The sequence below is a fragment of the Vipera ursinii genome (assembly GCF_947247035.1).
Source record: "Vipera ursinii genome assembly, chromosome: 1".
NCBI lineage: Eukaryota > Metazoa > Chordata > Lepidosauria > Squamata > Viperidae > Vipera > Vipera ursinii.
In genome coordinates, this window is record NC_139512.1 from 301,315,374 (window position 1) to 301,459,552 (window position 144,179).

Sequence of the window (144,179 nt, forward strand, 5' to 3'; positions counted from 1 at the left end):
CATTAAAATACCATAATGAAGTCTCTCTAGTTCTTGCTCTCTTGATCTTGTTCAAGGCTTAATAGCATCCTGTGCTTGGGTTTCTGCTTCCACTTCTAAAATGTTATTTTCCAGCTTCTCCCAGAACAAACTGGAACAGGCAGTTGAGGTGCCTCCTATTGAAGAAAGATTAGAGGCAATGACCTCACATGTTCCATATTGGTCATCTGATGATGTCATAGACCAGGGGTCTTCAAACTTCGTCCTTTTATGACTTGTGGACTTCAACTCCCAGAATTCCTCAGCCAGTGTGCCATAACATAGACCATCATTTTTCAAACTTGGCAACTTTAAGAAGTATAGTCATCAATTCTTAGAATTCCTCAGCCAGCTTGAAGCCTCAGCTCCTACAGAAGTGATTAGGTCAGAGAATATGCATCAAAGCATTTACTCTCCCTGTACCTCTTTCCTGTCTGGAGGAAAATGGTTGTTCTTTGATCCAGCAGAGCATTCCCTACATGGAACTGGAGAACCACAGCATGACACTTTCAGTTCTACTACCAGTAATGGGCACCCATAGAGACATTCTCCATTTCACCACTTTCCTCCCTCCTTCTTCTAATGAAGACAGAACTTCTATCCTGCTTTGTTGCTAAAGTAGAATAGAGATTGAAAAAAAATGGGAGCCAATTTTTCCTTTCAGTTTCTGAAAGCCCTTAAATACAGCTAAACAGAAGAGTCTATCTATAGCAAAGATATGAAGCAGCAATTCAGATCAGAAAGTTAATGCTTCATAGGAATTGAACTGATTGGATGCCTCCCTTGATGTCTTAGGAACACCATCTGGGAAAGGTGGGGGGCATTATCATTCCAAAATATCTAGAACAGTGATGGTGAACCTTTTAGAGATCGAGTGCCCAAACTGCAACCCAAAACCCACTTATATATCATCGAGTGCTGGGTGGGCGTGGCCCATTGGGTGAGTGTGGCCAATTGGGTGGGCATGATTCAGTGGTAACGGCAGACTGGGTGGGACTAAAAAGTTCAACCAATCCATTCCATGTTTGCGAGATCTTATTTTTCCCCGCGAGAAGTTGAATTTGATTGATTGATTGAATTTTTTTTTTTCATACGGTGACAGAGGCCTAAAGCGAAAAGGTTTTATAAAACCCAGCTGAAGGCCTAGGACTGGGGTGACGGCACGTGTGACCACAGAGTGGGCTCTGCGTGCCACCTGTGGCACGCGTGCCATAGGTTCGCCACCATGGATCTAGAAGATATCAGTTTGGGAAAAACTAAAATGGACCTTCTCTGTTTGCATTATAATAAGCTGACCAGCACTGCAGTGGACTTTTCAGACTCTCACAGGCCCTAAGCATGATAGTGCAATAGTAATGAGAAAGTTTCTTCATGCATACATACAGATATAAATATATTTTATTATGCATTTGGAGGAAATCTCTTTGTATTGCAGGCAGAAATATTAAACAAGAGAGTAAGACTCAATGTCAGATTTTCTGTGGTGGAATCGATACAAAGAACAACCAGCCTTTATGTAATTCATGTAATTTTCTCTGCTGAAAGTGTCAGTAGTAGGGATTTAGCAACTGAAACACCAGGAGTCAGATTTGTATTTGTAAGGATGCCATTCATTTCCAGAATTGCCACTGAAATGGCAAAAAGGATTAATTTTAACTAACAGCTACTAGGAAGGGACAGCATTGTGAGAACTTGGGTCACTCCTTTTTCCACCTTCCTATCCTTTATCTCATTATAAAGTATTCCTGCAGAAAAGAGCTATTTGTAAACCACATAGATTTTTCTTCTTGTCCTGCTAGACACAAAATGCTTGCTATTATCCTCTATCCTTTCAGCAGTTTATCCCCAAATTCCATATAAATCTATCAGCAAATGCATAATTGCAGAAGCCTGGGTTGCAGTCTCTGCACATATTTAAAAATATTTGGGTCCAGTCATCTATAGTACTTTTTATCTTTCTTAACTTCCATGATAGTTTAAGTTTGGAATTTGATGGCACCTTTTTTATTTTATTGGTATGTACTGTGGTTGATGGCCTAAACTAATCTGAAAGACGAAGGCAAATTGTTGTGTTTGGATTTGACCTTGAAGGCCACAGTTGCATACAAGATGGAGCATAGTCTTTCCAGTTTACAGGATGCAGATAATTCCAGCTTCCTGGGTTTTACAAGTACAAAGTGAAATTGGAAACTCCATCTCCATTGCTTTTCAGCAGAATTTCAACTGCTCAGAGCTGCTGGGAAGTGCTATATTCTGTAAGTTTTGGAAAGGCTGCACCAAAAAAATAGCTGGGGCCCTGATTGGTTTGCATTGTATTTAAACTGCATTTGGGGACCTGATTGGATCTCCATCACTTTTCAGCAGAATTTCAACTGCTCAGAGCTGCTGGGAAGTGCTACATTCTGTAAATTTTGGAAAGGCTGCACCAAAAAAGTAGCTTGGGCCCTGATTGGTTTGCATTGTATTTGAACTGCATTTGGGGCCTTGACTGGATCTCCATTGCTTTTCAGCAGAATTTCAACTGCTCAGAGCTGCTGGGAAGTGCTACATTCTGTAAGTTTTGGAAAGGCTGCACCAAAAAAGTAGCGGCCCGCACGCCTAATGGCACGCGAATTATATAAGTAAAAATCGAAAACAGCAGCGGTACATTCAGGACAAGTGCATCTGAGATTCTTTGTATCTAAGAATGTCTGGCTTAGTTCAGTGCAACACTTGTTTTGCAGTTGTCTTTCACAGTACCCTTTTCAAACTTGGAAACTGTCCTATCTGTAAACAAATCCCTAGTCTACAAGGACAGATTATTTATCTAGGGTCTGTAATCTGTCCTCTTCAGGCAGAAATTAGGTGTCCAGTTCAGCCCTTCTACCCTATGAGCCTCCGTGCTATCAGCCCCCTCTACCACAAAGATCCTGCAGGAGAAGGGCAGTGTGGACAACCGTGGGATCTGGCAGGGTGAGATCTGTGAACCATAAACACAAAGCTTTCGCTGTGTCCCTGCACAACAGATACAGTGCCCTTTCTGACCTTAATAGGGACATTAATGAGACAGGTAAAGGTATCTGTGATAATAACTCAAGCAGGAAATTGTGGTCCAAGATGAAAAACTTGATTTCGACAGGGAGAAGTGCAAATCTGGTATTACACACCAGTCATGCAAGAACAGAAAGGCATCCAAAAAGAGAAGCCACCTTCTGGTTGGTGATTCAATTATAAGGGATGTAAATTTAGGAAAGGACACAGAGGGTTCGAAAGAGGTCAGATGTCTTCCAGGTGCTACTGTCAGTAGGGACAAGAAGCGTATTTCTAAAATAATCAAGAATGCCAGCAAGGACTGTGATGTGGAGACTATTGTACATCTTGGCACTAATGATCTGTCCCAAAAAGATGTACTGTCTGTGCAGAATGATTTCCAGAGCTTGGGGCAGGAACTTAGCAGAATAGGCTATAGGCTTACTTTTTCAGAGGTTTTACCAGTGTATAAGGAGCAAAATGAAAAAGGCCAGCGTATAGCAGAATTTAATATGTGGCTAAATGAGTGGTGTAAAGGAGAAGGCTTTGGTTATATTAGTCACGATGTTTGTAGCTGGTCCAATGAAAAAATGTACAAAAGAGATGGTCTGCATCCATCCAAGAAAGGGACTGAGTTACTTGGTAATAAATTCACAGCTTTTCTGGAGGAACATTTAAACTAAACAATGGGGACAGTGAGTTAATTGATACAGAACATCACTGTCCTGGGCAATCTAAGAAAATAAGGGAAGTCAGGCACCACACAAGTTATGTAGCAAGTAAACACAGGGTCAGTCATAAAGGACTCAAATGTCTATACACCAATGCACAGAATATGAACAGTAAGCAGGATGAACTAGAAATTCAGGTAAATGAGGGCGGATATGATATTGTTGCCATTACGGAAACATGGTGGGATGAAACCCACAAATGGAACACACAGTTAGAGGGATTTAAACTATTTAAAAGAAACAGACTAAATGAAAGAGGAGGTGGAGTTGCTCTCTATATAAGAAATAACTTTATCTCTGCAGGAATAGAGCACGACAATGACGAAAACTGTAAACTTGAATGTATTTGGGTCAATATAAAAGGGGGAAAAAACAACATTGCCATAGGTGTATACTATAGGCCGCCCAACCAAGCAGAGGAAATAGATGAACTTTTTGCTAGTCAGCTAACTAAGGTATGTAAGAAGCACATTACAATAGTAATGGGGGACTTTAATTACCCTGATATCAAGTGGGAGACAAACTCTGCACCAAGTGGAAGATCAAACAGATTCCTGACAAACCTAGCAGACAACTTTCTCTCCCAAAAAGTAGAGAAGGGAACTAGGGGATTAGCCATATTGGATTTAATTCTCACAAACAGAGATGAAATGATAGAAAGTGTCGAAGCCACAGGAACCTTGGGGGGAAGTCATCATGCAATATTGGAATTCAACATTCTGGAAGCACAAGCAATAGAACACAGCCAAACTAGAGTCTTGGACTTTAAAAGAGCTAATTTCAATAAACTTAGAGAGACCTTGGGAAGAATTCCTTGGATGAGAATCCTAAAGGGAAAAACAACTCAAGAAGCTTGGGAAATTTTGAAAAGTGAGATAATAAAGGCCCAGTTTAGCACAATACCAACAAAGAAGAAAAATAACAGCTCTCAAAAGAAACCAGCATGGCTGCATAAAGAACTCTCTGATAAATTTAAAGATAAAAAGGACAAGTATAAGAAGTGGAAAGAGGGGCACATAACTAAGTCAGAATTTCAGCAAATAGCCCGTGCCTGCAAAGATGAAGTGAGGAAGGCTCAAAATGAACTAAGGCTTGCGACCAAAGTCAAAAATAACAAAAAATGCTACTTTCAACATATAAAAAACAAGAAAAAAGTTAAGGAAATGATTGGTCCATTAGTGGGGGAAAGTGGCAAGAAGGTGACAAGCAACAGGGAGAAAGCTGAACTATTTAACTCGTGTTTTGCATCTGTCTTTACACAAAGGGAAAAAAAACAGTCCAACCTACCAAAACCAGTGCCATAAAAAACAGAATAGAAACACAAGTTAAGATAGGCAAGAAAATGGTAAGTGAGCACCTGTCCAGCCTAGACGAGTTCAAATCACCAGGACCAGATGGATTACACCCCAAAGTTCTCAAGAAACTGGCAGACGTGATGTCAGAACCACTGAACTATATTTTTCAAAGATCCTGGAGCACTGGGGAACTACCAGAGGACTGGAAGAGAGCTGATGTAGTTCCCATCTTCAAAAAAGGGGAAAAAATAGATCCAGGAAACTACAGACCTATCAGCGTGACCTCAATACCTGGGAAAATTCTGGAAAAGATAATCAAACAACAAATCAGCGAACACCTTGATGCAAACAAAGTCATCACTAAAAGTCAACATGGGTTTGTCAAAAACAGATCATGCCAGACAAATCTTATTGCATTCTTTGACCAAGTGACAAAATTAGTGGACCAGAGGAATGCTGTAGATATAATTTACTTGGACTTCAGTAAGACATTTGATAAAGTAGATCACAACCTACTACTTGATAAGATAGAAAAATGTGGGTTAGATAGCATTACCACCAGATGGATTCGTAGCTGGCTGACAGGCCGTACTCAGCATGTGGTCCACAATGGAACTGCATCTACATGGAAGGAGGTGTGTAGTGGGGTGCCCCAGGGCTCTGTTCTGGGCCCAGTGCTCTTCAACATCTTCATCAACGATTTGGATGAGGGGATAGATGGGGAACTCATCAAATTTGCAGACGACACCAAGCTGGCAGGAATAGCCAATACTCCAGAAGATAGGCTTAAGATACAGGAGGATCTGGACAGACTTGAACACTGGGTGCTATCTAACAAAATGAAATTCAATGGTGAAAAAACCAGGGTTCTACATTTAGGCAGGAAAAATCAATTGCACAGGTATAGTATAGGTGGTACCTTGCTCAATAGTAGTAACTGTGAGAGGGATCTTGGAGTCCTAGTAGACAATCACTTCAATATGAGCCAGCAGTGTGCTGTAGCTGCCAAAAAAGCTAACACAGTGCTAGGCTGCATTAACAGAGGGATAGAATCAAGATCACGTGAAGTACTAATACCACTTTACAATGCCTTGGTAAGGCCACACCTGGAATACTGCATCCAGTTTTGGTCACCATGATGTAAAAAAGATGTTGAGACTCTAGAAAGGGTACAGAGAAGGGCAATAAAGATGATTGGGTGACTGGAGGCTAAAACATATAGGAAACGGCTGCTGGAATTGGGTATGTGTAGTTTAACGAAGAGAAAGGTGAGGGGTGACATGATAGCAGTGTTCCAATATCTCAGGGGCTGCCACAAAGAAGAGGGAGTCAATCTATTTTCCAAAGCACCTGAAAGCAGGACAAGAAGCAATGGATGGAAACTAGTCAAGGAGAGAAGCAACCTAGAACTAAGGAGAAACTTTCTGACAGTTAGAACAATTAACCAGTGGAACAACCTGCCTCCAGAAGTGGCGAATGCTCCAAAACTGGAAGTTTTTAAGAGGAGACTGGACAGCCATTTGTCTGAAATGGTATAGGGTTTCCTGCCTGAGCAGGGGGTTGGACTAGATGACCTCCAAGGTCCCTTCCAACTTTCTTCTTCTTCTTCTTCTTCTTCTTCTTCTTCTTCTTCTTCTTCTTCTTCTTCTTCTTCTTCTTCTTCTTCTTCTTCTTCTTCTTATTATTATTATTATTATTATTATTATTATTATTATTATTATTATTATTATTAGTCCATTGGTGAGCCAAAGCTTATTTTTACAGAATATGTAGCTGAATATAAATGAGCCTCACAAATTGGTTTTGTATTGCAGTGGTATTGAGTTTCAACTTGCTGCAGCAGCTAATATAGTCAATTACCCAGCTGGCCAGGGATAAAAGGACCTGTATCCTTATGCCATTGGGTAGAACCACATTTTGAACAGCTATTTTAAATACAATCAAAACTTTCATAAGGGTTGATATTATCCTATTGCCTTTGTCTAATCATGTTCAATCTGATTTACAATTGGCCATATTCCACTTCTCAATAGATTAAATGGAACAACACTGTAGTGGCTGGATGCATGTTATGGGATACTGTTTACATCTGACAAAAGATATAAGGTGAACATGATTCTTCTTCAATCCATACACATTCATATTAATTGGATGATAAGCCCTATTAGGGCAGTGGCATGGATTTATGTACCAAAAGCATTTCTAAGATGCAGGTCTATTATGATGCTCTAAAGATATTTTATATGTGCTATAAAGGCTCAGTTCATGATCCTTCTAGAGTGATAGAAATACTAGGAACTTATTATTCAGTGTCTACTATCTACTCTAATCCAGACATCAGCCTTAAACTCCTCCTTGATAACTACACTCTCTTTCTAAGCCAGCCCAAATGAGATTCTTCCATTGGCTGCTGAATATCCAGAAATATACTGCACCACTCTTTAATAAATATTAGTGAAGTTTGTTCAGTCTGATTTTCCCAACTGGGGAAGTCCCCACTTCTGAAGTTAGTTAAAGGAGTAGATGAGTGTAACTTTCTTTTTGCTTTTTCAGGTTGTTGTACAGGACAGAAATGGAGCTTTTGTTTTATCTGCTGTTAATTTTTTGTGTAGTCAGACTTGGGTGCAATGTGGACAAAACCTGCCAACGGCCATCAAAACAGCTATATTTTTAAAATGGTAGTTCAAGCTCTGTATTTTCTGTTTTTTTCACAAATTTACAAAATTTGACAATGCAAAATTACTAACTATTTGGGCAGGAGTGTTGTTGATCTGCAATTAAATCAGGGAAGATGTGAAGGATTAGTGCTTGAAGAAGGATTAAAAACCAAATATGTTCCAATCTTAGCTTTCCTAGCTAAGAAGGACTTCATATAATTTAATCTCCAGTCTGTGGGGGTCACATTTTCATGAATAGCTTCTTTAATGATTCAGAAATCTCATTCTCCACATCCTCTAACTTTGAGCATTGCTTTGTAAACAAAAAGTGTTGCATGTTCGGTATAATAAACATTGGATATAAAACACTAGCTCGGGCCATGTCCTAGCAGCATCTCAAAACAACAACTGGGAACCATTTCTTAATGTTTATTAATGTTCCAACCTTAACTCTGTTTAGAACTGATTAAAAGTCTATTTTCTCCCTCGCCCCTTCTGTCTTAGCCAGAGTGAACACATTCTTTCCAAAAGAAATTGGACACCGTGCAATTGGCTGCAAAGCTAAGCTAGCCATGCATTTAAGACAATACTTACAATTAACCAGATTAATGACAGAGGAAGCCTAGTGAGGCTCACTCCTGATCATATGATTTCTATGCCCATACGCCAATCAAGCGGCAAGCCGATTAAAACATAGCTGGTGGAAAAAGTTACCCTTGAAGGTCTTATACAGCCCCTATCTTTCCAGTTACCTCCCATCACTGAGCCTGCTGCATTTACTCAGTTTAGATTTTGGTCAATGATCTGTGTAGAATAAGGACACTGCAAACGCATTCTGCCAGTAGATGAATCCAATGTAAAATGTAAATCCGATACAGCAGGCATGTCAAACACAAGGCCCGGGGGCCGGATCCGGCCCGTAAAGTGATTTCATGCGGCCCGTGAAGCCATCCTGGAAACAGTGAGGGAACGGCCCCCACTGCCTTGGCCCTGGCCCAGAGACCCTCCTCCTGCCAGAGACCCTCAGATCTGTCCCAGTCCAGCCCAGGCCCCCATAGGCACCCTTGATGCGAACGATGTAGAGCTGGCCACGCCCACCCAGTAGGCCATACACACTCTAGCCACCACCCATCCAGTAGGCCACGCCCACCCAGGCCACACCCACCCGGCCGCCTGAGGGCAACCGCAATGCTGATGCGGCCCTCAATGGTGGAAAAAGTTACCCTTGAAGGTCTTATACAGCCCCTATCTTTCCAGTTACCTCCCATCACTGAGCCTGCTGCATTTACTCAGTTTAGATTTTGGTCAATGATCTGTGTAGAATAAGGACACTGCAAACGCATTCTGCCAGTAGATGAATCCAATGTAAAATGTAAATCCGATACAGCAGGCATGTCAAACACAAGGCCCGGGGGCCGGATCCGGCCCGTAAAGTGATTTCATGCGGCCCGTGAAGCCATCCTGGAAACAGTGAGGGAACGGCCCCCACTGCCTTGGCCCTGGCCCAGAGACCCTCCTCCTGCCAGAGACCCTCAGATCTGTCCCAGTCCAGCCCAGGCCCCCATAGGCACCCTTGATGCGAACGATGTAGAGCTGGCCACGCCCACCCAGTAGGCCATACACACTCTAGCCACCACCCATCCAGTAGGCCACGCCCACCCAGGCCACACCCACCCGGCCGCCTGAGGGCAACCGCAATGCTGATGCGGCCCTCAATGAAATTGAGTTTGACACCCCTGCGATACAGCTTAACTGGTCCTTCTTCTTTCCACTCCTGTCCCTGCCAACATTTTCTACTGTTTGAGTGACACTCCGTACAGGGGCTTGGGGAGGGGGGGGGAATCAGAAAAATCAAGATGGGGAAGCAAAAGAAAAGGGGCAAAGGTAACATTTCCTCTCACTCTTACGGTTGTAAGGAATCAATCACATCACACTTTTTGCCCCTCTTTGCAACGCTTTCCTTCTCTGAGCTGCTGCTTGCTTCCTGAGGGGAATTCGTAATGTTCCCGTTATTTCTTCTCTCCTCCTCCCATTCTTTTTGTTCACATACTTGGTTGCTTTGTAAGCTCATCACCGCAGTATAAAGCTTTCCTGTTTCTTTCCTGTGTGTTCTTTTGGGAAAAGGCATTATTAAAGCTACAGCAGAAACGAACATCTTCAGAGTTGCAAAAAGCCCTTTTCCAAAGGTTAATTGAAACATCTGGCAACACATGGTTCCTAGCTTTGGCTCTGATTATATTGCTGCTACACAGATTACCCCTTCATGAAAAATTGCCCTTGCTCAAATTAAAGATTGCTAAGCCAGGGATATCCAAGAGAGGCAGGGGATCAAGATGATGGCTTGGATCACGTTGTCATGGATACCCTCTTGACTTACCTCTGCCCTGGTAACAAACATTGTAGAAAAATCAGGAATGTTTTCTGACATTCTGACACATTTTCTGATATGTTACCTGTGGACTCCTGTTTGATATTTCAGCTAATATGTTATTTTCTTGCACATCTCTCAAGAACATTAGCATCTTACCAAGAATGTCCTTTAGTCGAATCTCAAGCAGGCCTGTCCTTGCATAAAGATTAGGCACTTGTTCTCACAACTGCTTGGCTATAGGAGAAAGTCTAGCAAAACCCATGGTCATTTTCTGCCAAATATACGATTACTTACGTAAAAGATATGGGAATCCACTTCAGTTTTGAAAAAAACAGCTATTACAGTACATTTCAAATTAGTGCAACAGTTGAAACAATTAATAGAAACATACATTTAAACATGATCTCACTGAATGAAAAAACAGATGAAATTCTGTTTAGCTTTTCGTACACCATGGTTATGTTATGCAAATTTAATTGAAGAAGGATATTTGTGATAATACTTCAAAAGCTGGATCATACAGAATTCTGGCTTCTGTGAATTGGGAATGAACAGATAATACAAACAAAAACATGGATGGGAATTTTATTTTCCTTGAACAATTTAGGTGAGTATTTTAACTGAGATTAAATTGGAATAAGACTCTGAAAGAGAAAAGAAATGAAGTTACTTTCCCACACTTTTAATAAACATGGATTGTGCTATCCTTCTTGCAGTGTAAATTAACCCTCAATATTCATCTTTTGATCCCTCTGGAACTGCAGAATGTATTTGAAGAATTGTAGTGTATGCTCCTAAAGCATACACGGAATGTCAGCACAGCAGGGGGCTGGACAGCTCCAGGCTATAACCGCTTTTGGCGGGAAAGCCTGAATAGAGCAAGCCGTTGACAGCCCCAGGGCATGGTCAGCTCTGGCGGGAAGCCAGGGTTTAAATCCACTGGCCACCTGCACTGGCAGGAAGCCCAGATTTGAATCTATTGGTCGCAATTCAGCTGGGCAGGTATAAAGAGATGCCAGGTAACCCCTTGCCCCAGCTTCATTCCTGATCCAGTAAAGAAGTTACTACCCAGCTCAAGTGTCCATCTCTCTGTGTGACCACGCGACATTGCACGGGCGATGAACCAGGGTTGGACAAGGAGATAGAAGGGTTAGTAGCTGGGTGCTACACGTGCCAGAGGTCACGGCCAGAACAGCCACATGCACCAGTTCACAAGTGGGAGGAAACACACACACCATGGTCCAGGGTGCACATAGACTATGCGGGCCCTTTCCAAGGACACACATTCCTGGTGGCAGTAGACAGCCATTCTAAATGGCTGGAGGTGGTGCCTGTGGGCAACATGACCTCAGCAGGAACCATTCAAGCATTAAGGGGGATGTTTGCAACGCATGGTCTGCCAGATGTGATCGTGTCAGATAATGGAACACAATTTACCTCATCGGATTTTCAGGTGTTCCTGAGGACCTTGGGGATTAGACACGCCACCTCGGCTCCTTTCCACCCGGCCAGTAATGGGTTGGCAGAGCGATTCGTGCGGACAACAAAGGATGCCCTCAAGCGCATAGTGCAGGGGAATTGGAAGCAAAGACTGGCCACCTTCCTCCTACACCAACATGCAACACCCTGCACCGCCACAGGCAAAAGCCCAGCGGAACTCAGATGGGGCAGACGTCTCAATAACAACACTGGACAGGCTTCACCCAGACAGAGTAGCAGCAGACGTCGGGACCCCAAACATCAAAACAATTTTCAACACGGGGGACCCCATCTGGGCTAGGAACTATAGCTCAGGTCACCCATGGGTGCCAGGGGAGATACTAGAGCAGACAGGAACCCTTTCCTACAAGGTAAGGGTGGAGGGGGGACTCCTTTGGAAGAGGCACCTGGACCAGCTGAGGAAAAGGGCTCCTGAAAGGGTTGCTGAGGACACACTGGGGGCTGAGGAGGAAGAGCCAACACAAACACAAACACCCAGGAGGGTTACCAGAGGGGCACAGTGGCAACCCCATCCCAGGCAGGAGACTGACAGGGAAACCAGGCAATCACCAGAACCCAGCATAACACAAAACCCAGGCACCTCAACACACACACACACGCACACACCACAATCCACCACAACAATCACAGCAAGGAAGAGAGTCAAGAAACAGCACCACACCACCAGGAGAACCAGTCCCAAGAAGATCAAGCAGGCCTCACAAGGCTCCAAGCTACCTCGCTGACTATGTGCGTTCTTAGGGGGGTGGAGAAGCAACAAGGAGTAACAAATGTAAATTTTGTGTAGTGTAAATAAGTGTATATAGTTATGGGAGAAAGAATGACAGAGGGTAATTCCTCACTATGGGGGAAGGGGTGTAGTGTATGCTCCTAAAGCATACACGGAATGTCAGCACAGCAGGGGGCTGGACAGCTCCAGGCTATAACCGCTTTTGGCGGGAAAGCCTGAATAGAGCAAGCCGTTGACAGCCCCAGGGCATGGTCAGCTCTGGTGGGAAGCCAGGGTTTAAATCCATTGGCCACCTGCACTGGCGGGAAGCCCAGGTTTGAATCTATTGGTCGAGATTCACCTGGGCAGATATAAAGAGACGCCAGGAAACCCCTTCCCTAGCTTCATTCCTGATCCAATAAAGAAGTTACTACCCAGCTCAAGTGTCCGTCTCTCTGTGTGACCACGTGACATTGCAAGAATAGTAAAAACTTTTCCATTCTACTGCTGGTGATTCATGGATGCTTCCATTTAATTTTATTTGGCAACAAAACAGGGCTGATATCCCACTAACTTCTGAATATTTTTTTTCCTATTTCTCAGCCTGGTTAACACCCTTAATATTTCCTGGTTCTTTCTTACTCAAGTGCTAATCAGGTCCAATCTTTTAGCTAAGATAAGCTAGATGCTGCCTAGACTACCATACAGGTAGTCCTTGATTTATAACAGTTCATTTAGTGTCTGTTCGAAGTTACAACAGCACTGAAAAAAGGGACATGATTATTTTTCACCCACACTACCATTGCCGTATCCCTGTGGTCATGTGATCAAAAAATTCAGATGCTGACTCATAGTTATAATGGTTGCATGTCCTGGGGTCATGTAATCAGCTTCTGGAACTTTCTTACAAGCAGAAGCCAGATTCACATAACAACCGTGTTACTAAACAACTGCAAGGATTCACTTAAGAACCGTAGCAAGAAAGGTCATAAAACAGAAATTTTGGGCTGAATCGTGTTGTAAGTACGGCTATATAATACATCTTTTGTTTTATTCCATTACTGACCAAACGTCTGCAGGTACTGTATGTTCAGACAGCAGTTCATACTTTTTATTATAGCAGGGAAATATTGGTTGTGAGAGTAAAATATAGGTGGAATCAAAGAAGACTAAGACTTTTTCCTTGTTACTCCTGTAGTAAATATTAGAAATAGTATTTCTAATCTGTTATTCCAGAATGGTTCTTTCTGTCAAAAGTTTATCTCCTGCTTTGCTACTTAATAAGATGGCACAGCCGTTTCCCAATCTCCCTACATGCCTCCATTTGGCTTTTAATGGCAAGTTATTGTTTTTTGTTGCTCCAGGTATATTAAATGGGTGTGTGGTGGGAGAAATAGACTGATTAAATGAATATTCTTTCCTCCCGGTACTGTTTATTTCTTTTAATTAGGAGTGAAATTCTCTGGGTGTCTGTTTCAAAGCCAGCCTTAATTGGCTTTAAGACTGCAGCCAAAAGCGGCTAAGTGGCTATAAAATGCATATCTAAAATAGCAGTAGACACTGGGAGGTTGGAGAAACCTCCCAATAACCAGAAGTAGCAATCTACCAAAGCAAACAAAACAATTCCTATAACCAGCAGCAAGGTAATTAAAAAGTAATCAGTGCCGCTGATCACTAAAGGCATTTTTTTGTTTGACAGCAGGATTCTCCCTCCTCAGTCCCTCCAAGTCACTCTGAAACTGGAGCCCAGAGAGCAGGAAAAGAAAATGGAGTTAATCTCCCTCTAGCTGAGCAATCGGAATGTAAAAATTTATTAAATCGCTACCTTGTTCCAAACATCAAAACAACCAACATCCTCCCGGTCTCCACTCTGCGTGCAAAATAAATATAATAAACCACTCTCTGCCCAGTCTGGGTTTCTGTGCATTTATCTGGGCATCGGGGAACATTTTGTATAAAGCTGTCAAAGCTCCATCCCTCTGTTACATTTGAAGCCTTTTGCTACCTGTGATGGTAAAAGGTAGGCTAACATTTTTGGCAAGCTGATGCTTTTGCCAGTAGCTATAATCATTCAAGTTGCTTTGGCAGCTGCAGTGGAGGAAGGGATGATACTTATCATGCGAAATTCAGAAGTGCAGAGCATAGCACTGAGGAGAAGAGCCATGTTTATTGTGCTGATAATTGCACTGCATTGCATTGCTTTACAGAAAAGAGGGAACCTGCACAATGACTCCCTTTTTTACAACCCTGTCATCCTCTAATTCAGACTAGAGTCGGGGCTGGACAGAAAAGCAAAATTTTTATAGAAGTTGAGGAAATCCCAGGGATCCGATTTGCTGGAAACTTTTGAGGCAGCTAAGCAGGGCCTTGTCCCTGTCCCTGCTGAGGAAGCCCCTTCACTTGTTTGTTAAAATGGATTTGTACCTGCAAAATCAATTCCCACGGTGCTTTTTTGGTTATTTGCAAGCACGCAGAACAGCAAAACATTTGGGTTGCCAGATGCATACATTGCCAGGTGGTTTTAAACACACTAATTCAATATTTGTGGCGACCTTATAGAACATAGCTACCACGAATAATGAGAATTGACTATGTCAGGAATAGGGCATTGGTGGTTACCTTATAACAACAACAGCAGCAACAAAAAAAAATATTCTCACCACAAAAGCAATTGCTTAAAGAAATCCAGGTGCTTGGCAGCAACTGCTTCCTGCTGAAAGACAGGAGGGAATTGGGCATAATCTATTTTAACTTAATACTGTTCCTCTCTCTTTAGCTACAGTCCCGGGCACTGGGGGAATGTTGCAAGAATCTGCATAGAGCCAAAAAATACTCAGATCAATGACAGTGGTATTTTAAAGTGAAATCAGCAGGGTTGCTATGTAAATCTGTAAACCATCAAGCCACCTGGTCTCTTTTAAGGATCTATAGCAGAATACTATCAGTTCGAGCTGGGAGTGGAGAGGCAATATGAGAAAAGATGTGAGATTCCTTTCTCTTTGGTTGTTAGTTCTGATATATTTCTTGGAGCAGAATTAATCAGTCTAGCAGCCAAACACTAATGACTGACTAGGAACTAATTTTGGAGAGGCACAAATACCCATACGTGGATTTTTTGTAGGATAGTTACTTTTCCCCCTCAAATAATATATTTGTAAGGTATAAGCTCTAAAAATAAACAACCAAATGAGGCTTCCTGGAATGAGCTTTCTTTGGGACAGATTCTAGAACAATGATGCCATGACTTATATCTCATTGCCACAAAATGGAGAATCTTTGGCTTATGGGCCAAAGATAACAACTTGATAAAGTTTTTTTTTGCCATGATAAAAACTTGAGACTTTTTAGCTCAGAATATTTTCAGGCCTTTCTTGCTGCCATGCAGTGGTGACTCTGATTTCTGTGGGTTGGTGAATGGGGGATGGATCTCAAAAACATTTCCAAGATGTTAAACAGCTACATGATGAAAAAGAAAAAGGACACACATGTCATTGGTTTAACATAGTAAACCAGGAAAATGAGATGATATCAACAAACAATATACAAAGATCTAGAATAGTTATGGGTTACCTGAAAAGAAATGGGTTTGGTCTTCCAAATCCATTCCATTCCCATTCAGAAACTGTGCTAGCAATAACACAATTATGTGGGAATCCAGTTAGTTGTGACTTAGTCAACAAACCAGATTTTTTCAAAGAAATTGCTATATAACACGATGTGCATTTTCAGTCATGGTATGATTTCAGAGGGGACTGAAATAACTAGGTACATTTGGTCCACAGAAGAGATGACTGAAGGGGTATATGATAGTAATCTTCAAACAGCAGAAGGGTTGCCTCATTGAAGAAAGAGTGGACTTACTATCCCAAAGGGCAGGACCAGAACCTATAGGTCAGGGGTCTTCAAACTTGGCCCTTTTTTGACTTGTGGACCAACTCCCAGAATTCCTCAGCCAGGCATGATGGCTGAGGAATTCTGGGAGTTGAAGTCCACAAATCATAAAAGGACCAAGTTTGAAGATCCCTGCTACAGGTTAAAATTACAAGTAAGTATGTTCAGGTTAGATGCAACGAGGCACTTCCTCGCTGTATGAGCTCTCAGCCAGTGAAACAGACTGTCACATAAAGTAGAGAGGTCAGTTTTGCTAGAGGTCTTCCAACAGAGGCTAGATAGACATATGCCAGTGATATACTACTGGATCCTGAACTGAGCAGGGGGACTGGCTTAGATAATGTCTACTACCTTTTCCAACTCTCTGATTCTAAATTTTTATGCAAAAGCAGTAAGCACTGATTCAGTGAGGCATTGTCTTCAATCTGTCATATTATCTACTTCACAGGATTATTTGTGAGATATGTGACAAGAGAATTGCAAAACAATTTGTTCCCTCAGTAATACTCTAATCCAGTCAGTAACTGTTATCTAAAAGAAAACGTGAATGAGGAAAGGCTGTGAGGTGGCAATTTTCTCTACTCAGTAAGTAGAAGGTCTCCCTCCCTCCCTCGAGAATTTACAGCATCTTTTCTCTACTGGGGATGTACGTTTGCTCATGTGTTATTAGCTCCTGGAAGCAAAGGCCCAGTGCACACAATCCCCTTTCCTATTATTGTTGAGACTTTTTCAGAGTTAAGGTGCTGCCAGGTCACTTCAGTGCTCATCATGCAAATCCCCAGGAGAGACAGGCCAGCAAAATCTCTTCCTCACGCCACCGGCATCTCAAGACTCCTTAGAAAACATGGTTGCTATGCAGCCTTGTTTGTTCACGGTAGGTGACACTGTTTGCTGGCCTGCATGTGTAACCTGCAAGTGCAAGCTTATTAGCCTAGTGCTGAAGAGGGTTGGCCTTGAAGGGATACCCACAGCTTTTGAAAGCTGAGGAAGGACAAAATTATTAAGGGGAAAGGAAAGCAGTTGTACCCACCTTCTGAGGCTCTGCCACAGACAGCACATTTGTTCAGGATCCTGACATAAAAGACTAGAGCAGGTGAGTGACAAGAACTGCCTTCACTGCTGTTTGAGGGATCAGCCCTTTCCTCTAAGGCTGTTTACTCTGCCACAAGAACACAGCCTGTAGAACTTGTCATGCAGCCCTTAAGCTATTTTGCATTTATTTTTTAATTAAGGGATAAATGCTGTTCCATATCTGGTACAGGGCTTCCCAGATGGAGAGGCTAGTCAAACTCTTCAAAGAGAGGAGCAGCTATTTTTGGAAAACTGAAAAAAGGCCATCCAGGAGATCCTTGTAAGGAGTGCTATAAGAGTGTAATGTAAGAGTGAAGCTGAGGAGGATATGACGAGTTCTTACTTTGGTGGCCGATGGAATAGCTAGAAATTTGCAACGGCCTCTGTGAAAATGAGTCACAATACAGTAGATCATGGGGCAGAAAAATGATCTCAGAGTAATTTACCAACCAGCCAATCATTTTATCTTTTTGTAAATCACATAAATTGTGAGGTGGAATACTGGAGGGAAAAATCATCAGGTGGAAAGGTGCACATATGGCCTTGTCCACTGTGGTTGAGGGTTATGGAAGCTGAAGTCCCCATAACCGTCCCAAAACAGACTTACAGCATCTGGGATTAGGGGCTTACCCCGGTGGAACTGTCATTTAATAATCATAAGTTATATTAGGCAGTGTTTGTTTGTTTTTGTCTTAATGTAATGCACAAATTTACCATCAGTGGATTAATATTATGTATGGGTTACTCTGGTGTGTTCAATAAACCAAATCTGTTTAAATATAACCAATTGATTTTATCAAATGTGTGAAAAGTTGAAGCCTAGCAACTCTCTGGAAAGCTAGTTCCTGAAGATACTTTGCATTATGGATGATTTGTGGCTTTTTTCTGGGAAAGGAGAGAATATAGGAGTCTCCAGCCCATGGTACCAAAATTCCTAATAAAAAATCTCGAATTCCTTTCTATTAGAGTTCAAGCAATCTAAAATTTAAACGAACAAGGGTAATTTAAGTTATATGGCTTTGAAATAGGAAGCTCTACCAAAAACCTTATACACATTATTTTTTTAGAAATTTGAATAATGTTTTGATGGTTGTGTTACTAAAATAATAATTTTGCAATTTCTATAGTCCAATAATATGGATCAATGTTTTTGGTTTTTTTTACTGAGGAGTTTGAGAAACATGGCAGAGATGCCATTCATCTGATCTTGTTTGTTGCACTTTGGTGATGTAAACACATGATGTTTTCTGCTTCTTCAAAAGTCTTTTTGTGTCTAAGCCTGGGAATAATTTTTCTGAATTTCTCTCTAATCCCACCATTCATATATCCTTCAAGCTTTTTCTCTGTCTCTTGGTTTCCATACTTTACTGCAGCATTTCTCAACTTTAGCAACTTTAAGATGTGAGGACTTCAGTTTACAGAATTTCCCAGCCAACTGACTGGCTGGGAATTTTGGGAATTGAATTCCACGTATCTTAAAGCTGTCAAAGTTGAGAAATATTGCCTTAATGTACCAGGTGCCTTGAGGAATTCTAAGTGTATGAAGGAACTCCAGATTCTTCTGCTTCCCATCCATCTCTCTCTCTTGAATTATAGAGTCCAGGTTTCTCTGGAAATCTCAGTGCTGCATAAGTGTAACAAATTAACTGAATGAAGGCTGAATAGTGAAGTATTATTCTGTGCATCTGTGCATCTTGCAGCCTCCCTTAGTATCCCTTTACTATCTTAGTAAAGATAGCAAATCCCAGGCCTTCTTTGGAGGACCTGATTTGACCCATAGACACAGGCTGCAATGTCTGTGAGGGAACGCTTGATCTTTCCTTTTGGAAATTCCTGACAAAGTTTTTAAATTTCTGGCCATTCTCCTGCCATTGACAAGAAAGATGAGATTTTCGGCTCCCCATGGGGTTTGAAGCAGACGCTCCCTCAGCACATTATTAGAGATGTTTGCTGGTACGCTTTCTCCCTCTGGATTATTGTCTTGCTGCTTGCTACTTACCACAATACAGTGTGCCTCAGTATTGATGCTAGAAACTGCTTGGGAAGCTGGAGAAAGGAAGACGACAACCTTTTTTTTTTGGCTTAGAATCTTTTTTCCCCTAAGTACAGAAAGCAAAAAGAAGAAGCAGAAGTGGGCAAAAAAGCAAAACAGCCCTAAGGCTCCTGATCTTCTCTTTGATGGTAAGGGGAAGCAACAAAATATTCGAGCAATTTAAGATTGACAACTTTTTACTACTATTATTATTCAACTAACTAGTCTGTCTTTAATGAATAATGTTGAATCTGGTTAGCTGTTTCTAAGCAGTTGGCCACTCTGGAATAATCTCTTCTGGTTTCATGAAATGTGTGCAAATCAGAAGTTATAGACTTGAGAGATGTTCAAATTATTCTTGGCTCACCCACTTAATAAGTGTGACCTAGTCATGCTTCCCTGATAGAAGACCAACTAAAAACTTCTCAGGCAACCTTTTTTCTTTCTTTCTTGTAGTCTAGTTAAACCCAAGCAACAGGTCTGTGCTTTAGAGTTTGACTATACATATTTTAGAGTTATTAGAACATAATCATTCGATAATTCTTCCAGGATGCCTGAACTGACTGTGTCAAGTCTTACTTCTGAATTGTAAAGCAGAACTATTGATCCATTATCTTGGCTCTTATATTCCTTTGACCCAAAAGTTGCATTATTACTTCTGTCTGCCACATTTATATGTTATGACAAGAAATTGGAACAGGTTTTCCCTGTCCTCGTTATGGAAAAATAACCAACATAAATCTAAAATAAATAAAAAAGATTTCTGATTCTTTACCATTTTAGTCTAAATCTCTACGTATGTTAAGAAATATTGGAAAAAAACCTTGCTTTGAATGTCATTTGGATTAGTCCTAATATATGTATATTACTTGGCATGGATTTCATTTTTAATTCTTCCTTTTAATGTAAAACACACCTATCTATTCATTTAACATAATGTATTTGGCTTTTGTTAGTTAATGGAAGGAGCAAAGAATGTTGCATCTTGCCTTTAGCTCTTACATAGACTGCTCTTACGTCCTTGTCTCTCTGAATGCCACCAGTAGCTCTACCTGTTGGAACTCAACTTTCTTATAACATTAGAAGCATACAATTTGCATTTTTAAGAAAGCCAACATCAACGGGCTGCTTCTTAGAATCATAGACTCTTATTTTTCCGGAACACATACTGTCTCAAAATGCTCAACTGTTTCTTTCTGCCTCTCTCTTGACCGTTCTATCTCCTTATCGTTCCTTTTTTACATGTACACCTTGTTCCTTCCCTTTAGATTAAAAACAAGTTTTACATTCCAATGTGTCATGTGTTATTCTGAAAGCAGTCACTCTGCTTGATAAATAGAATGGCTGTATTGATTAGTGTGAATTGACCAACGTTCTGGCTAGCATTATGCTTATTTAACATTTGTTTTAGCAGCAGCATTACAAAAGATATGAGTAGGACTTAACCAACTGGAAAGGTATGTAGTTTTATTTCAGTCACCTTTTTCTTATCTTTTCAGTGAGTTCACAGCTATTACAGATGGTTCATATCTACAAAGCAAAGTTAGTAGCCAGATGGTCTCTTTATCCATTTAGCAGCAAGCAGCTGTCTCCCTATTATTATCTTGGATTATAGTCACTAGGTCCCAAACTGAAATCTTATTCCTCCTATGTACAATGCAAGAACATTCAGTATAAAATAGTTAGGAAAGATTAAATGTTGAAATAAGAGATCCTGCCACAGTTTTTATTGTTAGTGAAATATATTTTTAGGTGAACTCTAACTAGACCATTGCAAAAATTATTTAATGAACATGAATCTATGAGGCATAGAAAGTGAAGTTTCAGCTTGTGGAGTCATGCAGAAAGTAATAGATAGGAAAGTCAAATCATGAAGGTAATATACAAATGGTCCAGTTTTTGTAATTAGGTGGGAACTCGATTTTTGCCTATCCTTCCAAGTCCATTCTTTAGACTAGAGAGGCAACTGAAAACCTCTCAGAGAAGTGACGTATTGAAGCATGCTGTGGTTCCTCAAGTAAATGGTGGGCTGAATGCCAGCAGGCCTATGCTCCAGCACTTATAGACAAAATGATGGAATCAGGTTCAGGAGCCTTTTGTGTTGACCTTGATTGTACAGTTTAGCTAAGAACAAAAAGTTCTTTACTCATGCACATGCCAAAATGCAACGCACTAAGAGCTCACTGCTTTCAGGGTTTCAGTGGTAAATTCAAGTATGAAAATTTAGAATAAGTGCCAGTCTTAAAATATAAATATTTCTTCACATTTTTGACATTAATTGCAAATTCTCTCCCGTTTTCTCTGCTCAAAATCCATAATTATTTTATTTATTTATTTATTTTATTTTAATTCCATTTATATCCCGCCCTTCTCCGAAGACTCAGGGCGGCTTTACAAACTTAGCAGTAGCCTTCATTCTATGTATATGCCTGCTTATTAGGGCTTTCACACACCCCAAGCGGCATTATTACAAAGTCAGCTTATTGCCCCCAACAATCTGGGTCCTCATTTTGTGCTGGTTTTAATTGTTTTAGAACTATTGGGCACCCAGGGTCACTTGGTTGAGTTGGATCACAATGGAAATTAAATCAATAAACATATAATATAATATGTAACTGTATCTAGCCTGCACTTGAGCTACTAAAAATTGCCTACTTACTGGCCTGTCTGGCTCAGCTTTGAGGAAATATATTAAATATATCCAATACAATGAGAGTGGCTTTAAAAAAAACAGAAAGAAAATAGAGAGACCTGATATTCAGCATATGATGGGCCTGTATTTGTGGTGGACATACCTGTATATCATCACTAAATACTGAAATAATAAGAAAGAATGTATATGTGTGAACCAGCCCTCTTTCTCACGAAGAACAAATGCCCCAACTCGTAGACTGATTTAATGTTGAAATGAGCAGGGAGAGGAACTGGAAGCTGTTCCCATCATGAGCGTCTTCATGACAAGATTCTGATCTAAAGGTCATTGAAGTGAAAAGAAGCATGTCATTGACTGCATGGTCCCTAAGAAGAATGAATGAGAATATACTCTCTGTCCTTGCGTCTTTGTTTAACTGTGAAAGCTTGTTGCACAATCCATCAGCCACCTTTCAGAAATCCGTGCATCTTGGCCACAGCTCTAATGGAGACAGTAACAATATGTACTCTGAAAACATTGGGCAAGGTGTTTAAATAATTTGCCATGACCTAAAGTTGCCACTCCATGGACGTGTCAAATTACAGCGAGAGTTGGATTCAAAAACCACTCAGTCTCTCCCCTCCCTTATTCAAATTCATGCCTCTGCTTATAATCAGTCTCAGTTACCCTGTGATTAACTTGCTTGATGCAACGTCTAAAGGTAGCTATCCTTTTAAAGAATCATTTCCTCTGGGAGCTCAAGAATTAAGAACATAAAATAGGTTACAATTTCCTTTATGGGAAAGCTTTTAATAAGTAACATTACTGAATTCTACTTTGCTTCAATGCTAGGTATAAGGTTTTAGATATAATGGATTTTTGTGGCTGAGTTTGCATTTTTAATAATTCTATGCTTTGGATTTTTTTAAAAAAAGAATGGTAAGTCATGAAAACCCTAGCTGGGCATTTCAAAAGGTAATTGCAAGTATACATAACCTGAAAACAGGATTGTGTTGAGTAACTTTGCTCCCAGTGCTGGATGTGCTATATTTATACTTTTGTTCAGCCTGCTTCCGGTAGTTCTGTATGTCACAAGGGTCTTACTATCAAGGAGGTACTATATTTCACTAAAAGCTTTTCTTCTATGTTGTAAATTATTTTAAATCAGTTCTGGGCTCTTTTGCTTCCAAAAATATATCTTTTCCTTTTTGCTGGGTGAGGGTCATTCAGGAATGTCTCTTCTCTCATTGTTTTGTTTTCTCCAGGCTGAACATACCATATATAGTCATGAATAAGTGAAGAATTATAGGTGCCAAAATATACCCAAAAGTTTGGGTTTGGCTTATTGATGGATGGGCTTATCTGCAAGTATGTATGGCGATTCTTTTCAAAAGTATCCTTATATCCTGTACATACCTGTATATAAATCCATCTGTGGATAAGCTGACTCTGGGATTTTTAACCAAAATACTATGAAAAGTTAGATAATTCATGAATTACTTATGTGAAAATTAAAACATATGAAAAATTCAAGGTCTGCCTTATCTGAGGATGGGCTTATATGTGAGGGTATATAGTGTGTAGGGACGCGGTGGCTCAGTGGGTTAGGACGATGAGCTTGTCGATCAGATGGTCGGCAGTTTGGCGGGTCGAATCCCAAGTGCCGCATAACATAGTGAGCGCCTGTTATTTGTCCCAGCTTCTGCCAACCTAGCAGTTCGAAAGCACGTAAAAATGCAAGTAGAAAAATAGGGACCAATACGGTGGGAAGGTAATAGCGTTCCGTGCGCCTTTGGCGTATAATCATGCCAGCCACATGACCATGGAGACATCCTCGGACAAGCACTGGCTCTTCGGCTTTGAAACGGAGATGAAAGGCAACAGGGAGAAAGCAGAACTATTTAATTCATTTTTTGCATCTGTCTTTACACAAAGGGAAAAAACAGTGCAACCTACCAAAACTAGTGCCATAAAAAACAGAATAGAAATGCAAGTTAAGATAGGCAAGAAAATGGTAAGTGAGCACCTGTCCAGCCTAGACGAGTTCAAATCACCAGGACCAGATGGATTACACCCCAAGGTTCTCAAGGAACTGGCAGACATGATCTCAGAACCACTGAACTATATTTTTCAAAGATCCTGGAGCACTGGGGAACTACCAGAGGACTGGAAGAGAGCTGATGTAGTTCCCATCTTCAAAAAAGGGAAAAAAACAGATCCAGGAAACTACAGACCTATCAGCCTGACCTCAATACCTGGGAAGATTCTGGAAAAGATAATCAAACAACTAATCAGCGAACACCTTGATGTGAACAAAGTTATCACTAAAAGCCAACATGGGTTTGTCAAAAACAGATCGTGCCAGACAAAACTTATTGCATTTTTTGACCAAGTGACAAAACTAGTGGACCAGAGGAATGCTGTAGATTTAATTTACTTGGATTTCAGTAAGGCATTTGATAAAGTAGATCACAACCTACTACTTAATAAGATAGAAAAATGTGGGTTAGATAGCATCACCACCAGATGGATTCGTAGCTGGCTGACAGGCCGTACTCAGTGTGTGGTTGTCAATGGAACTGCATCTACATGGAAGGAAGTGTGTAGTGGGGTGCCCCAGGGCTCTGTTCTGGGCCCAGTGCTCTTCAACATCTTCATCAACGATTTGGATGAGAGTGTTATGGAATTTAGTTGTGCAGAGGTCTCCTTGTGCTACCAAAGAGTTGCACAGACAAGGAAGGGCACTGAGAGCAGTAAAAGTCACACAAGAATACACTGAGTTATAAAAACAAAAAGTAGTTTACTTTTGAGGTGGTGTAAAAACAAAAATGCACAGTCAAAAAATAAACAGTCCAGGTCATAAACAATAGCAACAGTCCAAGCTACAAAGTCTTCTTACCGGTCCAGAGGTCAATACACAGCTTAGGTTTACAACAGTAGTAAACCAACAGCAGAGCAAAAACAGTAACAGTAGATATCAGTGAATTCAGAGAGAGAGAGAAGCTAAGTTACTAGCTTCCTCTTATGGCCATGAGAACACTTACACACCCATTGGCCAATTAACATCTTACAGCCATAGCATTATGGTTAATATATTTTCAACCCAACATTGTAGGCTAACACCATATGCCTAACATTCTCCCCTTTGGGTAGAATAATATATAACTCTTACAATCTTATGCACATTCTTTCACAATTAGCATTGTGTTTCACAACACTTTGTACCTTCGTAAAATGGTCTGCAATATTTACATCAGATGAACAATACTCTAGCTGTATTAATTTTTCTTTGACACATTGTCTGACATTTAAATAACGAAGATCAGTATGTTTAGATCTTGTTCTTACTGCAGCATTATTTGCCATCTTTATCGCAGCCTGATTGTCCTCATACACAATGAATGGATCATTTACATTTAAACCCATATCTAACAATAATTGTTTGTACACTAGCAGTTCTGTACATAACACTGATAGACATGAAAATTCAGCCTCCATTGTAGATAAGCTTATGTGCTTTTGTCTAATGGACCTTAAGTAGTTGCCCTCAGACTGGGTGCAAACACCTCGTCATAATCCTCAGTAGTTTGGGCAAAACCTTGTGCAACCAAAAGTGCCTTATGGGTTACGGTCCCATCTACTCCTTTCTTTATCTTATATATCCATTTGCAACCTATAGCTTGCTCACCAGGTGGCAGTTTTGCTTTCACATAAACCTTAAGATCCTGCAAAGACTTCAACTCCCTGTTCATTGCAGCTTTCCATGATGCCTGTTCCTTTTCAGGATGCATCCTGATCTCATCATAGTTAGATGGCTCTACACTAACTTGACATATACTAGCTTCATAGCGATCAGGTGGATGTCTGATGAATGGCAAGGAATTACAGGGCTTTGAATTTCTGACTCCTTTCCTTCCTCTGTTTCCTCTTTTATCTCCCCTATCTCCTTTTCATCTTTTATATTTACAGGAGAAGTATTATCATTACTAGTTACGTTATCAGAGGAGTCCTCAAACACTAGAGGATCAGTATTAACAGTTACTTGCTCTAACCTATCCCAACCAACGTGCTCAAGGAATTTTGCACTTGCATTGTTATATACATTAGTTGTGCCTCGTTCCCAGAAGCGATAGGATCTATGGTTAGCTTCATAACCTACAAAGTATAATTGCCTAGCCCTATGTTGGCCTTTACTCCTGAGTTGTGCAGGAATGTGGACCCAAGCTGGGGTGCCAAACGTGTGCAGATAATCAAGGTTTGGTCTTCTACTGTGCCATATTGTATATGGTATTTTACCAGTAGAAGTATTAACAACTATATTCAGAACATGGTTTGCACATTTTGCTGCCTCCCCCCACAGTCTATCTGTTAAGCCAGAATCTCTTAACATGGTTCTCATCATGGCTTGTAACGTTTGCCCACGTCTCTCAACAAATGCATTATGTTGAGGCCTATAAGGGACTGAACGTTTATGCTCAATGCCAGCTGATTCTAACATATCAACAAAACGCTTATTTGTAAATTCAGTGCCATTATCAGTAATTATGCACTGAACCTTTCTCTTTGTTTTTCTCTCCACAAACTTCAGCCAGTTTGCAAATTGTTGGAAAGTGTCTGCCTTTGACTTAAGCAGATAACAAAATCCATATTGAGAGTAGTGGTCCAATATACTTAAAATATAACATGACCCTCCTAAACTTGGTTTCATGGGTCCAATTAAATCAGTAAACACAACTTCCAAAGGAACAGTTGTTTTGAAACCGGTTAACCTGTTTGCAGGAGTTGCCTTACTCTTTTCCTGATTACAGGCATTGCAATTCAAATACTTACTACATGGCTTCAGTTTAATTCCGTCTACTAACTCAACTGTTTTACGTAGTGAGTTAAAGTTCACATGCCCTAACCGCCTATGCAATAAATGTATACATTCATCATGTGGCTTCTTATTCTCACATATTGAGTTAGCTCTAACTGTACTAACCTGGTTACTTGTGAGCAAGAATAAACCATTTTTCAAATTAGCAGTTACACAGGTTCCATTCCTCTCAATAGTGCATTGCTCCCCTCTGAATGTTACCACAAACCCAACTTTAACCAATTCCCTTACAGATAACAGGTTGAATCTTAGTTTAGGTATATATAACATAGGTAACTGTTCATCAATGCATGGACAATAGGAATTACCTTCACCAGAGGCCTTCATCCTCCAACCGTTGGCTAGTGAAACATATTGGTTGCTGTTTTTCATATTAACAAACCTCTTTTTTTCTTTAGTAATGCATTGTGAAGCCCCACTATCAACAACCCACAATTCATTGTTTCTGGATGTTGATTCATCAGAAACAGCCAAACCAATGCTCTTCTTAGCCTTCCCACTGCTATTCACATTCTGTTTTCTACCCTTTCTACAGAATTTGGCTATATGCCCTCTAGCCCCACAAGAAAAACATTTCTTGACATTGTAAGCAGTGGAGAATGGCTGCTCCTCTCGTGGCTGTGTCTCTCTCAGCTGGTCTCTGTCATGCCTCCTTCTGGACTCTTCCAGCAGTCTCCCAGTAATGTTAGTCAATGTCAGTTCCTCTCTGGTCAGGACTTCCAAAGAAGAAACATACCCATCATAACTCTCATCCAAAGATGACAGAATAATGTAGACCTGATGCAACTCTGAAAAAATCAGCTCCTTTTCATGAAGCTCTTGAAAAGTTGCCTTCATGTAATTTAAATGGGTCAGCATATCTCCATTCTTCTGCAGACGAGCCCTAAACAGCTTACGTGTAAGGTGTATATGTGCACCCACACTGTCTCGAAAGTAAAGCCTTCGCAAAACGCCCCAACACCTAGCAGCAGACTCCTCACCACGAATATGGATAAGCTGCTGGTCATTCAGTGTTAGTCCAATAATGCAAAGAGCTTTCTCATTGTTTCGTTTAAAGTCGTCTAACTTCTTTGCATCCTCTTCGTCATCTGGATCCCAAGAAGTAGTATCAGGTGGGTTATTTACAACAGTCCATAGTCCTTCCTTGCGCAAAAGCAAGCAGCATTTCGTGGACCAGGAAACATAGTTTGTCCCATCCAACCGGGTTATCCAGGAGATGCCTGACAACAGTTCTTGTGCCATTTTACACCAAAAAGCTAACACAAACTCAGCTAGGAATACTGTGTGTACTTACTCTCAGTACAGGCCTGGGCCCATAACCAGTGTTATGGAATTTAGTTGTGCAGAGGTCTCCTTGTGCTACCAAAGAGTTGCACAGACAAGGAAGGGCACTGAGAGCAGTAAAAGTCACACAAGAATACACTGAGTTATAAAAACAAAAAGTAGTTTACTTTTGAGGTGGTGTAAAAACAAAAATGCACAGTCAAAAAATAAACAGTCCAGGTCATAAACAATAGCAACAGTCCAAGCTACAAAGTCTTCTTACCGGTCCAGAGGTCAATACACAGTTTAGGTTTACAACAGTAGTAAACCAACAGCAGAGCAAAAACAGTAACAGTAGATATCAGTGAATTCAGAGAGAGAGAGAAGCTATGTTCCTAGCTTCCTCTTATGGCCATGAGAACACTTACACACCCATTGGCCAATTAACATCTTAAAGCCATAGCATTATGGTTAATATATTTTCAACCCAACATTGTAGACTAACACTATATGCCTAACAGAGGGGATAGATGGGGAACTCATCAAATTTGCAGATGACACCAAGCTGGCAGGAATAGCCAATACTCCAGAAGATAGGCTTAAGATACAGGAGGATCTGGACAGACTCGAACACTGGGCACTATCTAACAAAATGAAATTCAATTGCGAAAAAAGTAAGGTTCTGCATTTAGGCAGGAAAAATCAAATGCACAGGTATAGTATAGGTGGTACCTTGCTCGATAGTAGTAACTGTGAGAGGGATCTTGGAGTCTTAGTGGACAATCACTTAAATATGAGCCAGCAGTGTGCTGCAGCTGCCAAAAAAGCCAACACAGTACTAGGCTGCATTAACAGAGGAATAGAATCAAAATCACGTGAAGTACTAATACCACTTTACAATGCCTTGGTAAGGCCACACCTGGAATACTGCATCCAGTTTTGGTCACCACGATGTAAAAAAGATGTCGAGACTCTAGAAAGAGTACATAGAAGAGCAACAAAGATGATTGGGGGACTGGAGGCTAAAATATATAGGGAACGGTTGCTGGAATTGGGTATGTGTAGTTTAATGAAGAGAAGGGTGAGGGGTGACATGATAGCAGTGTTCCAATATCTCAGGGGCCGCCAGAAAGAAGAGGGAGCCAAGCTATTCTCCAAAGCACCTGAAAGCAGGACAAGAAGCAATGGATGGAAACTAGTCAAGGAGAGAAGCAACCTAGAACTAAGGAGAAACTTCCTGACAGTTAGAACAACTAACCAGTGGAACAACCTGCCTCCAGAAGTGGTGAATGCTCCAACACTGGAAGTTTTTAAGAAGAGACTGTACAGCCATTTGTCTGAAATGGTATAGGGTTTCCTGCCATTGCAGGGGGTTGGACTAGATGACCTCCAAGGTCCCTTCCAACTTATTATTATTATTATTATTATTATGAGCACCGGCCCCTAGAGTTGGAAACGACTAGCACGCATGTGCGGGGGAACCTTTACCTTTATCTTTATAGTGTGTAGATTTAATTCTTACCTTCTCTTAAGACTTGGTTGTTTGAACAGGCCGGCCTGGACTGAGGGATTGGATTTTAGAGTTTAAATTTTAAAAATTTTAAATTTTAGAATGTATTTATTACTTAGGGCTATTGATTTAATTCTTATTTTAATTTTTATACCTTGTGTGTTGTTAGCATTTTAATTGCCCTGTACACCGCCCCGAGTCCTTGGAGAGGGGCGGTATATAAATCTAAATAAATAAATTAAAAAAAACATATTTACTACTTTTTGGTGAACCCAGTGTCAAGCTCTGGGAAAATCAGGAGATTCAGGCAGTTCAAATGAGTATAATTATTTATTGCAAGCTTAAGCTCAAGCTCTCTACAAGAATATGACCAACCAATGGTCAAAGGAAATGAGATAAGAGGCATTCAAGGCAGATTGACTTAGATGACTTGCAAGCACATAGGGAATTATGGTGTATTTGACCCTTCCCTTGGGCTTAGCCTGATCATCTCCTGCATACAGTTTCCAACATGAACATCTCCTTTTGTACTTTTCTGTGCCACTTGGATCCTTACATTAACATTTAATCAATCAATCAATCAAAAAGTATGCCTGAAAACACATGTGCTAGTTCCAGAATTACTTTTACTTTTGAGAATGCCACTGATCCCTAAAAAAGCCTCATAACCTTCTTTAAAGAATAAAAAAGAGCAAGCCATTTACAGATGATTTGCTTGGAAGTGTAACTAACCACTATCCTTAAGACTAAGAAGAGATATGGGAACTTGGCTTATTTAGAAACTTTTCATTGCAGATGTTTGCCTTATAAAATGTGCAGGTTTTTTTTTAGCATGAAACATTCAATTTGTCTTGGCATTTGACACTATCTTATTTAATCTTATTTAATCATTCATATGTTCAAATTTAGTGATTCACAGAGCAGAGTGCCAAAGAGAAGAAATCTTCCATAGGGAAGATGCCTAAGCAATGACTGTCAGGTTATAGCATGATAAGTGGAGAAATAAATTATATCCAAATTCATAGTTAATTGGCTGATTTCATGTTGAGGCATACATGGAAGCACTCTCAATATTTCATTTTTATTGGATGAGTAAATCAATATTTCTTATTGTTCTATCCCAGGTTCATATTCTATTGTCATGGTTTAAGCAAGCACAAAGCGCTCAATTTGTCTTTCCAGATTTTGTCTTCACAAGCCAATCTCCTTGCAGTGATTGATCAGGTTGATTCCTTGTGGAAATGTCTCTTCTTTTTACTGTGGAATTAAGATATTTGTTATAATAATCAAGCTTGCTCATCACTGAAATATACATCACAGGCTCTTTCCATACTCTGTACTCTAAGATCCAAAGAATTTAGTCTCTAAACAATTGACTGCTACATGTGGGCCACTTTCACAGGGGACATTTGGCATTGATTATGAAATCACCACATGATACTTTTGCCGTGTGATTGTTTTGGGTTCCCCAAGGCTCGTCCACCCATCTATTTTCATGCCTTTTTTATGAAGCAGAAGAGTCATACAATTACAAATAAACATGAGTTAATTTAAGTTGCATTCAAGTCAATTCAGTACTGATTACTGATGATTCCTTTGGCATTTAATGATGTTGCTTTCCTGCCAGTTAATTGCCAGTTAATTCTGTGGCAATTTTTAGTGGGTTCTTTGTGTTAGCAATTTCATAACCTGTATGCAAATCTGGGGCTCAGATCAGGCAAACCTGTTGTAGTAAGTCTGACTTAATAATAATGTAATCTTGTCACAAATCACTCACTTTCTTGCTGCTCTTACATGTTCTTAAAGAAAGCATGATCTACATCTGAATCATTAGATAGAGAGGACTGTTTGCTTAAAGTGAAAGATGCTGGACAATGGTGGTGATAGCTCCCAGGTGCAGCTGCAAAAAGGTGTTCTCTCAAGACAAGAGTCAGTAATAAAATCCAACTATTTATCTGTAGGATGAATGGTAAAAGTATTTTGTTGTTTGCTTCAGACAGAAAAATATCTCGGAGCAGTCTTGCTGTATGCAATATTGTGTATTAATAAATTTCATAGATAATGCTTTGCCTGACTACCTACTTTCAATATGACAGACAAATATACCAATAAATAAGAGGAACACCCATGGGATCACTGGTCTCAGGACTCATAGCAGAGACCATAATACAGCATGTAGAAACTGAAGCAATCCCACATATACAATCAAGAGTATGGGTCGATACGATGAAACAATGCCATCATAATAAAATAGGAACAACTAAAGGTAAAGACACCTGAAAAAAACAACATCATTTTGAAAGGAATAAAATTCATAAGAGAAGAAGAAAGCAATATATTGACCTTCCTGGATATCTTTATCAACAGAAGTAATGGCTGTTTAATAAAGTTTATTCTAAAACTACCCACACAAACCAAGTGCTCCATTACCTAAGTAACAACCCAACTTTCCACAAGAGAGGCTGTCTAAGAACACTTTTAGATGAGCACAAGCCCATCTAAACAGCAACCCTGAACATCAGAAAAAGGACATAGATCAGGGGTGGGTGTCAAACTGCTGGCCCGCAGGGTGGACACATCATCCAGAAGCTGTGCCCACCCCATTGCCGGCAATGGCAAAACCGCCCCGATACGTTGCGCGACGTCCCGTGACATTGCGAGTTTGACATGTCTGATATAGATGATCTCTACAACATCTTCCAACAAAATGGATACACATGCAACTTTATCAAAAAGTACCTAACCACTCAACCCAGTACAACATAACTCACACAAGCTATGAAAAAGGATAACACTTCCGTACATCAAAAACATCTCAGAAACAACCAACAGACTATTACAAATATTATCATAGTACACAAACCAACTAAAGCTCTCCAAAAATCTTAAGTAAAACATCTTAAGTAAAAGACCCAGTAGCCGTTTTAAAAAAACCCAGGAGTCCTCTACAATTTACAGTAAAGGACTGTAATAGCCACTATGTAGGACAGATAAGAGACTAGCAGAGGGCATCCACGAACATCAACTAGCAGCCAAGAGACATCATGAAAACTCTTTAATTGTATAGTATGGGGAGAGACTTGACCATAATTTCAACTGAGCATCCTACACCAAGTTAAGTCCCAAATGCTAGAAAATTCCTGGAATTTTCACATACACACATACACACATACACACATACACAGAAGCCAGCAACAGGCATGTGAAGATGTTGTTGTTAGTTGCGAAGTCGTGTCCGACCCATTGCGACCCCATGGACAATGTTCCTCCAGGCCTTCCTGTCCTCTACCATCTTCTGGAGTCCATTTAAGCTCACGCCTACTGCTTCAGTGACTCCATCCAACCACCGCATTCTCTGTCGTCCCCTTCTTCTATTGCCCTCAATCTTTCCCAGCATTAGGCTCTTCTCCAGTGAGTCCTTCCTTCTCATTAGGTGGCCAAAGTATTTGAGTTTCAGCTTCAGGATCTGGCCTTCTAAAGAGCAGTCAGGGTTGATCTCCTCTAGGACTGACCGGTTTGAAGATAAGTACATCCTATTCAAGTGAGACAATCAAAAAGCTAGAAAAGGAAACAAAAAACCAAAACATCTCTTCATCAGCAATCAATATCCAGATAAGCAGAGATAAACACTAGGATTAATATCAGACCAACGATCAAGCAATAAACAATACTCCAATCAAGGAACAACCAACTCAGAGAAACAAGCAATAAACAACAACCTAAGCAAGGAACTACCATACAGTAAACAAGAACATTCCTACCAAAACCACTTTTATATAAACAAAGAGCAAAGCCCACTGCTCTTTGATGGGTACCTAGTTGGTACCTAGTTGGGTAATGAAATGTCTGCAAGAAAATAATCAAGCTCAAAGAGAATCCCACAAATTTGATTTTTCTGATACTGGACATAGATTGACCTGATTTGCATCTCCAACAGAAATGTGATGATTGTGACCTAGTGAGCTTGTGGACTTTCCATTTCTGTGAAATTCTTAATGCAATGGTTCTTGATTGAAAACTTTGTAAGAAGGTGTATTAAAGTTATATTTATTTGCAGATTTTATATCCTTGATGTCAACAATTGTAAACATTGTATTCAGTTAAAAATAAATATGAAGCATAATAACACAAAATAATAGACTACTAAAGCATAAAATCATTTAAAATATGGAAGAAAAAGAAAAAAACTGGATTCATACATTAGTCTTCAGCAAAGTAGTTAAGAGATATGGTGTCTCCTGAATGACAAGGAGGAAGAGCCACTGCAGAAAAGGCCTATTTGTCTTTAAGAGTAAGATGGATAGGTAGATGCAGCATGGCCTCTTCTGTTGATCTTGGTGACCATCTGATTCTATGGGAAGGAAAGGCATCTGCAGTTTCTTATAGTTCCAGATTGCATCAGGCAGATAGGCCAAAAGCAAAAACCTTTGTCTCAATTACTAATAGCCATCATCTAAAACTAATAATACAGTATCTACTGGTATCCCATTCAACACATCCACTCTTATATTCTGCTCAGCTGCAATCTCAGGCAAAGAGCAAAGGTGGCTCCACAAGAGCACTAGAGCACACAAGAGTAATCCAACATCTAATGTGAGGTTACCAGTGCATGTACTGTTGTAGCTAGAAAAAGCTATTCTTTTTGTTATATCTGCTATAGAGTACCAATTGAAGATGGTATTTTCCTCATAGTCCTTTATGAACATTTATGAATTTAGGAGCACCACAAATTATAAATCTGCTGTTTTTGAGGTGTTACATACTCCACCATTATCAGACTTCTCAGCCAAGAACAGGCAAACTTGGTTGTCATCCCTGAGAAGTTTCTGATTTATCAGGTTCCACAAGGCAACATAAAATGTCTTCATTGTAAACAACCCGTCTGACTTTCAGTTTCACATCCACATCTACTTACCATGGAATTCCATACCCTGCCACCTTGGAGAACTGTTGTCATCTAGACTAAAGGCTAACTTCCTATTCTGTATTTGCAACTTGGTTAATAACTCAACATGACTATTTCACTCAGTATGGCAACTGCATGATTTTTTTTAAATAGATGATTTTTGTATAGGATTTTTAAAATGTATGAAGCAGTTCTCAATTCTTTATTTTGCTTATTTAGCTGTCATAAATTTATGCAAGGGACGCGGTGGCTCAGTGGGTTAGGATGCTGAGCTTGTCGATCAGAAGGTCAGCAGTTTGGCGGGTCAAATCCCGAGTGCCGCGTAACAGAATGAGCGCCTGTTACTCATCCCAGCTTCTGCCAACCTAGCAGTTTGAAAGCACGTAAAAATGCAAGTAAAAAAATAGGGACCACTACAGTGGGAAGGTAACAGCGTTCCGTGCGCCTTTGGCGTCTAGTCATGCCGACCACATGACCACGGAGACATCCTCGGACAAGTGCTGGCTCTTCGGCTTTGAAACGGAGATGAGCACTGGCCCCTAGAGTTGGAAACGACTAGCACACATGTGCGGGGGAACCTTTACCTTTAAATTTATGCACTATTTCCTATTAAAATGTTTAATGGTGGCAACACTTTATGGCTAAATCAAAATAATTGATAGTAACAATTGTGCATTTAAATTTTTTTCTGGCAGGTGAGAATGTAATAATCATAAAGATTATGCTATACATTGTGATGTTGGTACTGTCCCTTCATGCAGAAACTGAGATATTCTGGGAAAGAAGTAACAGCAGTTCTGGGTCCAGAAAAATGGAGTAAAAGTTGCAACTCCTTAGCTGTGCAGGTATCTCAGGCTCTTCGAGGCGCATGGCAACACATGATGATTTTACAGCAGGTAAAGACTTTCCTTTCCTTTCCTTTCCTTTCCTTTCCTTCCTTTGCTTTTTTTTTGTTGCAAATTCTCAGAATGGAGGTCTGCTTATACACTGAGTTTCCCTGATCCCTCCTGGAGCCAACCTGAGGCAAAACAAGGGATATGCAAGACTTGAAGGATTAGCAAATGATCGTTCTCCCTTCTTCCTTCCATTATTCATTATTTTATTTTATTTTATTTTATTTTATTTTATTTTATTTTATTTTATTTTATTTTATTATTTTAATTTTAATTTAATTTAATTTAATTTAATTTAATTTAATTTAATTTAATTTAATTTAATTTTATTTTATTTTATTTTATTTTATTTTATTTTATTTATTTATTTATTTATTTTATTTTATTTTATTTTATTTTATTATTTTATTATTTTATTTTATTTTATTTTATTTTATTTTATTTTATTTTATTTTATTTTATTTTATTTTATTATTTTATTTTATTTTATTTCATTTTATAGGAAAGTACCAAGCTCAGGTTGCAATATATTGTGGCAGGATTCCCAAACTAAAATCTGGATGCAAGTCATCTAGAGGAGGAAGCATTGATTCTACTTTGCAGCTCCATGGAAATGGATGGATGAGAACACATGAAGGTGAGGACCCTGCTCTGGGTATGACTGGCAGCCTAGATATGGGTATGGTTGTGACCCCAATAAACAGAATTAATGAGACTTAAACTGTTTTTCTCTAGTATCCAGCAGAGCTTTGTATGAGTTTTATTGCCCAATCTGTGTGTATGTTCACACACACATTTCAGTGACTTTTATGTACACACAGAACTCCAAAGTGCTGCAGCTTGAGCAATAATCTTGGGATTAGCTGAAGCCATAAAATAGCAATTATCAATATAATATGTGTGAAATCTTATGGAAACTTGCAAGTATTGAGACAATTTGAAACTGGGAGGAGAAGCAGAACTAGTCAGCCTTTCAGTAGTGATGTGGCAAATTTAAGTCTACCTCATGAAAAACCTATCCAAAGCAATTCAATAATATACTGCATAATGCTGATCTGCTGTCAAACCAGGAACATATTACAGACACAACAAAACTGGAATTTTATATAAAGATATTGGCATCATGATATTGCTGTGCTGATTTTTAGATAGTGTTCATTCTATGCTACTCAATAGTCTTTCAAATTATAAGGCCTTTTAATAGCTGTTCCCCCCTCGTCTCTGCACAATAAGCGAAATCTTTCAGAACATTACATTACTGTATACAGAATTTTGCAGAAGAGAAGCCACGTCTTACATTGCATCTGTCCGGCTGATTATCCTTGCATCTGAGGTTCTTAATCCACCCCCTGACTTCCTAGTTCTCTGGAGAAGTAAATTTCAGGCTGAGTAACCAAGCTGCTCTGCTTAAATTATTCCACAGCATCTCTTCATTCAGTTTTAGAAAAACAATCATGTTTATGGGGAAGCGAAGGAGAACCTCCAGATGTTTCTTCTCTGGAGAGCTACGACAGTAGACATGGCCTTCAGAAGAATACAGACAGTACAGTCATGAATGGCTCTTCACAGATACCTAATGCCCAGCCAAAGTACAGTCTCAGTGAATTGGAGATAAACAGTGCAGCCATGGAGACTACTCAAATTAAGGATAAGCTCAAAAAAAGGAGAATGTCAGAAGGCCTACTGGCATCAAAAAAAGGTAGGATGAGTTTTCTGATAAGAATACATTTATCTGTAACCTTTATATATAATTGCTATAAATAAGTATAGCTTTCAGCCTTGTTTGGATAAGTTGTCATTATTCTAATTTTATGCCTGGAGGCTGAGCCAGAATAAGTACCCAGTGAAACCATAATTCTTGAATTATTGGCTCTGTGGTCTAAAGTTCAGTTAAGCTACATTATTAGAGAGAAGAATTACAGAGTTATTAAAATCTGCCATTAGTACATACAATCATCAATCAATCTAGCAACACATACCTGCAAGGCAATTGGACCAAAATGATAAAGTATTTATTTAAAGTTAAAAGAACTGTGCTGGATAACATCTAGTGTAGTGAAAGTTTCTTCTCCAATACTTCTAGCAGTTGATGCCATAAACATGCTGACTTCCTTATGCTGGTCTATGATTGCAACAAAGATTTGATTTGATTTACTGACCTCAATAAGAAAGCAACTGAGAGCCATTTTGCACACCAACTATTTTCAAATCAACCTGAAAGCTTCTTAAAGTGAAATGAGATTAATGCTTGCCAAATCCATGCTGTAGGTAGAATTACCAATTTGGGCTCTTTGTTGCATGTTACCTGTGTGCCCAGCCTTGTGGGAGTTTGTTGTATACACCTGATGCAATTTTGTTGTGTTCATTTTTTTTAAAGGCCCAGTTTACTGGATCCTTTTTCACTATTTTAGGTATAGCATACCATTAAATCTTGTGCCTTTGAATTAATTGTGAAAGGTAATTGTTAGATACTGGGTTCGTGGCTTCAATGACGAGACAAGTGAGTTCAACAAAGATCATTGTTTGTTGCTTGCAGGAACTGAACTGAGAAACAGGGCTGCGAATACAGCAATTTATACCCTGGCCTCTAGGTAGAGGCCAATAGGTTTAAAGCAACCTATTGCCGCCCTAGAGGCAGCCAATGGCGGTGCTGGAGATGGGTTGTCTGAGGAGCTGGGAGCCGTTAGCCAGCTTCCCTGCTTAAACAACCTACCAGCAATTAACCCACGTGATGATGATGATGATGATGATAACTTTATTGTCACTTTGAATGTACACCAATCGGCATACATCAAAATGAAATTTCGTTGCATACAGCTCTCAAAGGGTCACCACCTCCGATATATACTCCTTGTTCGTGGCCCGCTCAAATTTCACATTGTCCATTTTAGTCTCTAGGGAGTGATGTTCCCTTAACAAGACAAAGCCCAATACATTACAGTAATGATCTTTCTTTCCATATTTCAGTTAGGAGGAAGGCCCAGTTGCTACTTACTCAGAAACAGGATATATCATAGGGGTTGGATTAATCTGGTACTTTGACCTCTGCATGCATAGAGACAACTGCAGGAAAAGAATGCATCATACCTTTCTTCAGGGCATTTCCTGGTATTGAAAATAACCCACTATAGTACAAAACTGATCTGGAAAACAAGTGATAATTTGTTATGCAATCAGTTTGGTGCTGCAGAGGGACAATTCCTTGAAGTTTGACATTAGCCTGCAAATATTCCCACTTTTTTTTTGTATTTGCAGGCTTGCTGGACAAAGCTGTTCCCAAGGGACCTGCCCTGAAACCAGCCATTTCCAGATCTGCTTCTCAAAGACTGCTGGTTACTCCCAAGCCCATGCCTCCTATTCAGAGCATACCAAACACCCCAGAGACCAACAGAGCTCAAGAAACAGAGCCACAAGTTAGGGAGAATGCTTCAAGCTCTTTACAGGCTGAAGGAATTAATCCAGAATTAACATCCACCCAGCAGGTATAAAATAGATGTTGCCTGTGTTTAAGAAATGGAAGCTCAAGCAGGGGGTTGGACTAGAAGACTTCCAAGGTCCGTTCCAACTCTGATGTTCTGTTTTTAGAATAACCTGCTTTACTTTATAGATCTGCTATTAAAAATGAGGATTTGAATGTGTGGGTTACATAAATTCAAGTTGCATTGTTCTGAAAATAGCAGAAATGTATATTCAAGTAAAAATGAGCAGGTTCTAGTGAGATCTAAGATTAGGAAAAACTTAATCACAGAGTCACAGAAGGGGCAGTTTAGACCACTGATTTGAAACCGCTTTTAAAAAGGAAGCTTACCATCTCTCCCAGTAGTTGCATTCACAAATAAACTGTTCTTACCTTTAGGAAGGCTTATTATTTTACCTAGCGCTGAACTAGTCCTGCTTTATGTAATGGAAATCCATTATTCTCCAGAGCTAGCAGCCCTCTCAGCCCCTAAACTCTTCCTTAGTTCCATCCTTTGGCCTTCTGATAACTGAAGCCAAGCGGTCTTTGCTTAACTCCACTTCCTTCCTTTAGCATTAAATCCTTGTAGAATATGGTTAGTAGTAGTGTTATGGTTCTTTCTTTCTTTCTTTTTGCTCTATATTAACAGAATGACCTCTTGTTAATACGAAACAATGAAAGACCTTAACAGACCACTGAGGACTGGCTTATAGATTGAGAACATGCAGTACAGGAACAGACAAAATAAATGTTTACATCTAAGGATTGTTGATTCTCCTTGCAAATTATTGTTTCCAGAGAAGGGGCAGCTCAACTTTGCCCTACAACTCCCATCATTCCCAGCCTGCTAAGTCATTGGGAGGTGGACACCAGGTTCAGGAGATTGATGGAGCCATTGGGAATATTAGAGTAATATTCCTCGGGACTTTTGGGTTGGAAGTTTTCCAACAGATCCCCCCCCCTTGTTCTCTTGCTTCGGTATCATTGGAAGATGTTAAACCAGCTTATGTAGAGAATCAGCAAAGTGAAGTGAACTGCATTATAAATTCATTCCTGATGCTGCAATAATTGCTGAGGAAGACTATATATTTCATATAGCACAGTCAGTACAATATGAAGTTCTTCTAAAATGAAGAACTTGTAGTAACTTAGATACGAGAATTATTAAACAGCATTGGAGAAGACCAAGGATCCTGTGATTGCGTCTTACCATTTAGGCTGACAAGTTGATGAGAGCCAGCAGAAGGAGCACTAATGCAAAAATAATAGGCTTCTCTTCTGAAAAGCAGACTTTGGTGGAAGGTCAAAAGAGTTGCAAAATTGGCTAGAACTCAAAAGCTATCTGGCAGAAATAATACTTATACATTCTGGACAGTGAGAGCTAAATTTATTCCAGTAAAGTTTTTAAAAGTAAGAATTCAAAAGGAGTCAAGAGCTGAAACTCTGAGGAAAAAAAGGATAGGAAAAACAAGTAGAGGGAGCTTTTATTCCACAGCTAATGTTAATAGAGTGAAAAGTTAGAAAACAAGGAAATACTTTAGCTTTCATGAGATGTGGATTTTTTTCCCTCCCATCTTTCTGCTTCCTGAAGATTTCTGTGCAACTGAAAAATGTATGATCTGCATAAACAGAGATTACGTTTTTTGACCCTTTGAAGTTGAGCTTAAGTCCTGCTTGCTTTCTGAACACATTCCTGTAGTTTTCTTGGCAATACTACAGACATGGTTTGCCAGTGCCTTATCTTGGAATATTTTTCCCCAGTGTAACCTACAGCTCTGATGGCCTCCCATTCAAGTGTTCAAGCCTCTGAGATTTGACTCTGCATAGCTTTTCAACTTGACAATGTTGGCCAAGTGTTGCTACCTCCTGAAGCAGAGCCTGGTTTAGCTGGGGTTGAGAGGCATCTTATTTTCCCTTTGATTTATTTGGGTTTTTTTTAGAAAGAATAGTCCAATTATCCTGGCATTTTCTTTTCCATGGCACCACCTCCTAGGGGCAAAGAGCTATTATATTGTGAAGGAGAACATAATAATATGACCTCTGATTTGCATTATGGAGTAGTATACCTATATGATTTTTTGAATAGTCTGATTGACACTTAGCTCTGCCAATATAGATTAGTGTTTTAAAGAAGAATTATTCAGTTCTTGGTACCTCTGCCTGAAAACACATTCTTATCAAACAGGTCAAAATAAATTGCAAGCACTTCTGCTTATGTGGTATTGACAAGTGAGGTGTCAAATCAGTTGCTGGTTCTTGCATTAAGAATATCCTTTATCTATCAAAATAACTCATCTAGTTGAATCTTGTTGGACAAGGTGAAGCCCTCGAGAAGGTTTGACTCAGACACAAGAAAGTTTAAGGCAGCAGAGAGTGTCAAGACTCAAGCGGGATTGGAAGCAGAGCTCTGGGACAGTTCTCAAGCAGATCCCTCAATTTCTACAGCAGAGTGAAATAAGTGCAGAAACTTTCTTGAAGCCTCTCCATCTAATTAGAGTTATTGCCTTAGCTGAAATTTCTTCTTTTTTCCTTCTTTTGTCTTTTTAAATAATTTATAGTATAAAATACAAAAACAAATAATAGGAATAACAGGGAAGGGAAAAGTATAGAAAAGAAGGGAAAAAGAAAGAAAAGGCATCGACTTCTGACTCCCTTTGGTGCAGTAAAATAAGATAGTAACATCAAGACTCAACTTTTTACTTTTACATAATGGTATGAACTAGCTATTTCTATATCAACATATCTATTTAATCGGTAAAACACAAAATCAACGTTTCATTTCTTTTTCCAGCTCAAACACAAAGTCCAGAAATGGTTTCCAAGTGGAAACAAAAGTTGCTATGTTTTTCTTTTTTCTTTTATTAAAGTAGTGAATTTAGCCATCTCTGCTAACTCCATCAAATTTTTCAGCTATTCGTCCATCGAAGTGTCTTTCCATTTTTGTGCATAAAGCAATCATGCTGCCATCCAGTGCTTTTTTTGTAAAAGGAAAGGGTGCCGGAACTCACACATGTCATACAACCCGCCTTGCCTACCCTACAAGGTTCCATCCAAAAAAGGTGCCGGAACTCCGTTCTGAATGTTCTATGAGAAAAAAAGCCCTGCTGCCATCAACATATATACCATCAAAGTTCCAATTCCCCCCCCAAGTCTTTTCCCATTAAATCCAAAAGAAAAGTTTCTGGTTTTATATTTATATTCACTTAAAGAATCTTCTGTATTAGAATATGAATACTACTCCAATATTTCTTTTGACTTTTTACCACTTCTGGACTTTGTGCTTGAGGTGGGAAAAAATGATATCACGATTTTTGTTTTTTACCGATTAGACTGATTTGCTGATACAGAAATGGCTAGTGCATACTATTATAGAAATGCAAAATGTTGAGATCTGATTTTAATATCTGATTTTACTGCAACAGAGAGAGTCAGAAATCAATGCTTTTTGTTTCTCCCCTACTCTCTTCACACCTTTTTTGTTTTCCCTTTTTCTACTGTTGTCCCCTACTATTTGCTTTTCTATTTTCATGTTGTATGTTATAAATGAATAAAACTAAATAAAAAAGATAAATAACTAGATAAACAAATATGACTCTAGACAGCATACAATAAAACTAACAGTTAAAAACAGGTAGATGCCAATGGGAAAATGCGGTCTTTGAAACAGCCTGGTTCTCATGCTCCTGTGACATTCAGCACAGTTTTAAAGTTATTTTTTTTCTCTCCCATCCGTCCCTGTAGATTGCACATGGTCATGATGAGAATCCAAAAAAATATTTAGGTGCTGCCTTGATCCCACCCATCCCCAAGTTAGCAAAGGCATATGAAGAAAATTCTCAGAACGTTGCAGAATGCTTTTCAAGCTTGCCACAGGCAGAATGTCTCCCACTTGCTACAGATGAGTGTCCCAAAACAAGGTAAGCCTTTCCTGCTGTTCCTGTGCCTTTCTTTCAAAGTCACATCTAAAAAGCCTCATTAGTTGATTTTTAAGACAACTTTCACTATCTGGCACCTTCCAGATACGCTGGCATTGCAATTTCCAGCAATGTTTTGATATACTTGCTGGGAATCTTGGGAGTTATGGTTCCTGTACATCTGGATCATGCTGATGTTATATTGGAGAAGGATTCTCCAGCAGGTTACAAATTGTCCTCTGTAAACTTTCTCAATTTCAATAAACAATAGACCATTTTAAATCTCTCTCATTCAAATAGAAATATGAGTCACACTGCAGTGCTGTATAAGTAAGTAAGTTACTTAGATTCTGAATAAAAAAAAGAATTTGGCTGAATGGGACCAAAATATTTCTAGTTCTTAAAGTAGAAACTAAATGCCTCTAGAAATCCCACAAGACTGATGTCCTCTCTTGTTCTTGCTTGTGATGAGGGATTTGATGCTTATGGCATTGTATAATAACAGAACAACCAGTTGGGAAATTCTTGGTTCAAATATCTGTTTTGCCTGTGTTTGCAAACTAATGAGTTAGGCATTTCATTGTCTTCATTAGCTTATTCTCTTGCCCCCCTCTGGACATTCCCTGCAAAATGCGAGTGTCAACAAGTTGAAACTAAGTGCTATAGCAATAGAATAGCACTTAGACTTATATACCGCTTCATAGTGCTTTACAGCTCTCTCTAAGTGGTTTACAGAATTAGCATATTGCTCCCAACAATCTGGGTCCTCATTTTACTGATCTCAGAAGGATGGAAGGCTGAGTCAACCTTGAGCTGGTCAGGATCGAACTCCTGGCAGTCAGTAAAGTTAGTCTGCAATACTCCTTTCTAACCACTGCACCGCCACGGCTCTTTCTATCAATTAAGAGCTCCCTAAATTTTTATATTTGTCTTTTTTTTGTGAAAGACAGTTTAATCTCTCTATTTTTTTCACTTCCCCTCACCCAATTGTCTTTAAGGTCATTGTCAGAGCCTGGTAATGGTGAAGACAACAGCCAAAAAACACTGAGTACGTACATATAGTAATTTATTTGAACATAAACAATGGAAATTTCAGGGTAAGTTAAATGTGCTTCAAAGTAAGTTTTTTTCAGTGGAGATGCCCTGTCTCATTCATGGAATTCTGTGTGGTTGATTAGGTGATTCTCTTAGTTTTCCTTCTTATGTGGGAAGGATGGACAACTCTCTTTTTAAAAAAATTAATATATAAAATACAAAAAAAATAGAAATAGGAAATTAAGGGAAGGAAATAGAGAGGGGAAAAGAAGGTGTGAGGTATAAGGGAAAAAAAGAAGAAAAAAGCATTGACTTCTGACTCTGTTTAGCACAATACAAGATAAAAACACTCCAGCCTCAACTTTTTGCTTTTATACATTAATACATAACTAGCCATTTCTATAATGTCAAATCTGTCTAATGGACAAAATCAAAGTCAAACATTCAGAAGTGATATCCAGAAATGATATCCAAATAAAAAACATACTCAAATATATTCTACTCTTTGAATAGAATGATCAATTTAACCATTCCTGTTTTATCTTTCTTGCTGTGGAAATGGTATATATTTCTATTTGCACCTAACAATCTTTGTAACTATCAGCATGTTTATTAACAAATTTAATTATATTCTTTCAATTTTTTGACCTTACAAAAACACTCTTTTTTCCACCTTTTTTTAAAATGTTAAACACTTTTCTAGAATCAAAACTTTCTAATGCATCTTTTTCTTTAACTTCTTAACATATAGGCTTTAAACTTCAGTATTAAGTTTAGCTCCCACCCTCCAAACCACCCTTATAGATTTTTTTTTTCTTTAAGGGTGGATAACTCTCAAACTCCTGATTGGTAGGCTCAGTCAGAACAGGCTGTATGAAAATATTAAACTGTACCTTAATAAAAGGAAATTAAAAATGAAAATGATTTTATATAACTTTTGGTGACTTTGTGGAAACATGTATAATAGTTTTTTTTAATGACAATGTGAAAATGATACAAATGAGATTCTTAGAATTTTTTCTGGATACTTTGCTACTTATCTTGTAGCCAGGAGTGGACCTACTTGTTTTTTCAAGATTAGCCAAGATTGGCTGACTGTTCCCATCTTCATTTTACCAAGAGCAACACTAGGAATTTTTTATTTGTATAATCTCTTAATTTTATTTCTCCATCTGAGCTACCTGACAAGTTTTTTATGAAACAGATCATATATGCTGCTTTGCGCACTATGGAGGAAGGCAGTAGATAAATGTAAATGTTATAAATAAAAATGAATGAAGCTGAGAGAATCTATTTTTACTGTCATGGTGCTGGGCATTGTGTTATTGTACCAGCAATCATGAAACTATATGACTGATCTGCTGAACAGGAAAATGAAAGTGCTCCAGGCTGGAATGAATTAAACATACAAAATTATGTTATTGATTTTTAAACAACATTGTTGTATAAATTATGATTGGCTTGAGTTCATTGTTTTTTAAAAGCAGATCCTTTTTAATTCTCACTGGTACAAAAAGGTCAGTTGGAGAGTCATCTCTTGTTTTGTGTTGAAATGAAATGTCACATTTTATCATGGGATGACTGCCTGGTCAAAAGTGTTAATTTCAAAGGGTAAAGCTGCTTGCCTTGATAATTATTCCACAGCGGAGATAGCTTGAAAACAAATTTATTGTAATAACTACTTTAAACTAGGTGTATTCTTTTATGATGCAATTTAATTTCTTTGCATCAAGAACAAGTATTTCAGCTGGATCCAAAATCTGGAGCTTAGATCCAGTATGTAGCAGTCAAAGATGTTAGAATGCATATTTAATATCTTTGCTGTTTCACTAAACCATTCATATAGCATGAACTGTATACAGGATACAGTAAGATAGCAAAGCAACCTTCTTGTTATTTTTGTCTGAGGTCTTTACAATTTTCTGTGGCTCTTATTCATTTATTTTTCCCCTTTTTTCTATCCTGATCTTAGGATAAAATAGAAATAGAATAGAATATAAATATTTATAAATTTATAAATAAATAGAATATAAGTATAAAGGTCATTTAGGCCATCCCTGTTCAGTGCAGACTATAATAATAATACCAGAAAATCTTGGACAGCACTTAGAACATCTGCACGTTGACAAAATTTCCACCTGTTAATTACAAAAAGCCACACATCTGCACACACACTATGCTGGTACAGTGCAACATCTTAGGTTCTTGGGAAGAACTCAGTGTTTATGAAGGCCAATACTGGCTAAAGAACTAGCAGCTGTGCTTTCACGTTTGTGTATATAACAGCAGCAACAACAACAACAATAGAATTATAACAGACAAGCTGCTGCCACATAACACTTACTAACACCATTGATTAACTTTTCCTTATTCTCCCACCTCATTTTGTTCCTCTTTGAGTTATTTGTGCCTATTATAGGATCAGACTATGGGTCTGTCTAGCTCAGGGGTAGGCAACCTTGGCTCTTCTATGACTCGTGGACTTCAACTCCCAGAATTCCTGAGCCAGCCAGGCTGAGGGGAAAGGGAGAGGTTTCCAAGCTGAGCTATGCTGGCTCAGGAATTCTGGGAGTTGAAGTCCATGAATCATAAAAGAGCCAAGGTTGCCTACCCCTGGTCTAGCTCATAGGGTCGGTGCTCCCTGATTGTAGCTTCTTCCAAGATTTCAGATGAGTTGCCTTGGAATTGAGCCTGGAGCTTGAGAACACACATGTTCTGCACATGCGCTCTGCCTAACCTGGAGAGGGTACTTCCTACTCTAACTTAGGCTGTGATGATCAGCCCAGGAAACAAATCATTACTGTACTGCCAAGATAAAAACTTTCCTTATATAATTCAACTTGCCAGTTCTTGACAGAAGAATAGGAAAGAAGGAAAGAGGCTACAGTACTTATTCTTTATTTCAGGAGTTGAAGGGCGGGAGGGAGAGGCAGAGAGAGAGAATATGGACAGGAGTGATTATCCACTGGAACTAACACAGTAAGAAAGTGTGAACAGGTCACTCTGTGCCAAGGAAAGAAGCAAGCAGTTTATTTCAACCTTCCCATGGAGTTGATGGTTGGCATCTGTACATTTTTTAAATCCCAGGTAAAGCAACAGAAAGAAGTCTATGTCAATTTAGTAATGAAATTAGAGTAAACATATATGGCAATCCACCTCTGGGTCAGCTGAAAGGTTCCATGCTTGTAGACATTTGCAAGTGAAAGGTTAGAGATGGAGGGATTCTGAATAATTCCCTCCTCAGTGGCTGACAGTCATTGAGAGCCTATCCCAGACCTGTGAGTTGTTATTTAGGCTCCTTTGAAGATGGATTTAATGCTCTCCTGGAACTGCACCTCATCTGGGTCTGAAATGAGTCTATCAGCTGGGTTCTCTGTCAACACACAAGCAGATTGAGTTTTCACAGGTGATTAACCTGCCAGTCTAGCTCTCTGTCTTAACTCATTTTTTCCCCTAGTGCAGCCTATTCTGTGTTTAAGGAAAGTGATTTATGGATATTTTCATGCTGGGGTGAAGTTTGATAAGAGAAGATGGAAAGAAAGTCAGAGGAAACACCAATCTCTGACCTTAATGTTTCCTAAACTCCATAAATAAGAATACCACCATTTTGTTTGTGGCAGGATGAGGTTCATCAATGGGGACAGTAAATTTTATACTGGTGTAGTGCGTTAACCTGTTTATGAAAAAGAGCCCTTTAACTCCATCTGCAGTGAATGATTCAATTTGCTGGAATTCCCCTTGATTCTTTTCTTTGCTCTCGTTGTCTTCACAAACACTTTTTAAAATTACAAATGTAGTTACAGTCCACAGTAATATATTCCTTTTTTAAAAAATTGGCTTCTCAGAAATTGGATTGTCTGAACCTGCTTTCCAGAATGGCTTTCCTGCACCTTTGAAGATTGTTGGGGGATCACTGGCATCCTTACTCCCACCGGCCACCTCCTCCCTCTGTCTGGCCAAGGAAGAAGGCTTGCTTTCAAATCCTCACCTGTTAAAAGATGATGAATGGAAAGAGAGCAATGGAAGGGTATGTTTCAATTTCCATCATTTTGCATTTTGGCATGAGGTGAATGTTAAAGTTGGCAAGAAGTAAAGAAAATATTACAATAAGGAGTCAAACTGGCATGAAGGGATACTGGAAATGCTATTTGGAAGGCGGGCATCATAGCTGAGCTTGATAGGCTCTACTCTGCCATTTGCAAAGCTGGCATTATCAAGCAATCAGTGAAGAAACTCTCCTGAGATACTGTCCTCAAGGTTTGGAAAGGAATTTCTGGTGGAGAAGAACTAAGCAGAGAGAGGGTGTGGGGCCTAAGCCCAGAAGTGATACTGGCAGGATGAGCAATGCAGGAGCTCAACCATCAACATGAATGCTTCCCTCCCCAACAGAAAGGCAGTGATAATGACTTAAACAATGAAAAACTTAGTGGCTTCCTTGCACTTCATTTTGCCCAATGATAAGGCTGGCCTTGGCTGGATTTCCATCCATCCATCTCTCCCTCCATTTATCTATCCATCCTCCTTCCCTTCTATAAAGGCCTTTTTTTTCAAAATCTGAAGGCAGTCTCTCTGTTCTATCTTTTCTCTCCGCAAATTGCTCTTTGAAATATATCATGCAGAAAAAGAGTCCCTGGCTCAAAATCAACCAGTGTGTATTCAGTGCAGAGGCTGGACTAAAAGCTAGGTTTTTCCATTCCATTCCAGCATCTTTAGTACTACACTACCTAGTACTACCTTTACCAAAAAGGCTTATAAATAGTTTGACTCTCAATACATAGATAGGTAGATAGGTAATGAAATGGTAGGAATAAATTTGAGTCATTTGTTATTAATTAGTGTGGAATATCAACAAAGTCTGTATGATATCCACATGCTCATACTCCACACATAGCAACAGCCATAAGAATGAATGCATAATTTAAGTAAAGCATTGCATTTTATGGAATGCAAAAGAATACATGTCACATTGAAAATGTGTGATAATTGTAATAAATGTGAAGTAGTGAATTGGTGTTTGATACAAGCAATTTATGTTCAACGCAATGATAAAATGATTAGGAAGGATATGTCCTAATACATCACAATCTACTACTTCCATTTTACCTGTTCCAGATCAAATCGTTTCTAATCAATTCAGCATTGTGCTTCTTAAGCTTTTCTATCTGGGTGGTTGAACAGCTTTAGGGTCACTATGGGCTTAACATCAGCCCCAAACTAGCGCTATGTGTAAGTGATTTCATAAGAGATTGTCGCTATAAAAAAACTTGCTGCAGATCTTTTTTCTTGCTCTAATTTTCCTGATGTTGTACAACATCCCTTGGTATTTTTTTTCTGATTGAGTATCTGTCTCAGATTAAGTCTTGTCTAGCAATTCCAACTTTGGGTAACAAATAATATGAGATAAGGGGAATACAGAATTAGAGTTCCTTATGCTTTCCTTTGAAAAGCAGCTGGTGTGGTTTTATGAATATAACAAATTGGATTGATTCTGTATCATTAGGAACTGGGCTTTAATGCTTTTTCTCCTGCACCATTTCACTAATGTAAATTGGGCTCCTGGTCTCAAAGCCGCTGTTAAGCATGAAAGAAACTTCAGCAGGTACCCGTGTTACATATGGTGCATTTCCCCCTCTCTGCTTTGCAATTAGTTTCAGCTTAAATCAAGTATTAAATGGCTGGCATTCAAGTCTCTCCTAACAGCACTGCTCCCTCTTCCATCTTTGTAGAAACTTGTAAAGATGCTCAGAGATCTACTGAGAGAATCTGCCATGTCATGATTCATGTCTAATGTGGCTTGAATCTCTCTTTTTAAAAACCCAACTTGAATTACACATGCTAAATTGATGGAACTTTCCATGGCTACCTGTTAGGTTGACTCTAATGAAAAATGAGGAGTGTGAAACTATCACTCACACTTATAAAGGATTTATTTTGGGTTATAGCAAATTAATAATTTAACAGATTAATCTGTTACTGGTAATGGTACTGGTAATGGTGTTTAAGGCCCTACATGGCATGGGTCCGGAGTACCTTAGGGAGCACCTGCTGCTGGCATCAACTTCCCTCCGCCCTGCGCGCTCCCACAGAGAGGGCCTCCTCAGGGTGCCACCGATCAGAGAATGTCGATTGGTGGCCCCCAGGGGGAGATCCTTCTCTGTGGGCGCCCCGGAGCTATGGAATCAGTTGCCAGTTGAGCTCCGGACGGCGCCCGATCTTCGCTCCTTCCGTCGCGACCTAAAGACATTCTTATTTGAACAAGCCGGCCTGGCCTGAAGGGGGATGGGTTGGGTTTTTATGTCATTTTAATATCTGCATTTACTGTTTTTAGCTGGGCATATGTTTAATTTTCTTTTAACTTTTGTATTTTTATTTTTTATATATCTGCCCTGTTCACCGCCCTGAGTCCTTCGGGAGAAGGGCGGTATATAAATAAAATTATTATTATTATTATTATTATTATTATTATTATTATTATTATTATTATTATTATTATTATTATTATTATCTGTCTCTTTGCTATTGTGTACACGTTACTCTCTCTCTATATGCACCTGCACTCATACACATATACATTTGTATGAAGTGTGTATGCTTCTATTGTGTTCAGATTCATGTGACAATATCCAAGTCAGCTCAGGAGAAAATGCGTCAGAAGCAACTAAAGGAGATAGAGTTCTTGCGTAAAGAAAAGGAAAAGGAGAAAGGGAGAGAAAAAGAAAGATCCACAAAAACCCAGGAACAACAGCCAAGGAATGCTCTGGATGGTATGTGATTACTGTGAAAGAAGGGGGAAATCTACTTTTGCAGATGGCTTATTTTGCCCAGTCACAGTAGAAACGATCTGGTGCCAAGTTTAAGGAGACTACCCACTCCCCTCGCCCCTGCACTCAGGGTGTCCTCTGGTGAATTTAAGATGGATTACAATAGACAGCAGTAGGAAAAGTAGGTCAAACAACCCAGCTCTTTTAGTAAGCAAATTGTCTGATCGGTTTGAGGTTGCAGTACCCAGCAGAACATTAGTGGGGAGTTTATATTGGCAAATTAAAATTCTGATAGTAGTAGCTTTACGCCACATTTTTAAATAGGGCCAGCTAAAATGAATTTTTAAAAGATTTTTTTTTAAATTAAAACAACTATGTGTAAGTATTGGTCCCATTCATGCTGTCAGCAAGACCCAAGAAAGACATGTGAAATTTCTTCTGAGGAGTTTCCTTTATTAATTTTTTTCACCTATGGACAGAAATTTTGCCAAGCTAAAGCAATTGTTTCCATCACTATGGATGAGAATTGCTATGGAGGCATTTTCTTAACTCTTTTTCTAGTGACCAGATTATCTAAACTTTGTAGTTTCTTTGCCCTTCGGAATTCAGCCCCTCCCTCAGTTCTCAATAGAGTTTTGCATAATCATAGATTCCCTTAGCAGTCAGAAAATTTAGCATACAAAATGAGGTTGAAGACCCCTAAAAATGTGGTGATGGATAATCTCAGAACTCTTTTTTCCTGAATTATGTCTTTGGGCTGGAATGAGATTCTGAAGGTTTGAGAATCTGTTTATGTAGGGTTGACATTAGATAAGATTGCCTTTACTCTGAATGAAAATGCCAGAAAAGAAGAAAAATTCATGACATTAGATACATTTCTATAGGTTTTATGTTTTAAAGATATAGAATCCTTGTCAGGGACAATGTTGGATCTGATGTTATGTATTGTCTGAACCACATATTTTAAAACAGCAACAGCAACTGTCTGTCCAGCAATATCATCTTCCCAGAAACCCAGAGAACACAACACTTTCAGATTGAAGGCTACCATTGGCTTTTGTGTGACAGAACGGGGCTTGCATATGTAAAACTATTAGGGTCCAGGATAAAAGCTAATTTTAATTTTGCCCAAATTAAAATTACACTTAAATCAGTTAAATATAGTAACATAATCACTTTCCATGGTTTGCTGGCAACTTTGAAAGGTTCTCCAGGGGCCACCTGTACAGCTTTTGAGACTGTGGGTGTATTTAGGACCACAGGGTGCACAACACTGTTTAATTTCAATGCAATTATAGCACGGGAAAAATATTTTGTAGAAAGTGTTTATCCATTTTAAGTATATGTATGCCCTTAAGATGTAAAACTTTCAGACAAAGCATCAATGTTGCTTCCATGAACTATGCATTGTAGGTTTAGGGGCATTTGTGAGAAATTTTGGCAATGCTCTCTGCTGCAGCAAGGAAAGATACATTCTGCCCAATCCAGACCCTTCTGCCTGGTCATTTTTTTATTTTGCTTTTTTTTTGCTGACAGAATTAGGGGGGAAAGGGTTGGGTGTTTTTTTTTTTAGTGCAATTGCTCAGTGTGATGTTTTTTTTTTAAAGTGGGCCTTTGGAACCAACCAGTATATGTGGAATGAAGATTATCCTATTGAGCTATCATCTTTAGTTAATACACTGATTAATTCAACTTAAAAAAACCCTTCTACTTGATTAAGACAGCATCCCTGATTAATTAGGTAGCTGCTTTTCTATTTCCTTTCTTCAAAATCTGAAACATTTTACTTTTTGGTTCACATGAAAAAGAATGCCAGAGTGTTATATGTATGCATAATTTAAAACTATTGTTGGGGGCAATTAAGCTGACTTTGTAATAATGCCGCTTGGGGTGTGTGTGTGTGTGTGAAAGCCCTAATAAGCAGGCATATACATAGAATGAAAGCTACTGCTAAGCTTGTAAGCCGCCCTGAGTCTTCGGAGAAGGGCGGGATATAAATGGAATTAAAATAAAAAAATAAAATAAAATAAAATGTTGAATTATTGTTGAAGTTCTTTCAGCAGAACTTTAGAAAGGAGTGAACCAATTTGCCGCAATGACATGAAGCAAGGCAGACAAACTAGACTTACCCCTTGGACCTGGGAAAGATACCAAAAGATGGCTATAAAGTGCCTTACTTAATTATCTAAATCAGGGATGTCCAACCCTGTGGCAACTTTTAAGACTTGTGGATTTCAATTTCCAGAATTCTGCACACACATCCCGCCGCATGGCTGGGGAATTCTGGGAGTTTAAGTCTACAAGTCTTGCCAAGGTTACACGGCCCTGATCTAGATCTACTCAGTTCCATGACTGATCTCCCTTTCCTTCCACTTCTAAATGGGACTTGGCTTGCATTAAAAAGTTAACCAGTGAGAGCCACAAACAAGGTCACAATAAAGATTTATCTCTAAAATGGAAATGAAAGAAAAGAAAGCAAAGTGAGATATTCCAAGGCAGGTTTTTCCAAATCTGAGCGGAAGTGCACTTGGGGAAGTGCAGACAAAGACCATGGAATATGTGAAGAACCTTTTAGTTGCATTGTTACAATAAACCCATCTTTCTCAAAGTTTCCTTGTTTCCTTCTTGTTTTGATTTGTGTTCATTTTGGTGTTTGGATTTTTAGCAGAGGTGTGTGCATTTAGATTACACCAAAGAGAGGTGTGATGGCAGAAAGTTTAGAAACCCCCATTCTAAGGCATAGAAGAGAAATGTTATCAAGCTAAATCTTTGGTCAACCAAAAAGAAAATAAAAAAAGCCACACGATTCAGCGTTACAGACAGAGAATGGCGATTAGAATTTTTTAAAAAGAGCTTGCATGGGAAATTGCATTTTTAATGCTGACATTGAAGCAAATTCCTTGTCAAAAAATGGAATCAAGGTGATACGTATTAAAAAAATCTCTACTTTTTTTGATGAGTTTATATTAACAAGTACATACAATAAAGATTAATGTGTGGCTTGGTGTGTCCGAAGGTGATATGGATATTTTTAAATAAAAAATTTATAACACTGGAATATTAATGAGGATAGTAAAATAGTCTTGATCATTTATTAATGTGAACATCCATTGGTCCAACAGTGCAATGGATGAATTGTTTTCCCCTTCCGTGGTATGTTCTGGCAGATGTTTCTTCCTTCATCCTTCACTGACCTCCTTAAATTACTTTCTACAGGATCCAGTTGGCTTCACCACAATGGAGCCACCCCTGTTACTCTCCACCTGAGCAACCCTTGCAGAGCTTCTGTTGGGATGGCCTTAAGGAAACGAGTGAACAGGCCCTCATTGCCCAGCATCCCTGTTATCAGCCAAGAGAGCAATTTCCTGAGACATGCATCAGGTGTGACATAAAAATTCTGCCAGCTTCTTATATGTACCTCTTTTGCTTTCGCCGTAACATTAACTGGAAAGGACTTCACAGATGTCATATATTTATTCTGTAGGACAAAGTTATAAAGAAAGTGCCTGCGCTATACATTATAATATTAGATGACTTCACGACAGCAGTGCTGTCTCTCACTGGGTAGGAAGAGCCATTGTGAGGATGTACCTGCAGCTTGAGTTGTTGAGATATGATTGCTGTTGTGTTGGCATACAATGGCACCTCCATATTTGAGTCTTAAGTGGTTTCTTTCACACCTCTTAATCATGGAGGAAGGACCTGGGAGGAAGGGCATGGAAGGAAAAGATGTGCATTTTCTGACTCTACTTGTGACTCTTCTTCTTCCAGAGTATTCTTCAAGGTTTCAGGAGGATGTGACTTGGATATCCTGTATATTGATAATAACATTTGAGTGTAATTTTATGCTTACAGCTAATTCCCTGCCAGCAAATCTCCAACATTCTCCAGAATGGGAAGAGGACCTTGTAAATAGGGATGCCTTTGAGATAAGACCCTTGTCTCATCCAGAACACGAATTAATCGAGGCTCTCAAGTGGCTCAGTAGCAATGATTGGTAAGGAAAGGAAGAACACTGCTTTCTGAGCTGTGTGAAAGTCGGTGATGTCAAGATCTAGTGCAGGATGTATATTGTCCAGAAAGAACTGCAAATGGCCACCAAATGTTGTAATTTGTCATGTATGCATAAAGGAAGGTTGGGTAGGAAGTGTAATACAATCATGTATCATTTCAAAAAAGGAAATGTGTTCAAAATGGGGGAAATGGAAAAAAGACAATGGGAAAAGGTGGCAATGTTCTCAGATATATAAGTTTCCCCCAAATCACACAATTATAATGCTTGTGTGATGAGAAGGCTATGGGGCTTGCAATCTTCACTCCCTGTGCCCAGGAAGAAAGGCAGCGTGGGCAGATTTACAACTCCCCCCCCAACATGAATTCCCAATAGCAGGAATTCATGCCTCATTCCACCTCTTGTGATTTCCTTTCCATGATGGTACCTTACAGTGACTGCTCACAATTCTGTGGCTCTTCTGAGATTTGGCTTTGCCATGCACTATGGCCAGTTGATGTTGCATGGCTAGCTTTTTTTTAATCACAAAAAGCCAATTCAAGGAGAAAAAAACCAAGAAAGATGAATGGGTTCTATGTAATTGTAATTTTTAGTGCTCCCTCATGGAGCAGCTGGTGGGGCTAGCCATTTTAGGGGAAGAAGATGCTGAGGCGGAGACATATATAGAAGGTATTAAAAAAAGTCAAATTGGTGCCACCATTGCATGGCAGGGCCCTGCCCTCATTTTTTTTGCCATATTGCATGTGCAATGCATATTTAAAAAGAGCTGTGCTTAAAGTGCACAGCTGCCCTTCTCTCCCCCTCCCACATGCTCGTCCTGAGGATACCCACAGTGCGCCATGTAATATGAGCATGCAACTAAGTTTGGAAGGCCAGGGCCAGTTGTGAATATAGGTAATGAATAACATCAGACAAGCTACTGTATCCGAGAGAATAAAAATTCCTTCAGAATTTTTCAGAAGCATTGTCCAAATGAAGAGCATGGAAAGGAACACACAAAGATGCAAATAAATATAAAAACAGCATTTAAAAAAACAGATTAAAAGCTTTCTTTTCTGGAGGGGGGCACCTCTGCTGCATTGGTCTCAGCCTTTTCCAAGAATGAAGCCTGTTATGCAGAACTAGTAGATAAACCACCCTCTCTTATCCAGCTTAATTTGCAGGGCATCCTGTATGGTATATACACCATGTACACTGGTGATAAAACATTTTCCCACCTGTAGTTCTGAAATCCACTGTGTAGGAGAACTTCCGAGTCTTTACTTTTTTCTATTATTCTGCCGAGTTACTTTTGTGACATATATCATTTTCACATACAGTCTTACCCAGTATGAGAAGTGAGGTTTCTGCAAAATGCCAGGTGAGACTAATGGTTTCTCTTCTCTTTTTCTCTTTTTCCATCTTCCTGATAACTGCCTCTCAGGCACCTGAAGGAGAAAGGACTCCTCAACATCATATGCTTGGCTACCTGCCATTCAGAAGTTCTGCAGGGTAGACTTCATGATGTTTCCTTGGCAGCTACAAAGGAGGTGGGAAACGAATATTTAACATATGTCCAATCAATCTTCTCTTGGTGGATTACCTGATGCTTTCCAATCTGTTTCCATTTAGTCAGTATGTCTCCAAGCAGCTTTTATACTTTTGTGCACCTGTGTGTCTGCGCAATGTGTGCTATTTACATTTATTTATAGTAAGAAAAAAGTTAATAAACTTTTTATTATCTTCAGGGTGGGAATAAAATTACAGGAAAACAAGGTATATAAAGTAATTACATGTGCTCATATCTGCATTTGTATAAAATTGTTTTGGAAAAATACGCTTTAAGAGAATGCATAATTTATTCTGATGAGGAGAAGGATAGGGGAGCAAAAGAGGGAGAGAATGGAGCAGAATGAAAGGTGGAAAATCCATGATTTCCAGCAGAAGAACCCAGGGCTCTGCCTCTACCATTGCAAAGTGACAGGGGCTGGAACTCAGAGGTACAGTTTTTGGTGGCCATGCCAGGCTAGAAACTAGGCAACTGTGAGTTATAGTCCTGTTTAAGTATGAAGCCAGCTGGAGGACCTTGAGGCTCTCTCTCAACCTTATGAAGGATGCAAGGGCAAACCCCTTCTGAAAATATTGCCAAGATAAGTGCAGGGAGTTGTCCAAGCAGTTGCCCTGACTTGAAGGTACCAAAATAAATAATAAATAAAATGTAAGAATCTAGATGTCTGGATCATTCATGTTGACTATAAAGGACATAAAATAATACTTAGGAGAAGGGGGATTCTTCTGCTTATGTGTATTTGAAACTGAATGAGGAACAAATTTTATATTCTCTTCTATATATACAACCAAATGTGTGAAATCATAAATCCTTATGCATTAAATAAATCTATTCTTACGTATACTGTATATTTATGTCATGTTGTATAGTTACATTCTGCGTGTGTAACTAATCTGTTTTGTATCAAAATTAAAGTTTGATCAAAAGTAGTGGAAAGTTCTCAAATGTTGTCTTGTCAAATGCCTTGCTACTGAAAGTTATCCAAGGTTACCATCAAACCATTCCTTCATAAACTTGGCTTGTGCACAATGCTGAAGGATAATGGAATTTATTTGTTTGTTTGGCTTGGAATCATAGCATGCTACAGTGATATGAAAATGATATGTCTTGGGCCATCATGATGTAAAGCCTGGTTTTCCATATTTATATCCAGATATTGTCAGAATATTTAAATAATATAGTTTGCAAAACAATGTTGTGAAGCAAGTTATATTATTTGTCCCCTCCCCTGGTAGAAGCTCATGCTTGGAGTGATATATGAACTCATTTATTATGGCTTAGTATTAAGACGTTAATGAATTTGATTAAACAATGTCATCTCTCAGGAAGATGCCTTTTCTGTCTCACCAGCTGCGCTTTGAATAGCATTTCTCTGGAGATCCATATGGCTCCCACCCTAATGGTATTTAGAAAGTCATTAAAAACTTGAGTTTCCTCTCAGATCTTAGTATAGAATGGTGGTTGTTTCTTTGTTGTTGCCACCCGGAGTAATTTAAAATTGGGCAGCCTCTAAACTGACTGAATGAATGAGTGAATGAATGAAATTTTTCTATATAGTCATAGATTTCCAGGCTTCTGAAGGAAAGACTACTGTGCCTTAACTACAAATGTCTTAATTTTCTCTATTCTACCAATGGAATTTCACTGATTTTTTATCATTTTACCAAGGAAAAGGGAAATAATACCTAAATTACATAGACCAATCCAGTACTTGCATTTTCCATTTTCCCAGACCTAAATACTGTTTGGCCTTCTTATAAAACTCATATTGTATGTTGAGAGCTGGCTAGTTCTTGCATTCCTGGGAATTAAATTTCATGGACTTCCTGTTTACTGTATTTGACCGCTTAATGGTGAGGTTTTATTGCTCTCATTTTAAACCCTTCTAACAAAAAGCAAGAGCTAAACAATGTCACAAGCCAACTCCACACTTGTTCATTGTTTGCACAGCTGATAGGCTGCTATCAGCAGAGTTTTCAAAGGCCATTATGCTTCCTCTCTAGGCAAATATTGGGAAACGATTGGCATATTTTTTCCCCTAAAATTATAATACACCCAGACTTTATTTAGGAGATTAAAAAGTGTTAGTCAAGACAAGGGCAAGGCAAGATCTGGCTGTCAGATGGAATATAGCAATAAAAGTTTTCTATTTCTTCTATCAAGGAATACTGTAGACCTAGGAGCTTATAATAGCTTTTTGGGCAAGTACATATAATCCCTAGGAACAAGTTCTCGTGGAACTTGGAAAATATACTGTAAAAATTTGTACAATAAATTTCTGTATGTAGAAGTAAGATATAGAAGTAGGAGAAAAGTAAGAGCCAGTTGGGTGTTGTGGTTATGGTGCTGGCCTAGAAACTAGGAGATTGTGAGTTCTAGCCTTATCTCTAGCCAGCTAGGTGACCTTGAGTCAGTCACTCTTTCTCAGCCCACTTCACCTCAGAGAGTTATTGTTATGGGAGAAACACAAGGAAAAAAGTACTATGTATTTTTGCTGCCTTGAGTTACTTATAAAGTAATAAAAGTGGGATAAAAATTTAATAAGTAAATAAAACAAGAGATACTAGTTTTAGACATCTAATCCATGGATTTTGCATATTGCTGAATTTTGGAGTCTTTATTTGGATAAGAAAATAGCGCTGTACTGATTCTCTGGCTGTTGTTCTTTACCATTTGCAGAAGTAAATAATATCATATGACTTTCTTTTATCAGGTTAGCAACTTACGATCTAAAGTATCTAGGTTTGCTATTGGGACCCTTGCTGAATTGTTCAAAGCTATGAAGAAGCACATGGATCAAGAGGTTGAGGAGATTTCTCGAGTCCTGCTTCAGAAGGCAGGGGATACTAGTGAATTCATCCAGAAAGCAGCTGACCAGTCCCTGGGGATCATGGCACAGAGTGTGACTCCAACACGAGCAATGACAGCCCTCATGGCCAATGGAGTGAAGTATGTACAATGCCTTTTAATCTGAAATCTCAATCCTTGCTGGTCTGTGGGCATGAGCAGTAAGTGCTAGCTAGAATTTACAAAAAAATAATATTGCTGGAGGTGATAATTCCATACCTCTGAATTATTAGAGTAATTTGGGAAAATGTATAACTCTCCAGATGTAGCTGACTGTGTAGCTCTTAGCATTCCTCACTATTGAACGTGATGAAGGGAGACAGTGTTATAGGATGCAAAATTTTCCCTATCGCTGCAAAAGGATGGCTGAATTTTTCTGTATGAACCTACAAGTGGAAACCAGAAATTTGGCTTAGCATTCGGTTCTTTGCTCCTGTGCTTATTCCATTTGTCCATGACATGGAGTAGCAGAGAAAAATAAAAAAGAACACTATGCAACCCTGTAAATTAAGCTGGAAATTTCCTTTGCCATCATGATGGACTGTGTCTCCTTTCCTTTGGGAAAGTATTTTCCCGTTCATACTCAAGATGCTGTAGGATAAATGAAGTAGGTGTTGTTGATCATGGTGAGCTAGAAGAACTGTTTCTATCAGCCCACACCTTGGCAGGTTTCTACTTTGGCATGGAGACAAAATATGCCCTGTTTCTGACAGCTGTGATCATTTTGTTGCAGCCACCGAAACCCCCTCATTCGAAAATGTGCTGCTGGACACTTATTGACAGTCATGGAACAAATTGGGGCTGAGAAACTGCTCTCGGGCAATCGGGAGAGTACGGAGTTATTAGTGCAGACATTAGTGAAGATGGCTCAGGACTGCCATCAAGACACAAGGTAATAGCAGGAAGTGCCATCTCCTTGATGAAGACAGAATTTTCTTCTCCAGTGGTCTTAATAAGATTTCCTTTTACTCAATTAGGTCTTATGGCCGGAAGATGCTGAACATGCTTATGTGTCATTCAAAATTTGATGGCTATTTGAAACAAAATGTACCATCACGTGACCTGCGGGATGTCATGGCTGCAATTAAACAAAAAGTAAGTATGGAAGCCCAGGGACAACCTTGGAAATGCGTAAATTAAAAGGGGAATTGGAAGATCTGATACTATACATGGGCATAGAGTGAACAATTGAGTATGTTTCAGAAATGACATAAAAAAGTAATATACCACTAGCATTCACCTATAGCATTATTTTCTTAAGTCTGCTTTATTAAATACACCCCAACTGGCAGAGTTCACACAGCGTAGTACATTCACCATGGTTTCCAAGCTACAATGGCTGGTTTTGTATAACATTCTTAGTCCAAATTAGCCAAATGGTTTAACATGAAGTATAAATCAGTTGGCAAGAAAAGGTGGGTATTTGTAATTGACTAGAATGTTAAAATGACTGTGTGACTTTATCTGTATAGGGGACAGAAGATTCAGCCTCTCAAGCAACTTCTGCCAAAAGTTACCGAGGATCAAAGAATGGCAGTTTGACAATCTCACTGGACATCCTGTCTTCGGGCGAAAGGTATGGTGGGGACCATTATTTGCTTCTGTGATTAGCTGGATGTTGGATTTTGGAAAAACACATAGCATGTCACTGGGAGACATGCTGTTTTTTTTTTTTAAAAAAGGTCAGGTGCCTGTTATATTCTACATGTACGTTGAGAGGCCAGAGTCAAGAGAAAAGCTTGTTCCTTTTCTGTAGCCTTTCCTTTGCTGTTGTTTTAAGCACAATTCATTTGCTTGAGATGCTTGATGTTTTCCTCATAGTTCATGCCATTGCTGAAAACCCTTAATTTAGGAGAGAAGACTGATATGTGAAAACTTTTGTCTGTCCTCGAGAACAGGGCTCTTCAAATGTGGCAACTTTAAGACTTAAACATGGCTGGACAAAGAATTCTGGGAGTTGAAGCCCACAAGTCTTAAAGTTGCCAAGTTTGGAGATCCCTGCCCTAGAACAGAGCTTCTGCATCCAGACAGCACACCTTCAAGTAACGTTTAGATGTCAGCAAAGCTTTATTTGACTGTGACTCTTTGCTGCCCTTTGATAAGCACCCAGACTTATTGTATATAGGGTGCTAATCCTCTTCTCTTTTCTCTAGAATGCGTATAAGTTTTCTTGAAAGTCAGCCATCTCAGAGAAGCAAATTGCCAGCCAAATTTACCATTTGTCTTCCCACTCTAGCTGCAGAGAGAGTTTGATGGCTTGGGGAGAATGTTTTGGAAATACACACTGCCTGCTTGCCCTTTGCTGCTGAGCTCCACACCTGGTGAAAGCCATCTCTCTTGGCACTGAGTGAGCGACACCCTCTGGATGGCATTGCCTGGGGCATGAAATTACAAATTTTAGCAATTAGCAGGACTAGTAACAATTACAGAGCAGCAAGGAGTAAAGAAAAGCAGGATATGTTTTACAGAAAGAGAGAGAGAGAGAGAGAGAGAGGGAAATTGCTAATTCATTACTGAGGAAAATTTTTGGAAATATTTTAGATTCTGTGTTTTTAATCATATGAAATCATTTGCACAACCAAGAGTAGAGTTTTCTTCTTTTCTCTGTTCTCCAGATTTACTGTTCAGATTTAGAACTTGTTCTTTTTCTCTGTGGTCCCCCTTTCTTTTTACCCCCATTTCCTTTCTATAATTCACACTCTTATTGTTGTTGTGAGCTGGATATGAGTTCTTTAGCCTCTTCCAGAAGGCTAAAAGGATATTTCATCCAAAAAAAAGTATGAGAAAAGGGACATATAATGGACAAATAAGAGACAGTCCTTCGTGGAGGGGTAGAATCCATTAAGTCATAATAATTTCTGTCTCCTGCTTTTATATTCACCACGTTCATCTGAGAACTCAGGCTGAGCATCTACAACTTTTTAATGCTATTGGGTCTCTGACAAAAAGAATAGCATGCCCAATCCTATATTAAGTCAAGGGGACAAACAGATATGTTTGAAGGAGATATGACTGGATGTACTCTTGCCCTTGATTGGTCACTCTGTGGTGAAGATTGAGCTGTTCCAGCATGTTTCCCTCTGCAAGGCAGAAATCATATTAGATTGGAACATTTCTAGACTTTGAATATATCCAGGCCATTATTTGGCCATGGCTTACAAAGACCCCATCCTATTAAAAAAATTGAGATTGTTAACACCTCAGTATAGGTGGCAGAAGTCCTTACCGGCTTAAAGATGTTGATGGTCAGATCTTTATTTAAGAAGCTTCTTCAACCTATTGCAGCAGTCACAGGTCATTGTTCAATATCCCATGTTTAACTGAGCTGAAGGAGAAGGCTGTGGCAGTGTAAAAACTGAGAGAGAAAAGAGTTTATCCAGACCTTTTCAATCCAAATTAAGTCCTGGATTTGGCATACAGATATCTTTGGTCACTTTGATAAAAGGTCTGTGTAAAGCGAGAGACGGGAAGTGAGTCCCCCATTAATATTTCTGGATCTCTCACATCACCTGTTTGTACAATTATCTTTTTCAAGCCATAAGTTGGAGACATCAATTTATGGAGATTCCACTCTTGTCACTTTTGGTGGCTTTTGAAAATGGCATAGGCAAACATCAGTTCCATCTTTTGGAATTATCCTATAGATACGAATCTATCTTTATTTATTTATTTATTTATTTATTTATTTATTTATTTATTTATTATTGTTTGTGAAACCCTTGGGTAGGATCATATGTAGGTTTGGAAACTTTTATCAGAACTACAGTATGCTGATGATATTGATCTGTACTTGACTTTTCCTAGAAATTCAGGGCTGGCTTCTCAAGAACCCGCAAGGGACTGAATGTGAAAGAATAAAACTAAGCTGAATTCATCCAAGATGGAATTGCTGTCATTTCTATGGGACAGTCTTTAGGATTCATATGATATGCTTGTTTTGGATGAAACAAGTTCACAATCTAAAGTCCTCCTGAATCTAGTGTGCACACTGGAAACACAGAAGATCTGTGCCAAAAGTACCCTTTTATCGGCTTTGGTTGATAAAGCAATTGTGTCCCTACCAGTGGAAGAATGATTTGCCTCAGTTACATAGTAATCTCAAATTTGATTTAGGATAATGCATTTTTGTGGGCCATTTTGGAAATTGCAGTTAGTCCTGAGTATAGTGGGCAAATTGAAGTTCCTCAAAAATCATCCCTATGTTGAAATTCCTACCCTTCATGTCAGTTTATTATTAAGACTAATTAAAACACTTACCTTGCTGTGGAAAATCTTACACAAGTTTAAGTCCATGAAACTTATAGCACTGCCTGCTTCTCTATAATCTGCTCCATACCCTCAGGACTTTTGCAGATCCCATTAGAGATGTGTCAAACATTAACATCTCTCCCAGTTGTCTTGGAGAGGAGGCTTTTAACAAGCCACCATTTGCCAATTTAGAGTGTTTAGAGGTTTTTTTAAAATGTTACTAGTTTATTGACTTGTTTTTGATTGGATATATATTAAAACTATATATCCAATCAAAAACAAATTAGTTAGCTTGATCTTTTATCTGCTGCTCAGAATCACTGAGAAATTAGTGGCTATACACTTGTAAACTCAAGGAAATAAATTAAAAGAATCTCATCTCCAGCTTTTCCTAATTTACCATACTATTCTGAACTTGATTCAGAGTCTTCCATCCTGCATCTGGGATGACTCATGAAGGTTAAGTGAACATTGTTTAACTTGCATGCTATATTTGGCACATCAGGGCTTGATAAAATTATTTACTGTAATATCATGTTTCAGAAATATGGTGAAAAGCTGTTCACTTTTCCAATTCCAGGTCCACCATGGATGTTCTTAATTTCTCACAACCTGCAGCTCGTGGCTCCTCACTTCGCAGCGTAGAAATAATGGAGCAGCTGAAGGAGTTGAACAAACAGCTTGTGGCCAAGGAATTTCAGATACGAATAGATGGAATAGCCTTACTAATGGACCATTGCAAGAAGAACCCATACTTTGTCTTGTCAAATATTGTGCAGGTATCCATTATGAAAACCAGTAACCTTAATTAAAATAAAAGTTGCAAGGGAAACACCATCCTAGCATCCAGCCAGATGAATTAATTTTATTCTTTTTTTTACTTTTCTCCAATTTATTATTTTTTATGAAGAATTCTTTATAATAGTTGGGGCACATGGACTCTCCTTGTTGGAGATCCAGTTCTGCTTTTTCTTGTTAACTGTTTAAACATCAGGAGTAGAAACAGTTTTGCTTTCATCTCATGGAGAGACTGATACTAATAGTCTGTCAATTTAAAACTGCTTCCCATAGTAACAATAGAATATTTCCTCTACCTCTTTTTCCCACCTTGAAGGTAAGACAACTTAGAAGGGAGCTTTCTTTCATACCGTATAACATCCTTAATGACCAAGTTATCCTATTATACCTTAAATATTAACAGTTCTACTTTCACATCTGTGATCTTACACTAAATGTGACTCTTGGTGAATGAATTGGAGGATGGTTTGATTTGTTGCAAATGACCTCTATTAGCACTCGATAAATGAGGGTGAATACAAGAGATATTTGTCTGGCAAAATAAATTAAAGCAAATTTTCATGTACTGGCTCATAACGTGTTGGACAAATTCCCACATTTTCTGTGTTTGATATTTATGGTAGAATTTACTTGCTTATTTTTTTTATTGTTAACAGATTTTTGATACTTTTACACTGAGGCTTCAGGATTCCAACAAGAAGGTGAACCAGTATGCATTAGAATCAGTTGCCACCATGATTCCAGTGCTTAAGAATGGCTTTAATCCAGTCCTGTTCTCTGTGGTGACTATAGTGATGGACAACTTAAACTCAAAGAATTCTGGGATTTACAGTGCGACAATAAAGGTTCTAGACACAATGATTACTTATTTAGGTAACGGTTATCTACTTGCCAGTTATGTCTATTTTTGGGTTTGCTGTGATATCATATCTTTCAGCCCACCAGATAAAAAGACTTACAGAATTTTAAAGAAAGCAGAAATGCATAGTTTTGGGAACATACATCTTTTGACTTACAAATTACATTCAAAGGTCTCTCAAATTGCAGATCTCAGCATATAAGTGCATTTCATTTAACATAACTTTAGGAAACGTGATTTAGAGCAAAACTCTCCACAATTTTAGTTAACAGTGGTAGAATAGCTCTCTCTCTCTCTCTCTCTTTCCTCTCTCTCTCTGTATGTGTGTACATGTATGCACATGCCTTTAAATCAGTGTTGACTCCTGATGACTGCCTGGACAAGTTCCTGCAGTTTTTATGGCAATGTTTTTTAGAGGTAATTTGCCATTCCGTGGGGTTGAGAGAGAGAAACTGGCCCATCTCGGGCTCTATAACACTGCCATCTTTTACTTCCTCTAAATTCTTATATGAAAATGAAATTGTATATATATATGGGATTGGGGGAATGGAGTATTGGATTTGAAATAACAAAGGCCTTTGTAGTGAATTATTGCAGATTGGTGGAAAATGATGTCCTATTAAAAGTTGACACTGCAGTAAAAACACATCCTTGGGTGCTATAGCTATGGAGCTATCTCTGTACTGTTCTTTGTAGGGTAGTCTGGATTCTCGTGTTTGCTTGAGAGGTCAGATCTGCATATGACTTAGAATTAGGCAGTAGAATCATGAGAAGCTAACAAAATAATTTTAGATTGCAGAAGTGGAACATCACCTTGATGCTCCACCATGTAAAATTCAGTGCTAATAGAACACTAAATCATCTCTTTTTTATGACTATTTTTAACTGAATAGAGTATAAAAGAAGGTTCCTACATGCAATTTGATGTAATTGCTACTCGATTCTGCTACTCCATTTCTCAATTGGCAGCATGAATACAGATAAAGCATGGGCATGCTATGGATCCTCTTTATTAAACAATGCCATATACAGGTAGTCCTTATGTTGGTTGCTTACCCACATTCTAAATTATGGCAAACCCTTTAAAAGGACCTGGATTCAAAGTGGCGATGGCTGTCCCTCCCATGGTCATGCGATTGCATTGTGGACACTTGGCAACCAGCCCATATGTATGTCTATTTGCAGCATCCCATGGTCATGTGAATGTGATTTATGACTTTTTTTGCTGGAAATTGGGGTATACTTCTGGTTTCCAGCAAAAAATACTTGTAGCAAACAATGGGCTCACTTAAGGACCATGGTATTCATCTACTGATTGTGGCATTCACTTAATGTCCACATTTGCTTTACAACTACCACAAAAAATGGTAAAACTGGGTATGGTCACAATGATGACAAGTTTAATGACTGGCACAACTTACTATCATAATTGCAGGCTCAGTTATGGCCATGAGGATTACCTGTAATGGGACCTATCTCTGTTATATTGCCTAACCCAGGGGTCCTCAAACTTGGCAACTTTAAGACTTGTGGACTTCAACTCCCAGAATTTCTCAGCCAGCAAATTCTGGGAGTTGAAATCCACAAGTCTTAAAGTTGCCAAGGTTGGAGACCCCTGGCCTAACCAATGGACAGGATATTCCCTGAAATTTCAATGACCTCAATTTTAATGACCTTCTGAAAGATGTTAAAAACTTGCTCTTCCATTAATCATTGGATATGGGTATCAGCTAGATTTAATACAATGACTGCTTTTTTATTGGACCTTTATCCTTGTACATAATGCTGTTTGTTTTTAATTATTAATGTGGATGTCTGATTGATAGTTATCTTCTCATAGTCACATCTTGACTAGGCAGCCTTATAAATTGTTATATATTTTTTAAAATTAAGCTTGGTAAGTTTGAACCCTGGTTTGCTTTTTCATTGCTTACTATTATATGAAGACAGGTTTTTTTAGTTAGTGTATGGTTCCATGTATCGTGCAAATCTAGAAATTTCAGGGACAAGGTTATGTGCATTGTGTGAATATAGCCCATGAGTTATTTTTGCTCTTGATTTGAGGACAATCTCCCAAATAAACTTCTTCTGTGCTGGCTTTATAGAAGTCCTAAGTTATGAGCTTCATCCAGCTCATTCTCCTATCTCTAATCCATAAATATCTCCAATGCGTACTCTTCTTCTTCGAAGGAAATTTATAGTTTACTGAGCTCATTTCTGTAGAACAAACAAGCATAAATCCATGTCTAAATGACGGCTTCTTTCAAACATTGTTCTCTAAAAGCAGAAATTGCAATTGCCAATAACTAAAAAACCAAGGACTGCTGTAAATTTCATACCACATAGATTTATATCAATATGAAAATGCTGTACTGGGTGAATAGGCCAGACATATTATAGGATTTCATGAATCACAACTGAAGTTAGTACTAACATACAAATGTCCTAGTAGATTTACTTATATCCAAACCATGTCATATTTCTGCCTATATTGAAGAACATGAGTACTGAATTTAGAATCAGAAATTAATTTTACTGTGTTTTAATTCAGAGGGATAGCTAATGTGTATCATTGTAAATATTGTTGAACTACAGCTCCCAGCTTCTATAGGAAGCACTATCAATGCTGGGAGAAGCTATTACTTGTACTTCAGCAACATGTGCACAGGTTGCCTATACTTAGCTACAGGCTTGAGCATCTACAGAGAATATTCTCCTTTTATCTAAACTCTTTGGTTCTTTTACACTGGACCCCAGTGGATTACTTCTGACAAAAATAACCCTGATAGTGCAATTAATTCCAAAAATGTCCATCAATATTTCTATTCTATATTACATCATCTATGGATCCTTTAGGAGCTTTGACCACAAGAGGACAGTATGTGTATATATTTCTTTGTCTTTCAGGGAATGTATGATTGTCATTTATAAGTATGGGGTTCATATGACCTTGGCAATCACAGGTTCTAGATGTTACTGGACAGAATATTTTTGGATTTGAAAAATATAATGAGTTCTTAATAACTAGCTTTTTTAGTTTTTGAAATTGAATAAAATATAGAAACCTTCCTTATACTGATTTTATGAAAAGGCTATTTGAATCAAAATATCAGATGGAGAGAGAGAGAGAGAGAGAGAGCAGCAAGAAAAATAGCTTAATATAATCATCGACATCAGCAATAGTTTTAAGATATACAATTAGATTTACATTTGCAGAAAGGTCCTGTTTGCATGGATGCAAGAACAAAACTCATTCAAAAGGAAGTGTTCTCTGACTGTATTTCAGAATTTGAGTTTTTTCATCTGGTACCTGTTTTCTCACTTTGTGAAGGCTGGCTGCAGAAGATTAAAAAAAAAACACCACTGCTGTCAAACATTACATCCCCCCATTTCTTGACCTTCTGGAAAAGCAGCTCTAAATTAATCTCCTACCAATAGCTTTTTGGGGCTTTCATGATTCTCAGATTTTTGAAATGTACAGCACATCTTTCTTCAAGACAAAAAAAAAAGAGAGAGAGAGAGAGAGAGAGGGAAATGTACCTTGCTTTACTTTAGAATGAGTTTTGAAAGTCAGTCTTACAAGTGAACTAAAATCTTTAAAGATATTAATAAGGGGGCAATGATCATCAATAATTAACACCCACTCTCCACATTTGACATTAGCACTTCAAAGCAATTGTTCTTCCTGCTGCAGCAAATGGTGATACCTGCCATTAATCACTAAAAGGACAAAATTTCCTGGCTCAGAACATCATCCTCTTCCTCATGACCATCACAATGGATGGCATTGATCAGAGCACGAATTTTTTGCTCCTTGCTATTTTGTTCTCTTTAATTCTTTGATTCTTTTTGGCTGCGTAACCTGGGAAGGAACAAGTTAGGAAAATAATCTTTTTTTTAAAAAAATCACCTGCCAACACATCAACACTTGTCACATTTAATTAATGTGTATTTATTTGCTGTACCATTTCCCTCCATCATGATGGCTTGGAATAGATTCCATTTAAAATCAAGTGGGCATGTTATCTATTCACTGAAGGATGAAACCTGGATCATTGTTAAATGCCTGATCCTGGCTTGTCAAAAGCCAGCTAACATACAATCCCCCCAAAATGACTTCTAATAGTATTGGTTGTCATCTGAAGCAGGAATTCCATAGTCCTAAGGCAATCCACCAATGCTACTTCATATCTCTTTATAAAGTGGCATGGAAGAACCATAGGTCATACATCTTTTGCATCAAACACTTGCATAATCGCTGAAAGAACTTTTAACAAAAAGATAATGCTCCATCTTAAAGAATTGTAGATGCTGGTTTGAGGACATTGTTCAATAAAATAAATAGTTTGCTTGTAAAGGCATACTGAACAAACAATGTTTCTTCGCTATGCTTTTAAAATATCATTATTTAAAATAGCTTGCATTTTTAAGAGTGTGAAATGGATTATTGCAAGGAACGTTGATTACATTTGAATGTGCTGGGAGAAGAATGTCTGGCCAAGCAGGATCCACTGAAGCCTAGTTTGATTATTTGCAAGCAAAAGCTTCAATGTTATGATGATAAAAATGTTTCTGTAATTTCTGCTTGTCAGTTGATTTCACTGAGTGTCAGAGACAGAATGTTCATACATTAGTCATATTCCTTCAAGCTCAATACTTCTCCAAGCCTTCAATTTAATTGAATTAGTTACTGGGGATTCTGGTTATTGTGGTCCCAACACATTGGAAGAATGCAAATTGGGGGAGATTAGCATAGGTTTATGAAGGATAGTAGCTTGTAGCAACAAATCTAAATTTGCAAAAACAATTTCTTCTCAATTAAAGCACAACAAAACATGAAATTGTTCATTGTTTATTATGTTGTAGCTTGTGTAACTTCCATGTTCACTCTTCAGTGGTCAATAGTAGTTTGCATCTAAACAATATGTTTGTCCCTTTCAGATAACCTATTGCTGCTTCAAATATTTGCCAGCAGAGTGCGTTTTCTCACTGGCCGAGCTCTGCAGGACATCACGGATCGTCTGGCAGGTCAGAAAAGACTATGTTTGGTGTGGAGTTTCTTCTGAACAATATTTCTGATAACAGTAGGAGACAAAGAGCTCCTTTATTCACAGCTCAAGCTAGCATATTTCTATTTACAACTTTTCAAACTTGAAATGAGAAATGACTGCTTATGGGCCAGCACTTTCTCTGGAGGATCTCTGGCTTATTAGCACAGACATGTCTCAGTCTTAGAGGTGTTGTTTCTAGCAACATATTGGCAGGACAGTCACTTTGAAAAGATTGGTATCAAAGTAAGTTGAATCAGTTGGGCTCATGACTCCAAAATAGGGAAGAATATCTTGCAAAAACATATATATGATTTAAATGTTGTCCCATTCCATTTGTTAAGGGTATTCAGCTGAGTTTATTTCCAAATAAAGATACAAAAAAATTTTCTGCAATTTTCTGTGTCGGTTTTATGAATATTGGATAAAATCAAATATTCCATTTAATTTGCATTTTAGATACAAACCAATAAGTAGGTGTTGTTTCTACTAGCATTTTCTTTCCCCTTTATTCTTTGAATTTTAATATAACAGTTTTTCAATGGAAAACAATGAAGAAACCATTGAACAAAGTAATTGATATAAGCATTGACAAGAAGTCTAAATTAAAATACAATATAAAAGTTTAGACACATAGCCATGGTTTAAGAATTTTTTTTCTTAACAAGGAATGAGAGAAAGAAGAGATGATGTGGATAGAACATTCTCAGTAAAATAAACCATGGTTTCTTGGACCAAAGTTGTTATGTCCTTTCCAGGAATTTGGATGACTCAGGAATTATTTCTGAAAATTGGTATCTTGCCCCTGCCCCAAACCAATTGCTACAATCTCTTTGATCGATTGGACAACAGAACCAAAAGTTTTCCAGGGGTCCAATCCACAGCTGTATTTAGCTGAAGTTAGATCACAAACTTGTTATATCAGAACCCCAAAATTTAAATTAGTTCCTTCAATATATGCATCCTAAAGCTTATCATGATGTTCTTCATTGGCCACTGAGATGTAACCGGACTCTAGATATCCTCATCAGATATCACTAAAAGGTCACTGGCATCACTGGTGTTTGACTCTTAGAGTACCCTTTAGCTTAGCTTTGCAGCTTAGTAATTTGATATGGACATTTTAAATAAGTGTCTATTTGAAACAGATAACCAAGCCACCTATTAGGCTGTAAATCAATCACTAAAAACAAGCAGCATTCAAGAGCTATATTTTTTCCTCTAGGGGAAAAAAAGCACTGAAGCCACAAAACTGCAATAATGATCATTTAAGATCAGCAGAACTTCCATTTAGTAAAATTACCAAATGGCTTTATAATAAAAGAGTATCTACCCTAGTCCTCTAATCCCTAGTTTTATACAGTATAAATGATGTGGCACAACAATGACAGCACAGATTTATTATTGATGTATACTTTCTCAATTTCTGGTGTTTTTTTACTGCTTATGGAATAATAATAATAATAATAATAATAATAATAATAATAATAATAATAATAATAATAATGATGTTGGAAGGGACCTTGGAGGTCATCTAGTCCAACCACCTGATCAGGCAGGAAACCTTATACCATTTCAGGCAAATAGCTGTCCAGTCTCTTCTTAAAAACCTCCAGTGTTGGAGCATTCACCACCTCTGGAGGCAGGTTGTTCCACTGGTTAATTGTTCTAACTGTCAGGAAGTTTCTCCTTAGTTCTAGGTTGCTTCTCTCCTTGACTAGTTTCCATCCATTGCTTCTTGTCCTGCTTTCAGGTGCTTTGGAGAATAGCTTGACTCCCTCTTCTTTGTGGTAGCCCCTGAGATATTGGAACACTGCTATCATGTCACCCCTCACCCTTCTCTTCATTAAACTACACATACCCAATTCCAGCAACCGTTCCCTATATGTTTTAGCCTCCAGCCCCCTAAACATCTTTGTTGCTCTTCTCTGTACCCTTTCTAGAGTCTCAACATCTTTTTTACATCGTGGTGACCAAAACTGGATGCAGTATTCCAGGTGTGGCCTTACCAAACCATTGTAAAGTGGTATTAGTACTTCACTTGATCTTGATTCTATCCCTCTGTTAATGCAGCCTAGCACTGTGTTGGCTTTTTTGGCAGCTGCAGCACACTGCTGGCTCATATTTAAGTGACTGTCTACTAGGACTCCGAGATCCCTCTCACAGTTACTACTATTGAGCAAGGTACCACCTATACTATACCTGTGCATTTGATTTTTCCTGCCTAAATGTAGAACCTTACTTTTTTCACCATTGAATTTCATTTTGTTAGATAGTGCCCAGTGTTCGAGTCTGTCCAGATCCTTCTGTATCTTAAGCCTATCTTCTGGAGTATTGGCTATTCCTGCCAGCTTGGTGTCATCTGCAAATTTGATGAGTTCCCCATCTATCCCCTCATCCAAGTCGTTAATGAAGATATTGAAGAGCACTGGGCCCAGAACAGAGCCCTGGGACACCCCACTACACACTTCCTTCCATGTAGATGCAGTTCCATTGAGGACCACACGCTGAGTACGGCCTGTCAGCCAGCTACGAATCCATCTGGTGGTGATGCTGTCTAACCCACATTTTTCTATCTTATCAAGTAGTAGGTTGTGATCTACTTTATCAAATGCCTTACTGAAGTCCAAGTAAATTATATCTACAGCATTCCTCTGGTCCACTAATTTTGTCACTTGGTCAAAGAATGTAATAAGATTTGTCTGGCATGATCTGTTTTTGACAAACCCATGTTGACTTTTAGTGATGACTTTGTTTTCATCAAGGTGTTCGCTGATTTGTTGTTTGATTATCTTGTTTTACAATGAGCAATGAATTTAACATACTGTACGTTGTTTCAGTAATTCTAACATCAACCATATAAGATAGGTCATTGTTATCTCACATTGCAGGCTAAGTGACAACAATTTCTTTAACGTCACCATTAGGCTCATAGTTGCAATGAGAAGTCACAACAAAAATGACACTCAAAATTTAGCCAGTGTCTTTCCTTCCTCCTCTGATGGAAGGTATTTTTCAGTCTAGTCCAATCATCCAGGAGTCTAAGCCAAGTGTATCAGGTTGGGAAAAGCTGGTGTTTTTAACTTACACAATCTGGTGTTCCACATTCCTAAAGCATGTGAAGTAGGATTAACAACAAAACTATTTTCTTAATTCATTTAAGGTTTTTTTTTTTAAAAAAATAACCAAATATCAATAGTCAAAGCTGCTGCTGACATACAAAGTACCCTTGTGCAGAATTCCACTGAGCTCCCCAAAATAATTTTTAAATATTCAAAATATATTTTATGTATAGTTACATAACAGAAGGAATTCACAAAAATGTAGATTCAAATCACATTTATGTACAGTTTTTGTTTCCAACATATTTTTATTTTCCTAGCTTTTAAGTTTGCACATTTCTTTAGTAGTCACAAGTATATTATTGATATTAGATCTCCTCCAAAAAAAAACTTCCGAAGGCAAGCTGGTCCATTGGTTAATTGTCCTCACTGTTAGGAAATGTCTCCTTATTTCTAGGTTGCTTCTCTCTTTGATTAGAATAAAATACAATAGAATAACAGAATTGGAAGGGACCTTGGAAGTCTTCTAGTCCAACCCTGATCAGGCAGGAAATGCTATACCAGGGGTCGGCAACCTGAAACGGTGAAAGAGCCACTTGCAACCATTCCCTCACAAAAGAAAAAAGTGGGAGCTGCAAAATGTGCGTGCGCATGCATGCATGCACAGAACAACAAGCTTCATTGAAGAGTGGAGCCTAAGGCAAGATGTGCACTGGTCCTGCCCACCCCCCGTCCAGCTCTCTGCAGCTCAATCCAAGGGTTGCCTCTGGCTTAGCATCTTCTGCGACTTCACACGCGAAACCACTTGCTCTTTCATACCCTGCCACCACCCAGCAAATGGGGCAACCAAGGTGGTAATTTCCCTGGCATTCTGGCGCTCGCCTGCCTCCCCTCCCTTGCCTGCAAACTCCTGCTGCCCCCGCCTCTCCACCAAGCAACACCCGCCAGCTCCCAGACACCTTGTGAGTTGCCCTCCAGAATTGGTCAGCTCAGAAACAGCACAAACCCGCCACCTTTCCCCTGGTCCCTTTTTCGCTGCTATCCTCCCGGCCATCGCTTTGGCATGTGCCGAGCCCGCCTGGCTCCCTTTTCCACAGCGCTTCCTTTGTTCCCCGCCGAACTTCCAACTCCCACCCATGCCCGGCTCTTGAGGCACCGCTCACAGAAGAGCAGCCACCCGGCACCTCTTGCCACATGGTGCCTCCTGTGGACAGCCCCATCCACTTTCCTCCGGCTGGGCAGAGCGGTTTCCCAGGATCACCACCTTTTGGTAGTGCACAAACAGCATTGCCCAGCAGCGGCTCCAAGGCCAACCGAACGCAGGGGGAGAAGGTTAGTAGTAGGGGGAGGGAAGGAAAGGGTGGGTTACTGCAAGGCAGGTGGGCCGAGCAATAAAGAGCCCGCCCAGGAACACTGCAACTACAAATGGAGTGTGTGGGTTCCAAACATACAACTGAACATAAGCGCGTACCCTGGGCGTCCTTTGTTTTGCTTCTTGGGTGGAGGAAAAGGTATCGGAGGTGCTTTTGCTAAGCTTGACTCCTCGCGTGGCTTCGATTATGGTACCGGGCACACGTGTCCTGCTTTGGCGTGAACATTGCCAAACATATGTGAAATTTAATTCCCAAATAAAAACAACATCTCTGAAGTAATGAAAGTACCTCTCTGGGAAGAATCGGAGTGCGAAGTGTTTTTCTTCACAGCTTGCACCTCCTTCTTCTGCTGCTGGCAGCATCGCCCACACCCACTTGCTGAGTACTGCCTGCCCCACCGCTGTTTGTGCAGTGACCTGGAGGCATCCCGACCCCCATATGGGGATCCGCCTGGCTCTGTCACCCCGTTCTCTCAGCTGCTGGCCTGAACAAAGGAGGTGGCGGAGGCTTGCAGAGCTGCTGCCTTCGGCTCCTCTTCATTCAGGCCATCCAGCCTCCGCCTTCCTCTTCTCTTAGCTGCCTGGCCCGAATGAAGAGGAGCTGAGGGCAGCAGCTCTGCAAGCCTCTGTCGCTGCCCCCAAACGAAGAGAAGCCGAACAGGGCAGCAGAGGCTGGATGGCCCGAAAGAAAAGTAGCCGAAGGCAGCAGCTCTGCAAGCCTCCATCACCCCCTTCATTCAGGCCACGCAGCTGAGAGAATGGGGCAGCGGAGGCTGGATGGCCTGAAAGAAAAGCAGCCAAAGGCAGAGGCTCTGCAAGCCTCTGCCACCCCCTTCGTTCGGGCCAGGCAGCTGAGAGAACGGGGCGGCAGAGGCTGGATGGCCCAAAAGAAAAGCAGCTGAAGGCAGCAGCTCTGCAAGCCTCCACAGCGCCCTTCTCTCAGCTGCCTGCCCCGAACGAAGGGGGCGGCAGAGGCTTGCAGAGCTGCTGCCTTTGGTTCCTCTTCGTTCAGGCCAGCCAGCTGAGAGAAGGGGATGGCCAAAAGGCAGAGGCTGACAGGGGAAGCTTCTGAGACCCCTGGTGGGACCCCCTCGGGCTAGCAGAGGTGGTGGTGGAGCAGGACAAGGGGAGACCTGCCAGGCAGGGAAGCGGCAGGCCCGGGGCACCCCGAGACTGGCCGCCCCCACCCACGCAGCAGGTAGAAAAAGGGCCCACTCACCTTTCCAGTCCTCCCGTCTCTTCCTCCGCTTCCTCCGCTGCTGCCACGTGCAGTCCAAAGAAGCAAAGAGATTTGTGGGCAGTCCCACAAACGACTTGTGGGCAGTCCCACAAACCAAAGAAGTTCAACCAATCAATTCAAACTTTGGGAGGTTTTTTTTGTGAGCAGTTTGAATTGATTGATTGAACTTTTTTAGTCCCACTTTTTTTTGGAACTGCACATGATGGAGGAGGACTTGGGAGCCACAGGAGACGGCTTAAAGAGCTGCATGCGGCTCCGGAGCCGTGGGTTGCCGACCCGTGTGTTATTCCATTTCAGACCAATGATTGTCCAATCTCTTCTTAAAAACTTGCAGTGTTGGAGCATTCACAACTTCTGGAGGCAAGTTAATTGTTGTAACCATCAGGAAATTTCTTCTTAGTTCTAAGTTGTTTGCCTCCTTGATTAACCATGACGATTGTCTTTCTTGGATGGCCTCATTCTACATAACTATGCCATGTGGCTTTTGAGGCAAAGTGGGAGAGACCAGACACTGATCAGATGTGTTGTGTGTCCTTCTCACCACAGAGCACTGTGTTTTATTTAGCTACGTTTCACCTGATTTTTTTTCTAACTTGGAGCTGGTGCCTGCTCCTCAGGCAATGTGCTGCAGGGGTACATAATTTGTATATTAGTTTGTGGCACCCTGTCAATAGTCAAAATCTCAAATAAATAACAACAATACAGGCATTATAAAGCACTAAAGAGTTTGTTTAAACAGTCATACCTTATTTTCCATTACCTGAAAAAAGTTTCCATGGATATTTCCATGGGGACTAATTTCAAGAATTTTAACAATTGTGCAAGATTACTTGTTCTATTATAAATCTTATTTCAGCTGTTGATAACTTTATTAGAAAAGATGAGCCCATGTTCTCTCTCTCCCTTCAAACCACTTTATGACTCTACCGCTATGGTCTATTGATACAGTCCAGTTGGCAAGGACTGCCTATGTAATCAATCAAGGAATGGACAAAATGCAGCAATGAGGAAAAAAACTGCCACTATTACTAACGCAGATAGCAGATTATTATCTTGAAAGATTTCCCTTGTATAAAAAGTATTGATGTTACCTTACACCAACATATGAAAATAATGGGCTAAAATTTAAATAAATAACAGTTATTGCTATCTATTTAATTGTAGAATACTATTAATACTTATATGAGGAGAATACAGTGGTACCTCGGTAGCCAACTGCTTTGAAACTCATCAGATTTGGTACTCAATATATTTTGATGTGAAAATTTTGTCCTAGTACTCATTGTTTGTTTGGTACTCAGTGCAGAAGCTAGAATTTGTTAATGTCAGCTGCTTTGTGACTCACTACATTATTCGTTATGGGGGAAAAAATTGTTTGGTATTCTTTGTTTTTGGTACTTATTGTACCTCCCAGAACCAATTAACAATGAGTACCTAATTACCACTGTAATTGCAAACATAACTAAATAAGCAGTTGTTTATTGAAAAGGAAATTGACTTAACAGTTTTTCAAATTTCAGTGCTATGAGTGTGATCACAAAAGTGAGCAACTATCTAGTTACTATTTTCTCAATCTTGACCACAAAGTATGGACTTTAATTCCCAGAATTCCTGAACCAGCCAAGGTTGAGAAACACCGTTCTTGTTACTTAAAGATCTGCAATCTTCTGCTTTCAGGTCTTGTGGCTGTTGTTTATCCACGAAAGCCTCAAGTTGTGGAACGTCACATCCTTCCTGTTCTCTGGTATTTCCTGAGTAACATGATTGGCAATGGGGTATTACCTGGGAAGAGTGGAAACGTGAGAACTGTGGTCTCTAAACTCACTAAAAGCTTGCACAAACAAATGGGGCTGAAACTTGAGGAATACGCTTGCAACCAACCACAACATGTGATCAAACTGTTTCAAGATCTTCTAGATATGGATCTTCACTGAAGAGAGCCTGTTACAGTTTCTGGAACAGTTATAGTGGGACATTTCAAAGAGGAGCAAAAATGGATAATGATACAGAACTTGTCATTACTTAACCTTTTTATTTTTGAGTCTCCTGTTGAAAGCTTTTAGTAATAACCTACAATGGAAAATGTATATAATATATTTTGCTGTAGAATTAAATCATCTATTTTTTTTAAGGTTTAAGCTCCTCCAATTTTGACCCATAGAGATTTCCTCAATGACAATAATGCATAAATGGCACAACTGTAACATTTATAGATGTAAAAAAAGAAATTTATTTATGTAATATACGTTTGTCAACATTATGTGATAAAGTGATAGAGGTAAATTTTAAACCATAACAGTACCTCTACCACTATGGATTGCCAGTTAGAGAAGATGAATATGACCATAAAAAAGAGGACAGCCTAAGCAAATACCAATTTGTGGTAGCTTCCAAACTTTCTGTGAGCTGCCCAGTAAAGTTATTCCTTAGGTGGTTACTGGAAAAAAATTGTGAAAGGAAGAAGAGGAAATCTGAATATAAATGCTGGACACAAAATGCATAAGAAATATTCTAAACAATATTTTTCTTCCATTCAGTTGGCCTGTTATAGAGGAGATGATACACAGTTCTTCCACTTAGCACTGGCATTTCTTTATTCTTTTTTAAAAGCCATCAAAGAGAAAAAAATGGAACACCATGTAAGGTAGGTTTGGTTGCTGTCTGGAAGAACCAAGAAAATCTCATTTATCTCATACTATGTTAGGAACTCAAGATGATATAACTTGTCACTACTTTTTGTTCATTGTTTCTGAATCTGCCTCCCCTCACTTAATTAGCAAAGTATCTATACAGTGCTTCTTTTAGTAATACAATACAGTAGAGTGGTTTGGAACATCTGGAATTGTCTGGTTGTGCTCTAGAAGCACTAGCCTTCAGCAATGATTTCCACACTGATTCTGAAATACTGGAAGTCAAAATTAATCCCTGCAGAATTTCTATATGGACAGCTGTCACTTGCTAACATGGCATAAATGTTCATCATCATTAGATCAATATTTTTAAAAGTAAAATGTTTTAATTATTAAAAATACATTTTAGCCTTCATTTATTTGCATTTACATTTTGATCCTCAATTTTTAAAAGGCATTAAGTGTCAGCCCCAAAGGATAGATCAAGAAATCAATGCCATATTGGTCAAAAATTACTTTTATTAGAACAGCCACAATAACAGGATCTTGCAAGTCTATATGTGCTTCCCACTCTCTCATTTTATATCCATGTGAGTTAGGGATGGGTTTATCTGAGGCATTTTCTCAGATTAATTTCTTGTAATGGATGTAAGCCACACTTGTCTGATCATTGACTTGGAAATGGATCTTTCCTTTATCCTTCAAGGCCATTCCCTGTTGTCTCTACATTAACTTGAGAGTGAGGTGGGAAGGATTATCTGAATGAAAATATGCAACTAACCTGGGTATTTTTGTCTAAACTAGCAGTAATCAGCAGTAATTAGTACCAGAGGTTTCTAAGTGCCCTTAGACTGCTAATAGTTTGCCTCTCATGAATGTCTGGAACACAAAAAGCTTTCTGCCTTAGTCTAAATGTAAGGCCAAATGAAGTGTTCCCTCAAATCAGACCCAAAGCCTATATATCCTTTGGGATAGGGAAGGGGAGAGCATAAGTGGAAAGTGAATGCAATTCTAATAATAATCAAGTTCCTTATTAAAGTCTTTGACAAGATAAGAGCAAAAGTATTTAAAGAAAAACTCAAGTGATGCTGGTGTTCTTTCTTGTGACTTTTTAAGAGATTCACAAAACCAAGAGGGAAAGGAATGTGTCAGTTTGGGGTGAATTGTTATAAACACACTGAAGATATTCAGCTGTACCTCACCACACCAAGCCATGTCAGGAATACTGTGGAAAGCTTGAATCAATATCTGAAGGCTCAGGTGAAATAAACCCAAGCTAAATACCTATCTCCAGGATTAATTGCTGTATGTCAATAAACAGGGCTTTTTTTCTCATAGAACACTCAGAACGGAGTTCCGGCACCTTTTTTGGATGGAACCTTGTAGGGTAGGCAAGGCAGGTTGTATAACATGTGTGAGTTCCGGCACCTTTTTCTTTTACAAAAAAAGCACTGTCAATAAACATCTGAAGACATCAGTCCCAGTAGTTACTCTGAATGTTAAGCCTCCACAATAAGTTAGTTTCTGGAACTTTTCTTGGACTCTTGGATACTGCCTAAACAAAGGTGAAGATGTGGCTGTGTGTGTGTGCCAAATGCCTACCTGGACCCAGATTCTGATAACTGATGCCCTAATCTCAATATATCTGGATTACTGTAACATGCTTTATTTGAGATAATATTTGCAATATTTGGAGAAGCTGCTAGTCCCACTACGTGGAGCAAATCAGCCTCACGGGATATCTAAAATTACTTTTATTGAGATTGATATAATCACAGAATTTTCAAGTCTTCTGGTGCTGTATGTCTTCTTAAGTAAATTAGGGAGGTGTCTATCTGAGCTGGTTATGAATGTTATTTGGCAGTTCTGGACTTTAAAATGTTTCCGATCCTTTTGCTTAGAAAACAGTTCTTACATATTTCCATCAAGCTCATCTTCCTTATTCTCTACAGAAGCTGTAATGGTCCAAGATGTGCTGCTGCTGAATCAGTCCTACTATTGTAGGGCAGCACCACTTCTAATAATTTTTGCACTGGTTACCCAGGAGGTTTCCAAAATCAGCTGAGTCTGCACATCTAATAAGAACATCTCAAGAGGTTTTGCTGAAAGCCTTCAATTTTTGATGGGCATGGACGAGGTGACCTTTTCCAAGGGAAGTGCTCTGTGCTTTAAATCTCTTGTGTGTGTGTGTGTGTTTTGTGAAATCCCCTCCCGCTTCATGTTCTGTGAGGCTGATAAAACAATGCTATTCTAACTTTTTTAAAAAATTCCATTTATATCCCGCCCTTCTCCGAAGACTCAGGGCAGCTTACAAGCTTAGCAGTAGCCTTCATTCCATGTATATGCCTGCTTATTAGGGCTTTCACACACACACCCCAAGCGGCATTATTACAAAGTCAGCTTAATTGCCCCCAACAATCTGGGTCCTCATTTTACCTACCTCGGAAGGATGGAAGGCTGAGTCAACCTTGAGCCTGGTGGGATGCGAACCTGCACTAATTGCAGGCAGCTGGTGTTACTCAAGGAGGCATTAGCCCACTGCTCCACCAAGGCTTGCTGATTGTTTAATGGCATCCACCCTGGAGTGAGTTAATTAATCTGAAATGCTACTTGTATGTGACTATGCCACCCACATTCTCTGGACTAGTGTGAGCTACCCAATCTATACATGAAGTAATGCCAATGTGGAATTGCAATTGTGAAAATTTGGCACAATTATACAGTAGAGCAACTCTTTCCTTAGTGCCGTTCACTTTAAATTCATAAAGGGGAAAGCAAGACCGTCTGTGCTCTATAAACTTATTAGGTGCATGTACAAAGACTCTTGGCAATTTCTAGGTGTATAGCAGTTTTGGGTCTTCTCAAAATCCCATGTACTTGGGCAAGACTAGGTTAAATTCTCCTTCCTCTCTAAATTCACATTGTGCGGCTTATGAGTTGACTATGCATATAAGAGGAAAACAACCATTGTTTGAGTCCCAATCTCCCTTAAGTAGCTTTCTGCTCAGGAGATACTCCTACTAATGGAAATAGACAGAAGTCAGTTTTATTAACAGTATTTCCTTTTTTAATGCAAGGTGAAACGGAGAAGGCAGAAGGAGAAGTCAGTGCCAGGAAACAGCCTATTTCCTTTGGACTGGAATCTTTTCTGGGAATAAAAAGACTGCTCAGGGTTGGGTGGAGGAAACAGATGGGGGTTAGATGGAGTGCCAGGATCTGCAAAAGAGAATTGGCAAATGCTTCCTACTGCCCTTGATTCTCTTCTAAAATAGTTATTTCAGATAGGATGAGCCAGAGGCACCTACTGACCCATCCACACTATGTGAAAGAGAGGTGGGGGGAGGGAAGGAGAGAGAGACGGGGGGGGCAGGGCGGGGAAAGTACATATGGAGGAAGAGGAAGAGAAAAAGAAAAGCAACAGTAGCATTTTCTATTTTCTATTGCTGGGGTTTCATTTTTTGGCAAGGGGTTCAGAGAATTTGTTTTATCTATTAATTAATTAGTTTGCTATTCCACCTTTTGCCACCCTAAAACCTGCCTTGCAATTTCTGAAGTTTTATTATTTACGTAAAAAGAATCCTGTTCTGCTGCCTCATTCTCAGGATGCCTGAAAACATAGAACTGTTATAATCTGGATCTTTCTTTTTGAAGAGGCATTATGAATCACCATCACAGTTACTTAGCACCGCCACAAAAGGATCAGTAAGTGTCAGGACAGTTTAGTTGGCAAGAGTTGCGCAAAGGCTTAGGTTTCATCAGCCTCTGCTAGATTTATCCTGTTGACAAACAGCGTGTGCCAGTTTCTGCTCCAATTTTCTTGTTTAACCTTCACAAGGACACAACAAGCAGGATTAGACATATATACACACAGATATGCATACTCACATGGGAACAAACACACACATACATGCAATTACACACAGTACAGAAAAAAAGCAGTTCCACTCACACAGAATACACATAACGGTATAATTCAGAGTGTGGAAATGTAGAAGAAATCTTTGGTTAACCAGTTTTAAATTGTCTTGTTATTATGCTGCTACATCCCATTTTTTTCTGAATAAGACAAAGAGCAATAAGAGCATAAATGTAATATTTTTCTTACAATGAATGTGTATTAAAATGGAATTGAATTTCAAACTGGGCTCTCAATTATTTGTTCCGTTCCTACAGATTAATTTTGAAATGGCCTTTTAACTTTGAAATGGCACCTTGGATGATTTTGAGACAGTCAATATCTCTCACTCCAACCTATTTCAGAGGACTGTTACGAGGATAAAATAGAAAATCCCTCAAGATTACCTTGAGCCTCCAGTGGAAAGCAGATATAAAGGGAATAATAAAATGAATAATAATCAGGAGAAGGAAAGACTGAAGAATAGGAAGAAAAACAAAACTATGCCAGACCACATGCTGCTAATAGTAGCATACAGCCCTTAATACCTGAAAGATCAAATAAGGCTTGAAATATCAAATAAGCATATTGATAAGAGTTCTTGGGCCCCAAATAGGCAAGATCAACATTTTATATATTAAGGAAAAATACCAATTTTTAAATTGCATCCAAGAAATGCAATTTTTGAGGCACTTCTCTCTGAACGAGTTACATTATTCAGAACATTGAAACAGAGGTTCCAATTCCATGTTCAAAATTTATGTACATGCAGTTTGCATATGCATGAAATATGTTAGGTGGGAGAAAGAACAAAGGAACAGATGGCAAATGACCTGGGAGAGCTTTTCTGGAGATTGTAGAAAACATCTAGCTATCAGAATAGTCCATATTGGGCTAGATGGAAAATGAGTCTGATTCTGTAGACTTGACTTAGGAACCATCTTTCTATTCTCCAAAGACATTCAGCCTACCCAAACTGAAATTTGAGCCAACAAATTTACAGGCAGTCTTAAATCTTGTCATTTCAAGCACAACTTCATGGAAAGAAGATTTGTTATATGGGGAAGTCTACAATGGGAAGTTTTAAGAAGGAGATCTTAGTAGTTATTTCTGTAGCATCCAATCCAGAGGACCCTGCGTATATCCTGCTTAGTAGTTTTTCAAAAATGTGTACATGTGTGTGGGTATACCTATAGGGATAGAATTTCCAAATCAAGTGCCTTTGCTGGGGGTATAAATCCTCTTCCAAAGGCAATCAAAATAAATCACAATAGATGCAGACAACAATTATGGGAATTGAAGTTCAAGGGCAGGAGTCTAGAAAGGACCACTTTAAATATAAAAATTACATGAGGAGAAGGGAATATTTTGTAAGATTTGATCCTTAGAATCTTCAAGTAAAGAGGCTTGACATTATGTAATCCAGCTTTGTTCCATTTTAGTTGGAGAAAGTTTAAATGAATGCAGGTACTCTACCTCTTTAACTGAAAGCCTGGGGCTGCCTGCTTTGGATATCAAATACCTTGGAATCTTTTTTCTCACAGTGCCAAGATAAAACAAACCCACACAGATACCAAAAATTGCAAGTCTACAAACGTGCGAGGTCTTATGCTTTCTGATATTTCTAACCCTCCATAACCTGAGAAAATGACTGAAATGTGTATTTACATGTACTTGTTTACATGTTATTTGTAGATATTTACTTGGTGGCCTGTGTTTTGTGTGGGCAATGCAACAAAGATTTTTCTCTTGGTTGTCTCTGAAACCTTCCCACCCTTCTGCAGATTTCTTTATGAGCAATTGTTGTTCACAGCAGGTTTGCCTTCGTTCGTTGGCATGATAATTAAGCCGAGCAGTTAGCGTCTCTCCCTACATGTATAGGGAGAGAGAGAATAAAGAAATATTCTCTCTATTCAGAAATGCCAGTAGGATCTGCTTGGATGCTATTTTTAAGACCGAGATGTAAAATCAAATGTTGGGATCTGGATGAACACTGTCCATATTATTAGTACTGTATGGTTCTTATTAGTATTAGGGGCCAGATACAAAGGTAATCCCTCAAGTGTGGCTGACAGACATGACCAGGAACAGAATGACCAATTCAGCAATCCCTGTAGGGCTGAGTAAGCAGCCCCTGGAGAAGGAGACACTTATAAATAGATCTGAACAATCCTTTCCCACCTGTTGCTGAACTTAGAGCTGCTCTTGTTTTAGAATGTGTAGAGACACAGAAGAAAAACGTTTTCCAAACCTGGAGCAGTTGTGCAGGCAAGAATATTTTAACCATTAGCCTCATATGGTATCAGCAACAGTGCCCCCCCCCAAGGTCAAGGTGGAGAATATGTTCAGTGGCATCCAATTTTCTCCCTGAGTCTCTTCCTTTAAAAAAGCAATTGTGAAGACTTCAAACTAGCAGATAACCTGGAAAACAGTAAGAAGTTGGGAGGAGATAAATTTTTAATTCCTTTCCATCTCTTTCTCTCCTGTTACTGAAAAAAACCTATACAGATATATCAAACGTTCCCCTGTAGAGTAAAGTGAAGGCAATACTGTGGTGCCATTTTCAGTAAAAAAAAGGAAATCAGATGAGGGAAAACAGTTCAATAGATTATAAGATCGTCTTCCATGGAAAACTTGTGTTGCAATGTGTCCTGAGGAACCCAGTTATTCTCCAAAACATGGGGTTGCCTGTTCACCTTATCATTATTGCTTTTTTTGCCATGCAATCTTAATTAAAATGATCTACTACTATGATGGAAAAATGTATTCATTTGAAGAAATCTACTTAAAGTAAGCATTCCTAAGAATACCATACTGTAGATAGCCAGATAAATGGATATTAATCAGACTCAAATTATCATATTTTGGATACATTATGTTAAGATCTAGCTCCTTCAAAAAGTCTACAGTGCAAGGGAAGTGAAGAAGAGAATGATCAGCAGCAGGGTGGATGGAATCAGTTAGTGGCAATTGTGCACCTATGGAAATCTGAAAATTTGAGTTAGGGGCAGCTTATCCCCCCCCCAAAATCCACTTATGTGGTCACTAAGTGTAAACACCAACTTGATGGCACCTAATTAATCAATTCAAAGTAAGGAGGTTACATAATATTGTATTTGTTTTAGGTTCCTACTTAGGATTCCATTTTCTTGAACCACGATTCTTGCCAGATGTAAAAACACACAAAAAAGTAGGGCTCCCGTAAATAAAAACATTGTGGCCACTTATGTCTGATTTAGATCTCAGCACAGCAAATTTCATGTTGTTCAATCTGTATGATTTAAGCAGGGCATATATGGCCTCTGTGCCAAGAAAGCTATTGTACAGGTAAAGCTTTACAGAAAAAAAAATGTTTTATGAAATCTTTATTTTGTGTCCTTGCCAACTTTTAGCTTTTGGTTGGGAATGTGACACCCCATAAATGTTCATACAATGTAATGAAATGTGATGAGAAGCCAATGAACAGCCTCATTGTGTGTCAAATTCCCTGCTATAATACTGTCTATATATCCACATTAAAGCAGTTAAACTTGCAAAGTGTTTCTGTTTATTGTAAAAAATCAAACATACCTTTTGGCTAACAATAAAACTGAAGACTTTCTCTCATGAACATTTTGGAAACAACAGTTAATAAAATGAACCCAAACCTTTTTAAAAAACTTCTAGAATAAGAACAAACATAAAATAATACTGAATGCTACTTATTCTTTGGAAAGTGGCTTTATGTTTGATAACATATGCATACATTTTATCCCAAATAAAGAAGTGCAGATTCCTATTTTAATTTAGATTTCATAAGTTACAAATAAATCCACAATTTTAAAAGAAATCACATTCTTCATTAAAATCAATGTTGCTAGTCTTAATTTTATGTTGCGTAATACTGTTCCTTGGCAACTGGTGAAAACTTGAAGGAACTGCTTTAAGAAGTCAGTGATAAATTGGCTTGGAAATTAACAGATATCTCCAATGTTCACCCAGTCCTTACTTTTTCCAGAAATCGTTCAGTCATAATCAGCAAGGATGGATTTTGTAGCCTGTAAAAGAGATATTGATAGCATGGTTTTATGCATGGCTGGGTTTGATTTGAATTACTACAGTACCAGGAAATAATGAGAGACTTATACTTAAAGTACTTTGCTTATAATTCTTATATAAATGTTGAGATTTGGTGACAAGCATAGAAAGTTTATTGCTTTTCTTATTCTGAAAATGAGTAATGACATTTTTCAAACTCTATTTCATTTCATGGTTTGCATAGTATACACATAGATCCATCCCAAAATGAGTTTAAAATTGCCAGAATCAGCATCTAAGATCAGTTTTAAGAGAAAGGTTAGGAGAATGTAAGTGGGAATGTCTAAGTGATTATGATACTTGATTTTTACTTCCATTACAACCCATCTTTGAACTGGTTCATTTCGGGTTGTTTTTCTGAATGTCCACAGGGAGTACAGGAATGTTTGTAAAATAATTTTTAAAAGATTTGATTTCTGTCACTAACCATACAGCATCCTTAAATTTGTCCTTTAAAACTTGGTATATTTGATGTTTTAAAGGAGTAATCTAAAATCACACAGCCTTCATTCTATTTGGATTTAAAATGCCAGAATTACAGATTAAAAAAAAGGGCTCTCCTATGAAAAAAATGATAGCTTAGTTCTTTTGATTTGCCTCTTGGATGGGGACCTTTGATCCTTAAATTTGGCTTTTATGATGGTCTCAAGGGATAGAAGTATGACTGCAGATTTCATATCTGTTAGTCCCCAAATGCTAAAGTTACAGTAGTGGCCAAAATTGTGGAAACCTTTTGGGAAAAGTGTACAGTAGAAATGCCACCTTTGGTTAAGTTTCCACCAATTTTTCTTGTAATTTCTTTTTAACTGTAGCTTTGTTCACTTAATAATATTATTTTACATCGCTTTTGGGGCAACCAGTCAACTCTTTGCACCATTACTTTAATTATTAGATTTTACAAGCTCACTGAATGAAAGAACACAAAAAAACCCAACCAACATGATAGCAATCACATAACACACTGACAAATGTCCTCCTCTCAGCTTCAATCAATAACTGAATCCTACTGTGATCTGATTGGCTCATTGCCAAAATAAGATGACACCTGATTGGCTTTCTAAACACTCATGCTCATTGGAGTTATTAGCCATCAAACCTCAAAAATATACTTTTCCCAAAAGGTTTCCACAATTTTGGCCAATACTGTATATATTCACCTCAGTTCACAGATCAAAATAGGAAAGATAGATGACTCCTTAATTGTTAAACCTTGTTATTTTAAATTAAAACTAGACCAGCCATGACCTATTGGGCCATTGTTTGCCTAAACATAGAAATAGAATGGCCACAGGTAGACAAAATATCAGAGTGGGACTGACTTCTAACTTGTCAGCTTTCCCATTGAGATTATCTGTGAAAAGCTGGCAATGAGCATTAGAAATCCAATCCTTCCCTTCCCTTCCCTTCCCTTCCCTTCCCTTCCCTTCCCTTCCCTTCCCTTCTTTTCCCAGCCCAGCCGAGCCCGGAAGTAACTACTAAGTGGAGGAGGGAGCAAGGAATTAATGGCTGACCAACATTGGGTAAATTCAGAGGGACTGTGCTTGGATGGGGTGGATGCACCGTTTCTTTATTGACTTTCTTCCTGCAAGCTTTCCACAAGCAAAGACTTTGCTAGGGAAAAGATGGCAAGCAGGTTCAATAATCATATCAGTTCCTTCCAGGATCCCCACAACTTGTGGGAAGCTCTGGGAATGTTGAAAATGAGAATCACCGCGGCCAACTACGGCAACACAGCAGCAGCACTGAACAGCAGGAAAAAATGAAACAGCAAAAAAAAGTCCCACATTTCAATTCTTCTGGATTAAAAGGTCTCTGCGTTCTGTAACTTAGCTGTTTGAAGTACTTTTGTTGACAAAGTTTTGTTCTAAGATGCAGTGTTCCACCCAACTGAAGGTCACAAAGTATCAAAAAGAGAGTTTCAGTAGTATATAGATGAATAATTTTCCTTGTCTGTAAAAAGGTGCCCTAGATCATATTGAAAATTGGTAGGCCAATTCTCTACAGGGTAGACAGAAACACACATTTTTCATTCCATTTTCAAATGCTGAAGATGTTAGCAGCACAAACCATAGGCTATTGCCCATTAAAAATAAAAGAAATTCCTAATTGCTTCCCAAATGAGTAGGCGGCAGAGGCTCATACTTTTCAGGTTTAAAATGCTAGCTGTCCACAGGATGTGGGGATATAGTGTTGAAAAGGATAATTTTGAAAATGTATTAGTAATGGGAGTAATATAAAAAGAAAAAATGGGACTGTATTTTTAATCTAGAAAATGAAAGAAAAAGAGAGAAAGCCAACCCAATTTATTTATTTTTCTTGTCTTTTGAGTTCTCAGAGAAAGTCAGGAGTGGGTTAACCCTGCAAGCTGGCAAAAACAAAATACCCATTTTATTACAATTGCAGAAGCAGTCTGGGGGATTTGGTGTAAAGTTTATTTCACAAATTTTTCTTTTTTCATTTCAGTTCTGCAGTTTGTCTCTTAATTTTTCTGGTGGTTGTCTCTTTCTTTCTTTTCTTCTTTCTGATCTTCTCTCATACTTCTATTCTTTATTCATCATTCTGCTGCCAAAGTTCTCCAGTTGCCTCATTGTTCTGGGCTTATGCTGCCCTGTCTTCTACTGACTTCTTATTGACTTCTGCATCCAGCAGACACGTCTTTCTTCTCTGATATTCTATAACTCAAAACATGTTTGTTGATGATCATTTCTTATTTAGGACCATCAGCTTCCTTTTTCTATTCCCATCAACAATGCAGTACTTTCTTGCTTTCCTCTTATTTCTGGAACTGTGTAGCAAAACATATCCTTAGAGGTACTTCTCTTATTTCAGTGCCACAATTCTTCATTAAATTTGGAGATATGCGTTTGTGTTCAATCTTTCTATACTTTTTATTTTTAAAGAACAAAATGTTCTTCGTTGATCAAGTTTGATAGGACACATATGGGTTTTATCTTCAGTGCATAAGCTCTCAATGTACATACAAGCAACAAAGTGATAAATCATAAATCATAAGATACAAACAACAAAATGATAGCCATAAGATACCAATAGGAGTAGGTAATAGGACAGATGAGAAGGATAATACTTCATGCAAAAATGCAACGCACAGAGTTTAAAAGAAGTCTGTAGAAATTGAGAAACTTTGTCAGAAGGACAGGACAGTTCTTGCAATAGCACTTTGGTGTTTTACTTCTTGTATACATCAGTCATCACACTTTATTTACCTGGCGCTAAACTGTCAGGACAACAACTCTTGCTGGCCTTGTTATTGAGGCAGAATAGAGATTTGCTTTGATAATGGGGGAAATTATAGTGGCATACCTTTGTGTATCCTCCTGGGCTGGAAGAAAACCCCTTGAACAGACTGCATAGATGTGTATTTAGTTGGAAAAGAAAAGCAGAATATCAGAATGATGAATTAAATAAATCTGTATATTTGAGTGGATTCTTGGAATAATGTAATGAAATGGTAGATAACCTGCAGATCTAAGCTCATCCCAGTTCATTAGAAAATATTCAATTACGCTGATGGGAAATCAGAGGAATAGGTGCATTAAGCTTTCAGGAGGCGTAACACATTTTTTAATACTAACTGTAAAAAATATATTATTTCCCTACTAATATTATGGTTCTTTCAGTTCTGATTACATCATCATTGCCACACTATTGGAAAAAAAAAACATAAAATGTTATATATAATTTACAGTACCTTCCCTTAAGCACTCAAAGCAGAGAGATACAGATGTTATATACTGTGTTTCCCTGAAAATAGGACCCGGTCTGTAATGTATTGGGTTTTTGTCTTACTAAAGAGTATCACGTGGGGTTAATTGCTGGAAGGTTGTTTAAGCAGGGAAGCTGGCTAATGGCTCCCAGCTCCTCAGATAACCTGTATTCAGCGCCCCCATTGGCTGCTTCTAGGGTGGCAATAGGTTGCTTTAAACCTATTGGCCGCCACCTAGAGGTCAGGGTATAAATAACTGCATTTGCAGCCCTGTTAGTCAGTTCAGTTTCTGTAAGCAAATAAAGAATGATTCTTGCTGAACTCACTCGCCTCATCTCGTCAATCAAGCAACAAATCCAGTATATAACACGGGCGACGAAGGTGGGATCCTGTTTCTCCAAAAGAGGTACCAGTTCTTATTTTCGAGGTAGAACTTATCATACCTCTGGCACTGACAGCCCCACTCAGCCAGTTCACTTCTTCTGGGGCCAAAATTCTGCAATTGCATTCAGGCTTGCATTTTGCAGTCATGCCTTTCCAGAAGGCCTAAGCAGCCAAGTAGCAAGCTATGGATTGAATCCATAGCTTGGTTCTTGGCTGCACAGGCCTTCCAGAAAGTCCTGTGACTGAGAAATGCAGGCCTGATTGCAGAAGAGGCTTCAGAAGAAGAAATGGGCCAGCAAGGAGAAGCCTGGCTGCAGGGTAAGTGGGTGCGGGGCGGGTGGGGCAGGTCCACAACCCCACCCCTGGCCTAGCTTGATTTTTAGGTGTGTGCCTCGGCCCAAAACTAGGTCTTATTTTGGGGATAGGGCTTATATTAGGCCCACCCCCCAAAATCAAGCTAGGGCTTATTGTTGGTGTAGGCCAGGGGTCGGCAACCTGAAAAAGGAAAAGAGCCACTGGGAACCGGTTCCATCACACATAAAAAAAAGTGGGAGCCACATGCGTGCGTCCATGCACGCACATGCGCAAAAAACATTTTGCGCATGCGCAAAATGGTTTTTTCTTGCGGACGCGCGCGGTTGCCATTTTTTTTATGTGTGATGGAACTGGTTCCCGGTTGCACGACGGCGACGGCCCGTTTGCAGAGCTACCGCCTTCAGCAGCCTGCAAACGTGCCGCGACAGCTTTCTCAAAGAGCGGCACCACTGCCCGTTCGCGCGGAGGTACGCGCGCACCTCTCCAAAGGTTTGGGGAGGTGCGCGCGCACCTACGGTCGTTCGGAGAGGTGCGCGCACACCTCTCGGAATGGGCAGCAGCACCGCTTGTTGGGAAAGCTGCCGTGGCACGTCTGCAGAGCTGCCGCTTTCAGCAGCCTGCAAACGTGCTGCGGCAGCTTTCTCAAAGAGCGGCGCCGCTGCCCGTTCGTGCGGAGGTACGCGCGCACCTCTCCAAAGGTTTGGAGAGGTGCGTGCGCACCTCCGGTCATTCGGAGAGGTGCGCGCGCACCTCTTGGAATGGGCAGCGGCGCTGCTTCTTGGGAAAGCTGCCGCGGCCCGTCTGCAGAGCTGTCGCTTTCGGCAGCCTGCAAACATGCCGCGGCAGCTTTCCCAAAGAGCGGTGCCGCTGCCCGTTTGCGCGGAGGTGTGCGCGCACCTCTCCAAAGGTTTGGGGAGGTGCGCGCGCACCTCCGCCCGTTCGGAGAGGTGTGCGCGCACCTCTCCAAACGGGCGGTGCCACTCTCCATTTGGAGAGGTGCGCGCGCACCACTGCCCGTTGGAAGAGGTGTGCGTGCACCGGGCGGCTGGGAGCCGCAGGAGACGGCTCAAAGAGCCGCATGCGGCTCCGGAGCCGCGGATTGCCGACCCGTGGTGTAGGCCTTACTTTCAGGGAAACACGGGTATGTCATCACTGCATGTACAAGGTTTTATAAGACTTCTCTGTTTTATATTCTGTGTGGTGTTTTTAGTTTCATTGACCAACACAACTGTTTTGGTCTTATTGGGACTCATCAGACATGGGTAGCCTGATGTTATTCTAACTTCTAAATTCTTTCACACTCGAAAATGGCACTTATATTTTTGCAAAAAAATAAATAAATGCTTAAATGACATATTTATTTTATGAAATTTATAAAATTTCCCAATCTATTACAACTCTACTATCTGTTGTCCACATGAAGTTATGTAATATGAGCAGAAACAGGGTTACTAGCATTCTGGGTTGTAAACCAAGTCAAGTCACTGAATTGAATGTGACTCCTTGTGACTCCATGTACCCATCCGTGCAATTTTTTTTGGCAAAACAACAGGGTTAATTTTTCCATTGCCTTCTTGTAACCGTCCAAATTTCTATGCCGATTCCATAGCAAAGATATAGTTGATAGCAGATTCAAAAAATTCAGTTGCAAAGAGGAACAGAATAAGAGAGTTGGAAGGGACCTTGGAGGTCTTCTAGTCAAACCCGCTGCTCAGGCAGGAAACCCTATACCATTTCAGATTAGACAATGGTTTCTAATCTCTTCTTAAAAACCTTCAGAGTTGGATCACACACAACCTCTGGAGGCAAGGTCATCTCACTGATTGTTCTTTGAAAGGTGGACTTAAGGAGCCATAGTGTGGCATCCACACAGAAGGAAGGGGCACCAGTGTGATATTTATTCATACAATTTAGGCTGCCTGAACCAATGACAAAGCATCATGATGCAAGCCCAGCCCCTCTTCCTCATGCATCATGATGTTGTGTGCATGTCTCAAAGGGGCTGAGCTTTCAGTGCAACATACTGGACAGATTTTTTTCTTTCTAAGGAAAGCGGTGAATGTTTGTGCATGCCCCTGAAGCTACAGTAAAGGCCACCCTGATTGCAGGTTTCATTAGGTAAATGTTTGAATATTTGCCTATACAACAGAAATCTTTAGTTTCAGCTTAATATTTGTATTAATCAGTCCTTGATTTAAAATTACACAAATACAGTCTAAAACACATAGTATTAATAGTATAAAAGAGAATTTCGTCCATTGTAAGGTTTCTTAAAGTACATTTAAAAACAAAAAAAAACCAAATATGTATTTAAAATAAACATCAAGTTATATTTATAATTGGTTTATTAAGTCATATACATGTGGAGAAAACCTGCAGTGAACTTTACAAAAATATGCATAATTATAAAATAAAATTTTAAAATATTTTTACAGATTTTTTTTAGAAAAATCATCCTCATAAAACAGGTTAGTAACAAATGATTATGCTTACATACAGAAATTCGTCTTGAAAAAATAAATTATGGTTTTCATGTTTCACAATGTAGACTATTTTCTGTTTTAAAGCAATCTTCCCAGGCTGATGCTCTCTAAATCTGCTTGATTTAACATTGTTTTGGGATTACTGGAATTGAATAATCTAGATGTCCAGATGTCCAATCCATATGCTACATTGGGAAAGGATGCTTTATATCAAGATACATAATTTAATATCCCATCAAGCAACTTCAACAATATTAATGAAATGGGACTCTACTCTTTCTGCAATTCTATACTGAAAATCAAATGAAATTGAATGTAATATAAGAAAGATTTGGTTTATTGTACCTTTGTCTCTTCTCTCAAATCCACATCTTAGAACTGCTATAAATAGTCTGATTGTGTGACACATTTTTTTCTAATCAAGATAAAGCTTGAAACATGGAAGCAGTGTGATTATACAATGACTGAGGTTACCTCTGAAAAATCAGATTTTTAAAGAAATCATTATTAAATGTAATTGATACTCTTGTGTATTGGCTACTTGATTTTTATTCCCTTACACATTAATGATGGCACTGCAGAATAATGCAAAACAAAGATGCATAGCTAATCAAAATACATGGATATGCAGTCAAAGACTAGGATACATAACCTAGTTTTTCAGTATGTGTGGACTGGCCTAAGATGGGATCACCAAGGCCAAAACCACCTTTTGGGTTTCTATTCTAATACATAGTTCATCCTAATTATTTATAATATATCATCTACTTACTTCATTTACAGACAGTATTCAGTGCTCTTAGTAATATACATCATCTCTATTATCTATCTATCTATCTATCTATCTATCTATCTATCTATCTATCTATCTATCTATCTATCTATCTATCTATCTATCTTTGTCCAACAATGAGTTATGTGCACTGTTGAATCGTGCTTCCAGATTTTTTAGCAGATATTGCTGCTTTTCTATTAAGCTTTCTGTGGTCCAGCAGAAGACACTACTGTTGATAAGACTGAAAAGTGACTATGAACATTAGTGTGGTTATGGACACCGCCTTGGTGCTCACCAGACTTCCAGAAATTCTTAATTCTTTTACTGTTGTTATTAATGTGTAAATAATGAATGGCAAGTAGCAATCACCTATTAGACAACCTGTTTGTTGTCTAATAAAAAAGGTGTTTGCTACTGACTTTGCCTACAATGGCATCCTTTTGTGGAATAGGCATACCCAGTCCCCATGGCAGTCTTTTTTCTTAGTTTAATAACAAACTTTCATAAAAATGTAAGTGATGAAGGAGACTCCTACACCAGATGTTTTCAGCGGTTGCTTTCCCTTGTCATTCCTTAACTCCGATAACTGCTTTATCAGAGTTATCTAAAATGAGGTGTTGTATAGCAGATGTCTGGCATTTTACATGCTTTCTGTGGCTCACAACACTCTGACTTGCAAATATTGATCTTTCCATATTTTGAATAGATACTCTATTTTCTAAGCTGTGAGCTCTATATGCATTTTAGAACCTCACAATGTTAAGCTGTCAAATTCTACCAAATATTTTGTCTTCTCTGATATAGTTAGTAAAAGGAATGCAACTCTGATATAATTAATAAAAAGAATGCAAGTTCCATAGGACAACATGTAGATATCCTCAGTCTGGACTTTAACTTCTTCCAATCTTACTACTTCCACTTAGGCCTTCTGGAGTCCTTGGCCTACAATGTAGAGTTCAGGATAAGAAGATGACTTGCCTATTCCTTTTCCCTCAGAGAAATATTTGCTTTTCCAAGAATTTCCTTCCTTTAAGAGGCCATTTTCCATGCTGCAAAAAAAAAAGCCTAATGAAATTTAATATTTCAAATAAAATAACAGAGAAGTTGCGTTAATCTAGGAAAGGAAGAAAATTATCAATTCATTTTTAATTCCAATTTCTTTGTAAAAAAGATCAATAAAATTATCCCTGGAGGACAAGAATTCCTAGCACAAACATTTTGCATTCCAAATATTATATTCCAGTGACCTACATAAAACATGCACACATTAAACACATATTCATAGAATGGATTTTTAAAATATTCTTTTATGTAAAAAGCAGGAATGTTTGAAAGGCACTGAAATTACAACTCTGTTAGAATTATTAGTAATTGTCCAGCATGCCTATTAGTTTATGCCCTACATATATATATGTAGTCATCTTATTTAAAACTGGCATACATACTACCAGTGAAGGACAATATACTGTATGTAGCTCAGGGTTAAAACGAGAGGTCCTTAGTGCTCAGAGTGTGTTTGGTTGTTTTCTTGAAGACACTTCATTACCCGAACTAGGTAACCTCATTAGTGCATATAAACTGTCATATATGTTTCTGTTAAATTTTTAGAGGCAATGAAAAAGGGAATTTACTAAATATCTTCAGTAAAACTACAGTGAGTTATGATGGTTGATAGAGAAAAATAATCCAAATTCATAATTAAATACTACTTTTAACAGAACAATAAAACGACAAAAGAATGTACATCATTAAGGTCTCATCATTGCATCCTCTTAGCCACAGCATGAACATGCCCCAGGAACTACACTTTTGTGCCAGTTCTTATATTGTTGCCTTCATCTCATTCCTCAACATATAGTTGAGGCTGCCTAAAATTGTCTTTGGCATTCCATTTTAGAGTAACACATATCCTCTTCTTACACAACTTTGTCAATACAACCAAACATGCTTTAACAAGAATGAGATTATTCATACATTCAAGGGATCTGAGAGAGGGATCTTGGAGACCTAGTGGATAATCACTTAAATATGAGCCAGCAGTGTGCTGCAGCTGCCAAAAAAGCCAACACAGTGCTAGGCTGCATTAACAGAGGGATACAATCAAGATCACGTGAAGTGTTAATACCACTTTACAATGCCTTGTTAAGGCCACAACTGGAATACTGCATCCAGTTTTGGTCACCATGATGTAAAAAAGATGTTGAGACTGTAGAAAGAGTACAGAGAAGAACAACAAAGATGATTAGGTGATTGGAGGCTAAAACATAAGGAACAGTTGCTGGAATTAGGTATGTCTAGTTTAATGAAGAGAAGGATGTGGGGAGGGGGACACATGATAGCAGTGTTCCAATATCTCAGGGGCTGCCACAAAGAAGAGGGAGTCAATCTATTTTTCAAAGCACTTGAAGGGAGGATAAGAAGCAATGGATGGAAACTAAGAGAAGCAACCTAGAACTAAGGAGAAACTTCCTGACAGTTAGAACAATTAACCATTGGAACAAACTGCCTCCAGAAGCGGTGAATACTCCAACACTGGAAGTTTTTAAAAAGAGACTAGACCGCCATTTGTCTGAAATGGTATAGGGGATTGGAGGCTAAAACATATAAAGAACGGTTGCTGGAATTGAGTATGTCTAGCTTAATGAAGAGAAGGTCTATGGGTGACATGATAGCAGTGTTCCAGTATCTCAGGGGTTGCCACAAAGAAGAGGGGGTCAAGCTATTCTCCAAACCACTTGAAGGGAGGACAAGAAGCAACGGATGGAAACTAAGAGAAGCTACCTAGAACTAAGGAGAAATTTCCTGACAGTTAGAATAATTAATCAGTGGATCAATATGCCTCCAGAAGTTGTGAATGCTCCAACACTGGAAGTTTTTAAGAAGAGACTGGACAACCATTTGTCTGAAATGGTATAGGCTTCTTGCCTGAGAAGGGGTTGGGACTAGAAGACCTCAAATGTCCCTTCTGATTCTATTATTGTTATTGAGGGAAAGATCACTCTAATTCCTGTTAACCACCTTAAATGCCATGGGAAGGCCCCTTCCTGCTTCTGGGATCCATCCTCCATGTCTGTTTTGACACGGATACAGGAAAGATCAAACAGTAAAACAACAGACATAATAGTTTCAGGTTGGGTCAGTTGCATTGCTGTTCTGTTACCATTGGATACCTTATAGGTTTTTCCGGCCTGTATCATAAAAGGTTCTTATGTGGCCATTCTTTTCATTGTTTTTATTATTTTAATGGTGTGTGTGTATGTGTGTGTGTGTGTGTAGGGGGGAAGTGGTGCTGTTGTTCCTACTCCATTCTATTCCCAAATTGAATGAGGGTGGAACATTTTGTCCCCTTCAAGGGGTAAATTAGGTAAAGAAACTACATGGAAAAGGTCAGACAGTTTCAAACCTACATAGCCAGTTGCCTAAAAGTAACCATAAAAGAGAAAAATCACAATGCAGATGGACAAAACCTAATGAAAATCTTTAGAGCATGAGTGGCTGCATCACAATGTAAAATTAAGTGGCAAGTAATGATTTAGACATTAATTTCATGTTCTCCAATCAGAATTGCTTTTAGCATTTCCTCTTACTGCAGTTATGTATTACCACAATTACACAATGTTTCCTTCTACATATATACACTTCCTAAAAATTGTCTTAAGTCCTTATCAGTAAGGTAGGTTACTTTTATTAGGAAAGTCCCATATTTTATACTATTTATACAGCAAAATGCCTTTGTATGTTGATTCTCACATATAGTAAAATAAATCATAATATATTTTGGATTATTGGAGTAAAATAATGATAGGAAACTTTAAAAAATTGAATTATGGCAGATAGAACAGATTTTTTAGACTAAAAATAAAGAGAGCATCTATATAAATATGTAGAAACTTAGTATAGACATATATCTACATCCAGGTTTTGTACATAAATTGAATTTTTACACATTTTATTTACAGTAATCTATTTTACATGAATTACTTTTATTAATAAATTTAACCTTAAAATAATATTTTATAACATAATATACTTTTATATTATGTTTTTATGTATATCCATACCCCAGTGATTTAGAAGCCTATTCCCATAGTTTAAAGACTGGTTTCTTGAGAATTTGAAAACAATAACAATAATACTAATTTTACTCTGGCTATGTTTGGATATGATGTCTTAACATTAAGCAAAATATTTGATTAGCATGCCTTTTCAGCTCCTAGCCCAGTCATTATATCAGTGGAAGATTTTAATCTGGTATTCATTAGCCTAAAATAAAATGCTCAAATATTATATGGTTTTGTAGTGTTTCTTCATGCTGTGTCCGATTTTAACTAATGACCAAGTGAAGACTAATCTAATCTACCTCTTCTTTCCATACCATTACAGAGGTTTGCTGGCACCCTTAGCTTCAACGTCTGAAAGTCTGTTCCCTTGTTTTTCAGGGAAAGGAAACTGTCAGGAAACTGTTAATGGACATTACTGTACTATACAGTTCTAATTTGGGGCCACTGACACATTGTTTTTGTTATACTGCTGAATCTGATGAGAGTGTAAATGTTCAGTAGAAAACTGTTTCCCAGCTTGTTGATGTAATAATCTGTCAAACAGTCCCCCCCCCCATTTATTTGTTTAAAAGCTATCAAGCTGAATCCAAGCTTGAAGATAGCTGATTTAAAAAAACAACTAAGGCCTCTTTCCCCTTTCAAAAATAAAAATAAAAAATGGCCATAATAAAATAGAAGCAGTAATTACACACTCTGAGTAGACTTCCCCTGAGGGTTTTACTGGTTGTCACAAGATTACAATTAATCAGAACAGAGCTGGATCTTGGAGGTCTTCTAGTCCAGCCCCTGCTCAAGCAGGAGATCTTATCTCATTTCAAACAAGTGACTGTCCAGTCTCTTTTTAAAAACCACCTGTGATGAAGCACCCACAAGAGCCTTGGGGGAGCAGTGGGCTAATGCCTCCTTAAGTAACACCAGCTGCCTGCAATTAGTGCAGGTTCGCAACCCACCAGGCTCATGGTTGACTCAGCCTTCCATCCTTCCGAGGTAAGTAAAATGAGGACCCAGATTGTTGGGGGCAATAAGCTGACTTTGTAACAATGCCGCTTGGGGGGGGGCGAAAGCCCTAATAAGCAAGCATACACATAGAATGAAGGCTATTGCTAAGCACATTTGATTTGTGCTTTAGATTGTAAGCTGCCCCTGAGTCTTCGGAGAAGGGCGGGATATAAATGGGATTAAAAAAAAAATTCTGATGGCAAACTGTTCCACTGGTTAATTGTCCTCACTGTTAGGAAGTTTCTCCTTTATTCCAGGTTGCTTCTCTCCTTGATTAGTTTCCATCCATTGTTTCTTGTCCTACCCTCTAGTGCTTTGGAAAATAAGTTGACCCCCCTCTTCTTTGTGGCAGCCCCTCAAATACTGGAATACTGCCATCATGGCACCCCTAGTCCTTCTTTTCTCTAGACTGGCCAACCCAAATCCTGCAACCGTTCTTCATACATTGTAGTCTCCAGGCCTTTAATCATCTTAGTTGCTCTTCTTTGCACTTTTCCAAAGTCTCAACATCTTTTTTGTAATGTGGTGACCAAAACTGGATGTGGTTTTGTGATTCCAGATGTGGCCTTATTAGGGCTTTATAAAGCAGTACTAATACTTTACATGATTTTTGACTCTATGCCTCTATTTATATAACCAAGGATTGGTTGTATAAACAGAGGCATAATAATGAATGAGTAGAGCCTCCATTATTAATAATATTGTGCCTGCTTTGTCACATTAACATGATTTGGTAAATTTAAATGCATACAATCATATAATGTACAAGTTGGAAGAGGCTATATATTGTGCATCATATAGTACAGCATTTCTCAATCTCAGCAACTTTAAGTTATATAGACTCGAAACCTCAGAATTTCCTAGCCAGTATGCTGGGGAATTCTGGGAACTTAAGTCCATGCACCTTAAAGTTCTTGAGGTTGAGAAACACTGATCTAGCTCAACCTACTCTTTAACTCAGGATCCACTAAAGTATCTTCTTCACCTCCTATTTGAAAGCCTACAATTAAGAAAGGGGCCACTGCAAATCTTGGTATACTCTTCCCTTCTCCAGCAATGCTGGTTAGGAAATTCCTACTGTTGCTGAGCATAAATATATCTTCTTTTTAATTTCAATCTGCTAGTCCTTATTTTCTTGGTTGCAACAGAGAATAACTTTTCTCTCTTCTGCAGGTGACAAACTTTAAGATATTCCTGGACAACTATTATATATCCTCTTAGATTTCTCCTTTAAATCTGCCCAAGTCCTTAACTATCCTGGTCATCATATTCTAAGTGTGGCCTAACCCCACAAAGAAGAACAGTTACCTTTCATGGTCTGCATTTAATGCTTTTGCAGATACAGCCAAGGACTGTGCTGATCTTTTTAGCAGCTGCATCATATACTGTTTGCTCAGTTTCAATTGCAGCTCTATTAAGATTCTTAGATTTTTAAATACTGGAACAATTTTTCACATGAAGAGATTCCAGAACAATCAATAACAATGAGTAAAGAAACACAAGAAAACTCAGCACGCTTCATCAGCCATGGTAAAATAGTAAGACTACCAAGAAGAATTTAGACTATTAAATATATTTAAAACACCTAGGCCAGTAGAGATAACTAAAAGAAGAATATTATCAAGTAATAAGCAAAATTTCTCCCTTTGCAAACCTGTTTATTATATCAGCACACTACCTTTTCTTCAACTGGTTCAGAGCTGTTAGCTTCAGCATAACTTTGTGAAATGTAGCTACCCAGAAAAGAACTATAGCCAGCTAGTCAGTTTCAGAGATGAGAACATTTGAAATAGTTCTCACAATAGCATCACATGGAAACTCAATAAGGAAGCAGCCTGGCCAAAGCTAATGTCACACTGCCTGTGTTCTCAGAATATATCAGAAATTAGGGCAGGATGATTATGTACTATTAAAAACAATGTGCAGGTATAACACAAGGAGATGTGCCCCTATTCTATAAGCCTTTACTCACTGGAACAGTGGCTTGTCAGAAAAGAGCTATGAATTATAAACCATGAGGATTCTGACTATCAGACTATACATCTAAATGCAATTAAAAGGCTTTGATATTAAGACTTCTTACCTTGCTTGGTTAAGCACAGGGTCGCTCTCTGCTGTAACAAAAACTGGCAGTGGAAGCTGGAATCCAGGCCTGTGGTCAGAGAAGCTCCTTCTGAGGCAAGGCTGAGGACTAGCGGCACTGCTGATCATCCTCTGTTGATCCACAAGTTGCCTGAGCTGCATGCTATTTCTCCTTACAGATGTTGAGACTTCAGGCTGGGCCATAGACACTCCCATTGGGTTGATGTTTGATGACATCACTGGCTTGGCTTCAAATAAAGAAGAAGTAGCTAGACAAAATATTGAGTGAGCATTGCCAACAACCTTTGAGGAGGCAGAATGTGGCTCATCCTTGGAATCCATATTGTTTTGTAAACATCTATGAAACTGAGATGGGGAAATGGATGGAGAAGGAGTAGTTGCAAAAGGTGGTGGGCTTGCTTCTTGATCATGGCATGGTAGATTGGACACCTTTTGATTCTGGGAGCTTTGTTGTTTGCGTATCACTGGAGGATTAGAGAGATTTTGCTGAGGAAGTAGGGAAATCACTTTCCTCTGTACTGGGGAACTTGTTGACCTGGAGTGAGTTGAGGGACTAGGTTGCTGATGTAGAATGGAAGAAGAAACTTGATTAATAGCTCTGTAATTAAGTGGTGGGCTTGGAAATCTCTTCTGATTGGGAGGTGAGGAAGGTGGTATTTTTACTGGGGATACTCGGCTGATGAAACTTGATGTTTTCTCATTTTTCTTTAATAAATCAGGAGAAGTTTGCTTTTCAGGTAAAGGACCTTCACTGTTACTCATGTTTCCCAGATTGCTCCCATTTGGCTCTGATGTCTCTTTAGGATGTGTAAGAGGTATTATTTTACGAGACTGTTTATATAGATCTGCAACTTTTTCCATTTCATCTTCCCTTTTGCGGCAATCAGACATATGAGTTGCATTCAACTCCAAAAAACATTTATTTGGTATGGTATCTACCCCATTATTTGGTGCTTTGTTGACAGCTGGGGAATTGCTGAGATTCTTATTTGGTAACAAGTCAAGTGAAAAGAGGGAAAGTTTCATCCGTGGAGAAATCTGTGTCATTTTCTTGGTGGTGGACTGTTCATCTGCTCTGGCAATCTTATCAGCTACTTCCAAATAGCTTTCTTCCATTTTTATATCTCCTGAAGATTCAGTTGATTCATGTAAAATTTCCATTAACATTTCAGGTGGTGGAGGAGGTAGGTTTTCTATATCAATCTCACTAGAATCCTCATTTGTATCATAGCCACTTGCAAGTTCCATTGAACTATTATCACTAAGAGTACAATGTCTAGTTCTGATGTTTTTGCAACTGGTAACTTCTAATGGTGAAACTTTATGTTTGTGATTTAAGGGCACAAATCCTTTGGGAAGTGGAAGGTTGGGAGAAATGCTTTGAAGTCCAAACTTTCTGACACATTTTATTGGGCCCAATGTTCTTAAGCTTGAGGGTTTCACCAGACTTTCAGGTGGGCTAAATGTTTCAATTAACTTTTTCACAGATTTACATGGAGTGTTTGGTTTGGGGGTCCCAGAAGAATGTTCTTTTTTAGCTATCAAATCTTTTGAAGACATGCCAGTTGTGATCGATTTTTTACATTTTACATTTTCATTGTATCTACATGAAGGATCAGGCAGTATATTGAAATTTTTAGCAAGAGATGCTTTCAGTTTATTAGTGGAAGTTCTGTGAGTAACATGCTCAAAATATTCTGGGTCAGACAGTTCTTTTGTATTCAATATTTCCAATGTATCATTGATTTCCTCTTTTCCATTTAATTGATAAAATAATTCTAGCCTTCTGTCAAGATCTTTTTGAGTTCTTTGAAGTTCCAAAAGAGTTGGGTCCTCAGCATGACTTTTGAGAGACACCTCAGACCTAGTCCGTTTCTGTTTAATCCGTGTCTTATGGCCCCCAGAACCTGTACTAGGTCTCGGAAATTCTTTTCCATTTTCATCTTCCATCCATGCCCTTTGCCAACATTTAGCTGGAACAAATTTTATCTTTTCGCTAATGGCCTCTTTCATTTTGAGAATCATCTCATTATCTGCGCTATCTATTTGTTTGGTAGAAGACTTCTGTCTATTCTCTCTTGCTGCAGGAAAAGATATAGATCTTTTAGTTAAAGCATTTTTTTCTTTTTCAGACAGACTTATAGAGTCACATTCTTCCTCAGTTAAACTGTTGGCACTACTGTCTTCATTTGTGGAGTCAATGCTACCCAATTCATTCTGTTTGAAGCTATTACTTTCCTGGGTTCTATCACAGTGCCCAGAGTTAAAGGTTTCCAAGATATTTTGATGTTGGAAAAAAGCAGATCTACTTTTTGATGCTACTACCTCAGATGATGATATTACATTCCTTGTCTGTGGAGGTGAGTAAGATATATTCTTCAACTGTTTTTCCAACACACAGTCTTGGGACATGCTTATACCATCCCTGGAGTTGCATGGACATTTATGAATGGTCTCACAATTTGTTTCCATTCCATGCCTATCAATAATATTCAGATCTTTCACTGATTCATTGTCAATGCCTATTCCACTATCTTCAGAATAAAGAGTCATATCATCAAGGTAATGATGGGAAGATCCAACTGCAGATTCTTCAAGATTCTTTATTATCCTGACCAAGCGTTCATCAAGATGTCGCTTTGTTTTCATTTTTTCTTCTAAGCTGGTACTTGCAGACTGCAAAAAGTTGCAAGACTCCTGCAGGACATCGGAGGCTAAAGAGGCCACAGTTCCATTTAACAACTGCATTTTGTTGACAGTGTATTGTAGTAATTGTTGCAAAAGATCTGGCTGCTCTTTTGGATTTTCTTTGCCAGCTGGCCAAACCAGGTTTTCTCCCACTTCTTTGAGCAGATCTTCTCCATCTTCAGTAATTTCTTCTAAAAGGTGGTTGATTCCATCAAAACGAAAGAGCAAAAAGTTCACCAACTGTTGCACAATTAGTTGTGTTTCAGTAACCTGATCTGTCATGGATAACATAGCCTCATATTTGGCAATATTAGGATTGAGATATGCATATGCGTTTTGATGGGCCTTAACAAGAGCATCTGGGAAATCTATCTTTTTCTCAGGCTGACCTGCAGAAGGACTGGATTTCTCTTTAATTTTGCAAGGACGCCCTGGTTTTCCCTGCCTGTTCCTTTGCTTCTTCCCATTTTTGGGTTTTTGATTTTTGCTGCTTTCACTTTTATCTCCGATGGTAGCATCAACCTTTTCTGACTCACAACTTTTTTGCTTTTTAATCATAATTGCTTCTGCCATGTGTTTGTCTTTGTTTAACTTCTTTGATTCAGAAATGGCTATCTCAGTCTCTGAGGCTATCATTTCAATTTCTTTCTCTTCCTGGTCCAGCTCAGATAGCAAAGGATCCTCAGATGAGGAATAGAAATTAACATCCTTCTCTTCATTTGATAAATTTTTGAAGAAGTGAACTTTAAACTGAGCCTCCTCCTGTCTTATTCCTTCAGTATCACGAGAAGAGGAGCCTTTGATCAGCAAAGGAAATGAAAACCCTCCACCTCCTTGGTCAACTAATGTAATTCTTTTATCCATCAACTTTGTTTCAGGATTCTTAACAATATCACTACGTGAAGGAGTACAACCCATTGTGCTCTGTCTTCCCAAGTTTCTTTACCACTGAAAGATAGCCAATAAATTAAGCAAAGATGAAAAAAAAATGAAAACTCACAAGTTTAGCTGATGTTGGGAGCTGGCATTTTTTGAGGAAAGCATCTTGAAGAACCACTGCTTTGCAGATTGCCTGCTTATTAAGAAAACTCCAGTCCCAGCTTGGTCTGTGTATTCTCCCCTTGAACAATTTCCCTTATGAAAAATATCTGTGGCATTTTCAACTGAGCTAGGAGATTAAGAGTGCTTATGTCTCTTGCTTCTGCCTTAACAGATGTCAACCAGAAAGAAGGATTTAAGCTAATTAGGATAAGAAGCCCACAGCTAGTTTGTTGCGCTTGGAACAGGACAATTCCTGTTATGCACTGCATTTTACAAATTGGCTTATGGCCAACTGCAATGTGTTCTCATTGTATTTCATTTCTAAACTTTCTTTGGGATCTGAAATTCCAAAGACAAATGCAGTTGTAAGTCAGTTCCAAGGCAAAATACTACTGCACGGTCACCTAAAAGGACTGAACATGACCTTGGATGACTAATGCCAATTAGGAAGAAACACAATCTACAAAGCCAAAGAAAATGGCATTGAAAAGCTTATTAAGCCGTTCAGTCTTATCCCATCTCAAGATCAGCATAAGCAAGCATTCAATTCCTTGAAGACTTTCTCCAAGAATGCTTTGAATAGTTTTAGCTCTCCTCCTTTTTAAGTTTCCAAAATGATAAAGCTATTTTGCATAATTCTATTTTTCAGAGTTAAATAATGATCCCAATTCAGCATGCACTTTTTCCCCCAGCTCTGCTTTGATTTCTTCAAGTGCAAGAGCACCTGCAGCAGTTCATGGGAGACTATGAATTATTCACCAGAGTGATGTCTCTCAGCATCAAAAGAGCGCTCAGTAATCTTCTCTTGCCCAAAGGCTGGATTAATGCAACCAGGTGCAGTTGATTAGTCTAATGAAAATGCCCTTTATATGATCTTGAAGGGGTTCCCAATCACTTTACAGCCTGTACAAATAAGAGATGTTGTCAGTCTGAATACAGATCAGACTCTTGATCAAGAACAAGCTGGTGAAACACCTCACAGTCATGGTAGATCTATTCTAATGTAAATGCTTGAATTATTATGAATAATCTTTATTTTTCCAGGATCCTGGTTATTTTACAGTTCTTACATCACATAAATGCTGTAGATTACATTCAGTCCCAGAAAGAATTCAATACTGGGGACCTAGTATTGGGGACCTAGGACAATGGGCTTAAGTTGATCATGAAATGGAGAAAATTAAAGGAAAAGTTTGTCTCCCCTGTCATAATGGTAGAACTCAGATCATTGAATGAAACTCAGCATTGGAACATGTGGGTCATTGATAATGAATTTCTTCACATGCTGTATGATCTATGTAATGTATAGTGTTAGCAAGAGACATGGAGATAACTATATACTCGAAAGGTTTTAAACTAAGATATAGACAAATCAATAGAGTATTGTGCTACTAATGACTATGTTAGCTATTTTTTCACACAATTTCCTAATTAAGGGATTTTTTGCCGGCTCCAAAGATGGCGGACGCGCTGGGGAGAGCTCCGTAGCCCCAATGGTAAGGCGTCCCCCCAGGAGCCCCCCAGGGATGTCAACGGACCCCTGGGGTGGGGTCAGAAGTTCGGGCAGATGAGCTGGGCAATTGTGCCGCCCGCTGCCTCCCGAATCAGCCGTAGGGGCACCGGGACATCTCCGCCCCGCCGCCTGGGCCGTTGGCGGCCGTTGTAAATGGGGCCAACGCCTCCGCCCTGCCTCTACCGCTTGTTCTACTGCCGGGCAAGGGCGGCGTCTCCGCAGATCAGCTGTTCGGCGGAGGCGCCGACAACGAAGACAACAGCAGCAGCGGCGACAGCTCTCCAGCCCCCAGTCGGATCATCTGTCCCAGGAGCCTAACAGCGTCGGTGGCAGTGGCGGCGAGGTGTCTCCGGCCCACCCCTAAGCCACTACAGCCATTGCAGCCATCCAAGAGGGGCCGGCAGCTCTGCTCTGCCCCGGCCCCCTGATCGACTCCCGGGCAGCGGCGGCGTCTCCGAGCGATCAACGGAGGCGCCGCGGACCAGCTGGGTGGCGGAGGCAGCGGCATCGTCAGCAACGGCGGTGGTGAGAGCTCCGCGGGGCCCTAGTCTGTTGTCTCCCCACGGGCCTGAACACCGGCGGAGGCAGTGGCGGTGTGGCGCCTCCGACCCGCCCCTGAGCCGCTGCAGCTGCTGCAGCCATCCGGAGTGGGGCCGGCATCTCCGCCCTTCCTCGGCTCCCTGATATGCCCCCTGGGCAACGGCGGCATCTGCGAAGATCAAGAAAGGCGCCGCGGATCAGATGGATCAGCTAGGTGGCGGAAGTGGCAGCCGCTGCAACCACCCTGAGCAGGACTGGAGTCGCTGCTCTGCCTCGACCTCCTGGCCTGCTCCTGAATAGCGGCGGCGTCTCCATGGGATCAAGGAGACGCCGCAGACCGGCTATGCGGGCTCAATCGACCACCTCTGAGGGGCCTTTGACAGCGGCGCTTGCAGCAATGGCCTGGCGTCTCCAGCCCACCCCCAGAACCGCTGCAGCCGTCTTGAGTGAGGGCCAGCGCCTCGTCCTTCCTCGACCACCTTGACCTAGCCCTAGGCGGCGGCACTTCCGATCCACATCAGGGAGACGCCGCGGACCAGCGGATCCGGGGAGCAGCTATGCAGCGGAGCAGCAGCGAAAGCGTCAGCAGTGTAAGCTTCTCCAGACCCCGGTCGACCACCTTTACCAAGAACCCTCGACGGCAGCACTACTAGACGCGGCGTGGCGTCTCCGGCCCGCACCCGGGGTGCCGACGGTGTCTCTGTGCCGATCTTCAACCAAAAGACACCACGATGCAGCTGACCAGTGGATATAGCGGCGACTAGACCACCGAGGCCATCATCATCTTGCCTCCACCAGCTCTCAACCCCCCTGCCCTCCCTCTCCCCACAGGACATGATGGGCCTGGGTGCAAGCCACGGTGGCAGAGTGGCTTGACCTTACACCTGTAGCCCCATAGAGGTGAGAGCTCTATGGGGTATGCTTCACCCAGAGTGGGTCCTGGGAGGGGGGCGGGAAAAGACTATGGTTGTTCGGGGAAGGCGGGCCTTCCAGCTACCATAGCGCAGGCCAGGCCTACGACCATTCGCGAAGGTGGAGAACGAGGACCAGTCGCCGACAAAGCTCAGTGGCGAGCTGACGAACAGCCAATTCCCAGGATGGTGGGGAACGGCAGAAGGTGCACAAGCAGAGGGCCGTATCATCACCGGGAGAGTCATCTCCGCTCTGTACAAGTGGTGAGACGCTCCGACCCTCTGTACTTCCCCCGAGGACCCGGGAGCGAAGGTGTGCAGCCTCCTATGCTCAGGCTGGTCTACCTAAATGCCAGGTCCGTAGCTAACAAGGCTCACCTCGTTCGTGACCTAGTGGAGAGCGAGCACGTGGACCTGGCTTGCATCACGGAAACCTGGCTGGGCCCAAAGGGTGGTGTCCCTCTGGTTGACCTCTGCCCGCCAGGTTTCCAGGTGCTGCACCAGCCTCGGGCCCATGGGAGGGGCGGGGGAGTGGCAGTAATCATCAGGGAGTCCCTTAGCCCGCGAGAGACCACCGTCCCTCAGATAGTCAGGTGTGAGTCTCTCCTTCTGAGATACGGCCCGGGGGTGCAGTTGGGCCTGCTGCTGGCGTACCTACCACCTAATCGTACAGCGGAAGCCCTGCCCAAGCTACTCGATGTCCTCTCAGGGTTGGTGGTTGAATTCCCAAAACTCATGGTCTTGGGCGACTTTAACCTACCGTCCCAGGGAGGATCGTCCGAACTAGCTCGGGAGTTCATGGCTTCCATGGCGGCCATGGACCTGTCGCAAATAATTTCTGGACCGACTCATGAGGGAGGCCACACCCCCGACTTGGTGTTCTTGTCTGGACGGTGGCGTGATGATATCGGTGGGGGCGCCACGACCGTTACGCCCCTGTCATGGACCGATCATCACCTCCTACGGCTAGACTTCCCCTTTGCCACCCCCCGCCATGGGTGCACGGTGCCAACCAGATGGTACCGCCCTAGGCGCCTAATGGACCCTGATAGGTTCCAGGCAGCGCTTGGGGACCCACATGCACTCCCTGCTCACAGCTCGGCGGATGCCTTAGTGGAAGCCTGGGAAAAGGCAGCCACGGAGGCTCTGGACCGAGTTATACCCCTGCGGCCTCTGACCCGGCGCAGATCCCAGCGAGCCCCATGGTTCACTGCGGAGCTCCGGGAGATGAAGCGTCAGAGACGGGGCCTAGAGAGCCGTTGGAGATCCAGTCGATCCGAATCCGACCGATTGCGACTAAGAATCCTCACCAGGTCTTATCTCGCAGCGATAAGGGTGGCAAAATCCAACTACATTTCCACCCTCATCGCGTCCGCAGATAATCGCCCGGCTGCCTTGTTCAGTGTGACTCGCTCCCTACTGAACCAAAGGTGAGGGAGGAACCCTTGCACGGTCGAGCCGAGGAATTCGGTCAATATCTGTTGGATAAAATCGCTCGGATTCGAACCGGCCTGGACTCCAACTGGGCAGAGTTGGAAGAACAGGACATGGACAGTCTTGTCGACGTCATCTGGGAGGAATTTGATCCTGTGACTCCGAAGGAAGTGGACAGGACTATGAGGAGGTTGAGCTCATCCACATGCTTACTGGACCCGTGCCCTTCCTGGCTGGCTTATGCGGCTCGAGAGGGGACACGAGGCTGGTTTCTGGCGGTCATCTCTGCTTCTCTGAGTGAGGGTCACTTCCCCACCGCCTTGAAGGAGGCGGTGGTGAGACCTCTCCTCAAGAAGCCCACCTTGGACCCAACCTCATTGAATAACTTTCGTCCAGTCTCCAATCTTCGCTTCCTTGCGAAGGTTGTTGAGAGCGTGGTGGTGCATCAACTTCCTCAGGTCCTGGATGAAGCGGTTTATCTAGACCCGTGCCAATCGGGCTTCAGGCCGGGCTACAGCACAGAGACGGCATTGGTCGCTCTGATGAATGATCTCTGGAGAGCCCAGGACAGGGGCCATTCCTCTGTCCTAGTCTTATTAGACCTTTCGGCGGCTTTCGATACCATCGACCATGGTATCTTGCTGCGGCGCCTCAGGGGACTGGGAGTGGGAGGCATGGTTCTGCGTTGGTTCTCCTCCTTTCTCCAGGGTCGCTCGCAGTCGGTGCTGGCAGGGGGACAGAAGTCGACCCCGAGGCCTCTCGTTTGCGGAGTCCCTCAGGGGTCAGTCCTCTCGCCTCTCCTGTTCAACATCTACATGAAACCGCTGGGTGAGATCATTCGTAGCTTTGGAGTAGGGTACCATCAGTATGCTGATGACACCCAGCTTTTCATCTCAACTCCAAACAGCATCAGTGACGCCCTCGACGTGATGTCCCCCATCCATCCGGGAATGGATGGGGAGGAACAGGCTTCAACTCAACCCAGACAAGACTGAATGGCTGTACGTACTGGCAAGCCAGGATACTCAGATCATTCCACCCCTTAACATCGGGGATGAGTTACTACCCCCTGTTGATAGGGCCCGCAACCTGGGTGTCCTCCTAGACTCGCAGCTATCCCTGGAAGATCACATAGGAGCTGTGACCAAGGGGGCCTTCTCCCGGGTTCGACTGGTGCGCCAACTACGACCTTATCTGGACCTGGATGCCTTACGTACAGTCACCCATGCCCTTGTGACTTCTCGCCTAGACTACTGTAACACTCTCTACATGGGGCTGCCCTTGAGATCCACTCGGAAGCTTCAACTGGTGCAAAGTGCAGCGGCACGGACACTTTTGGGGGCCTCCCGATACTCCCATATCACACCTCTCCTCTGTGAGCAGCACTGGCTTCCGGTTGCCTTCCGAGTGAAATTCAAGGTGCTAACAATGACATACAAAGCCCTACATGGCATGGGTCCGGACTACCTACGGGAGCACCTTCTGCCAACATCAACACCCCTCCGTCCTGTGCGCTTCCACAGAGAGGGCCTCCTCAGGGTGCCACCGCTCAAGGAATGTCGGCTGGTGGCCCCCAGGGAGAGGGCATTCTCAGTGGGTGCGCCAGCCCTCTGGAACTGCTTGCCAACCGAAATCTGGATGGCCCCCGACCTCCGCACCATCCGGCGCGATTCCAGCAGTCCGGCCTGGCCTGATAGCTCTAATTGGGGTCTCAGTTGTTTTTACTATTGTTTTTCACTATTGTTCAATCTGTATACCTACCTTACTCTGTACACCGCCCCGAGTCCCTCGGGAGAAGGGCGGTTTATAAAAATAAATAAATAAATAAATAAATAAATAAGATGCAATAGGCTTCTGATTCATTCTATATGCATCTTCACTATTACTTGTATGTACACTGAGAGCTTATGCACCACAGACAAATTCCTTGTTTGTCCAACCACACTTGGCCAATAAAGTATTTATTCTATTCTATTCTATTCTATTCTATTCTATTCTATTCTATTCTATTCTATTCTATTCTATTCTATTCTATTCCAATAATAAAGTTGGAAGGGACCTTGGAGGCCATCTAGTCCAACCCCCTGCTCAGGCAGGAAACCCTATACCATTTCAGACAAATGATGGTCTAGTCTCTTTTTAAAAACTTCCTGTGTTGGAGTATTCACCGCTTCTGGAAGCAGGTTGTTCAGTGGTTAATTGTTCTAACTGTCAGGAAGTTTCTCCTTAGATCTAGATTGCTTCTCTCCTTGACTAGTTTCCATCTGTTGCTTCTTGTCCTGCCTTCAGGTGCTTTGAAAAATAGCTTGACTCCCTCTTCTTTGTGGCAGCCCCTGAGATATTGGAACACTGCTATCATATCTCCCCCCACATCCTTCTCTTCATTAAACTAGACATACCTAATTCCAGCAACTGTTCCTTATATGTTTTAGCCTCCAATCACCTAATCATCTTTGTTGCTCTTCTCTGTACTCTTTCTACAGTCTCAACATCTTTTTTACATCATGGTTACCAAAACTGGATGCAGGATTCCAAGTGTGGCCTTACCAAGGCATTGTAAAGTGGTATTAACACTTCACAAGTCGGGAGCCCATTACTCACGAGTAAAAGCCTTTTCCGAGGTGCGTGAGAACAGGAATGCAGGCAGTACACCCCTGGACAGGAGTCGTACTGTGGAGTTGAAGCCGCGATCCAACAGACGAGCCCCCAGTTGTTGCGCTGAGCGATTGATCAGGGTTCTGGCCTCAACTCTTAGAGCCCCGTGACAGGGGTGAGAATTTAGAGGGACCCTCGCAAGGGTGAACACCTTGAATATGGAAGGATTTTGCCCTTTGCCACCGACCCAGTGTGCCGGACGTTCCAACGGTCACACTTGGGAACTGCGATAGCTCAGGAACAGAGTCCTAGGACAAACTGAGGCACCAACACAAGTTTGTTCAAGGTGAGAGAGCACAGAGTGCCCGGGGTAGATGTTTTTGCCCCCGAACAGCTTCGCAAACCCTCTTTTTATTAGGCTGTTTCATCAGGGAGGGGGAAACACACTCATGAGGAAGGTCAAAGGAAAACATAACTCATTGTATACAACTGCTAATGAAGAGAGCAAAAGTCATCACAGGAAACAATAAAGCATAGCTTATGCTAACAGAGAACTGCTAATGAAGAGGGCAAAGGTCATTACAGGAAACAATAATGCATAGCTATCTTATACAAATGTTAACAGAGAAGACAAGAGTTGTAAAGCAAGGACAAATACAGGAGACAAGTCTTGTTATAAATGAAGCAGGAGACAAAGGTTTATCATAGGAATGCAGACTTCATAATTATAATTGGGGGAAGGCAGAGGTTTTATCTTGAAGCAAGGACAATTATAAAAGACAAGTCTTGTTATATACAAGTGTAAAGAGATTTATCACTACAACTCAAGAATGCAGAACTTTGTAACTTTTAATATAGGAATCAAAAAGGTCTTTTGGAGTCTGGGATAACTACATTCACGTGATCTTGATTGTATCCCTCTGTTAATGCAGCCTAGCACTGTGTTGGCTTTTTGGGCAGCTGCAGCACACTGCTGGCTCATATTTAAATGAATGTCCAGTAGGATTCTATTCTATTCTATTCACTTTAATATTGCAAGAGATATGAATGATCAAACACACCCAAGAAGTTTCATGTTTCATGAGACTGAATCCACCTGTATCTAAAACAACATTCTAAGTGCTCCCCAATATACTATTCTGAAATGGTATGGTACTTTCTTGGGATCACTACAAGAGATTTTGAAATATAATTTATTTTCTACCTATCTGTCTGTTCCCTGCTTGCCAAGATAATGAAAAATGCTAATAGAACTATTCCACTCCCACTTTACGGGTACTCGAATCTTACCTGCAATGCAAACTGAAATTTGTTGAACTTCAGGTGTCTTGAATGCTCTATGGGCAATTCTGAGAAAAAGAATATAATGAAGTATGCTGAAAATAGTTGATTCTCTTTTTGCATGTCAGCAATGGTCTGCAATACTAGCTTTATCAGGTACTTAGGAGCCATGGACTTGGCAGCACAATGGCTTAATAGCTGGCCATCAATACCTCAATTAACCAATAAGAAGCCACACCCAACCGGGCACCACATAAATAGCACACACAGAATAGCCCAAAACACACATTCTGGTAGACAGAAGTTCCCTGAGGATAGGCTCCAGCATGAGTCTGAAAGCTCAGGAGACTAAGCCTCTGGCCCTGGTGCCCGACCCAGATTTGATCTTGCAATGTTAGTCTTTGAATATACAGAAGTGAAGGAAGCATTCTAAGATGCTTAATTGTGAAGCAGTTTTCAATCTGTAGCTGACTTTAGTATATAGCACAAACAAAAGAGTTCACATAATTTATCAGCTGCAAGCTCATTCACAAAAACTGGTGTCCCTTCAGAAAATTGGCATTAATGCTTTAAGTATTGATTAGGTTTCCTCCTAATTTCTTACGTGGCTAGATCTTGCATTCCTGACTGAGTTGTAACTTGAAATTTAAAGAAGTTCTGTGGGAAAGAAAATGTAGCAATATCTTGAATGCTAATTTTAAAGTTACAGTTTTGTGATTTTTTTCCATTAGTAGCAGAGAAACCGAAAAGCAGAGCTATACATGTGCCAAAGGAATTTGCCAGGATCCAAACTGAATATGTAACACATATTATATTAGAATATATAATTTATTACTCATAATTCTTTCAGTATTAACAGCATCAACATTTATAGAGCAAAAGGAAGTGTAATGTATTTTACTCTGGACCACAAACAACTCAATGAAACACTGTAACTGTTGCTTTGGTTAGAAAGTGACTCAGAATCTATCCCTGCTATCCATTTTTGGCTCTGACTCCAAGGAGACCTATCCCTAACCCTAGTTTCATTTTCAATGGCAATGGGATTTTCCCATATATTTTACTATGGACCACAAAAAACTCCGAACAAAATGATATAATCATTATTGTTCCTAGAAAAATGATTCAGAGTGTATACCTGATATCTGTTTTCTACCCTGACTCAAGGAGATCTACCCCTAATCCTAACCCTATTCTCTTTTTCAATAGCAATTGGATATTTTCATGTATTTCACTGCAGACCACAAACAACTCCAAATGAAAACTTGTTACTATCACTTTCATAGAAAATGATTCACAATCTATCCCTGATATCCATTTTCAGTCCTGACTCCAAGGAAACCTAATCCTCACCCTAACCGCAACCCCAACCCAACCCCAACTTAACCCATTTCATTTTCAATGGCGATGGGATTTCCCACGTATTTTACTGTGGACCACAAACAACTCCCAATGAGAAGGTGTCAATGTCACTTTCCTTTACAAACATCTAAGAATCCATCCCTGATATCTACTTTTGGCCCTGACTCCAAAGAGGCCTAACCTTAACCCTTACCATAGTTTTGTTTTCAATGGCAATGGGATTTTCCCAAGTGTTTTAGTATGCACCACAAACAACTCCAAACAAAAAGCTGTAACCATTTTTTTCCTTTGAAAAACAACTCAGAATCTATCTTTGATATCAGTTTTTGGCCAAGACTCCAAGGAAACCTAACCTTAACCCCAACCCTAACCCTAGTTTCTTTTGCTATTTTCAATGGCAACGTATCTTTCCTTTACAAACATTGCAATGATACCATGTAGATATAAGCTTGGGAAGACTGGGATGTAAATTCCAGTGAAAACTGGACTTCCCTTTAAGGTAAACAGTCTATTCTCAGCCCAACCTAATGAAATGAATTGCTAAAGTGGAAGAAAATGAAGGAAGATTCTGCTGTACATTGCCTTAAACTCCCAAGAGTCAAGCATAATGAGATGTGATGAAGAAAAAACTAAATATTATAGTACCCGTTGCTTTAAGCTTAAAGCAGAAAAATAAAATATGTCATAGACTACTTTATCACCAAGGCAAATTTAATCAGAAAAAGATAAGCTATCAAATGGATTGCTTGAAGGATTTTTTTAAAATTTGCATTAATCAAAAAGTTTCATCACTAATGGAATCTATATCCACCTTCAAAAAGTTGGATCAGAAGGCTTGAATGGATTTAAAAAACAACAACAACAACCCAATTCCTGAGATGCTCTGTGCCAAATGAAATACAGAATCCATGTAGCATACATGTGTCTTTACATGGATTGGCTGAGATCATATAACCATGTTTCATGGGATAAACATTATCCAATAGTGCTTTGAATACAATGTTCAATTTTGAAGAGTAACAGCTTTCTCATACACCCAAGAGTTTATATTTAATGTGGACAAACTAGATAGGACCAGCACCAAACTAGGAAGATGTCTGACTGCAATAGGGATTTGGAAAAGTCCTATCTTGCCTCTATCTTACTTGATGTGCTTTGTGCAATTATAAGAAATGATGTATTAGAACACTGTAAGACACAGGTGACTCCATATGATGAACATGGTGGTACATGTTGCTACAGACACGAAACTAAACACAAATTAAAATTACTCCATGCTTAGTTTCAATAGACATGCCTGCTCTTGTTTTAGAATCCAATAAGACATGTATTTCCAGAATTAGTGGTTAAGGTTGCTATATATGTGGGCCGAGCCCTTGTTTTTCCTGCAAACAATGCTGTCACAGAAGGTAATGCCTGCTCTAACTAGCTATGCAAGTTGCCAACCTGATTGTGCCTTTCTTCATATTAATGGCAACCCATAAAAATCCTGGCTGCAGAGCAAACAAGAAAAATCTGGGTCTAATGCTTCCTACTCAAAAAGTAGGACCCAGATTGTTGGGGGCAATTAAGCTGACTTTGTAATAATGCCGCTTGGGGTGTGTGTGTGAAAGCCCTAATAAGCAGGCATATACATAGAATGAAGGCTACTGCTAAGCTTGTAAGCCGCCCTGAGTCTTCGGAGAAGGGCGGGATATAAATGGAAATAAAAAAAAATAAGTAATGTTTCAGACTATCGGAGAAACCCACATTGTTATTAATTACCCTTTTTTCAATTGTTTGAATTGAACATGCTCAGAAGGACTCAGAGTATGATTCTGTCAAAATTCTCACTGTAGCAAATATTAGGGGAACTTCCTTGGTTGCTGATCATTTGTTAAAATGGATTTAAATCTATCAAAAGCAGTCAAATCAATAATGATTTGGTATACTGTGCACTATAATATCTACCCTTGACCTTCATAAGATGCTGACTGAATAAAAGCAGCTATTTTGGTACTTATATATTAAAATTGATAAATTTGACAAAGGATAATTAATGGCAGACCTTAAAATGACTATTTTGGAAAAACAGGACTAAATGCACCATTGAATGAGAAGTTGCTAAACTCTAATACATCAAAAGATTTCAAGCAATCCCATTGGTCTCAACAAATACAATGGGTGTTCAGTATATTAGAGTTGTTAATTAAAAAGGTAATGATCTGTATGTACTTTTCTTGCTCCAATATAGAACACTACATTTAATTGGGCAAATCGATCACCAGAAACCTATTAGGTTGCAAAATTGCCATTAATAGTTATAAATTTTAGAACTCACTACTTCTTCCCTGTTATTGTTTCAGGATTTTTATATAATTTTATCCTTTAAAAGGGACGCGGTGGCTCAGTGGGTTAGGACACTGAGCTTGTCGATCAGAAGGTCGGCAGTTTGGCGGGTCGAATCCCGAGTGCCGCGTAACAGAGTGAGCGCCTGTTACTTGTCCCAGCTTCTGCCAACCTAGCAGTTCGAAAGCACGTAAAAATGCAAGTAGAAAAATAGGGACCACTACGGTGGGAAGGTAACAGCGTTCCGTGCGCCTTTGGATTCTAGGCATGCCGGCCACATGACCACGGAGACGTCCTCGGACAAACGCTGGCTCTTTGGCTTTGAAACGGAGATGAGCACTGGCCCCTAGAGTCGGGAATGACTAGCACACATGTGCGGGGGAAACTTTACCTTTTATCCCTTAAAATTATATCCTTATATAATCCTGCTACATTTCTTTTTATGATTGATCTTGGCCAATAATTAATTAGATAACCTAGAAATGTAGAGAAATTATAGTATTTTTAGTTCCTAATGGGTTACCTAGAACTCAAAAAGACCAAGAACTGTAGTGTGGCTTCTTTCCTTATAACTAGTTCAACGGATTGCTTTTTGTGTTACCCCAAGAATATAAAATTTAGCTATTTCAATAGAAAAATCCTACATTAGAAGAATTTCATGCCATATGAAGCTGAAAGATATACTACAACTATGAGATATTATTCAAGTAGGCTTTAGTGATTTTTCTTCTTTAACATAGCATACCACATAATTATCTTCATCTTTCTCAATATAAAATGTTCCTCTGCTTTTACTTTCCACATTAGAGAAATTAGGTAATTTGCCTTAAAGTTCAAGTTAACAGAGTTTTAAGTACTGATATCAGCCACTTCCTTTTCATTCCAATATGGAAAGCAAGACAACTGGAAAATTTGCCCATTTAAATGTAGTGTTCTAGATTGGAGCAAGAAAAGACAAGAAGCTAAAAATAAAGCAAGTGTATTTGGCTGCTCCTCCTTTTGCACATACACTCGAACATAGATATTGGCTACTAAACTCTGCATTTTTTGAAAAAACTAAAACCTTCACAGGGCTGTGTAGTGGGCCGTAAAGGGTGCTTTGCAGGATGCATTGATAGTGCATCAATAACATTTGTGCATGTCAAAATGTGCCATTCGTTATACCTTTAAAAGGAGCAATGAACGGAAGTGGCTGGTTTTCATGAAACAGCATGGAAGATCTACTGAATCCTGACGGGTCAATTTCCTGCTTTATAAATGTATTCTCTGTAATCTTAGATTTTTTTTTCTACAACTTTACATATAATCACAATTTACTAAATTAATTTTTAACTTGTCTTAAATTTTATTTACTATTTACTAAGATTTATAAATACTCAACACAGTGCTTGTAAGATTGTCATAAACTGGCTGGCAGCTGACAGTCAGCTGTCTGGCTGAGTTCCATTATATTCCTCTGCTTGCTTATTTCATTAGATGACTTATTATGGGAATCAGTTTCTCTAATTCAAGGGGGGAAAGACATTCTTTTGCTCCTCTTTAAATGCACTTGCTTGCGGCCACAACTATTTTATTCCATCTAATAGGAGATAATAGGATAAGAATAGTTTTATTCAGTGGTGGGATTCAAATATGTGAACAACTGGTTCTCTGTGTGGATGCTGCTTCCGGAAATCCATTCTGGGCCTGGGCAACAAAAAATTAGCTACCGGATCTTCCGAAGTAGTGTGAACTGGTTGAATCCCACCACTGGTTTTATTCCATCTAAAAATAAGAATACTGAAGTTTAATTCCAACAGAAAAGCCAGTAGAAATTTATAACCCATTAGCACAATGTTAAGCAAGTGTATTCAAAACTCCAATCTAAAGGGTTTATTCCTTAGTATATGCATATTGGTAGCACTATAAAATGCCTACTTTGATATTATAGGAGGCAATAAGATAGTTATTTTTGTGAAATGATCTGTTAGCGTGTCCTATTTTCATTTAGTGAAATGTTCCTTAAAAAAGGACAAAAAGGACAGATCTAATTACAAAACCAAGTGCTTTTATGTCGCCTATCCTACACATCCATCAGATTTGACACAAAATACAAATTGCTGAGACCCGATGAAGTCGCTCGAGTTGCTTTTCCCATCGAGGTCCGCGCACGCGCGTCTCTTCGTCTTAAAACTTAAAAGAGCGAATGCGGACCATCGAATGAGGGCGTGGCTTCAGGTGCTTTTCCCGAGAGCTAAACCACGCAAGAGGCGGCATCGGACGGCAAAGGATACGGGTATGTAAAGGACCTCAGATAAGGGGCGGAGTTAACGATGCGGATTGGCTAGGCGGGTCGGCCGCGCGCCGGAGTGGGAGCGAAGGGGGGAAAAAAAAGGTTAGCGACGGGGAGGGGAGGGGGGGGAACCTTGATGCAGATCCACTGCTGCATGGGGTGGTCGGGGGGCGGGGCCTAGGAAGCTTAGCGGGACTACCTGACGTCTGTGCGGTGGGCGGGGCCTCGATCGGTGGGTGGGAACTTTCCCCCTCGGTTCTCTGGAGCTTCGGGAGCCGCAGTTGCGGAGGGGACGGCAGGTGAGGGCGCGGGTGGGGGGGAAGTTGCTGCTGCTGTCTTCGTGCGGCTTACCGGGAAAGACTGCGGGGCAGAGCGCGCGGAAGGGTCGGTCCCCATTCCCCAAACCGGAGGCGTGGCGTGGGGTGGGGTGTGGGTAGACCGAGGACAGAATGACGCGCTGGAGGGGGGCGAGGATGCCCTGCTTTGTGGTGTGAGGGGTGGACGGTGGGGGGGGGAGTGATGTCATGTGGGACCATAACGTCTGAAAGGAAAAAAAAAACTGCAGCTTGGCTGCACGTGCAAGCGGGTGGCGCGGGGAAGCCGGTTTGCGTGTACGCTGTAGCTCAGGGGTCTTCAAACTTGGCCCTTTTATGACTTGTGGACTTCAACTCCCAGAATTCCTCAGCCAGCTGGCTGAGGAATTCTGGGAGTTGAAGTCCACAAGTCATAAAAGGGCCAAGTTTGAAGACCCCTGCTGTAGGCTGCTGATTTCGGCGGCAAGTCTGAAGGGTTGTGGCAAGGTGGGGGCGAGAGATGACTAGGGGCGATGTCTGCGGGCAGAACTGGGAGCGAAATCAGAAAACTGCTGGAACGCACCCGGGATGGGTTTCTGAACGTATGAAAGCGTTATGTAACTAACAAGAGGTTTTAGGAAGGGAGGGGTGGTGCTCTGAAGGAGTTTCCCCCCCCCATCTCCCATGGTCAGCGGCATCTTTTGTCAATTTCGTAGTACAAATAGCCTCTTAACTTTTTTTTTTTAAAAAAAATCAGACTTGATTTTCTCGCTCCCTGGCTTTCTTTTCTGCCAAAGGTATGTTAAAAAGGAACAATTTCCCTAATAAGCCTTAATAGATGTCATGTCTTTAAACCGGGGCACTTCAGGTAAAACTGCAGGATAAGGGTAGATTGGCATCGAAGTTTCCTGTAGTTTTTCTTCTGTCCATTTGCTACTGATTCATTGAAGTTGGATTTAATTTGAGCTAATGGAGGACTGTCCTATTTGTAAAGCAGCAAGACAGAGCAGCTTTCAGTCCTAGTACTTTTTTTTTCTATTTTGGGGAGCTAGCCTGGTTACTTTTTTTTAACATACCAAACTTTCTGTGACAGAATTTCTGTTAATAATTTTTTGCCAATGTCCCTCTATTAAAAGAACAGATAGTATAACATTATTTGTCACGTTTATTTTAGAACCCTCATAAATGCAATCATTTATTGGTAGAACAGGAAAAGCCTCTTAATTTATGAAGATTAAATGCCTTCCATGTCAAATTAGAAATGTTTCTGATTAGGTTTTGTTTTGTTATTTGTGTATCACATTTATCTCCAATTGCAACAAAAAACCTGCTGATTTCTGTGCAGTTATCCTAGTATAGAGTATTAATTTTATAGGCCCTGCATCTTGCCGAAACTTTTTAACACAACTGTTGATTGTAGTTGCTGAAGGTTGTGCTATATTTAGTAGCAGGATAAGACCTAATGGTGTTTAATGGTATTTACAGTCTAAACTATGCACAACTAAAACATAGACCACTTTTTCCTCCAGTGGACTTAGAATTCTTTAGTTATTAGCTAAATGAAATCAAGTAGATGTAGGGCTAGCACATTTAAGATGTGGAGTCTCTTGTACCATCGGAGTGAACAAACTCACTGAAAGATATCTAGTGAGTGAAGAATCTGAGCCTAGTTACAGTATGTTTGGCTTGGCTTCCTTCAGATAACCTACGTGCAGCTGGTGAGTTGAAAAGCCAGAACTTGTTTTGAAGGAAGGTGTGACTCATAGCCAAGTCCATCAAAGACATACTTGGCTTTTCTTTTCTTTCAAAAGTTGTGTTAAGTATTATTGGAGAATTGTTTTGCTAATAAATAATGTTCACTATATTCACAATTTACAAAATCTGTGTTTTGGTAACTAAATATTTTTGTAAGTCACCCAGAGTCATTGGTGAGTAGACAGCCATATTAATTAAATTATAAATAATATGTAAAATTTAAAATAATATAAATTATTTTATATTCTTAAATATAGCTTATAATAAAAATTAAAATAATGGCTTTAACCAGTTCAAATATTCTGGGTAGTGTACAGTACTATAAGAGTGGATTGAAAAATGTCTACCTAAGAGGCCTTTATCATTTCTGAATTTATCTGGAAACAATTAATTATTGTAATGAATTCCAATATATTCAGAATTACACTTGAGTATACTCTTCCACAGTTTGTAGGATTTAAGTCATTTTGAAATGTAAGGAGTAGACTGAAAATAGAACAACAAGATCATGTTGTGAAGTTATGTATAATCCAGAGAGAAGTAATTTTCAAAGTCAATTATTTACCAAATATACATTCTAGTCAGCTGTGAAAGTTGAGTGCTAAGACTTTATGGTGGAATATGTGCAATATGCTACATTATATGCTTTTGTAATACCTGATTTAATTATATAGCTCACAATACCCAGTTACTGGGTTTTGGCCAAGTCTTAAAACACTAGAGAATTCCTAGAAATCTGGCACTCAGACAAAGCAGCCATCAACAGGCACATAGAAGTAAACAACAACAACAACAACAACATACAAAGACAGTTCCAAAGAGACAATCAAAAAGCCAAAATGAAAGAACCCAAAACACCACCCTACCAGCAATCAACACCCAGATAAACATCAAGATTAACACAAGAACAATTTACTTGTTTTTTTGTTTACAATATCCCAATCAAGAAACTATCAACTCAGACAAATAAATTAATAGTAAACAGTCTACTAAAGTAACCACTGAGAATGTTCCTATCAACACTGACGGAGCAAGGCACTAATATGTAAAAAGAAAACACCCTATACCTTTGTAGCATTGATGTTACCTTTTTTGGTAATGAAATGTTTGCCAGAAAACAGCTAAACTCAGAGCACCCGATATATTCTGAAGTAAAAAATTGTATTGTAATATATTCTATCAGAGAAATAGCTGGATTCATAAACATATAAATAAATAAAGTTGGATAGAATCCTGAAAAAAGTTCCTTCAAAACGCTAGTAGAATTGGAATCCATAAAAACAATAGGTCAAAGACAGAAACAATGGTTGCTTTCTTTTATATATCAGTTCATCCATTTATTAATATAACACATTCCCAAGTATATGAAAGAATAAAAGAATTGACAGGTTGTAATTATTTTTAAGGAATATTAAAACTTTTTTGTATTTTGCTGGTAATTTTTGCTTTATGTGTTGTTGCAGTGCACTAAAATCGACTCATTGTCTTTAGAGATCTGCAGAATATAATACTCAGATAATTTACAATCATTGACCCAGATGCACTTAAGCTAGCAGATTGCAATGAATCAAGCTAATTAGAACTGTCCTCTAGAAATGTAGAAAAACAGTGCTTTTCAGAAGTTGTCCTAAAATATGTTTCTATATTTAACTTTGAATAATCAAGAAATCATGGGATAGCAGTGTTAAAAGAACATATGCATTCCAAGATACCTGGAAAGAAAAGGGGATGTTTTTCTGCTTCATCTAAGGCCTTTTTTTTTCAAAAAAGAAAAATGGAAAAAATAATTTTTACATATTTTCTTTTCATACAATACAAAAATATTTGTGAAATAAATTGATATGAATTTAGAGATATTTCTGCCAAATCAAAGAAACAAATAAGTTAAGAGTTTTACTTCAGTCCATGCAATTGATAAAAATAACAGAAGACTATGCTATTCATTTGAAAATATATGTATTCTGAGTCTTGTATCTCCCCCCCCCAATTTTTCATGAGTATTTACATAAACTGCACTTCAGATTTTGGCTTTATGCAAATAGCTGTGGCTTACCAATCTCTTGTTCAGTGGCCAGTGAAAACTACAATGGTACTGATAAAATAGACCTGTGTCTTCATGCCTAAGACAGGTGAACAACTACTCTGTATTAACACTGTACTCTCCTGGCTAATATACTATCACCTTACGCTAAATATACCCTGTGTCTTCATGCCTAAGGCAGGATTAGAAAGTATAGTCTCCTAGCTTCTAGCCTTCGCCAATTACACAAAACTCACTCTCATTCATTTAATGGTACAATTATTTTTCTTGTCCCATGAATGAGAAACACCCCTCTTCAATTTTGACTTGGTGAAATCTATGCAAGTCTGACTTTAATAGTATTTATAACTTTTTTACCTTGAGTGCTGAACATTGGCTCATGAATAGTTGATATGTGTTTATAAAGAATCTTGTAATGAATTCAGGTGATCAGCAATAGCTTTATATTTACATACGGATAATAGTCATTCTGTAATCATTCTATTTAAAACCATCTCTTACATATTAATCTATAATACTAGATTACAGATTACCCTTCTTTAATCTGTATTATAGATTATAGATTATAGATTATATACTACTATAAACACAAAATGCTGTTCCGTTCTGTTTTAATGCTTCATTGCATTAAAAATAACAAATATAGCTTAATAGGTTTTCATTTCTATATAACTTCATATTTGGGGAAAGTGTTTTATTATCTACCTTACTTAAAAGTGACCTTAAAGTCTTTTCTGTTGAAAAGTAAATATTATTTAATTAAAAATTAAAAATCCAATGCTGTTAATGTTAGCAAGCCTTTGTGAGGCAGAAAAAGTAATATGAGAAACCTTTCCTACATTCTACTCAGTTTTCTAGAAATAGTTCCTAAATTTCAGATTAATTGGAACAAATGTGCCTTAAAAGGTTTGACAAGAACTATTGAAAGAAATAGAATATGTAAACAAAAAATCAAGATCTTCTGAGAATGGATACCCGTATTTAATCACATGTTTCTTGTAACTTTTTGTCTGTAGCAAGTGTGTTCTTGGCTATATACTCCATGATTTTTAAGCAATGTGAGGACTAAATTTTATCTTGAAAATTGCAGGAAAATAATTTTTAGACTTAAGACCATATGCAATATTATACTTCGATTTAGATAAGAAGACCTGCTAACCCTATAGCATATTGTCAGCTAATAATAAGTAAGGTTTTATTCTGCCTTCTAGTTTCATCTCAAACCTTGTGATAAAATACTAGTATTTAGGAGTGATGAAATGTTTTATTTATTTATTTATTTATTTAGTTAGATTTATATACCGCCCTTTCCCTGAGGACTCAGGGCGGTTTACAGGGAGTTAAAAAAAAACCAACATACAAAAATTAAAAACCGAATTAAAAAATATTAAATTAACCCTGTAGACTTAAAAACCCCAATTAAAATTTCTCCTCAGCCTGGGCCCGAAAGCTCAAAGAGCCAGGTCTTCAGGCCCCAGCGGAATGATCGGAGGTCAGGGGCAGTTCTCAGCTCCACCGGCAGCTGGTTCCAGAGGGCCGGCGCTCCCACTGAGCAGGCCCTATCCCTGGGTGTCACCCGCCGGCAATCTCTCACCGGCGGAACCCTGAGCAGACCCTCCCTGTGGGAGCGCACTGGGCGAAGGGCGTTTGATGCCGGCAGCAGGTGTTCCCTCAAATAACCCGGACCCAGGCCATGATGCATGCAACAGCTTGTGAATTCACATAATGTTCAAAATATTTGGAATCTCTTAACTATTAGTATTTTTAGTAATAGAAATATGAATTACATGAGCAAATAATACTTAGAGTCATTGGTCAATTGATGATATTTTTGAAAAAATCCTTTTTAGCCAAAGGTGGCTTTCTAAAAGATGACCATAGAGGATCTTCCTGACCCTTCTGAAGAAGGCGTTTCATTGAGTAGAAGACACCAGTTTTTTATCTCAGGCTCCGAAGATTCAATTACCCATTCAGTCTCTGCTGCACCAATGCCTTCAGAATATGGTAAGATTATTTATAGGAGGAGGGAGCTTTGCAGAGCTGTTTTCAAAATATTGAATGAGTAGAGATTGATTCCAAAGGGATGGTCGGAACTTAAAATAAAAAGCTCAACATTCTCTTGGAAAATATTACAATTGTGTTCTTAAAATGTGCTGTATGCTAGATGTAGTGAATTATCTTTCTCAGAGAATAGCTTTATTATATAAACAATGCATAACGCACATCTTGGAAAATCATTTTGCTCCCAACAGAAAAAAAGTAGTATGAAATATATAAAGTTGTTTTACTACCAGGGCATCAAGTGCAATTTTGAGTGCTATGTGAAATATTTGTGCAAGTGACATGGAAACCATTGTACAATATTTTGTATGCTAGTCATGTGAAAAAACTGATACTGTGTAATATATTAGAACTTCTTTCCACTTTGAACATCCTTTCGTGGTGGAAGACTAGAAGCAAGCAGGCAAATACCAAGTTTTATTAGGTAATAAACTCTCACAAAAACAAATTATTTCAATTTGCATGTATTGTAATTAATTAAATCATATTGCAATTAAATAAGGCAGCTCAATAAATAAGATGTAAAATTTAATATGTTAAATCAAATGTTAATATATAACAACATATTTGCTAAACTGAATGTATGAATGAAATTGAAAAATTAAAGAACAAAATGAATTGTAGCCACTTGCTTAATAATCTTAAGAACAGGAGTGATTAAAATATAGTTTTAGTGAAGACCAATGCATGCTCATCTTCAGACTGTTGGAAGCACCTGCTTCTGATTATTAGCTTACTCAAAAGATCTAATAGATATTATAGATGATTTTCTGACAGGTTAGAATTACAGGTAGTGCTTGAGTTACAAGTGTAATGGAACCTGCCCATTCCATTCATAACTTGAAAACTCATGGGAGTGAATCTCGTACCTTGAACAAGATCACTCCCTTGCTTGTTAAGATGCACGCAGCTCATTAAGTGAACATGAGGTATCTCAGGGTGGGGAAGGCCATGGAGGGCCTAGTGATGGACAAGGCCCCCAAGGCCTCCCCAACCACTAAGATACCTTCATGCTTCCCCCTCTCTTCCTCCGTGCCAGACTACCTTGAAAAGATCCATCTCCTCTCTGCCATGGTTCCTGCTGCAGCCCAGATCTGAGGCCGGGGGACGCTTTTGCGGTCCTCTGGTGGCCCGATCTGGGCGCCAGAGGCCTTCTCCAGGCTGCTGCAACCTGAAAATGGGCCTCCGGAGGGCCATGGAAGCATCCCCTGGCCTAAGTTCCAGGTGACAGCAGCCTAGAGAATATCAACTATCAAAAATAAATATAAAACTATATAAAAATATAGTAGGCATTTCCAGGAAAGTTCTAGTGCATGCATTTAATCTTATACTTTTTAATGATTTTATGTATATATAATTTGTATTAAGGATTTTAATTGCAATGGTAAAATCTAATGAAACTAAAAGAAAGTAAAATAGAAAGTAAACAGTGCAAAGGAGAAGAAAAACAGAAAGTAAAAAGAAAAAAAATTAGCAGAGAAGAGAAAAGCAATATATATATTAAATGACTTCCAATCTTCATCATAATAAACATAATCTATTTTCATAACTCTTCACCCACTCTTATTTTAATAGAACTTATTTTAACCTGGATCAAATAAACCAAGTTTATATTCCTTGGCTTTAGTTTTAACAGTCTTAATCTTTAGTCTATTGAAATACCATAGAATTTGCTCTGTTCATTTCTTCTTTTTCCCTTCTGACAAGAATTTTCAAAGCTTTAATTAAGCTTCTTATGTAAATCCAATATAAAAAAATATCCAAGTCACCTTCTTGGTTTTTTATTTGTATTTCCCTTTTGATTTTTAAACATCAACTCATTTCTTGTGTATATACAGCAAAACATCCTATTTCATATTTTTCTCATAGCCTGTAATTTATAGATTCATTTTCAGTGCCATCTCTGTCTTGTTAAATAAAATGTGTTACTCCTTAATAGTTTTTCTGGGCTAAGAATGAAGATTTTCTGCAGGAAAATAGGTATGAGAGGGTTACACATTGAAACATAGTAAACTATTTTCCAAATGTGGGTTGTCCAGATGCTTGAACACTGTATCCTTAGCCAGCATCTTTAGGGTGGGGAAGGTTGGTTAGGATGTAGGAAACTTGACTAAAATGGTTTTTAACATATGAATACTTTTAGCAGCTAATTTTTTCATTTCTGTAGAGTTCTCCTTTTTCGATCCAAATGATGCAGCATGTCGGGAAATTCTTTTCAACCCCAAAACTTCTGTATCTGAATTATTTGCTATCTTAAGACAATGGGTTCCCCAAGTTCAGCAAAACATTGATGTGATAGGAAATGAGGTGAGACATTTATTGATTTCCTGGATTTATCTATGAATCTTATTAATTTTTATTTTATGCCCTCACTTAATAAATGGAAATATCTGTTAAATATTAGCAAATGTGTCTTTACATCTGCATCCTTATTAACTAGAAATTTAAGTAACTTTTTATGATATGCTAAGAGCAGAATCCTCCATAAAAAGTGCATTAAGGGCTACATATCTTTTGGGGTTTACATGATTTGACAAGTTTTTTTATTTAGGTAGCTCTGTAGTACTGAGTGAAACGATGAAATCCAAATTGGTAATCACATGAACCCAGATATTTATGTCGTTGCTGTGAAATGTATCAGCTAATTGCTTTGGTAGTAAAAAATAATTTGTTATTATATATCACTACGAGAGTGATATATATTTTACCTTCCAGGAAATAAGAGTTGCTGCATCAGAATCATAAATGATCTATTTTTTTTTTACCAACAGATCATTAAGAGAGGCTGTAATGTGAATGACAGAGATGGCTTGACTGACATGACTCTCTTGCACTATACTTGCAAATCAGGAGCTCATGGAATTGGTAAGAAAAGGAATTGGAATTTTTCTGTGACTAGTTTTTACAGCAGGAATAGTAGTTGTCTTTCCTATCTTTCTCCAGGTATGTTGTTTATGCCAATATAGAGAGGAATGAAGTGTAGTTTCTCTTCAAATCATTTAACCGTAATATTCTAATATATTGCAAATTCCATATTCCTCTGTGTCCAAAATTCTACCAATTTAAACAGTTTGGATCATCTGCAGCAGTTTCCGTACCTTCACAAGCCACATATCTTCCCCAACACTCCAAAAATCGCACTATTTAATTTCTGAACCCTCTTTCCAACTGGCTAAAGTAACATCACAACAACACTGGATAGTTTCCTGTAAATCTTTGTATAGATGATAAGTTAGGTTGTTCTGATACCTCAAACAGCGTTTTAAAATCCATGGAGATGTGGCCATATTTACTATACTGTAACCACCGAATTTGTATGCTGCCCTTTCTGTCCAAACTTTCTAAATGGAATTGTTGGTAAACTAAAATAATCACATTACCTTTTTTATTTTCCCATTGTTCTGTAGCCTTGTGGCCTCCTATACAGCAATAATTTAAAATTAATGGGGTAGAAACAGACAGAAACTTTACATTTTATCATTTGAAAATCCTAGGAAAAAATAGAATTACATGTTAGTACATGGTGTGGATGAAATAATGTAAAATAATTTAACAGTTCAATTAAATAGTTTTAGTCCTAATTGCTATGTATAAATGACAACAATGGTTTTATTCCCCTGAAGTCATAGGATACGTATAATTTCACTAATATTCTGGTCAGATGTCTTTTAGCATTGCCGTATTGATGGGAATCACTCTGCCATTGGTTAGTTATTCATTAACTCTCTGTCATCATAACCTAGAATAGTAACAAGATGTGTAAGCCGCCATCATCATCATGTTGTTGTTGTTATTAGTACAACTGTTACTCCAGCATCTGTGCAAGGAAGGAACTATTGTTACTTGAACATCTATTCCTCTTGTATACATAAGATGCAGAGAATCCTGCAGTGTTTCTGCTGTCCTAAAACAGAAACAATCAAGACAAGTTAATTCAAATCCAGACATTGGAAGTTGCATAGCGTATCATAAAATATAATTTTCTACAGAAAATAAGACAAAAACACAAGCATTTTTTTGCTGCATGTATCCGTGGAACAAGTTTGCCCAAATTGATACTTTCCAGATGTGTGGAGATAGCAGTTTTCATCAACTCCAGTCATTGGCTATAGTTATTTAGAATTGAGGAAGCTATTGCCCTAGACATCCAGAGAAAAAGGCTGATATAAAAGGTACTAGGAAACTTTCCTGATTTTTTTCTTCATTGTTGATGTAGTTATAGTTTGACTAACCTTCAAACTCTGGTAAGGAAACATCTTGTAAGGATTGGCTATATGGAAACTTGCTATTGTTTTTTGGACATAGTCTTCTAGTATGTTGTCAAAATCTTAACAACCCACTAAACTATGTATAAGCTATGTTTTCAAACTATCTACTTTGCAGGGGACGTGAAAACAGCAGCAAAATTTGCCTCTCAGCTTATTGAGTTGGGTGCAGATATCAGTTTGAGGAGTCGCTGGACAAATATGAATGCTCTGCACTATGCTGCCTATTTTGATGTTCCAGAACTCATTAGTATCATTTTGAAAAATGCAGAACCAAAAGGTAAATCTTTATTTATTTGCTAATAAATAAAATGTTTTTTTTGTGTTTTCTTAATCCCATTTATATCCCGCCCTTCTCTGAAGACTCAGGGTGGCTTACAATTTAAAGCACAAATCAATGTGCTTAGCAATAGCCTTCATTCTATGTATATGCCTGCTTATTAGCGCTTTCGCGCCCCCCCAGTGGCATTATTACAAAGTCAGTGTCACGACGTCCTCTGCGAAGAAACACAAGCACTCCAAAGGTACGGGTGACCAGGTTTATTCCTCACACAAATCAAACCGCGGTAAAGTCAGCGTTGAGGCACCCAGCCTCAACGCTCTTTTATCGTGCTGCTATACCCTAACCCCACCCCTTCAAAGCAAACCGGCATCCGCCCGCCTCCCCATAAAAGTTCCACCCATCACCCTGCATAGCCACCACCCACCGCGTGCACCGCTGCGGCCCGCCGAGCTCCCTCCCAGGTAAGGCCTGTCCTTCCGCCCCCATACGTGCCTCAGTACGTCCCGGCGTTGCGATTGCTGGCTCCCCCCGAGTCCGTCCGAGCGCCCAGCGAGAGTGGGTGGCAGCACGGGTATAGCCACACCCCCGTCTATGGTTGTCAGGGGCAGGTCTGACCGTCCGACCGGTTCTTCGTCGCCTCCAGCCCGTTCCGGCTTAGGCTGCGGTTGCGTTCCCGCTGGTGTGGAGCCTGCCGGCCTGCAGGCAGACAAACAGCGATGTTCCCGGGGCCCGGGCACAAGCGCAGCCCGCAGCTCTGGATCCCGCCGCCGAGGTGCCGGAAGAACCTGGGTAGATGCGCCCACCAGCCCGGCGGGCGCTCGGTGCCGTCCACGATGGCGAGGCGAGCGCGCATCCGCCGGCCGTCTGGTAGCGGGCGTGCCGGTCAGCTGTGCGTCGGTCAGCTGTGCGGCGGGGCTGCGGCGTGTTCCGCGGTGACCGGGCAAAGCCACGCCCATCAGCTGGGCGGCGGGAGCCCGGCGCCATGTCCTACGGCCGGGGAGAGGTGGAACTGATGGCTCCGCCGGTTGCTGCAACGGTCGGGGACGGCAGGCAAGCGTTGGCGACGGCGGTCTTCTGGGGGAGGGAGGGGTCGCACCCCCATGCCGGCGGAGGTGATGTCGAGGCCCGAGCGAGCGGCAGGCCGGCGGGGCTTTACAGTCGGCTTCCCCAACCACCTGCCCTCCTGCAAAGGAAGAACGACAAGATGGACCTCCACGGAGACAGGCCGCTGAGTTCCCGGCGCCACCCCCCGGTTTGGACGGATGTGTACGGTGAAAAGCCGTGACCAGACGAGCTGCCCGGACGTCCCCTTTTCCCACCCTCTGCCAGCGGGTATCCTTTCCACATCACGAGGTACTGCACTTGCCCCCTCCGTACCCGAGAATCCAAGATTGCCTGTATTTCGTACTGATCCCCGTGAACAGGCCCTGGTGCGTACCCACCTGCCTTCCCTGTCACCCCCCTAGCGGGCCTCAGCAGGCTACTGTGGAAGACAGGGTGGACCTTCCGTAGGAACTTTGGCAACCGTAAACGTACGGTCACGGGGTTGATTACCCGAACCACTTGAAAAGGGCCCAGGAACTTGGGGCCTAACTTCCTGCTCGGTACCCGCAACTGCAAATATTTGGTCGACAGGTAAACCCACTCCCCGACCTTGGGGGTTTCGAAGGGTTCCCGTTTCTTGTCTGCCTGCTCCTTCACCCGTGCCTGGGCCTTCGCCATCGCCTCCCTAGCGGTTTTCCAAGCACCCCCTAATTGGTGTATCCACTCCTCGGGCCCGGTGGGTATCGTCGATCCCTGTCCACACTTAGGGACAGGGACGAAATCATACCCCGCCACCACCTGGAATGGTGTCAAACCCGTGCTTCTGTGCACGGCGTTGTTGTGGGCAACTTCAGCAAACACCAGGAGGTCTACCCAGTCTGTTTGCTGGTATGACACGTAACTCCTGAGAAGCCTTTCCACCGTGGCGTTGACCCTCTCAGCGGCTCCGTTAGTGCTCGGGTGGTCGCCGGAGCTGAGGCCCTGGGTGGACCCGATGTGCCGCAGGAACTCCCGCCAGAACCGTGCTGTAAACTGGACCCCACGATCTGAAATAATCCGTCGGACCCCGTGCAGCCGATAGATATGTGTCAGAAATAGTCATGCCAACCGTTTGGCGGATGGCAGCCCCTTGCAGGGAATGAAGTGCGCCTGTCTGGAGAAAAGGTCGATGAATGTCCAGATCACCGTGTAGCCCCTGCTTTCCGGCAACCCGACAATAAAGTCCATGGCAATGTCTTGCCATGGCCGTTCGGGGTCCAAAACTGTCTGTAGCAGACCTAACGGCTTCCCGACACGGGGTTTTACTGTGGCACACACGTGGCAGCCCCGGACGTGTTGCTCCACGTCCGCCTTCATACACGGCCACCAGAATTGGCGACGTGCCAAGTGTAAAGTCTTCAGGAAGCCGAAGTGGCCGGCCTGCTTGGCGTCATGACACCGGTGCAGAATGGCGGGGCGCAGTACCTGGGGCACATACAGCTTATCCCCGTGCCAGGCCAAGCCGTTGCGCATAGTTAGAAGGCCGGGATGCTCCTTCAGCCAGGTGTCTGTAGCCAAGGCGTCGCCCATGGCACGGGACAAATCGTCCCCCACACTGCAATCCACCTGGTTCGCACTCGGGGATACGCCAGGCGGGATGAGCTCTTGCACCACTGCTTCCCGTTTAGTGTTGTATTGCGGCAGCCGTGAGAGTGCGTCAGCAAGAAAGTTTCGTCCCCCCGGCACGTACTTCAGAACGAAGTTAAACCGCCGGAAAAAGAGAGCCCATCTGACATGCTTGGGCGCCAGCTTCCTCGGTGACTGCAGGACCTCCAAGTTTTTGTGGTCTGTCCAGACCTCGAAGGGATGGGCAGCCCCCTCCAATAGATGACGCCACGTCTCCAAGGCTGTGCGCACGGCGAACGCCTCCTTCTCCCAAATCGCCCACGCGCGCTCTGCGGATGACAGCTTTTTGGATGAGTAGGCACACGGTTGCAGCACGCCCTCCATGTTCCATTGCAACAACACAGCCCCTACCGCGACATCGCTGGCATCGACCTGGACCACATACGGTCGGTCTGGATCGGGGTGTGCCAACACCGGCTCCTTAGCGAACAGGGCTTTCAAGGTCTCGAACGCCCGTTGACATGTGGTGGTCCATGCCAGCTTCAGCCCTGGACGTGGCTTCTCCCCAGACTGCCGCGTCCGCAGCAAGTCCGTCAGCGGCAGGGCTGTCGCCGCAAAGCCCGGGATGAACTGGCGATAAAAGTTTGCAAACCCCAGAAAACTCTGCAGCTGTCGTCGCGTCCGCGGCGCCTGCCACTGCAGCACGGCTTCCACTATGCGAGGGTCCATTTCTATGCCGCTCGCAGACACTCGATACCCCAGATAATCCAGCCTCGTCTTGTGGAACTCGCACTTGGTGAGCTTCACGTAGAGACGGGCAGCCAGCAGCTTCCGTAGTACCTGGCGCACAAGGGCGATGTGATCCTCCATGGTCTTGGAATAAATCAAGATGTCATCCAGGTACACTAGCACTCCGCGGTACAGGTGCTTGTGGAGCACCTGATTTATCAGCTGCATAAAGACGGCTGGGGCCCCCTGGAGTCCGAACGGCATGACCCGGAACTGGAAACTGCCCAATGGACAGTTGAACGCCGTTTTCCATTCATCCCCGGCTCTGATCCGCACCCGATAATACGCCTTCCGTAAATCCAGCCTCGTGAAGATGTGGTCCGTCGACAGGTGTGCCAGGAGGTCCTTCATGAGGGGCAGTGGATACAGGTGTTCGACGCAAACCGCGTTGACGCCACGAAAGTCGACACACAGGCGAAGCGTGCCATCCTTCTTCTGCCGGAATAGTATCGGCGCTTCTATCTTGGACTGGGCAGGTTGGATGAACCCCCTCGCGAGGTTTTTATCAATATAACGCCGTAGTTCCTGCATCTCGCGAGGTGTCAGGGCGTACATGCGCGGTTTTGGCAGCTTTACGCCCGACTCGAGCTCGATGGCACAGTCCGTCGCTCGGTGGGGAGGCAGAGCATCACACTCTCTCTCGTCTAATACCTCTGCTAGGTCGGCGTACGCCTGTGGAAAGCAGGCTTCCCCCACCCCCTCTGCCCCTTGGGCTTGCTCGCCCCCTGGCTGACCGGAGGGACCCACATATGCGTGTGGTGGCGGTTGTGGCCCTGTCCCCAACCGCAGGTGTCGACAGCCCCCTTCCCACCAGATCGTGGGACCTCACTTGTCGAGCCACGTTAACCCCAGAATCACCGCCTCCGTCATAGACGGAACGACAAGGAACCGCAAAGTCTCCCAATGGGTCCCCATCTCCAATCGAATAGGGCTCATCACCCGGGTGACCGGAGCCCCCCCCAGAAGGGACCCATCCACCTGCTGGAAACGGAGAGGGGTTGGCAGGCGCCGCACCTCTGATCCCAGCCGGGCAACCACCGTCTGGCTGATCAGGCACCGGGTGCTGCCTGTGTCGATCAGTTCTGGGCAGGCCTCCCTATGTCCCGTTCGCAGGTTGATGAGCACGACTGGAACTGTGAAGGGTACCACCGGGTCACTCACCATGGGGTCCTCCTCCTCCTGGCTCTCGTAGGGCTCTGAGTCATTGGCCCCGGGTGTTTCTGCGCCCATTGCTGGTGTCATCATGAGGGTCGCCAGCTGGTGAGCAGCTCTCGAACGCTCCACCGACTTCCGTGCTGTGGGCCCCTTGCCAGAGGGAGTTGCTGCGGCTGCACGGGGTGCCGGCAAAGGGCAATTGGCCACACGGTGTCCCGGCTGATCGCACCGGAAGCATCTTATGGCTGGTCTTGGGAGCGGCACAGGTGGGTTTGCCGTTGGAGCCACGGTCTTCCGATCCTCCTCCTTTGGCTTCTCAGGGGGTCTGCGGACCCCGACCACTCCCTCTGACTTACCCCTGCACTCGCGCAGCCGGACGTCGAGTTCAACAGCGACCCGATACCACTCCAGCAGTCGCTCGGGCACACCACGCACCACGCACGCCCTACGTAGCGCACCGTCCAACCCTGCCTGGAAGTGGTGCACCAGCAAGTGTTCCGGCCAAGAGCGGAGCTTGTGAGCCACCCAGCGGAACTCACCAACATACTCCGCCGCGGGCCTGCCTTGTTGTCGCAGCCCCACCACCTCCGCCTCAGCCCTATGGGTGCGGGCCACATCCTCGAACTGCGTCCGTAGCGACTCCAGGAACAGTCCAACATCGGCCAACTCCCGGGCATGCTCGCCATACAGGTCAGCCGCCCAAGCCGCGGTCTCTCCCTGCAGGCTCGCGGTGATGGCCACCACCATGGCCCATTGGGAGGCATAGGCTGCACCGTACTGATCCAGATGGTGGATAGTGTGGCTCAGGAACATGGCGAGCCGGTCAGGGTGGCCGTCGTATGTCACTGGCAGCGGCGGAGGGCCCCAGAAGAACCCCGGGCCCCAGGGGCCCCCCTGGGCCCTGGGGCCCCTCGTACCTGGTGCCTGGTGCCGCCCGCTCCATGGCCTGGTGGATGCCCCGGCCGTTGTTGCCCACCTGGTGGGCTCTGCCTGGTCTGACGCTTCGGGGGGTGGTCGTTCGGCTCGAACAGCTCCTACCTCCGTCAGCTGTGATGGCGGGCCCCGAAACCTTGGGCTTGCCAGGCGGAAACTGGGCTGGCCCGACTGGCCGGGCGTCAGTCTCTGTAGCGACCATAGCCGCATCTCCCGGCCCAGCCCCGAAGGTGACCAAGGCGCAGGGTCCTGATACCCAAACTCCCCAAAACGGTCCCGCAACACGTCCATTGTATAGGCCCCTGGAGCCGTGGAGTAGCTCCACTCCTCGCCTTCCTCCTCCGTCAGCCGCCGCTCTCTCCAAGCCGTCGCCGAGGCCCCTGAACGGACCTCTCCACGGGCCAGGTCCAGGTGCTCCAATGCAGGGCTGTACCACCACTCCCCGCTACGAGCCAGAGGCCCTTCCTCCCTGCTTTCGCTGGCCACAGCCGTGGCCATAACTCCCTTGGTCTTCGGCCGCACCACCGGCCCCTCTGCCACGTCTGGGTCAAGTGGTGCTGCAGCTGCAGCCCCGACGGCCCCATCCCCATCGGCTGCCAGAGCAAGCCCCTGTGGATCCTCTGCCATGCCCAAAGCGTGGATAACAGCAGAAGGAATCCTGGATTAACGCTGACTTACTGTCACGACGTCCTCTGCGAAGAAACACAAGCACTCCAAAGGTACGGGTGACCAGGTTTATTCCTCACACAAATCAAACCGCGGTAAAGTCAGTGTTGAGGCACCCAGCCTCAACGCTCTTTTATCGTGCTGCTATACCCTAACCCCACCCCTTCAAAGCAAACCGGCATCCACCTGCCTCCCCATAAAAGTTCCACCCATCACCCTGCATAGCCACCACCCACCGCGTGCACCGCTGCGGCCCGTCGAGCTCCCTCCCAGGTAAGGCCTGTCCTTCCGCCCCCATATGCGCCTCAGTCCATCCCGGCGTTGCGATTGCTGGCTCCCCACGAGTCCGTCCGAGCGCCCAGCAAGAGTGGGTGGCAGCACGGGTATAGCCACACCCCCGTCTATGGTTGTCAGGGGCAGGTCTGACCGTCCGACCGGTTCTTCGTCGCCTCCAGCCCGTTCCAGCTTAGGCTGCGGTTGCGTTCCTGCTGGTGTGGAGCCTGCCGGCCGGCAGGCAGACAAACAGCGATGTTCCCGGGGCCCGGGCACAAGCGCAGCCCGCAGCTCTGGATCCCGCCGCCGAGGTGCCGGAAGAACCTGGGTAGATGCGCCCACCAGCCCGGCGGGCGCTCGGTGCCGTCCACGATGGCGAGGCGAGAGCGCGTCCGCCGGCCGTCTGGTAGCGGGCGCGCCAGTCAGCTGTGCGTCGGTCAGCTGTGCGGCGGGGCTGCGGCGTGTTCCGCGGTGACCGGGCAAAGCCACGCCCATCAGCTGGGCGGCGGGAGCCCGGCGCCATGTCCTACGGCCGGGGAGAGGTGGAACTGACGGCTCCGCCGGTTGCTGCAACGGTCGGGGACGGCAGGCAAGCTTTGGCGACGGCGGTCTTCTGGGGGAGGGAGGGGTCGCACCCCCATGCCGGCGGAGGCGATGTCGAGGCCCGAGCGAGCGGCAGGCCGGCGGGGCTTGACAGTCAGCTTATTGCCCCCAACAATCTGAGTCCTCATTTTACCTACCTCGGAAGGATGGAAGGCTGAGTCAACCTTGAGCCTGGTGGGATGCGAACCTGCACTAATTGCAGGCAGCTGGTGTTACTTAAGGAGGCGTTAGCCCACTGCTCCACCAAGGCTCTTATCAGTAAGACTATTCCCAAATTGATGTTGCCCTGGATGTGAAGACAATTTAAAAACTTGGACATATTGTAATGTGATAACAATGTTGGCTAAAGACCCCAAATAAGCACACATGTTTATCAATGAATTACTCATTTTAGTTGCAGTATTCATTAATTATCTTTGTCTCTGTCTCTATATCTATACGTGTGTCTGTCTGTCTATCTATCTACCCTGTCTTCATGGTTTCCATCTATGCTATTATTAGCAATTGGAGGGTGTAGAAAGATAGAGGAATATGTTTTGCCCCTACGACGTTTATAGACAGACAGCCATTTCAATGATATTTATCATTATCATATTCACCTAATGTTACTAATATATCTATAGCAATCTTTTAAAAGTGAAGTAATTTAACTCTTAAAATATACAGTATGTCCCACAATAAGTATGGAAAGAAATACTAGAAATTATGTAATATAGATATTATCAGTACCTATAAAATGCATACATTTTTTCCATACTGAAGTTTTAAATGGTGATGACCTATAAAGCCCTAAATGGCTTGGGTCCGGATTATTTGAGGGAACACCTGCTGTTGGCATCAACTCCCCATCGTCCTGTGCTCTCCCGCAGGGAGGGCCTTCTTAGGGTACCGCCGGTGAAGGACTGCCGGCGGGTGACTCCCAGAGAGAGGGCCTTCTCTGTGGGTGCGCCTGCCCTTTGGAACCAACTTCCTATGGAACTTAGGACTGCCCCCGACCTCCGTTCGTTCCGCCGGGACCTTAAAACTTGGCTCTTTGAGCTGTCTGGCCTAGACTGAGGGGTTTTTAATTGGGTTTTAAAGTTTTAATTTTTGGGCTTAAATTTAATTACTTGTTTTAAATTTATTTTAACTTTTGTATTGTATGGGAATAGGGCGGTATAGAAGTCAAAATAATAAAATAAATAAATAAATAAATAAATTTCTGTTTACTCTGTCAGTACCTAAAATTCCATATCAATTGCAACTATTTTAATGGAAACTTTGAATTGTATCTATCTTTGTTTTCTTAATAACACATGACAACTCATCTACCTCGAGATGACCATTTTTATGTTTATGCTCTATGGAGTTGTCATAGACAATGATGTAGAACATGCTGATATTACATATTTTTATTTTATTTATTTATTTAAAACATTTTCTTTAAGTAGCTAAATCATAGATATACGGTAGTTATGTCTTATCCTTCCCACCCCTTTTTATATTCATAATATTGAGTTTGTGGAATATAGCAATTAATGACTGTTTTCTGATAATCTTATGAGGTTTCATGTCAACTTTGTTTCTTTTCATCACTTAAAATTATGAAAAATTAATATATTCATAATTTTTAGTTTGGGTTTAAGCTTGAAGCAGTGTGAATTAGAACAGATGGAACATGCTACTCATTTCTGCTTTTTGATTTCTCTTTCTTTTTTTCCCAAATGTAATTTTGTCCTTCAAAATTTTTCAGAATTTCTAGCACACTGATAAATCCATGTACTCCTTTTCAATAGTGCAATGATTTATATTACCAGTTTCTTTTAGCACATTTTTTTGGTGATGTAGATGATAAGGAGTAAGCCCTACACTTCTCCAGCAAATCATTAGAACTTCTTCCTATCTCCTCAAACATAATCAGTTGACAGCATAAGATTAGCCATATTGTAAAAGGCAGAGAGTGTGAATAAGTTATGAGGTGGCAATCACATGAAAGAGTATTCCCTGTGAACCTAGACTGCTGAATATCCTATCTATGCAACCATTCATGGTGTGTGATAAGATTAATTTGGTTTTTTTTATAAAGCCTGCATGTTTACATACAGGGAGTATTGGTTCATAGAGGATGGCTTTGAGCAATATCTTAACCAATGTGAGCATTTTGAAACAATATGGTGGTTCCATAAAGTTAACAGCCATGAGGACTGCCAATAACCATTACTGTTTTCTTTGATGCTAAATGATTTTCGGCACCTTGTTCCACATATTTTTCTTTTGTCTAAAGAAAAGGAGACATATTTATGTAACATTGAATGATAAATTTACTGGTTTGGTTTCCAAAAAAATTAACAAAGGACAATAAAATCTGGAAGAAATTTCAACAATCTGTTTACTTTGGCTCCTGGCATTCATTTGAATTAATCTAAGAGTTGTATCTATAAATAGAATGCAATTAAGCTTGTGGAGTAGCATTTCTCTTTTCTAATCAAACCATTGGCATGCATTTGTTGGAACTCGAGTTGATCCAGAAAGCCAGACTGCTTATACAGGTAGTCTTCAACTTACAGTCATTCATTTAGTGACTGTTCGAAGTTACAACAGCACTGGAAAAAGTTACTTATGACCATTTTTTACACAACTGTTGCAGCAACCCCATGGTCATGCAATCAAAATTCATACATATGGCAACTGGCATATATTTATGACAGTTACAGTGTCCCGGGGCCATGTGATCACGTTCTGCAACACTCTGACAAAGTCAGTGGGGAAGCAGATTCATTTAACAATCAAATTACTAACTTAACAACTGCAGTGATTCACTTAACAACTTTGGCAAGAAAGATTGTAAAATGGGGTAAAACTAACTTAAAACTGTCTTGCTTATCAATGGAAAGTTTGGGCTCAATTGTGGTCATAAGTCAAGAACCATCTCTAGTTTCCTTACACATTTATAAATTTTAGCTATGCAGAATGTCTGGTAAATATCAGACTAAAGTTTATTCAGATGTTTTGCAGTTTTCAAAAAATGCTTTTATAATGGCATGTAGCTTGGAAGGCAGGTTATAGATGTGAGAATTGACATTTGCAAATATAGAGAAATAATCCTTGGATTTCTTTGCCATATTCTTGTTGTTTTGCAATCTCAAATATTGTCAACGCAATCTGAAAGTTGGCTAGTGGCAGAAGCAAAATGAATTGCTCACCCATATTAGAAGTTTAATAATTATAATACTGTAGTTGCTGTAAAAATGCAAGTAGAAAAATAGGGACCACTATGGTGGGAAGGTAACAGCGTTCTGTGCGTCTTTGGCGTCTAGTCATGCCGGCCACATGACCACGGAGACATCCTCGGACAAGTGCTGGCTCTTCGGCTTTGAAATGGAGATGAACACCGGCCCCTAGAGTTGGAAACGACTAGCACGCATGTGCGGGGGAACCTTTACCTTTACCTTTTTAGTTTCTGTATTGTGCAGATTCACCTTATCTTATTAGAAATTTAATAATTATAATTCTGCAGTTGCTGCATTGGGCAGATTTGTTGTTTCAAATGTAGGTTTAGTTTTACCCATGATTTATTAAGCTAGCTTTGCTCCCTTTTATCCTTGTTCATTCTATCTTTAAATAGAGAGGATACATTTTGCAACTGAGAGCTTCCTTTAGATACTTCATAGGTTTCCAGAGTTAAATTGTCCAAACAGTCAGAAAAGAATTTCTTTCTGCCTTTAAATAAAAGATAGTGAATTTAAACCATCAGCATATGCACGCATAGATAATACTTTGTGTGGATTGACCAATATGAACATGAAATATAAATATGCACAATGTTAAGTCACATGTAGACCAATCTTTTAAAATATACATAAATTTACAGCGATGAACAAATCATTAATACTGAAAATGGGAAAGCAACCCACACCAAAACAAAAGAATTTGGTAGGATATATTTTTAATATTTTAGGAGAAGCATTTTTTTAAAAAGTTAAATGTCCGTATTCAATATTTCCATTCCCCACAAATCTGTATAAATGCAAGTAAGGTAATAAGAGCTATTTTGGCATAATTAAAAAGCAAACATGAATAAAACAATCAAAATAAAATATTGGAAAATATGATTATTAGAAATCAGCCTGATTGTCAACCCCTCTTTTTAACTTCCATAATAGAGCTGTAGTTATAATAAATATTGATTCTTTAAATCATTTGTCAAAGTTTTCTATGACAGTCTGATTGCCAACCAGTTGAGAATATGCTGAATGGGATAACAATTAAATAGATGGATATATTTAATTTGAAAATCAGAGTAGGAAATATGCCATTTGTCAAGGAAAAGTATAGATGTCCGGTTGATGAAACCTAAGGCCTATTTGCTGCCATACCTAGAGACAAGGCATGGATAATAGATTTTTAATTCCAAGAAAGCAATTTCCAATTGAAAGGAAAGTTTTCTAAAGGAAGAACAATTTGACAATAGAAGCAATTACCCTGAGATGTAGGGAGCTCCCCTCCATTGGTTTTGGTAGAGCCTACACTTCCATCCACTTGTGATGGATGCTTGAATTTGGATTCCTGTATAGAGTAAGGAATTGAATTGGTTCTGTGATTTGTTCAATTTCTTGTCTAATATGTTAATTTTTTAGCCTCTTGATACTTATTCCCTGGCCTAATTAAACGATGTGGGAACAGGGCCAATAAATAGTTCTCAGGCATTTTTAAGGATCAATTCTTCCTCTGCTTTTAGCAAAATAGCAATGGGAAGGGAGATTGAGTTTTAACAGAACTTCTTTCCTTCAAAGATTCTGCTAAAATTTCCCCTTCAACTTGACCTTTCTTTTCCTGTTTTTCTTGCTTGCTTGAGAGGAATTTTTCTTGCTCCCCCACTACTTCTTGTTATTGCTGGTATTCAACTCTCATATCCCAGCCTCTCTGGTCCCAGTAGTTTTAGATAGTTTTAAAGTTGATATTTATTGATCTGACACATGAATTGTATTCAAGCAACTTTATGTTTTCTCTGTTATTGCTAAAAAGTCAATTTGGAAAGCAATAGGTGCATATAAATTTAATAAACAAATACCTTTGGGTTTGTTTAATGGGTTACTGACTATTTGACTTCTCTGTTTTGATTTTGAATTCTATTGGCTATAATTAATGTCTATTTAGTAATTGTTTTTACCCATAGTATGTCATTCAGCATAAAACAGAATTGATATATCCACATATCAACTTGGTTCTTAATTGTAGATATTGATGCCACCTGCAGTGACTTTGATTTTGGAACTGCCTTGCATATTGCTGCCTTTAACCTATGTACTGGAGCTGTAAAGTGTCTATTGGAACATGGTGCCAACCCTGCTTTTAGGGTGAGATATCAGTTTTATCAAATATTTGTTTTATCTGACTGAATCTGAATTGTAATAATTGTTTAGAAATGCTTTGCTTAGTTTGATATTGGAAACGCGTTAAAATATGTGTAAATTATATTTGTACTTCTGTGTATCTTTATATATTTTTTGTAAATTATTTGAAATTTGTTGATCCTGACAATGGAAGTTTAGGATCTATCTGAGCAGTTGTGTTTTTTGATGATTATTTAATAGTTGCTAATAGCTCTGTTTTAATTTGGATTAATACTGTGCCTGAATTTGCTCCCTTGTTTTGGCTGATTATTGTTCCACAGAATGACAAAGGGCAGACACCTGCTGATGTCGTTCCTGATCCAGTAGATATGCCGTTGGAAATGGCTGATGCAGCAGCCAGTGCTAAAGAAATCAAACAGACGCTTTTAGATGTAGTACCTCTGGTTTGTGACCTTTCCAATATAATGCTTCCAAATTATGATAATGTCACTGGAAAAGACATGCTTGAGTTGCTTGGTCTAAAACTGGGAGATCGAGTTGTCATTGCAGGACAGAAGGTATGTTTTAATAAGCAAATTGTGAAAGAAAAATTAACTGGATTGAAAATGTTTCTGGGTTTATATGTAGGGCTGTTAATCACAACAAGCTGAATGATTCTCCTGGTAGCTCTTGTCACATGAGCTAGTAAAATTTAATTTTTTAAGGAGAGCTGTAACTGGCTCACTTAGATACAGTATATAAAAATTATGTTATCCTTGTCCATCTAAGGAATATGCACCTGTTCTCTGTCCTGAACTAGCAAACATAGAATCAGGTTGATTGCCAGTCTCATAAAAAACTACACTCTACTTTGGACTTTAAAATAAATTTTGCAAACTTTATTGATCCATATGTTTCTTCTATTAATTGTATTAATTTTAATTTTTAGTAAAAATGTAAATTGTGCTTGATTACCTTTAAAAAGAATTCTATCTGATGCAAAGATAGTTTCGAAAGCAAATAACTTTGTGAACAGAAATTCAGTATCTGAAACTTCATAGAACTGTCACATTTCTGTTTTGTTAGAAGATTAGATGTCGCGAGCTAACCTAGTTGCTATTACTAGACACTGCTCAAAGCAAATTAATTCTTAGCTTTTAATAAAGTGTAAAGCACAAAGCACAATGGTTCCAATAAAATTTTTGAAACAAGCTAAATTAAAGCTGCTTTTTTGTAAATCAGATAATAGGATGTTTTGGTTAAATGTTATATTACAATCTAGCATGTTTGATAGTAATGATAGTGACCAACAATCTGAAATTGGTAGTTTGCATGTTAAAATTTTGCATAAATATGCTTTATTAAGGAGATATAGTTATTTGAGCCAAAGTTAGTATTTTGAGAATTTTAACATTTGCTTCAAATCTAAAAGAATTATACTTGTATGCATTTAGTTATACGGTCATTAAACTGGAAGAGATCAACTCTTTATTTGTTCTGAAAAAATATCATTTTTTCAAGGTGACTTGTAACACATTTAAATCATACAATTAAAGATTGATATAGTAATTAAACTGTACAAAAAGCTATAATAATAAAATGCATGATAATATAAACACTAAGACAATTAAAAACAACAGAGCAAAATGCTTATTTGTTATACATGTTTAATATTAAAATATTCAATAAAATGTAGGAGAGTAAAAACATCTTTCTTGGTTGCTGTGAGGACAATAATACTGGTTCCATGCCTAGGGAAGGTAACCCAGAGTTGGCAAGAACCACAGAAAAAGCCAATTTCTGAGTCCCGCTTACCAACCCTCTGTATTTATTTATTTAGTCTGTCTATATCCTGAATTTCTGTCTATAAAAGTAAGTATGATAATTAAGATATAAATAGGACACAAGCTGGAAAAGACATTATTTCAATTACTGTAATTGCAAGCTCTGAAAGACTTTTTAACTGAAGTGCTTTCTAGAATTAAAAATGAAATTGAGAGCCAGTGAAGATTGTATACAGTTGGCATTCTATGTTCATTATACTTAAATCCAGTAAGTACTCTCACTGCAGTAATTAACTGAAGTTTCTGAACTGTCTTCAAGGACAGTTACGTGTATGAATGC

At 40.3% G+C, this 144,179-nt stretch overlaps 3 protein-coding genes across 6 annotated transcripts in view; 2 read left to right on the top strand and 1 right to left on the bottom strand.

Moving 5' to 3' along the window:
* The first annotated feature begins 17,196 nt into the window (after window positions 1-17,196).
* Window positions 17,197-80,447, top strand: TOGARAM2 (TOG array regulator of axonemal microtubules 2). 2 transcript variants are annotated; one of them, XM_083356886.1, is made up of 20 exons: window positions 17,197-17,274; window positions 35,172-35,367; window positions 35,867-36,001; window positions 36,788-37,063; window positions 38,620-38,846; window positions 42,563-42,738; window positions 43,734-43,783; window positions 47,616-47,797; window positions 50,378-50,534; window positions 53,748-53,912; window positions 54,387-54,528; window positions 55,967-56,072; window positions 58,806-59,041; window positions 59,673-59,831; window positions 59,917-60,034; window positions 60,412-60,515; window positions 63,768-63,966; window positions 64,642-64,858; window positions 69,786-69,872; window positions 77,244-80,447. In XM_083356886.1, exons 2-20 carry the CDS (start codon window positions 35,340-35,342, stop codon window positions 77,498-77,500), a joined length of 3,021 nt encoding a protein of 1,006 aa, XP_083213012.1. In that variant the 5' UTR covers window positions 17,197-17,274; window positions 35,172-35,339; the 3' UTR covers window positions 77,501-80,447. The 2 variants fall into 2 exon arrangements, with proteins under 2 accessions (XP_083213012.1, XP_083213011.1); XM_083356885.1 differs by lacking the exon at window positions 17,197-17,274 and adding an exon at window positions 22,598-22,637.
* A 20,541-nt stretch (window positions 80,448-100,988) lies between these two features.
* PCARE (photoreceptor cilium actin regulator) lies at window positions 100,989-104,618 on the bottom strand (the record flags this gene model as incomplete). The annotated part of the gene is made up of 1 exon (XM_083376663.1): window positions 100,989-104,618. One exon carries the CDS (start codon window positions 104,616-104,618, stop codon window positions 100,989-100,991), a length of 3,630 nt encoding a protein of 1,209 aa, XP_083232789.1.
* A 14,597-nt stretch (window positions 104,619-119,215) lies between these two features.
* The window catches only part of CLIP4 (CAP-Gly domain containing linker protein family member 4), a 48,668-nt gene continuing 23,704 nt past the window's right edge, over window positions 119,216-144,179 (top strand). For all 3 annotated transcript variants that reach the window (XM_083356904.1, XM_083356905.1, XM_083356906.1), the window contains exons 1-7: window positions 119,216-119,276; window positions 124,917-125,070; window positions 127,295-127,434; window positions 127,899-127,992; window positions 129,511-129,672; window positions 141,961-142,079; window positions 142,397-142,633. In XM_083356904.1, coding sequence (XP_083213030.1) covers window positions 124,938-125,070; window positions 127,295-127,434; window positions 127,899-127,992; window positions 129,511-129,672; window positions 141,961-142,079; window positions 142,397-142,633 — 885 coding nt within the window. In that variant the 5' untranslated portion in view covers window positions 119,216-119,276; window positions 124,917-124,937. The remainder of the gene's footprint in view (window positions 119,277-124,916; window positions 125,071-127,294; window positions 127,435-127,898; window positions 127,993-129,510; window positions 129,673-141,960; window positions 142,080-142,396; window positions 142,634-144,179) is intronic.

Bases quoted from the DNA above. Each gene is read 5' to 3' on its own strand.
- TOGARAM2 (XM_083356886.1), top strand. From the start codon at position 35,340: ATGGCAACACATGATGATTTTACAGCAG. The intron at 35,368-35,866 runs GTAAAGACTTTC...TTCATTTTATAG, and splicing joins ACATGATGATTTTACAGCAG to GAAAGTACCAAGCTCAGGTT. The intron at 38,847-42,562 runs GTATAAAATAGA...CCGTCCCTGTAG, and splicing joins AATTAACATCCACCCAGCAG to ATTGCACATGGTCATGATGA.